Here is a 141,322-nt window from a genome sequence, read left to right on the forward strand (position 1 = left end):
TCATGATGACTTGATGCAAACTTCAATCATTTGTGTCTTTGAAATGGTGAACTTACTCCATGTTCAAGCTTGCATCTTTTTCCACAAATTGATGTGCATGGGTTATATCATGAAATACGCAAATTTTTATATCAATGTTTGGCAGGAAAAACGTTGATTCATGTTCCTAAGTTGCAGAGTATACACACAAACATACCGCAGAAGCTACTATTTTGCAACTTAAACGTCCTCTCTCTCTTCAAAAAAAATTAAATAAATAAGGTTCTCTAATAAGTCTTTGCTTGTATGCAGCTTGGAATAGACATTGAGACTTCCGAAACATTCCATTTGATACCATGCTTTATTCCATCTTTTGATGTCGATGATTAATGGAATTTTCTTTGCCCTTCAAAAAGAATATTATGCTTTATTCGGACTAATTAGAGTGACCGCGACGTAAGCATCTTAGCAACAACCCACCAATTAAGCAAAACAGTACATCTATTTCATAAGTAATAAAAAGCCAGATTATATATTCAACTAGCTGTTTAAAACAAAGCAAACGTATCTTGAAACAAACAGTTCAAAGCTATTAACGAACAACCAATCAAGCATTACTTACAAAAATTTGCATACCCTGTTCTTTTTTATTTATTTTATTTCCCACGAAACATGTACACAAATGTTGCTTCCCCTTTCAGCTCTCTTCCTCTTCCCAATCATAGCCAGTAGGTGTAATCAAATTTTCATCGTAAGCGATTGGATATTCAAAATTTAACTCCTTTGGAGTTGAAATTATCCTGTGGGAACTGTCAGTAGGATTGAACGCGCTTATATGCCAATCCAACGTCCAGCGACTCCTAACCATAGCTAAAACTTCACCATACTTTGTATAACCTAGTGGCACCAACCTATCCTCAAGATTAAATCTCAAACAATCTGAAACTGCGAACAGAATAGTCCAAGATTTTTTCACACCATAGTGTTTCATTACCAATACCTCAACATTGCTTCTTGGATAGTCCCAGCGAGACATACAAAGACATTCATCCAAAACTCCTAATCCAACAATAATATCACCGTCCCTTCTTTTGGGCTCTGGCATTGCTACCTCCCCAAACTTATCAACATGTGCATCAAAGTAAATAATTTGGTGGGGCGAAAGGGGTTGACTACCTGAATCATTCTTAGAGGCAAACCAATGAAGTTTTGCATTGACTATTGGCCCCGACTCCATTGTAGATATCATGAACGGGAAGTCGATAATGGACCAACTTTTATTTCTGAAACTAACCACCACAACAAATTCACCATCATTGCAATACGGACTAAGATAGCCAAGTGAAAGAATGGCCTTGTAATCATCACCAGTGGAGTCATAGCAAAGACCAGAACACACGCGGTAGTCCTCGCGGCCCCACAATGGCCCAAATGCCATCATTTTCTTGAAGAATCTAGTCAGTGGATTCCACAAGAACAAGTCCTTGTCGAAACCCATAAGCAACAGCCCGTTACACGATCCCAAGTATCGTGTAGGATAACGAAAACCCGCCCAAGGGACGTAAACGCTTTTCCCGCAAGCTTCTTGTTGGTGTTGGTTAATCGAGTGAGGTGAAAAGGAATGTGCTGCCCAGTAGGATGCTAGGAGAACCTTTGGTGATCCTTTTTTCGTGGCGGATATGGTAGAGATCAAACAACGCCATCGCTTCGAAACGCAGGTGAACCGGGGAAGAGACTCTAGGGGCAGTCTTGAGAGTATTTCGACAACGATGTCTTCCGGAATAATAATGTTTGGAGGACATGATTCTCCTTTCGATGTAGTATTGTTCTTTTTCTTCCTTTTCCTTCTTTTTCATGGCCTCCTTTTCCTCCTCCTTCCCATTCTCCCTTGAAAACTGTTTGTGGGGCTTAGGGTTTTCTTTTTTGTTTTTAGAACGTGGGGCTTTAGCTACGTTCCTAACTCTGGTGCTAGCAACATATATAGTCGGCATGTCTCCATATATAATCGTCTCCATATATAATCGTCCCCATAGCAAAAAAGATTGTACATAGTCGGCATGCTAGGGTTACCTTACCGGGATTGGGAGATCTTGATTTCCCGCTCCAACGTTCTCTACTCCGTTGGTCTCGCCGATGCAAATCCCACCGCGGAAAAGCTTGATTTCCCGTCGGCCGTCCAACACTCCCGCCGAGGTTTTGGGTTCTTGCAATGGCTTGCTTCTTGTTTCTGATAACGGTTTTTCCGAATTCTTCTTCTTGAATCCATACACTAGAGAATGTAAGAAGCTGCCCACTTTCCCTTCTTTTAACCTCGATTGGGTTAATGAGCCGGACATTTGTATTGGTTTTGGTTATGACTCGTCTACGGATGATTACATGATTGTGATGCTCTATTATGAGTATAGAGGCTAGGACATACGCGATGCGTGTGCAAGTCAGATTTTCACAACATTTGTGAAGATTTGATCAAACAACAAGTGGGGAGTATTTTTACAAAAACGTTGTGAAAATCCGACTTGCACACGTATCGTGTGTGCCCCAATCTCTAGTACTCACTGAAGCGTTTTATTGAATTTGACAAAACACGCATTCCTCTCCCCGCATATGCTTCTTTTACTCCCTCACTCATCCTACTTTCTCTCAGCTCAAATGCAGTAAATTACGACAGCTAGCAAAAAAAAAAGGAAGAGGCAAAAAAAAGAGCCGAGTGTGGTGAAGGGTAGACCCTCGCCTCCGTGTCTCCCAAACCAAGTCACTATTATGGCTTTGAATGTCCAAATCAACAAAAAAAAAAAGAACTGTGTTCGACTCCTCCTTTTTAAGCCATTCCAAATTCAAATAGTTTACTCTAGCAAAGCCATAAGTCTACTCTAGCACACAAATAAGGGAGAGAAGATTGAGGGTGGACAAACCTGAGATGGTGGAAAGGTGGGGGATTTGCCGAAAGAAGCAGCGAGGGAGAGGACGAAGAAGCAGGCAGGGACAAAACTTTTTGGCAGTTACAGCTTGAAACGTGAAGGAAATAGAACTGTGTGAAAAAAAGATACAAACACAATTAATTAGGAACGCTACTTAGCTGTGAAGAAAAGATACAAACACAATTAATTAGGAACGCTACAGCTAAGTAATCCAAATATGTGAAGGTAGTTTCATGAAATGGCAAACCAATTGTAGAGAGGATTACATTAAATGGGACCAATTGCAGTTGATAGGGTAACTGGGATCTCGAAATGGAGGTTGCACTTTCAGGAAGATGAAGAGTTCGTGAAATGAGAAAGAGAGTTAGTGGGAGTGGATTTTGGTAACTGCTTTGGGTAGTTACTTTCGTTAAAATGGCACTCTCTCTCTTTATCGTGTGTAATATTGAAATTTTTTTCAGGATAATTGTGAAAAACAAAAAGCATGACAAGGGGAGACTCCAAAGGGGTGCTCTCCCGTTATATATTAAAATAGATAGATAACTGTGATTCTAAACCATATTGCACTGGTGATGGTAAAATTACGTAAGCAGTTGTCTATTCACTGAAAGTGCGGGTGATGGTAAAATTGCGTATGCGATTGTCTATTTACTGAAAACTGATGCTTGGATTAAAATTCAATATTTCCATTATCATCCTTTGGATATCCTTCTGGGGTTTATTCCGAAATTGCAACCCCCCTCGTGCGCGCTCTCTCTCTCCCCACTAAAATTACCACCACCACAATCATCACCGGCACCAAATTGCAACCACCACCAACCACCATGGACGTCTAAGACCGCCGGCAACCACCACCATTGACTGGACCCAGCTATTTTCGAACCAACAACTGTACCTATCAAACTCGAAATCAACAAGAAACACACAAATCGAACTCGAAAACACCAAAATACTCTCAAATCAAATTTCAAAACCCTAATTTGAGCCATTTCGAAGGGCATTTGACTTGATTCGAACCTGTATGAGCCCTAATCAGACCTCAAAATCCCTAGATCAAGACCAACAAACACTTGGGACACCCTAATCGAGCTGTTCCAGAGTCTTTTGAACCCTATTCGTCATGTAACCTTCGATTCAGCCTTTCGCAAACCCTTATTGCACCTGTCCCACTCAATTAAGACCAGATTTAGAGAGATTCGAACCAGATGCTGCTATTATTGAAGGCTTTTGACAGGATTCACACCTGGGTCTATCGATTTGAGTGCCAAAAGACTATATTAGAACCCTAAATTATGTATCTCCATCAGCACTCCAATGATTTTCAAAGAGAGAAGTTTGTGTAATGAGTTGGTTTGCTGGGACTATATATGTATGGGCAAAATGGTCTATTTATTCTTTCCGTCCAACGGAGTTAGGCCCTCCTCCAAGTGAAAACATTAATGAAGTGGTCTAGCCGTAAGCGAAATTTTAAGAAGGGGTGAGTGAGACAAAGAGATAAACTTTGAGGGATGTTTAGATAATTAACCCATAAATTCTCAACTTTTTTTTCCCTCTTGAAGCCAAACAAGAGAAATTCATTTTTCCCCAAGTTTTCTTTGATTTTCTTTTAACAGCCAACCAAGAAAAAACAATTCACTTTTTCACATTTCTCTTTTCCTTTCTACAAGTTTCAAATAGAGCTTTAGAGCAAATTTACCGATTGAAATGTAAAAATGCTAGTAAATAGTACAATTTTTTTATTTTAATTACTTATATTTCTTTTAACACTATATTAATACTTTCTATTTTACCTATCATTTATTAAAATACTAATTCTTTTTTTTTGGAGAAAGAGAGAGATAGAGAGAAGGAGTGATAGGGAGGAGAGAGAAAAGAAATAATATTTTAATGAATGCATTGTTAATAATAATTCCGTACATTTACCTAACATTTTTTACGAAGGCAAATTAGCTTCTTCTTTGCCGAAACTGGTGTAGGCTAATTTTGGTGTCTTAATTAAGTAAAATGGTCTCAAAGGCTTGTTTTGTTACGACGATAAACTTGCTCTTAGAAATATGAAGTATTCAACGTACTCTATAAAATGAACCATTCGATCATGATACAGAGGGAGGGATTATCGCAAGGAGAGCCCTAAAAACGGATGAAGAAGGCGACGATTATGTCCAACGGTGATACGGAGGACTACTCCCTCTGGAGAAACCTTCCACCGGAAATTGTAGCCGACATACTCTCACGACTACCAGTCAAATCCCTCTGCCAATTAAAGTGTGTCTCTCCCTTTTGGAGTTCCTTAATCTCTTCCCCCTTTTTCGCCAAAACCCATCTCAAACGAAACCCCCCAAGTCAAAAAACCCTCGTCGTTTGCGACTCTGAAGATCTCTACTCCGTTGATTTCGCCGACAAAAATCCAGCCGCAAAAAAGCTTAGATTTCCCCTTGGTCCAATACTCCCACAAGTGGGTCAAGGTTTTGGTTCCTGCAATGGCTTGCTTCTTGTTTATGACCAAGGTTATTCCCCATTCCTTTTGAATCCATCCACTAGAGAACGTAAGATGCTGCCCCCCTTACCCTTCTTTTATTTTGAATTTGGTTCGTGAGCCGTTCATTTTTCTACATGGTTTTGGTTATGACTCGTCTACGAATGATTACAAGGTTGTGATGCTCTCTTGCACTTATATTAACTTTGATTCTAAATCCTATGGCAACGGTGATGCTAATATTACGTATGTGGTAGTCTATTCACTGAAAACTGATGCTTGGAGGAGAATTCAAGATTCCCATTATCATCCTTTGAGATGTCCTTCTGGGGTTTACTTTAATGAGCGTCTCCATTGGCTTTGTAAGAGGAGTGGTGGTTCGGAGGGTTCTTTAGTTATTGTTGCTTTCGATTTGTCAGATGAGATTTTCTGGAAAGTGCAGTTGCCTACTTTGTTTAGTTATTCCAAGATTTTGTATCATCACATGGCAGTTCTTGGGGGTTGTCTTTGTGTGATTGTCTGCCTGCCTAGTTTCTTTAATGAAGTTTGGATGATGAAGGAGTACGGGGTAAGAGAATCATGGACCAAATTTACGATTAATACTAAGATGTTGTTGGTAGATTTTTTGTGTTTTTTGGCAGAGGACGAAATTTTGTTGAAAACCGAAGGATATGTACGGGAGGAAGTGAACCAAGATAAATTGGTTGTGTACAATCTGAAAAAGAAAACACTGAGGGACATGGTGGTTCATGGCATTCCTCTTAATTGTGAATACGGGTGCACCTATGTCGAGAGCCTTGTCTCTCCTAATCATGGAGGAGGGATTGGGAGAAATGAATGAGAAACTTCTTCAGGTGGTTTTTGTGAAATGCAAATGAATCTATGCCTTCTTACTTCATGCAAATCCATATATCCCTTATTGATACTTATACAACTTTGCTAGTTTGAGTTATATGGTGGTGCATTGGTTGGTGATGTAAGTTGAATTTTGATTGTTGCCTTTTTATCATACAGAAGTTGCTAACACCCACGTCCAAATGGTTGGGGTCTAACGACTTTAACCTAAAAAGCATGAGATCTTATTGATTGGTTTCATATCCGTTTCATATCCTTATGATTTAAAAATTAGCTATGCTTATGCACGAAGTATGTGGGGTACTGTCCGGATACTTTTATGTCATGTACCCAAATTTCCATGAAAGTGAGATTATAGTCATTCCCAAGTACATCAACGAAGTCAGAATTTTTAACTAGGGGTGGCAAACACAGTTAGTTGGTGACAAGACCTATTGCACCGCCATGCAGTCCGACCTCCTATTTGATCCTAAATTTTTGAGTTCCGAAGGCTAATAATGATATTAACCTTTCAAGTTGAGTATTTATATGATGATTAACTGTAATAGTTGAGTTATACGAAACTAATTGTAAATTATCCACCATGGTAATCTTCTGATGCCAAAGGAATTGTACTTTTGAATCTCGGTTCCGACAAAGGACCGTTTGAAGAGTATTTGTGCTTTGGAGCTCGTAATTCATTAAAAATGAAGAGTTACTGTGTAGTTTTCTTGTATTCAATTAGAAGTAATGCGTTTATATAGTTTGGCGGTTAATTGTTAAAATACTTCGAGGACAAGAGAATTTTTCTCAATCGTTGAGGTGGCAACCTCTTCCGCTTGCCCCGTTGGCTTCATTATTGCTTTAGTAGCAGTCAAGTGCAATTACTGGCAGTAAATACATGTTTCAAATTTCCAAAACTTTCCTTGCATTGTAGAGATTAGAATTAAAGTTAGGATCGACAATATGAGGATAATTTGCAAATGTGGTTCCTGGCCTTCTGGGCTTATGATTCTTGCAAATCTCTTAACGCCTCCCTTGGTTGACAACATATCAGGTTCTTAAAGTTATGATTCTTGCCGACCTCTTTATCATTTGCAGAGTTGCTTTGAATGTTACAATCGATTTTTGTATTGGTGGTATCTCTATCCATTTCTCTCTTTTGACTCAGTTGTGTTTGGCATCTGACTTTTGGTGGCTGCAAGGTAAACATACCTTCCATATCTCGCATCACCTCACGTATAGTGTTGACTATGGAGCTGGCTTGTTCAAATGTGGTTTCAGAACTTAACAGGTATCAAAACGTGATATTGGAGACAGTTGGAAATTATTCAACTTCTCGTGGAGAGTGTGGGGACTTTTGTGGGCGCTTGGTTGGTTCATACTCCAAGAGTGGTTTGTCATGGAAGTTACGTTTTGGTGACTGGTATTAGATGTTGTGTCTTGTGTAGTCTTGACCTAATCTTTACATCCTTCTTGTTGTTTAGTTCTTTAGTTTCCTCCATTAGTTGTCAGTGTGTGTTCTTAAATATGACTTCTTTAAATGATAAATGAAGCTCTTTTGTCTCGTTGAAACTGTATTAAGTTTATTTTGTTCATGTTTTTTAGTTGATATCAGACAAGATTTCATGAAACCGACGACCATTCCAGTGAGTAACAAGCCTGATGTTAAGGTTTGGCTTCGTTAATGGTCAATCTCAATAGAATTGCTTGTTTACTCGTGAATTGATCTTGAATGGGTTTGAACGATCTAAATAATAGTTACTCCAACAATACTAGTGGAAGGAGAACTATTTCTTTTGTTTCCCATGAATCCCACAAGTGTTTTTTTATGTTCGTACTCCGATGGCAGTGACGGCCGAGGAAGGCAGAACCCGGAGAGAGGTTACTGAAATACTCTCTCGACCACCTGCCAAATCCATTTGTTGATTCAAGTCTGTTTCTCGCTCATGGAAAACCCTAATCTCCAAACCCCATTTTGCCTAAACGCACCTCAATCGAAGCATTACCAAGCCTGATAAAATCCTTTCATTCCGACTCTTGCCATCTCTACTCCGTGGAATACTCCCAATGTACCAATTGCGAAAAAAGCTTGATTCTCCGGCCGGTCATCGAACTTGTAGGCTGTGCATTGGTTTAGTTTTACGTTCCAATAGAAATCCCAAGTTTTTGTTGTATCCCTTGAGAATCGAAGAAACTACCTGACTTGCCATCGTCAGTGTCTGTTAACTGAAAACTAATTCTTAGAGGAGAAAACAAGATTCTCCTCTTGTCTATGACAGTGACCTCTTTCCAACTGTTTGGTTTTGTGATTCACGTGTGTCTTCGTTGGCTAGCTAATATATAAGGGTGGTTCTAATTGTCTTCGAATGATTGTTACTTTTGATTTAGGAAATGAGAATTTCGGGGAACTAACGCCACCCCTACTTCTTATGGTAATTCGTCGATTGGTTTGTATTATTATTCGTCTGTTCTCGGTGGTTGTTTCCGTTTGCTTTCTCCAAAAGGTCATGTTTGGATGATGGATGGATAACATCTACGGCACACAACTGCTGCGTTTATCGGGAAACTGGGAAGTTTTTTTCTCGGTGGTGGGCCAAGAGATAATGTGTTTATCAAATGCGACGAAGAAAAGATCAAGGTGGCGGTTTGCGGTGTTCTAACTCACTCTTATCCTATGCAACAGAGAAAAAGATGAAGGGATGTGGTGGTTTGTGGCGTTCGAACTAATAACAGCTTTTTTCTGAATATGATCAAAATCTGGAAATGATTTGCTACTTCTAACTATTGATTTGAAGAGAGTATTTTCCTTGCTTACATTCATTCACAAAGAACAACTACTCTATTTATTGACACAGTACTGTCCTGAAAATCTGATTCAACAGCATATCCTTCAACAGCAACAACCACCTCACCTCACAGTTTTGAAAGTTTCTTCATTCTTAAGCATCCCTTCAACAGCATCAAGCTTAGATATCCTTGATCACTTCATCCTCGTGATGTCATTTAGGGGTGCACAGAAAATCCTTTAACCCACCGGATGAACTCAACTTGAGCCGACGACCCGCACCAGTACCCGCGGATGGAGAGTGTGAACGGGTTTTGTTGGGTGGGTGATAATCTATGTGGTCGTGGGTTAGGTTGACCCTCCTATATAGTTGTATATTGAAATTAATAGTTCATAGAAGTTTGACGCAAAATTTATAAATATAATTTTTTTTGAATAAGGACAAAATGTGCACTTTTTTTGAAAGTGAAAAAAATGTTAGTGAACAAATGTCCCAATTTGTTGGTCTAATTTGTGGAATACAACTTTTTTAGGAAAACACAATCATTGCGCCTATAAAAGAGAATTTTTTAGTTTTTGGTTCCTTAATGTGTGTTTCACCAACTAAAATAAGTATATTATTTGAACTTATTTTTTGAATTAAAGGTAATTATTGTGAGAGAATGACCCGTTCCGCTTTCTCCCAAAACTTTCTTTTTCAAAAAGAAAGTAATTTCAAACTCAAATATAACGAAAATGAAAAATAATTTTTTAATTTTTTTTGCGTCGTTTAAAAGATTTCAGTGAGATTTATCAAACAAGATCCATATTGGTAGGAAAATTATTTGCGTAAACACATGATTTTTTGACCTTAAAATTACCTTTTTTTTCTTAAAGTTCTTTTTTTTTAGAAACCAGAACGGCACCTGACATCTCTCATAAAGCGAAAAATAAATATTTAAAAAATATAGTAATAACGTTAGCGAAACAGAGCCTTCGTCTTCAAAAGTGGACAAATAAATTGGGAGGGAATGAGTATTGGTCAATCTGAGAGTCGTTTTAATCATCAGGAGCTCTGGTAGGCCTATAAACACGTAGTCATGATTCTGTTAAAGTAGTTACGAATCCACAACTTTCCCATCATTCATTCATCACTGCATTCCTTGCGTTACCGAATAATTTTCCACCGCCATACACCTGAAAACACTTCTCCACCACCAAGCTCCACCGCATTGCAGTCATGTCCCACGGCGGAACCCTTCCCCAGGATATGATCACCGAGATACTCTCTCGACTGCCCGTCAAATCTCTTTGCCGTTTCAAATGCGTTTCTCCCTCATGGAAAATCCTGATCTCTTCCCCCTATTTCGCCAAAACCCACCTCAACCGAACCAAAACCCTTAAAAACCCTAGAAACCTCAATAAAAAAATCCTCCTCATGGCCTACAATCTCTACTCCGTTGACCTCGCCCACACGAATCCGACCGCCACAAAGCTTATTCTCCCCACGGCGGAACAACGACTACAGCATCAGGTACGCGTTGTGAACTCCTGCGATGGTTTGGTGCTACTTTCAATTCGACGCGGCTCCGAGTTGTTCTTGTTGAATCCATCCACCAGAGAATGCAAGAAACTCCCCATATTTCCTTTTGTCGTCGATTCTGCTGAATATCTGGACGCGAATCTTTACGGCGTGGGATACGATTCTTCCACGGATGATTACAAGGTCGTGATTGTCTCCCGGAAAATCGTGGCCGTCTATTCACTGAGAACTGATTCTTGGAGGAGAATTCAGGACGTTGATTTTTCCCTTAAGGAGAGCAGTGGTAGGGTTTTTGTTAATGGATGTCTCCATGGAATTTGTTGGAGGGATAGTTGTCATAGGATTGTTGCTTTCGATTTGTCGGATGAGGTTGTAAGGGAAGTTCCACAACCGCCTTGGTATTGTGGAATTGGATCCGAGATTGCGTCTTATTGGGTTGCAGTTCTTGGGGGTTGTCTCTGTTTGGTTGACAAGCGGGCGCCTGAGTTTTGGAAGATGAAGGAGTATGGGGTACGAGAGTCGTGGACGGAATTTAAGATCCGGTCCGGGTTGTTTAAAGCTCATTTGTTGTGTTTGTTAGCGGATGACGAATTCTTGTTGAGAACCACTCCGGGGAGAGGACTTAAGCAATGGGTTGTCTACAATCAGCAAAAGAACACGGTGAGGAACATGGTGGTCTGTGGCATTCCAGATCAGTTTTCGTTTCAGGACACCTATGTGGAGAGCCTCATCTCTCCTCATCATGGAGGACAGGAGGAGGGAATGGGAGGCAATGAATGAGAATTTTCTTTAGGTATTTCGGTGAAATACAAGTGGCTATTGACTTCTTTTGTTGATAAACAGTTGTGCGAGCTTCTATATTTCAACCTTTTTGGAAGTTGTACATCATTTTCATAGATGTGTTATGGGGATGTTGTCAGGTGTTCATGCTCCAAGAATGGTTTATGGATGTTTTGTTTTGGTGATAGGTATTAGAATGTGTAAGGTCTTGTTTCTTGTGTTGTCTTTACCTATCTTTACATCCTTTGCTTTATTCTTGTTTTAGCTAGGTTTCTCCATTAGTTGTCATAGTTCGTTCCATAAATGACTTCTTTTAATGATAGATGTTGTCCATTTGTTGTGTTGAAATGTATTCAAATAGAATTTGTTAATCTCCGTTAGTTGATTTCAAACAAGTTTTTATCAAACCAATAAGGATTCGAGTCACTTGTTTTGTTTTGTTTTTTCATGTTTGAGCAAACTCAATAAGTAACAAGCTTCATGTATAGGTATGGCTTTGCTTGTTAATGGCCAATTTTGGTCGGCCTGCTTGTCCACTTGTTGAATTGATCTTGATTGGGCTTTAAATGATCTAAATATGTTGATTTGTATTTGGTCATACTTTAAAGTTTGAGTTGCTTGATTGGTTTTGCAACTACAATATATAAGTTCGATTAGTTGAAATGTCAGATTTAATGGATATGGATTTAAAAAATTCACATGGCTTCTCTGCCTCTGCAATTGCATTTTGGTTGTCCATCTCGTCAATTAATGGTCTAGATTCTAAAAGACTTTTTCCTATGGAGATCTGTTCTTTTTGAGAAGAATTTTTCAACAAATCTGAATCATTTTGGAAGCACTTTTGGTCGGCTGGAATTACATGGACTTCTCTCTCGAGTCCAACCTAGACTACAGAGAAGCCAGATTCCAAATTTTATTCATCTTCTGATCTTGTATATACACCACACTAAACTATTTGCAGGACGAAATATCTTTTTTGGTCATGGCATACAATCAAATCATGATGCTTTATGAACAACACTGATGCAGTTCCTCATGGGCTTTTTTTTATTACTTTGTCTATTTGTCTAGATAACCACTTACTAAATAAGAATATATGACTCATACACAGCTAGGTAATTGCTTCTTTTTTTTTGTAAATGAATGTTTCACACGAATACTAAATAAAAAAATTATGTAACCAAACTAATTACTTTGCTCTGCTTATTGCATGTCTCTAAAAGAGATGAGAGATATCTAACGATAACTAAATGGGCACTTGTTGCCTTTTGGTGTGTGAAGAAGAACGAGAAATAAAACAAATGTAAGTCTTTTACTTCAATTTGTGGAAAATGTTAATTTCCTCACAAAAATGGTGAGAATTGAGATGCCATGAGAAAGGAAAAATTCAATAGAAAATGGACTCTTTTTTTATTATTTCATTTGCCATAACTTCTGATTATTTCTCATCTTTGTTTAGTCTTGAACAAGTGTTAAAAAATTTCGTTATTATTTTCCCATTCTTTCTCTAAATGCAAAAAGAGATTATCCAGTGTTCATGCAGATATGAGACTTGGGTATCGTGATAGATCTCACATCAATGTGTGGCAAAAGATGTCGCTCCCGTTTAGGGGCGCGGAGACAATTGAAGTGTACATCAAGTCATCAATCATACTGGCTAGGCATACAAAGGTTGAAATTCCACTAGCTCAGCAAGGGGGAGCATGAGAAGGACCTTTGAAGTCAGCTCAAGCGGTTTGTACTTTTTGATTTCAAAAGATTTGAAATTTGAGGTGTTAAGTACTTAAGTCCACTAGCTTATCTATTTTATGGAATGGTCTTCCCAAATTTCTTCCTGGTGGAGGCATTAGACAATAGACAAGGGGATCCTATCTCCCCGTATCTTGTTATCTTGTCTAACTAGAAATGAAGTGCACCATAAGAGATGGTGTGGTTTGAAAGCTTCTAGCAATGGTCCTTCCTTTAGCCACTTCTTTTTTTGCTGATGGTATATGGTTTATTTGCTAAAGCTGATGGTGATAATTGTGATTCCATTATGGAAACTCTTAGTTCCTCTTGTGAGGCTTCTAGCCAATAGTAGAAGAGGTGAGGCTACCGGCTTGAGTCTCTATCCTATCCATGACCTTGGGGTTCCCCTCCTCCATGACAGAGCTTTTAAGAGACAATACGAGTATGTTATTGAGAAAACACAGGAAAAACTGTCAGGTTGGAAAGCTTCTTCTTTACCTGTGATCATTTGTGAAAACATAAACAGGCTAAATAGAAATTTCTCTCGGGGGACTCATCTGGGAAGAAAAAAGTGCATCTCATTCATTGGGATAATGTTAGCAAACTTAAGAGCAATGGAGGTAGTAAATCTAGAGAAAACAAGTTAGCCTTTCTTTGTAAGCGTGGCTGGAGATTAAATACTGAGAAGAAACCTTTTTGATTTCAACTTATTTGTCAGTAATACTTGAGCAACCATGATTTCAATGACTGGCCTATGAATAGGAGGGCATCCACATATGGAAGAGCATTATTCAGACTAAACATGTCATCAAAAAGGGTCTCAAATGGATGTTTGGAAATTGGGATGATATCACCATGGGGAAGGATTGGTGGTGTGGTAATACAACCCCAATTCTCTCTTTGTTGAGGAAACTGTTGGTTATTCTATCACTAATGCCAAGGAATGATCGGCTAAACTGCAACAGGTCACTAGTCAAGCTGAGATTGAGAAGGTAATGGAAGTTACTATCCCCAAAATCGCTCTTATTGTAGATACTACTTGCTTGGTTGATAATAGCAGTGATATGTTTAGTATGAAATCTGCATCCAATCTAATTTCTGGAGATGGGCCTAACCAAACTAGCTGGAGTTGGCTTTGGAAATTAGAACATCCGCAGAAACTTAAAGGTTTTGGGTTGATTTGTCTTCTTGTTGTTAACTAATCTTCAAAGAAAAATTAGAAGTATGTCCAATGATTATCTTTGTCCCAGGTGCAACTTAGATATCGAAGGCTTGTCCAATCTCTTTATTAATCGTCACTTTTGTCAAGAAATTTGGACCAACTTTCCTATTTTGTAGGTACAAGCAGGAGGTGTCAATGACTAGATGGAGTGGCTAACTCATAACCTTAAAAATTGCTGCAAAACTTGCTTAGGATGTCCTTGGAATGTGCTGCTTGCAGTCGTACTTTGGAACATTTGGATAAGTAGAAATAAAAACGTTTTTGAAAACTAGTGACAAACATGGTATTCTCAGGAAAATCCATAAATTAATCTTGTGAAAGGGATTAGCATAGCTTTGAAGCCCATCATTGGTAACAATGTTTCACAAACTAGACTCGTTAGTTGGCATTTTCCAGGTTGTAGCAAGATAAAGTTAAATACAGATTGGAGCTCTAGGAAGAAACCAGGGAGGGCTGGATCTGGTGAAGTGTTTAGAGAGGATTGTGGCTTATGGATCATGGGCTTCTACAAGAATCTTAAGGATTGTTCAAGCGCTGAAGCTGAGCTTTGGGGAATCTTTAATGGCCTCAAGTTGATATCATGGCATGATCTCAAGAATGTGGACATAGAATCGGACCCTGAAGTGGTTGTTCAGATGATTAAGGAGGGCCCCCTCTCAATGCCCCTACCGAGCCTTATTGGAAGAATGTAGACTATTCTGTTAGCTCCATGGATGCTCATTTGCACATACGCTCAGTGAAGGCAATCAAGCGGCGGATGAGCTAGCAAAGATGGGAATGGAGCAAGAAAGCCAGCTGGATATGCTGGTAATGACGCCGGTTGAAGTCAAGGACTTTCTTACAGCTAATCGTGCAGGCATTCAGTTTGAGAGGGGCTCAACCTCTTCTTAGTTTTTCGTATTGTCTTTCTTATATCTTCAGATTGTGTTGAGTTACTTAATATGACTTTGTGCCAATTCATATCCCTCGTCTAACGATAACTTGTATAATTTGTATTTTTGTGCTTGCTTGTGTTGTAGAAAGACATTAAAATATATATAATATTTGGTCTAAAACAGCTATAGCCAGGTATTTTTATGCGTTCGAAAAAAAATATTTTTATGCATTGGAAATGGTTTGGGAACTAGATTTACTCTCCAGTGGCTTGAATTAAATTAGTTTAATCCATCATAATTATCATTGGTTTTTTTCATACTTTACTGGTCGGTGCAGGAGAACAGCTGGTGCGACTTGAGCATTTAGTTTTGGCAATCATCTCCCTTACTCCGGTGCAGGAGAACAGCTGGTGCGACTTGAGCATTTAGTTTTGGCAATCATCTCCCTTACTCCTAGTGGTGTAACGTGTCCATAGTATTTGCAAGGACGAGTTCCGAATTTTCCAGTTGGTTACTTATTTTGCTAAGAAAAGATAAACCTGTTGTTGACACATTGATCGCATCTTTATCTTCTTGAAGCATTTAAATCTTGAAATACATAAAGTTTCAAGCACTTCTTGACTTTTGTATAGCGTCTTGGGCTTCTCTTTATTTGCTTTCATATTGACTGTCTTCTGCTGTTTCTTCAAAATGGCTTCATACGACATGGGATTGGAAAGGCGTCTGCCGGGTGGATGCGTCAGTGGAAAAACTGATCCAGACTTTGGAGCCTGGCTTGACGTTGAGTACAATTCGTTTCACAGTAAGCTACTTTTGTAAGTGTACAGCCAAGTACTTTGTAACTTCCCATTCACAAGTGCTTCCATTTTGTTTAAGGATAAGTAGAAGGGAAATTGGTTTTCGTGAGGAATTTCCGCACTGCATGTAGGGTATACCTCATTCGGACGCATAAGTATATATGTAACAGTTTCTTGATTTGAAGCGCAATCTTCTTCGTTTTTACCCTCGCTTCGGTTCAACCCTGTTTTGGCCTCAATGGCATTGTTGTCCAAACTTGTAAATTTCTGCCTTATGACATGATGTGCTTGCTTGTCACGACAAGGGTTCATGAATCAAGTACCAACATCAGATCTTAAGTTACAAACTTACAATGGAACCCCATATCCAGACTTGAAACCGAGACCGTAGTTTTGGTGAAGAGAGTTCCCAACGGCTGGCGTACTGCTTCTCCTTATTTTAGGTGACTCTCCTACGAGTTCTAGTAACTCGCTAAACCCATCAATCCCTGGGATTTTCCTAGAGGAAAAAAATCTCTAAACTCGGTAGTTTGTAACAAGTGCTTCGTTTTGTTCTGCTGCGATGTTTAAGAAACCAAAAGAAGTGTTATTCTTGGTTTAACCTTTTTTCGTGATGTTTAATAATCCACATTCGTATTTTGAGCATGGATCTTTCTAACTGTTTGAATTGGATTCTGAAAGCACGAAGTCAAAGAAGAAGATGCCCGGGTTTAGATCACAAGGAGCGCTGGAAGAGGATGACACGGGGTTCTGGTGAATTGTGCTTGTTGATCAGATGTCTTTCCTCTCTTAAAGGAGGATACTCAAACTAGTGTCTTGTCCAAAAGATTGCGACTCGCACCAGTACCCGCGGGTTGGATCAACTATAGCCATGAACCCTATCCAGCCCGTTGCATATTTGTGTTGTTGGATTGGAAAATATATCATTCATTTTTGCCGTTAAAACTTCGAAATTTTAGTTTGGTGAAACTTACCATCCAAGAATATAAAAGAATGTTGATATTTCAATTGACAGTTTCGAATCCGCTTTGTGTCTATGAACAAAATTTTTTGATCTTGTACTCAAGATACTCGGAACACCAACATAATCTCGACAAAGAAAAAATCAAAAGTACAAGCACATCAATAACCTGATGTGAATGGCCTAAACCCGTAATCATGATTTTGTTACGGCAGTTACGAATCCATCTTTCCTATCATCGCTGCATTCCTTGTGTTAACCAATCGAGTATAGCTTATTCATGAAATCATATGATCTCAGTCGTCCATTTTGACATCGGATGGTCTGAATTTTAATAAAAAAAATCCCGAAAAAACAGTTTTTTCGAAAAAAATTTATTAAATTTCAGACCGTTCAATACAAGAATGGCACAATTGACCTCCTAAACCATTATTCACGGAAGGCTCCTTAAAATTGTTTTTCTCTAACCAAAGTGGTACTGTAGTAATTTTCTACGTAGTATTTCTCCACCGACAAGCTCCTCCATCAATTTTCCCGTCGATCAGCCATGTCCAACGACGGAACCCTCCCCCTGAAAATCCTCACCGACGTACTCTCTCGACTGCCCGTCAAATCTCTCTGCCGATCCAAATGCGTTTCTCCCTCCTGGAACTCCCTAATCTCTTCCCCCTGCTTCGCCAAAACCCACCTCAATCGAACCAAAACCCTTAAAAACCCCAATCAAAAAATCCTCATCGTGGCCGACAATCTACTCTACTCCGTAGACATCGCCGACAGAAATCCCACCGCCACAAAGCTTAACCTCCCTACGGCGGAACAACAACCACCAGAGGATTGGGTACGCGTTTACAACTCCGACGATGGTTTGGTGCTAGTCTCCCGTCGATCCGGAGCCGGCACCGAGTTGTTCTTGTTGAATCCATCCACTAGAGAATGCAAGAAACTCCCCGTATTTCCTTTTGTCCTCGATTCCGCTAATTCTTTCCACACGAATCTATGCGGCGTGGGATACGATTCTTCCACGGATGATTACAAGGTTGTGATGGTCTCCCCCGCATGGTCTCAATCCTCCCCCCAGTGGGCTGGTGTTTCGACCGTGGCCGTCTATTCGCTGGAAACTGATTCTTGGAGGAGAATTCAGGACACCAACTTTACCTATGTGGGGAGCACCGGTAGGGTTTTTGTCAATGGATGTCTCCATGGCATTTGTTGGAGGGATGGTTCCCATGTGATTGTTGCCTTCGATTTGTCAAATGAGGTTGTACGGGAAGTGCCACAACCGGCTTTGTATATTGGATCCGATGTTACGCTTTATAGCGTTGCAGTTCTCGGGGGTTGTCTCTGTTTGGTTCATAAGCATGCATCTGAGTTTTGGAAGATGGAGGAGTACGGGGTAAGAGAGTCGTGGACGAAATTTAAGATCCGGTCTCGGTCCTTGTTTTTGTTAGGGGAAGACGAATTTTTAGTGAACACTACTCCGGGGAGACGACCTAAGCAACTGGTTGTGTACAATTCGCGAGAAGACACAATGAGGAACATGGAGGTTTGTGGCATTCAGGAAGTGTTTTTCTTTGAGGGCACCTATGTGGAGAGCCTCATCTCTCCTCATCATGGAGGAGGGATTGGGAGGCAATGAATGAGAAGCTTCTTCAGGTATTTCGGTGAAATACAAATGGCTATCTGCCTTCGAGCTTCTATAGTTCAACCTTTTTGGAAGTTGCACGGCCATACATCCCTTATTGTCATTTGCATAGTTGTGTTATGGTGGAAGTTGCACAGCCATATATCCCTTATTGTCATTTGCATGGTTGTGTTATGGGGCTGTTGTCAGATGGTTCACACTGTATATTTTGTTTTGGTGATAGGATTAGAATGTGTAAGGTCTTGTGTCTTGTGTGGTGTTTACCTGTCTTTACATCCTTTGCTTTGTTATTGTTTTAGTTAGGTTTATCCATTAGTATTTATGATAGTTGTCTGTTAATGATACATGTTGTCCATTTATTGTGTTAAAATTGTATTCAAATTTAATTGGTTATCTCCTTAGTTGTTTCAAACAAGTTTTTATTGAACCAAGAATGATTTGAACAACTTGTTTTTTTTTTTTTATGTTCGAACAAACGCAAAAAAGTAACAAGCTTCATGTTTACATTTGGCTTTGTTAGTTAATGGCCAATTTTGGTCAGACTGCTTGTTCACTTGTTGAATTGATCTTGATTGGGCTTTGAATGATGTAAATACCTGATTTGTAGTTGGTCATTGTTTAAAGTTTGAGTAGCTTGATTGGTTTTAGGACTACAATAGTTAAGTTTGATTAGTTGACGTTCAGATTTAATGCATATGGATAAAAAAAATAAAATCGCAACCAGCTTCTCTGCCTCTGCAGTTGCATTTCGGTCCATCTCAGCAATTAATGGTCTAGATTCAAAAAAGACTTTTTGCTGTGAGAGTCTATTCTTTTCAAGAAGAATTTTTCAACGAATCTGATTCATTGGAAGCACTTTTGGACGGCTAGAATTACATGGACTTCTCTCTCTAGTCCAATCTAGACTGCAAAGAAGCCAGATTCAAAATTGTATTCATCTTTTGACCATGTATGTACACAATACTACCATTTGTAGGACGAGATAACTATTTCGGTCATAGCATACATGATGCTTTGTGAACAACACTGATGCAATTCCTTGTGGGATTTTTGTTATTTAGTCTATTTGCGTGAATAATCACATATGAAATAAGAATATATGATGTGTACTCAGTTACTTAATTGCTCTTTTTTTTTTTAAACGAAATATTACGCAAGAATACTAAATATGAAAATTATGTAACCAAACTTATTGCTTTGCTCTGCTTATTGAGTTTCTCTAAAAGAGATGAGAGAAACCTAATGATAACTAAACGGGCACTTATTGCCTTTTGGTTTGTGAAGAAGTACGTGAAAAGAAACAAATGAATTTCTTTTACTTCGACTATTGAAATTTTTATTTTTATAAAAATGATGAGACGCAATGAGAAAGAAAAAAATCAATAGAAAATGAACTCTTTTTCAAATTTCATTTCCCATGATTTCTGATTATTTTTAAGTCTTGTACATGTAATAAAAAAAAAATCTTTTTTCTTTTCCTACACTTTCTCTAAATTCAAGGAGAGATTATCCACTGTTCATGCAGCAATGTTCAACTTTGTTCCCGGCACACATTGATACGAGACGTGGGTATCATGATAGAACTCACATCAATGTGTGGCAAAAGATGTGGCTCCCGTTCTAGGGGCACTGAGACGATTGAAGTGTACATCAAGTCATCAACTTACTGGCTAGGCCTACAAAGGTTGAAATTCCAGTTTTACTAGCTCAGCAAGGAGGAGCATGTGAAGGACCTTAAAGGACCTTTGAAGTCAGCTCAAGCGGTTTGTACCTTTTGATTTCAAAAGAAAGGTTTGTAATTAGAGCTCATGACATTGTTTTGAGTTGTGTTAAGTTCACTAGCTTATCTATTTTATGGAATGGAGAACAACTTCCCAAATTTCTTCCTGGTAGAGGCATTAGACTAGGGGATCTTATCTCCCCTTACCTTTTTGTCTTGTGCATGGAAAGACTATCTATTCTCATTAGAAATGAAGTGCACCATAAGAGATGGTGTGGTGTGAAAACTTCTAACAATAGTCCTTTAGCCACTTGTTTTTTGCTGATGATATATATGGTTATTTGCTAAATCTTATAGTGATAATTGTGATTCCATTATGGATACTCTTCAGTCCTTTTGTGAGGCTTCTGGCCAATATTAGAAGAGGTTATGCTACTGGTTTATGTCTCTGTCTTACCCATGACCTTGGTCATTACCTTGGGGTTCCCCTCCTCCATGACAGAGCTTCTAAGAGACGATACGAGTACATTATTGAGAAAATAAAGAAAATACTGTCTGGTTGGAAAGCCAATTCTTTTGTGGGGAGGAACACTCTTGTCCAATCTCTGACTGCTACTATTCCTAATCGCTAGCCTGCTGCTTCTCCTTATCTTAGGTGACTTGCCTACGAGTTCTAATAACTCACTAAACCCATCAACCCCTGGGATTTGCCCAGAAGAAAAATCTCTAACTCGGTAATTTGTCTGCTTTGTCTGTTCTGCTGGTATACGATAGAGAGTGAGAGGGCAAGAAGAGGAAGGCTATACTATGTTTATAGTGTTACGAATATCATAAAAGTCATTGCTACAATGTTTAAGAACCAAAAGAAGTGTTATTCTTGGTTTAACTTACTTCGTGATGTCTAATCATCTGCATTCATATTTAAGCATGGATCTTTCTAGCTGTTTGAATTGGATGATCTGCTGCATGACTGCATCCATTCATCTGGGGCGGAATGGAAACCATTCTGAAAGCACAAAATCAAAGAAGAAGAAGATGATGATGATATCGGGTGCTGGTGATTTTGCTTGTTGATCGGATATCTAAGCTTTTGGATCCACCACATACTATCTTTTCTCTCTTAAAGGAGGATACTCAAACTAGTGTCTTTTCCTGGAGATTGCGACAAGTGTACCAACCCCCACTTAGATTTTTGTGCAACCGACTTCTGAGAAGTACTCCCTCTTCACAATAATTCAACTTCCACAGAGGGAGAATGGATCATAGAAGAAACTACAATGAAGTTCATGAAATTTGCGGACAGAGCTTTGCTAAGGTATCGCGAGGGACGATAAGGCTCCGGATAATGACCCGTCCAACCAGGATGAATTCTGTTCTTGGCAAGTGGATCAAAACAGCTGTTCAAGACCATGCTAAAGAACTAGAACTCCGCATTAAACCTCGGGTGTGTCCAAGGTATTCTTTGAAGTTTAAGATTCAAGCATTCAGTTTTAGTCGTTTCAGTTTTTTATTTGGTTTATTTGATTAGCTGTAAATTTCAATCTCAAATTAGTAGTGTATACTTCTAGTTGCAAAACTAAAAGATATGTCCACATTGAAAAGATTACTTACGGCTCTGTAAATAGATGCGATATTGTTATCTATTCCATTTCTCTATGGCTTTTTGGGCAGCAAAATTAGAGAGGGAAAAACAAGTTAACTCTATTATGATTGAGGGAGGAGTATCATTTTTCGGGCCACTAATTTTGGTACATTAAGACGTCTGTGAGATGAATGGTTTGCATTCAGTTTTCTGAACCCTCACGAAACGAGGAGGATATAGCTTTAGGTCAAGGACCTGTATTTATTGAAATTGTTTTCATTTTTATTCCATTTTCCTTTTCAGAGCATGGCTGCATGGATTTCCGGCTATGATGTCACAGTCCGATTTTGGGGCATTCATGCCCCTTTTCTTTCAACCGTTAGATTATAGATTGCGGTCATATATTGTGGCAAGTACTCCCTCCGTCCCGATTTGTTTGTCCCTTTTTTGACCTAAGCATGTCCCAAATTGACTGTCTAATTTTAAAATCAATGGATTAGATTTTGTTTCCTTAATAAGTTGCAAACCCGAGATTGGACAAACAAATCAGGACGGATGGAGTATGTCATACATTGTGGTATGAGTGATAATACATTGGGCTTTCAAAATAAATGTGTGATAATATATGGGAAAATGACGGCCAATGACGTATTTTGATAATTAATACTCGGACATTTTCAGCATTAACAAATATTCTCAGTATGTTCTTGGCGGGTATTAATTATCAAAACACGTCTTGGGCCGTCATTTTCCCATAATATATTGTGGTAAGTATATCCATACATTGTGGTAAGTGTGACATGTGAAAAAATTCTTAGAACTATTTTGTGAGTGGTTTTGATCTGCTGAGATTTATACATTTTTTAATTTGAAGGTTCACATTTATGGGGTATCCATACCCCAATATCAGTGTGGGGCATCACAAAAAAATTTGTCAAGTACGTGTCGAAAAATATTCAATCCAGCCAATTACAAAATGTTTGAGGATTTGCCCCATATTGCCCCAACCGATCTTTGTCTCCCTTATTTAGTTACTTCATCCGTCTCAATTTGTTTGTCTAATTTGGAGAATATGAATTTTTAAAGAACACCACCTATAAATGCTCAACTTTCCAAAAAGTTACCCTCCTAGCTTTTTGAAAAAATCAATTTATTTCAAATGGTAAGGGACAAAAATGTAATTTTCTTAGTTTTTGGTTCCTTCTTCAAAAGTGGATAAACATTTTGGAAATAGGAGTAAGTAAAAATCAAAAAGTGTACAGATAAATTTGGGACGGGGAAGTATTTGGTCCATCTGATAGTCGGATCCGGTCAAATATGGTCCGGACCAATTTGGTCCATTTTTTTCATCCGAGCCGTCCAAACTTTTGGACGGTTGAGATTTGTTTGGAATGTTTAGAATATTTTTTAATAAAAATTTACACGATTTATAAGAACAAATCTAGACTGATCAAAATATTTTTGGACGGTTCGAATGAAAAAATGGACCAAACTTGACCGGATCTGGCCCGTCTTTATCAGGGGCTTCGGTTGGCCTTACGTAATCATGATTCTGTTAAAATAGTTACGGATCGATAACTTTCCCATCATCACTGCCTTCCTTGCGGTTACAAAGGTTGTGTTTGGTTGAGAGTTTAGTTTAGTTTAGTTTTGGTAGTGGGTGGAGAGAGAAATAGAGTAATGATTGAAGATAGGGGTAATGATTGGAGAGAGATAGAAAGAGATGGAAAAGTAATAATTGAAAAAATAGGGTAATGATTGGAAAAAGAAATAGGGTAATGATTGAAAACAAAACTAAAACTAAAACTAAACCGCGAATCGAACAAAGCCTAATAATTTTCCACCGCCATACACCTGAAAAACACTTCTCCACCTTCAAGCTCCACCGTGTTGTAGCCATGTCCGACCGCGGAACCCTTCCCAAGGAAATGATCACCCACATACTCTCGAGATTGCCCGTCGAATCCCTTTGCCGATTCAAATGCGTTTCTCCCTCCTGGAAAACCCTGATCTCTTCCCCCTATTTCGCCAAAACCCTCCTCAACCGAACCAAAACCCTAAAAAACCCTGATAACCTCCGTAAAAAAATCCTCATCATGGCCGACAATCTCTACTCCGTTGACCTCGCCCACACAAATCCGACCGCCACAAAGCTTAGTCTCCCCACGGCGGAACAACAACTAGAGCATCAGGTACGCGTTGTGAACTCCTGCGATGGTTTGGTGCTAGTTTCCATTCGATGCAGCTCCGAGTTGTTCTTGTTGAATCCATCCACCAGAGAGTGCAAGAAACTCCCCGTATTTCCTTGTGTCGTCGATTCCGCTGATTATTTCGACGAGGATCTATACGGCGTGGGATACGATTCTTCCACGGATGATTACAAGGTCTTGATCATCTTCTCCGCATCGTTCCCAAGGACTGGCGCTTCAATCGTGGCTATCTATTCGCTGAAAACGGATTCCTGGAGAAGAATTCAGGACACGGATTTTTACCTTGAGGCATACAGTGGTAGGGTTTTTGTTAATGGGTGTCTCCATGGAATTTGTTGGAGGGATGGTTGTAATGGGATTGTTGCTTTCGATTTGTCGGATGAGGTTGTAAGGGAAGTTCCACAACCGCCTTGGTATTGTGGAATTGGATCCGAGATTTCGTCTTATTGGGTTGCAGTTCTTGGGGGTTGTCTCTGTTTGGTTGACAAGCGGGCGCCTGAGTTTTGGAAGATGAAGGAGTACGGGGTACGAGAGTCGTGGACGGAATTTAAGATCCGGTCCGGGTTGTTTAAAGCTCATTTGTTGTGTTTGTTAGCGGACGACGAATTCTTGTTGAGAACCACTCCGGGGAGAGGACTTAAGCAATGGGTTGTCTACAATCAGCAAAAGAACACGGCGAGGAACATAATGGTCTGTGGCATTCCGGATCAGTTTTCGTTTCAGGGCACCTATGTGGAGAGCCTCATCTCTCCTCATCATGGAGGACCGGAGGAGGGATTGGGAGGCAATGAATGAGAAGCTTCTTTAGGTATTTCGGTGAAATACAAGTGGCTATTGACTTCTTTTGTTGATATTCAACCCTTTTGAAAGTTGCTCATCATATTCATAGCTGTGTTACGGGGATGTTGTCAGGTGGTTCATACTCCAAGAATGGTTTATGGATGTTCTGTTTGGGTGATAGGTATTAGAATGTGTAAGCTCGTGTTTCTTGTGTTGTCTTTACCTATCTTTACATCCCTTGCTTTATTCTTGTTTTAGCTAGGTTTCTCCATTAGTTGTCATAGTATGTTCCATTTATGACTTCTATTAATGATAGATGTTGTCCATTTGTTGTGTTGAAATTGTATTCAAATAGAATTTGTTAATCTCCATTTGTTGATTTCAAACAAAGGTTTTGTTTCGTGGAGTTCGGATATTGGAGCCGGTTGGAAATTATTCGACTTCTCGTGGAGAGTGTGGGGACTTGTTTGGGCGCTTGGTTGGTTCATCCTCCAAGAGTGGTTTGTCATGGAAGTTTTGTTTTGGTTACTGGTAGTAGATGTTGTGTTGTGTCTTCTGTAGTCTTGACCTAGTCTTTACATCCTTCTTCTTGTTTAGTTCTTTAGTTTCCCCCATTAGTTTTCAGTGTTATGTTCGAAATATGAAGTCTTTGAATGATAAATGAAGCTCTTTTGTCGTGTTGAAACTGTATTAAGTTTATTTTGTTTATGTTTTGAGTTGATGTCAAACACGATTTCATGAAACCGATGACCATGCCAGTGAGTAACTTTCTTTGTTTCATGTTCGAGAAAGCTTAACAAGCTTGATGTTAAGGTTTGGCTTCATTAATGGTCAATCTCGATAGAATTGCTTGTTTACTTGTGAATCAATCTTGAATGGGTTTGAACGATCTAACTAATAGTTACTCCAATAACAGTAGTTGAAGGAGAACTATTTCTTCAGTTTCTTATGTTCGTACTCCGACGGCAGTGGCGGCCGAGGCGGAACCCCTCCCCAAGAGGTTGCTGAAAAGGCAGAACCCCTCCCCAAGAGATCATCACTGACGTACTCTCTCTACTACTTGTCAAATCTATTTGTTGATTCAAGTCCGTTTCAAAATAAATGTGTGATAATATATGGGAAAATGACTGTTTTGATAATTAATATCCGGACATTTTCAGCATTAACAAATGTTCTTAGTATGTTTTTGGCAGGTATTAATTATTGAAACACGTCATGGGCCGTCATTTTCCCATAATATATTATGGTAAGTATATCCATACATCATGGTAAGTGTGACATGCGAAAAAAATTCTTAAAACTACCTTGTTTTTTAAGTGATTTTGATCTAATTGCTGAGATTTATACATTTTTTAATTTGAAGGTTCACATTTATGGGGTATCCATACCCCAGTATCACTGTGGGGCATCACATAAAAATTTGTCAAGTACGGGTAGAAAAATATTCAATCCAGCCAATTACAAAATGCTTGAGGATTTGCCCCATATTGCCCCAACCGATCTCCGTCGCCCTTATTTAGTTTTTTTTTTTATCCGCGTCGCCCTTATTTAGTTACTCCATCAGTCTCAATTTGTTTGTCTAATTTGGAGAATGCAACTTTTTACAGAACACAATCATTACGCCTATAATTGCTCAACTTTCCAAAAGTTACCCTCCTAACTTTTTGAAAAAGATCACATTATTTCAAATGGTAGGGGACAAAAATAGAATTTTCTTAGTTTTTGGTTCCTTCTTCAAAAGTGGATAAACATTTTGGAAATAAGTAAAAATAAAAAAGTGTACAGATAAATTTGGGATGGGGAAGTATTTGGTCCATCTGATAGTCGGATCCAGTCAAATCTGGTCCGGACTAATTTGGTTCATTTTTTTTATCCGAGCCGTTTAAAAGTGTTTTGTACCGTCCAAATTTATTTGGGATGTTTCGAATATTTTTTAATAAAAATTTACAAGATTTACAGAAACAAATCTTAACCGTTCAAAATATTTTTGGACGGCTCAAATGAAAAAAATGGACCAAACTTGACCGGATCCAACCCATCTTTATCAGGGGCTTTGGTTGGCCTAACGTAATCAGGATTCTGTTAAAGTAGTTACAAATCCATAACTTTCCCATCATCACTGCCTTCCTTGCGGTTACAAAATAATTTTCCACCGCCATACACCTGAAACACTTCTCCACCACCAAGCTCCACCGCATTGCAGCCATGTCCGACGGCGGAACCCTTCCCAAGGAAATGATCACCGACATACTCTCTCGACTGCCCGTCGAATCCCTTTGCCGATTCAAATGCGTTTCTCCCTCGTGGAAAACCCTGATCTCTTCCCCCTGTTTCGCCAAAACCCACCTCAACAGAACTAAAACCCTAAAAAACCCTGATAACCTCCATAAAAAAATCCTCATCATGGCCGACAATCTCTACTCCGTTGACCTCGCCCACACAAATCCGACCGCCACAAAGCTTAGTCTCCCCAAGGCGGAACAACAACTAGAGCATCGGGTACGCGTTGTGAACTCCTGCGATGGTTTGGTGCTAGTTTCCAATCGATGCGGCTCCGAGTTGTTCTTGTTGAATCCATCCACCAGAGAATGCAAGAAACTCCCCGTATTTCCTTGTGTCGTCGATTCCGCAGATTATTTCGACGAGAATCTATACGGCGTGGGATACGATTCTTCCATGGATGATTACAAGGTCGTGATCGTCTCCTCCGCATCGTTCCCGAGGACAGGAGCTTCAATCGTGGCCGTCTATTCGCTGAAAACTAATTCTTGGAGGAGAATTCAGGACACAAATTTTTATCTTAAGGCGTTCACTGGTAGGGTTTTTGTTAATGGATGTCTCCATGGAATTTGTTGGAGGGATGGTTCCAATGTGATTGTTGCTTTCAATTTGTCGGATGAGGTTGCAAGGGAAGTTCCACAACCGGCTTGGTATTGTGGAATTGGATCCGAGATTATGTCTTATCGCGTTGCAGTTCTCGGGGGTTGTCTCTGTTTGGTTGACAAGCGGGTGACTGATTTGTGGAAAATGAAGGAGTACGGGGTACAAGAATCGTGGACAGAATTTAAGATCCGGTCCGGGTTGTTTAAAGCTCAGTGGTTGGGCTTGTTAGCGGAAGACGAATTCTTGTTGAAAACCACTCCGGGGAGAGGACTTGAGCAATGGGTTGTCTACAATTCACAAAAAGACACAGTGAGGAACATGGTGGTTCGTGGCATTCCGGATGTGTTTTCGTTTCAGGGCAGCTACGTGGAGAGCCTCATCTCACCTCATCTTGGAGGAGGGATTGGGAGGCAATGAATCTTCAGGTATTTCAGTGAAATACGAGTGGCTATTGACTTCTTTTGTTGATATTTCAACCTTTTTGGAAGTTGCTCATCATATTCATAGATGTGTTACTGGGATGTTGTCAGGTGGTTCATTCTCCAAGAATGGTTTATGGATGTTCTGTTTTGGTGATAGGTATTAGAATGTGTAAGGTCTTGTTTCTTGTGTTGTCTTTACCTATCTTTACATCCTTTGGTTTATTCTTGTTTTGGCTAGGTTTCTCCATTAGTTGTCATAGTATGTTCCATTTATGATCGACTTCTATTAATGATAGATGATGTCCATTTGTTGTGTTGAAATTGTATTCAAATAGAATTTGTTAATCTCCGTTAGTTGATTTCAAACAAGGTTTTGTTTCGTGGAGTTCGGATATTGGAGCCGGTTGGAAATTATTTGACTTCTCGTGGAGAGTGTGGCAACTTGTTTGGGCGCTTGGTTGGTTCATCCACCAAGAGTGGTTTTTCATGGAAGTTTTGTTTTGGTTACTAGTAGTAGATGTTGTGCTGTGTCTTCTGTAGTCTTGACCTAGTCTTTACATCCTTCTTCTTGTTTAGTTCTTTAGTTTCCTCCATTAGTTGTCAATGAATGTTCGAATTATTTAGTCTTTGAATGATAAATGAAGTTCTTTTGTCGTGTTGAAACTGTATTAAGTTTATTTTGTTTATGTTTTTAGTTGATATCAAACGCGATTTCATGAAACCGATGACCATGCCAGTGAGTAACTTTCTTTGTTTCATGTTCGAGAAAGCTTAACAAGCTTGATGTTAAGGTTTGGCTTCATTAATGGTCAATCTCAATAGAATTGCTTGTTTACTTGTGAATCGATCTTGAATGGGTTTGAACGATCTAACTAATAGTTACTCCAATAATACTAGTTGAAGGAGAACTATTTCTTCAGTTTCTTATGTTCGTACTCCAACGGCAGTGGTGGCCAAGGCGGAACCCCTCCCCAAGAGGTTGCTGAAAAGGCGGAACCCCTCCCCAAGGATCATCACTGATGTACTCTCTCGACTACCTGTCAAATCTATTTGTTGATTCAAGTCCGTCCAGAAAACCCTAATCTCCGAACCCCATTTTGCCAAAATGCACCTCAATTGAAGCATTACCAAGCCTGATAAAATCCATTACATTCCGACTCTTACCATCACTACTCCGTGGATTACTTCAATAAACCAACTGCGATAAAGCTTGATTTCGCTTTGGCCGCATTCTCTGATTGAGAATCTAAGAAACTGCCTGGACTTGCCTTATGCAAGGTGGTTGTATCACCAGTTATGATACATATATTTGTATAGTATAATGGGAATCGATATGGGGATTTGTAATGATTCTAATACCGTCGTGAGTGTCTATTTACTGAAAACTGGGTAATTCTTGGAGGAGAAAACAAGATTCTCCTGATGTCTATGACAGTGACCTCTTTCCAAATTGTTTGGTTTTGTGATTCATGTGTGTCCTCATTGGCTAGCTAATATGGGTTCTAATCGTCTTTGGATGGTTGTTTCGGTTTGCTTGCTCCTAATGGTCATGTTTGGATGATGGAGGGATAACATCTACGGCACAACTGTTGCGTTCATCGGGAAACTGGGAAGTTTTTTTCCTCAGAAGGGCCAAGAGAGAATGTGTTAATCCAATGCGACGAAGAAAAGATCAAGGCGGCGGTTTGTGGCGCTGGAACTGGAGTAATTCTTATCCTATGCAACAGAGAAAAGATCAAGGGATGTGGTGGTTTGTATCTGGAAATGATTTCTGCATCGAACTATTGAAGAGAGTATTTTCCTCGATTACGTTTACATAGAACAACTGCTTTATTTATTGACCCAGTTTGAGAGTTTCTTCATTCTTAAGCATCCCTTCATCAGCATCAAGTTTAGATTATCCATGATCCCATCATCATCGTGATGTCATTTAGGGGTGCGCAAAAAATCCTTTAACCCACGAGATGTACTCAGCCGGAGCCGACGACCTGCACGAGTACCTGCGGATGGAGAGTGTGAACAGGTTTTGTTGGGCGGGTGATAATCTGTGTGGTCGTGGGCTGGGTTGATTGTGAGTTAAATCTTCTTAACCCCGACGACATCCAACCCGCTATATATTTGTGTGTTGGAATTAATAGTCCACAAAAGTTTAGCAAAATAGCAAACGCGGTTTTTTTTTAATAAGGACAACACGTGCACTTTTTGTAAAAGTGCAAAAAATATTAGTGGAACGGGGTCTATGGGGTTGTTCCACTAAGACTTTTAGAAAAAATTTGGTTTTGTACTTATTTAAATTTTTTTCGCGTTTGTTTGTTTTGCGCCAATTTTTTTTTGACTTTTTTGATTCGCCAAAATACTTTGAACAATGACCACTTTTTAGTAAAAAATGGCCTTACCAAATAATTTTCCACCGCTAATAACACTTCTCGCCCACCAAAGCTCCACCGCATTGCAGCCATGTCCGATGGCGGAACCCTTCCCCAGGAAATCCTCACCGACGTACTCTCTCGACTGCCCGTCAAACTTCTTTGCCGATTCAAATGCGTTTCTCCCTCCTGGAAAACCCTAATCTCTTCCCCCTATTTCGCCAAAACCCACCTCAACCGAACCAAAACCCTAAAAAACCCTAAAAACCCCAATAAAAAAATCCTCCTCATGGCCGACGATCTCTACTCCGTAGACCTCGCGCACACAAACCCGACCGCCACAAAGCTTAGTATCCCTCCGGCGGAACAACGACTACAGCATCAGGTACGCGTTGTGAACTCCTGCGATGGTTTGGTGCTACTTTCCATTCGATGCGGCTCCGAGTTGATCTTGTTGAATCCATCCACCAGAGAGTGCAAGAAACTCCCTGCATTTACTTGTGTCGTCGATTCTGCTAATTATATCGACTCGAATCTATACGGCGTGGGATACGATTCTTCCACGGATGACTACAAGGTCGTGATTGTCTCCCGGCAAATCGTGGCCGTCTATTCACTGAGAACTGATTCTTGGAGGAGAATTCAGGACGCTGATTTTTCCCTTAAGGCGTGCAGTGGTAGGGTTTTTGTTAATGGGTGTCTCCATGGAATTTGTTGGAGGGATGGTTGTAATGGGATTGTTGCTTTTGATTTGTCGGATGAGGTTGTAAGGGAAGTTCCACAACCGGCTTGGTATTGTGGATTTGGATCCGAGATTGCATCTTATTGGGTTGCAGTTCTCGGGGGTTGTCTCTGTTTGGTTGACAATCGGGCGCCTGAGTTTTGGAAGATGAAGGAGTACGGGGTACGAGAGTCGTGGACGGAATTTAAGAAGATCCGGTCCGGGTTGTTTAAAGCTTGGTTGGTTTGTTTGTTAGCGGAAGACGAATTCTTGTTGAAGACCACTCTCGGGAGAGGACTTAAGCAATGGGTTGTCTACAATTCGCAAAAAGACACAGTGAGGAACATGGTGGTTTGGGGCATGCCGGATGAGTTTTCCTTTCAAGGCAACTATGTGGAGAGCCTCATCTCTCCTCATCATGGAGGAGGGATAGGAAGGCAATGAATGAGAAGGTTCTTCAGGTATTTCGGTGAAAAAACAAGTGGCTATTGACTTCTTCTGTTGATAAATAGTTGTGCAAGCTTCTATATTTCAACCTTTTGGGAAGTTGCACATCATTTTCATAGACGTGTTATGGGGGTGTTGTCAGGTGGTTCATTCTCCAAGAATGGTTTGTGGATGTTTTGTTTTGGTGATGGGTATTAGAATATGTGTAAGGTCTTGTTTCTTGTGTTGTCTTTACCTATCTTTACATCCTTTGCTTTCTTCTTGTTTTAGCTAGGTTTCTCCATTAGTTGTCATAGTACGTTGCACATATGACTTCTTTTAATGCTAGATGTTGTCCATTTGTTGTGTTGAAATTGTATTCACACAAGTTTTCATCAAACCAATAAGGATTCGAGCAGCTTGTTTTGTTTTTTCATGTTCAAGCAAACTCAAAAAGTAACAAGCTTCATGTTTAGGTATGGCTTTGCTAGTTAATGGTCAATTTTGGTCAAACTGCTTGTTTTCTTGTTGAATTGATCTTGATTGGGCTTTGAATGATGTAATACCTGATTTGTAGTTGGTCATAGTTTAAAGTTTGAGTAGCTTGATTGGTTTTAGGACTACAATAGTTAAGTTCAATTAGTTGACACATACAGATTTAATGCATATGGGGAAAAAAAAAATTTGCATTCGGCTTCTCTGCCTCTGCAGTTGCATTTTGGTCCATCTTAGCAATTAATGGTCTAGATTCAAAAAAGAGTTTTTCCACTGAGAGTTTATTCTTTTCGAGCAGAATTTTTCAACAAATCTGAATCATTGAAGCACTTTTGGATGGCTGGGATTACATGGACTTCTCTCTCTAGTCCAACCTAGACTGCAGAGAAGCCAGATTCAAAATTGTATTCACCTTTTGATCATGTATGTACACCATACTACCATTTGTAGGACGAGATTCTATTTTGGTCATAGCATACATGATGCTTTGTGAACAACACTGATGCAATTCCTTGTGAGATTTTTGTTATTTAGTCTATTTGCGTGAATAATCACTTACGAAATAAGAATATATGATGTGTACGTAGTTAGTTGCTTATATTTTAAAAAACGAAATATTATGCAAGAATACTAAATAAGAAAATTATGTAACCAAACTAATTGCTTTGCTCTGCTTATTGAGTGTCTCTAAAAGAGATGAGAGAAACCTAATGATAACTAAACGGGCACTTATTGCCTTTCAGTTTGTGAAGAAGGACGTGAAAAGATACAAATGTATATCTTTTACTTCGACTTGTGGAAAATGTTTTTTTTTTTTTTTTATTTTATAAAAATGATAAGACGCAATGAGAAAGAAACAAATCAATAGAAAATGAACTTTTTTAAAATTTCATTTGCCATGGTTTCTGATTATTTCTAATCTTTTTTTTAGGCTTGAACATGTAATAAAAAAATTTCTTCTCTCTTTTCCTACACTTTCACTAAATTCAAGGAGAGATTATCCACTGTTCATGCAGCAATGTTCAACTTTGTTCCCATTACACATTGATACGAGACTTGGGTATCATGATAGAACTCACATCAATGTGTGGCAAAAGATGTGGCTGCCGTTCTAGGGGCGTGGAGACGATTTAATTGTACATCAAGTCATCAATCTTACTGGCTAGGCGACCTACAAGGTTGAAATTCCAATTTTACTAGCTCAGCATGGGGGAGCCTGTGAAGGACCTTTGAAGTCTGCTCAAGCAGTTTGTACCTTTTGATTTCACAAGAAAGATTTGTACTTCGAGCTCATGACATTGTTATGAGTTGTGTTAAGTCCACTAGCTTATCTATTTTATGAATGGTGAACAACTTCTCAAATTTCTTCCTGGTAGAGGCATTAGACTAGGGGATCCTATCTCCCCTTACCTTTTTGTCTTGTGCATGGAAAGACTATCTATTCTTATTAGAAATGAAGTGCACCATAAGAGATGGTGTGGTTTGAAAGCTTCTAGCAGTGGTCCTTTAGCCTCTTGTTTTTTGCTGATGATATATATGGTTATTTGCTAAATCTGATAGTGGTAATTGTGATTCCATTATGGATACTCTTCAGTACTTTTGTGAGGCTTCTGGCCAATATTTGAAGAGGTTATGCTACTGGTTTGAGTCTCTGTGTTACCCATGACCTTGGCCATTACCTTGGGGTTCCCCTAAGAGACGATACGAGTACATTATTGAGAAAATATTGTCTGGTTGGAAAACCAATTCTTGTATGGGGAGGAACACTCTTGACCAATCTCTGACTGCTACTATTCCCAACCGCTGGCCTACTGCTTCTCCTTATCTTAGTTGACTCGCCTACGAGTTCTAGTAACTCGCTAAACCCGTCAACCCCAGGGATTTGCCCAGAAGAAAAATCTCTAACACGGTAATTTGTATCAACTGCTTTGTCTGTTCTGCTGGTATACGATAGAGAGTGAGAAGGCAAGAAGAGGGAGGCTGTACTATGTTCATCAGTGTTACGAATATCATAAAAGTCATTGCTACGACGTTTAAGAACCAAAAGAAGTGTTATTATTGTTTTAACTTTCTTCGCGATGTCTAATCATCTGCATTCATTTTTAAGCATGGATCTTTCTAGCTGTTTGAATTGGATGATCTGCTGCATGACTGCATCCATTCATCTGGGGCGGAATGCAAACCATTCTGAAAGCACGAAATCAAAGAAGAAGAAGATGATGATGATACGGGGTGCTGGTGATTTTGCTTGTTGATCAGATATCTGAGCTTCTGAATCCACCACATACTTTCTCTTCTCTCGTAAAGGATACTCAAACTAGTGTCTTTTCCTGGAGATTGTGACAAGTGTACCAACCCCCACTTAGATTTTTGCGCAACCGACTTCTGAGAAGTACTCGCTCTTTACAAGAATTCAACTTCCACAGTGGCAGAATGGATCATAGGAGAAACTACAATGAAGTACATGAAATTTGTGGACAGAGCTTTGCTAAGGTATCACGAGGGACGATTCCTATACACAGGTTAAGGATCCGGATAATGACCCGTCCAACCAGGCTGAATTCTGTTCTTGGCAAGTGGATCAAAACAGCTGTTCAAGACCATGCTAAAGAACTAGAACTCCACATTAAACCTCGTATATGTCCAAGGTATTCTTTGAAGTTTAAGATTCAAGGATTCAGTTTTAGTGGTTTCAGTTTTTTTTTTTTGGTTTATTTGATTAGCTGTAAATTTCAATCTCGAATTAGTAGTGTATACTTCTAGTTGCAAAACTAAAAGATATGGAAAGATTACTTACGGCTCTGAAAATAGATGCGATATTGTTTTCTATTCCATTTCTCTGTGGCTTCTTGGGCAGCAAAATTAGAGAGGGAAAAACAAGTCAACTCTATTATGATTGAGGGATATCATTTTTCGGGACACTAGTTTCGGTATAAGACATCATTGAGATGAATGGTTTGCATTCAGTTTTCTGAACCCCTCACGAAACGAGGAGGATATAGCTTTAGGTCAAGGAACTGTCTATTTATTGAAATTGTTTTCATTTCTATTCCATTTTCCTTTTCAGAGCATGGCTGCATGTGTGCGTGCACGTGGATTCATGTTTGTCATTTAAGTTGCTGTTTCCATTATTTCTTCGATTTGATACCAAGTACTGCTTTCGACAATATCAATTGTATGATTTTTGCATTCAGGTTTGATTGGTTTTTTCACTCAACGGTTTGCATTAAACTATGATAGATACTTCACACATGACACAACAGTTTGATTATTGATATTGTTATCTAAATCTCCGATAGCCGATAGGTACCCTCTGATTAAAACAATGGCTGCTACCAAAGCCTTAAACAGTTCTGAAACTGAACTGAAGGTAGTTGAGATATATGGAATAAGCGGAATTGTGATTTGAGGCTCGTGAAGTCAATGAAGCGTTCCTCCTCGCATTTAAAGCCTACCGCTTTTCACCACTCGACCATTCTTCCTTCCTTCACTTCAGGGCCTGTCCCTCGGTGTGGTCAGTACTCCTTACTGGTAGATCTCCGAACTGAGGGTTTGGTCAGTAGAAGGGACTACTTTGTCGACCAACTATGTATAGATCTTATGCCAAGGCCCTCTCAGTCACAACACACTTGAAGTGCCACGAGGCCTTGCTCAAGTGGATATTGGAAGAGCCCAATCTAGCAATAGGTATTTGGGCTTTGACCCTTTAGGTGTGGGCTTGTCTCATTGGGTTTACTTGATGGTTTTCTTACCAATTGAGAGTTTGGGTCTAAGACTGGGCATAAGGTTTTTCTTAGCTTTGTTAATTTGATTATTGGAGAACTTCAATCTGACTATGTCACTATTTATTTTTTCCAGCGTATGATCTGCTTGATGAGTACGATGGATATAATCATGTGGCTCACGATTGATTTCTCTTTTTGAAGAATTGCGATCCTCTCACCCACTATTCAACATAATATTTAGAGTCGTTCATTTGTAAATTTTGTGATGTTATTCTTTGCAAAACTAAGGTTGGTTGAATGTTGTCAAATTTTTGGTCGAATCATGCTTATACGGACAAAATTAGATAAGTTGAATTAAATGGAATGGTTCAGATTATAACCGTCTAGTATTCAAATTGAGATTCTCTCATAGGATAATCTTTCATGTAGTGCAAAATGGAACCCAAAATGCTCACATCTGAAGATCGGAGCTATTTATTTTGTAAGTCTCATAATCTCATTGTACTTGATTCTTATACTAAAAAATGAGTTCAATCGGATATTATTACTAAGAGTTTAGCGAAATTGTACAAATGAAAGTCTGAGTATGTATTACTCTCTCTTCACTCTATATAGAGCAATGTTAATTCACAAGAACCTACCTTAATTAACGTATGTATAGAGAGAAGTTGTTTCGACTGCTTTGTAATTCTAGTATAATGATAATTTCAAAACTCTAGTACATAAAAGGCTTGTACCATGTGCAATATACAAGACTTTTATTATTAGTTTATGCGTTGGAGTTTTGGCATCATCAAAAACAGTTTTGGCATTATCACATGTCTTTCGTGATTAACAACTTACGTATTTTTTAAAATTTTTGAGTTTATATCGGGTACCTTTATATAAAAAGTAAAAAACAAAAATAAAAACCTCTTAACCACCATTCACATTATCCATAGGGATACATAGCGCATTTTGGAAACTTGTTAGGCCCTGTCCGTTAAGGGTTCTTTAAAAAAAATAATTACAAATATAATTTTTTAATTTTTTTGCACAGTTCAAAAGATCTCATCGAAATTTATCAAATAAGATTTATATTGCTCAAAAAATTATTTCAATAAGTCCATTATTTTTAAACTTGAAAATTACAAATAAGTACTTATTTTTTAAGAATTCTTTGTGAAACACAACCTATACCGATACAACCCAAAAAACACCGTATTGAAACGCGATGATGTAATACACATTTTGAAACAGATTACCTACGTGACCCGTCTCAGTCTAACTGGCATAGTGCACATTTGATAAATGCGCTGCATGGGGGCAGCAAATGAGCCGAATTTCTCATGAGCAGCTCATATAGTTTCGACTCACTTAAAATATTTGTTATGTAAATAAGTCGAGCACGAGCTCGAGTTTTAGGCTCCTGTAATAAACGAGCTCAACTTGAACATTATATAAAGATCGGTTCGGCTCGTTTGCACTCCTCTCCTAGCTTGTATGCTATAATGCATTTTAGAGTAGTTTTAAAATATTACTATGTTTAATAAGCATAGTAGCAGACTATATTTTTTGAAGAGATTAAATTCTTTCCGCATCTCCAACGGATTGGCTAAAATTGAATGGTCAATTGGCAGTTTTTGATATAAATAGGACCCACAGCCACTTATGGATCAATAGGTAGTCATTAATCTATTGAGTAAATGATCACTCCAATGGACTAGCTAAATTTTATTATCTTAAACAAAAATTTTGATCAAACTTAGAAAGAAAAAAAAGGAGGTCTACATTTCATTGTGAAGGAGATGAATTGAAATATTTCTTAGACACAAAGTTGACATGAAAAAAGCAGAGCAAGTGCAGAAAAAGAGCAATCTTCCATTTTGAAACCCTCCAATGTGTTTTTTTAGTCATTCACTAGATAAAATTTAGCCAATCCATTGGAGTCAATTTTTATGGACCAATTTATCCAATCCATTGGAGTCAATTTTTATTTATTCACTAGATAAAATTTTAGTTGGTGAAAAATTCATTTTATATAGAGCTTTGTATCCAAAAAAAATTCTTTATGTTTTTTCCACCATTGAACTAAAACCATGGAGCCGCCGACAGTCACAACATTGTCATTACATATACAACCACAAAAGCCAGCAGTCATAACAATTCCAATTCCAATAACAAAACCGTACCAGTCATAACAGTGCTTAATCCATTACAATCAAAATACTCCTAATTTAGTCATAATAAAGTGATTCATCCATTACATAAACTAACTGCTGGCATTAAACAAAAAATTGCAGCAGTGCCTCAAATTGCAGTCCATACGGTGTTGAAGAAGTTGCAGCAGTGACTCAAAATCCCTCCCCATAAGGTGTTGATGAAGATCCTTGGCTACCAATGCCAAGCCAATGACCAATGCCAGATTGTTGCAGTGACTGAAGCTCCACTTGTACCACTTCCACCAGGTACATATTTTGTTAACAGAACTGTTCAATTGTGGGACATTGCAAATTCAAAAAAGATGGAGGGTCCTTGATTCATTAGGTAGATGGAGGGGGGTTGTTGATTTTTGGTGGTATATGTAGGGGGGGTTTTGAAAATTACCCTTGTTTTTATTATTCCCAAAATGACGCGGTTCAACTAATCTCCCTTTCCATTGATTGTATGGGCTGTTGGCAGCCGTCGGGTATCTTCAGTAATGTGCTGGCAGCATCTGGTTAAAACCTCCACACCATAAGGAGAGGCCCAATATGGATAGATGATCCTAATCTGTAAGTGAGCCTGGTTTAATTCCTTCCCAGTATGAGAGGCCATTTTAAGTCCCCCTAGCATTAATTTCTGATTACGTTCTCAGGGTTAAAACTAAGGTTAAGATTGGTAATGATGCTTCAAAAGAGAAACTGGAAATCTCTTAAGCCTATTCTATTGTGTCCACAATTTTGAAATCTTGTGTAGAATTGCCTATATACCTTTTAGGACAGGTGGACAAGACACAATACCCATGTTTTAATTTGGCACTACACATCCTTTCTGTGTGGTTATTTCTTTTTTTTGAACTACAAAAAAAAATTATAATTTTTGAAATTGTTACAAAGACTAAAGGTACAAGAATTTGACAGCATTATATCCCTAAATCTAAGAATAATATATCCTAAATCTAAGAACAATCACATGCCCAAGAATTTGAGACCCAATCCCGAGATTGGCAAGAAGCCAACCAAGGAAACACCCATTGGGACAAGCCCACAGCTAAAAGGCAAAGCCCAGAACACCCATTAAGCCAATCTCAGAAACCAAAAAGAAAAAGAAAAACCCTAACCCTACCGACAACAACCAAACCACCGTCCCCCTCCAGCTCCACCGATAGCCGCCAGCCACCGCCACCAACCACGTCCGCCAACAACAGCGTGTCGCTCTACCCTCGTTTCCCCAGTTGAAGTAGATGAATGCTCGTTCCATAGATTTGGCATATTTCATATTTGTGGAAATGTTAACTCAGTAACTATCTTCATTTTTCTCCTTGATCAAATTCAAAACCATCTTTCGGTTAGGTTTCCTAGAACACCGGATGAAGCCTATGAAGCCGGGACAAATCATCCCAAAACGAGGGAAGTTATCAAGGGAACTATGTTCAGATTCAGACAACACTTAGTCGAGTTCATGCAGCGATTATTTCTCCATTTCAAGATGCTTAGATTGTCTGCAAGTCGATCTAGATTGTAGAAGGTTGTGGCTATGAGAAGGCCTCGAGGATGTTTGAGGATCCATATTTGAAGAAGTTGTTCATCAAGATACCTGATGATAGGAAGAGGTTTTTGGTGAAGATCCTTTAGTGATGACTATGGTTCTTGTGGGTGAATCTTGTGGATTTTTGGTGGATTATTTGCATGCTTTTGAGCTGCTTTTCGTTCCATTACCTATCTAACTGTTGAAATCCTAACATTAATGTCGTTTCACATATTAAGTGGTTTCTTAATGTTTTGTTAGTGGTTAGATTTCAATGGATACTGTTTTTTTCCCTTCTAACTATGCGCATTTGCATCTACTTATAACTTCCTATATTTGATATGGGCTTTGCTAAAGGGGTCAAAAGAGAAGGAAGGAAGAGACAACAGAGGGGAAAACGTTCATAAATTCACCGAAAAGAAGAAAAAATTACTCCATCTTTTCTATAATTTGTCAGTTTTACAACAAAAAAATCGTAAAATTTATCGGATGAAAAAGATAAAGAAATTTGGTGCACAATAGTTTCAAGTTTTTGCATCAATTTGAAATATGTTATTGAGATCTTTAAGTTCCAATGGAGCAGTTTATGCAAGGAGATGAGATATATATATATTTTTTTTCAATAAATGGTTGCGCCATTTAAAATGGCTAAAATTTTGGGACTGGGGAATTTTTTTTTAATCGGACGGGGAATGAAGATTAGATACGTAGGAATAGGTTTGAATGAGAACCATTTTAAGCCTAAAAACTTTCTCCCACAGTTTCAAGTTTTGGCATAGGAAACTCCCTATTGACTCCCCTCGGACAATTCGAAAGCTGCTGAAACTGTGAGAGCAGGAGCATGGAATTTGTTAAGCAGGTACTCCGTAATTGGGAATGGACAGAATACCAATATTCGGCTAGACAACTCACATCCAATGGGGCCTCTCTACAAGCTACTTACTGCCTTTAACATTACCTAATCAGTCCTAAAATGTGCACCCACACCGGGGTGGATATCAGGTAGTGCCCGTTCAGTGCATTCAAGCCGTCCATTTCGGTTTTGAACGGCTCGGATTTGGAGAGAGAAAGAGGAGAGAGAGTGGTGGGGTGAGAGGAGAGAGAGTGTTTCAATTTGAGCCGTCTAACACACTTTATGGACTACTCGGGCACCACGTAGTAGGGGTGTGCACGGGTCGGGTTTGACCCCGAACCCGAACCGACATGTTGGGTAACAAATATTTTATGCCTGCAAATTGAACCGAATAGGGTTAAGAACCGTCCACGAACCTGAATTGATCTTTATGAATTGGTCGGGTCGGGTAAGAAACGCACCATCCCGAACCGAAATCTGATTTTTAACAGAAATTAAACCCATACCCGTCCAAACCACATGTTCGAACCCGCCCGATTCGGGTCAGGTCGGGTCCACAGGTGGACAGGTTTTTTGCACAGGCCTAACACGTAGGCACAGCCACGCGGTACCCACTCCCAACCAAACCAAACCGCGCTTTATGTCCTAATCAATTGAAGTCAGCTACATGAATCATTGTTCTCCAAACTCTGTCAAGGGCCATTCATTTATACACTGACACCCATCAGACTCATATTTTTGCGCACAACAAAGATATGAGTATCTTTGTACACTCGTACCCAAAAATTTCTCCATAGTGTCTATTTTTTTTTTTTTGGGCGGGGCGGGGGGGGGGGGGGGGAGGGGGTTGGGGGTTCAATTTTTTTTTTATTTTTTTATCAGAGTTGGGGGTTCAATTGGAAATTAAAATTTCTCCATAGCGTGTGCCAACCTCTTATATCTTGAAACTTGAAGAAATAATCTTTGTTCTCCCTCTCTAATTTCCCCATACTCAAGAACAAGAAGCATTTTGTAAATCAAAAATCTGATCCCAAAGCTGTAAAACTGGTAGTAAATCGTAAAGAACTGAAGACAACTATTATGTCCGACTGTGGAACCATCGACAATTCCCGCCGGAGAGACCTCCCGCCGGAGATGGTCGCCCACGTACTCTCTCACCTACCGGTGAAGTCTCTCTGCCGATTCAAGTGCGTCTCTCCCTCGTGGAACTCCCTAATCTCTTCCCCCCAATTCGCCAAAACCCACCTCCGTATAACCACCAACAAACCTCAAAATAACATTCTCATTTCCAACTCGAAGGCTCTCTACTCCGTTGATTTGGCCGCCGCAAATCCGACAGCAGAAAAGGCATTCTCATTTCGTTTGTTCGAACTCTCTCACATTTCGGTCCAGGTTTCTGGCTCTTGCAATGGTTTGGTTCTAGTTTCTGATCTAGGTCATGGTAACTCCAACTTCTTGTTGAATCCATCCACTAGAGAATGCAAGAAACTGCCTGAATCCCCTATTTTTGACAACTCTTCATCTGCCCGAATCAAATTCGTTCCATATGAGACGTCGACCCACACGTTCCTACCTGGGTTGGGCTATGACTCGTCTTCGGATGATTACAAGGTTGTGATGCTCCTTTACCATATTATTGTGGATACTGAATCTGATTTTGATGGTGATGTCAATAGTATTACTGATGTGACTGTCTATTCACTAAAAATTGATTCTTGGAGGAGAATTCAAGATTGCCATTATAAGCCTGTGCAGCCTTTTCATGGGGTTCTTTTTAATGAGCGTCTCCATTGGCTAACTTCGAGGACTGGTTATTTGGATGGTTCTATGGTTATTGCCGCTTTCAATTTGTCAGATGAGATTTTCAAGGACGTGCATCTGCCTGTTACATTTCATAATTCTGAGTTTAAGTTTGGGGATTACCACATGGTGGTTCTTGGGGGTTGTCTCTGTTTGGTTATTTGGCCGACAGTTAGGGACAAAATTGCAGTTTGGATGATGAAGAAGTACGGGGTACAAGAGTCGTGGATCAAATATACAATTGCTACTCACGGGATGTCTCTAGGGAATGTGTTGTATTTCTCATCAGAAGACGAATTTGTATTGAGAGCATATGGAAACTGTGTGAAACTAGTTGTGTACAGTCTAAAAAAGGAAGCACTGAGGGATATAGTGGTCGGTGGCCTTCCTACTGAATTTATAGATGTGGGAAACTACATCGAGACCCTCGTCTCTCCTAATCATGGAAGACTGATTAGGAGACAATGTAAAACTTCTTCTGGTGAATGTTCAAAGAGTTATCAGGTATATTTCCAACGGATAAATGACAGTGTCCTTTCTTTCGGTGACTAATAATTTTTTATATCATCTACTACATGATCTTTATATTTAAAGGTCGTTGGAGGTTGCAAATCCACATATTCTTTGTTGATACTTTATATAGATTTGGTAGTATTGGTAGTAATGTATGTTGAATTTGATTATATTGTTAATGATACACTTGTGGCTAGGGCCCGCTCGAAATGATTGGAGTCTAACCTATGAAGCATGACTGCAGGAGGATGGGTGTCATAGACATGTCATGTCCGTACAGGATACGAACACTGCATAGATACTCACTGGCACGTATCTGATACGCAAGTTTATCTCAACCAGACCTTGTATAGGCTTCTCTAGTTGGGTGATTTCACCTGTTTATATGCTATCTTGGGCCATTAGTTCGTACCAATAGTTCTTTCTTAGTTTTTTCTAAACACCATTTCCAACTTTAGGATCTCAACGTGTGCTAACATATCTAACTCAAAACCAATTAGCAAAGGGTGGAGTGCTGCTCGGGATTCTAAACCTAATTTTGGAGGATATAATTAATTATACAAGCTCTTAGCAAAGTGAAAACAAGTGTGAAGAACACCATGGTTCGCTTTTAAGGAACAATATGAAAGGAAAGGTAGCATAGCTATTTTGATATCTTGAGAATTTGTTGATTGAATTGTGATGCTGGGCAGCACTCACTTTGGTTTATGAAGGTTGCTTACAAAATTGGGACCAATAAGCAGGACGATAGTAGTCCCGGTACATTAGCAAGCTTTAAAGAGTCCTGGTAAAAACGAGGGGTATGATTCCTCTGTCCATATTTTGTCTCTCCACATGGTGTGGAGGTTTTAAACAGATACTGCAAGCACATTAATGAAGATATTTGATTGCTGCTGACATCCTACACGCACCTTTGTAGGTGCCAACAGTGGTTGAGAGAGAGATGAGGACGGAGAGCCCTGGTTAAAACCTCCACATCATAGCATGTTTCAGATGTTCTATTGTTTCCACAACTTTGAAATCATGTGCAGAATTGCCTATACACCTTTAAGGACTGGTGGACACGACAAAATACCCATGCTTTGGCACTACTTATCATCCTATGTGGTTATTTCACGCATTGCTCTACCCTCATTTCCCCATTTGATGTAGATGCACACTTGTTTCATAGATTTGGCATATTTCATATTTGTTGAACTTTTAACTCAGTAACTTTCTTCATTTTTCTCCTTGATCAAAACAATCTTTCGGTTGGGTTTCCTAGAACACCGGATGAAGCCTACGAAGCCGGGAGTGGTCAACTGTCCCAAAGCAAAGGAAGTTATCTGGTGGAACTGAGGTCAAGGGGCAATTGTTCTCCATTTCAAGATGCTTGGATTTTCTTTGAGTTGATCCAGATTGTAGAAGGTCGAGGGTATGAGGAAGGCCTCGAGGATGTTTGAGGATCCAAATTTGTGGAAATTGTTCATCAAGATGCCTGATGATAGGAAAAGGTTTTTGGTGCTTATCCTTTAGTAATGACTTATGGTTCTGTTTTTTGGGTGAATCTTGTGGATTTTTGGTTGATTATTGGCATGCTTTTGTTGTACTTTTCATTCCGTGACCTCTCTGTCAGTTGAATTTTAAAATTAATGTTGTTTCACATGTTAGATGGTTTCTTATTGTTTTGTTTGTGGTTAGATTTCAAACCATGCTGTCTTTTTTTGCCTTCTAGCTGTGCATATTTGCATCTATGTATAATGCGTCCTGTTTTTGACGTGGGCTTTGCTAAAGGGGTTAAAAGAGAAGGAAGAGACAACGGAGAGGAAAACAACAAAGTTATATTTGGCTAAAATTCTTAGGTTAGATATGAATTGATATATAGTTTTACAAAGTGTTATGTGCCATTTTTATGTACTTGTTACCCCCCTACCGTGCACCTATATACTTCATCGGGAAAACTGGCAGCACTATCTGCACTTTTTTTTGGTAAAGGGGCCACAGGAAAAGGTTTTCACAGGGAAAAATGGAGTCATCTGTGTCTACGGTGGCTTGGGTTTTAGGGATTTAGGTCTTTTCAATAGAACTCTTCTGGCGAAAAATGCTTGGCACATCTTAATGGACCCCAACTTCCTATATGCCAGAGTTGTTTGTATAAATACTATCATGACCAACCTTCTTCTGTATAATATGCTAATAGGACTCTTCTGGTGAAAAATGCTTGGCGCATCCTGATGGACCCCAACTCCCTATATGCCAGAGTTGCCTTGTATTTACTGTCATAACCAACCGTCTTCTGTATACTATGCCGAAGATTGATTGTTCGTCGGAGAGGAGGAGTCATCTATGGGGTAGAGATATGTTGTTGAGCGGTTTCAAATGGAAGGTAGGGAACGGGGAATCGTTAGACCAATTGTAGGACCAGCGGATCCCTAAAGTCAAAAACCCGTCTTCTTATTCTTCCTACAATAGACGGTTCATTAACTCTTGAGTATCAAATCTTAGCAACTGAGATGCCAGAACCTGGAGATACCATTGCTCTCTCTCATTTTCCCATATGATATCCTACCAAACATCCTAGCCATTCTCATTCCCCTAGAGAATCATCAGATAAGCCGTCCTGGGAATTGTCCAAAAGCGGAGATTTCACTGTCAAATCAGCTTATTTTCTTGTTCATAGGGAGTAGTTTACCGCCTAAATTTGCAATGTTCCTTTGGAAGCTAGTCCACTGCATTATTCCTAACTTAAAGGCTAGAGGTATGGGCTTAGACACCTCAGGCCACTTGTACCCAAAATGCCTGTACCTCGGTTCCCGTGTGATGTCAGCCACAGAACGAGACTATTGTGCAATCCTGCAGTTGAAATTGCATGAGAATAGAGGTAAATACACTTTTTCGATACAGAAGATTTGACCTCGGATGTAGACGGTCTTTGTCCGAGTGCAGTGTTGAAGAAGAAACGGTGGAACACTTATTGTTATCTGGGCTCTTTGGTTGCATAAGGCAGACTTTCACATAACCAGTCTTCGTCCTATGGAGACTATTTGCTTGTGCACTGCTCTTCTCCATTCCGCGTGGGGCTTCTAGCCATTTCTTTCGCCGTCTAATGGTCAATTACTCGCATTCTTAGTGGTGTTAGAATACATACACTGATAGACTAAAAATATTTTGTAGTTGATAGCGAAGGAACATCCAAGCTCTAATCCATCAAAATAAACTCTGTGCAGGAGTAGTACTCAACTTGTTGCAGGAAACCATGTTCAAGCTTACATATGCTCGTGAGTACTTCATATCCTAACCCTTTTGAAGGCACCATTGGTGCTTGATTTCAACTGCATTTTTTTTTAATAATATGTATTATTGTAACTTCAATGTCATTTCTTGGTTAGGAGTTTGTTTATTGTGGTATTTCTGTTTGTTATTCGATGATTGTTTTGTTAGTCTCTGCTCGTAGTTTTCGTCTTCGGGATGTACCTAAACTGCTAATTTACTCTTCTGTCAATAACATTCTTTAATTTGCATCTACGTTTAACTTCCAATATTTGATACGGGTTTTGTTACAGTGGTCAAAAGAGAAGGAAGGAAGAGACAACAGAGGGGAAAACAACAAAGTTATATTTGCCTAAAATTCTTAGGTTTTACAGAGCTTTTTGGCTAAACATAACTTATAGGCCATTCCTAATTTCCTATATTTGTTATCCTCCTTACGTACACCTATATACTTCATCAAGAAAATCTATAGCACTATTTGCGAAAGTTTGATTTGGAAAGTGGCAAGAGGATTGTTTTCACTGGAAAAATGGAGTCATCTGTGTTTACCCAAGGGTGTTTGGGGCTTGGGTTTCAGGGATTTAGGTCCTTGCAATGGAGCTCGCCTGGCAAAAAATGCTTTTTGCGCATCTTAATGGACCCCAACTCCCGATATGCCAGAGTTGTTTTGTATGAATACCATCATAACCAACCTTGTTCTGTATACTATATATGCCGAAGATGGATTGTTCGTGGGGGTGGAGGAGTCTTCTATGGGGTAGAGATCTTTTGTTGAGTGGTCTGAAATGGAAGTTAAGGAATGGGGAATTGTTAGACCGATTCTAGGAGCAGTGGATCCCTAAGGTTAAAAACCCCCGTATTCTTCTTCTTCCTATAATAGATGGATATCAAATTTTATCAACTCGGATACCAGAACCTGGAGATACCATTTGCCATATCTCCTTTTTCCCCATCTGCTATCTTACCAAACATCCTAGGCTCCTAGCCATTCTCATTTCCCTGGAGAATCATCAGGATAAGCCATTCTCATTTCCCGTGTAATCTCAGATGTAATATTGCACAAAAGACTCCCCCGTCTTGTCGGGAACAGACTATTGCACAATTTTGCGGTTGAAATTGCACTGGAACAGAGGTATAGACACTTTTTCGGTAAAGAAGATCTGACCTTGGACATAGATGGTCTTCGTTTGAGTGTGGTGTTGCAGAAGAAACGGTGGAACATGTGTTCCTGGTTCTCACAAGCCGGAAATAATGACACTTTGATAGAATCCCTGCTATTTGGGCTCTTTGGCTGCATAGGAATAAGGAACACTCTGCGCACGAATAACCCGTGACGCGCACCCGGTTAATTGGTTTCCGAATCAGTTTTTCCAATTGCCTTCGGCCACAGCACATTTTCCAGAGCGCGCGAGACCCCTTATTGGGTTCTCATTCACAAGATCACTAGTGTGCAAAGTCATTTAAAGTGGAAAAGAGTTTTGTAACTAAGCAATGTGGAACTAGAGAATCTTTAGTAGAGATATTTTATGATGAATTGTATGATATGGGAGATTTTTTTGAATTATAATTATATATAATTATTATATATATTGTAGTTGCGGTAAATCCGAAACGGTACCCGGTACCTGACCGATACCGGTACGTATCGTACCAGTAGGAAAACCGATACCTTGTCCGAAACGGTATCGAGAACTATGGCTAGAAGCCCCATGCGTAGCGGAGAAGAGCCTTGTACAAACAAGTATAATTTTTGAAGGACGAAGAATGGTTAAGCCCACATTTAAGCCTAAAATTCTGAAACCGGCAACTTTTTTATTATTATTATTTTTTTCTTAAGTCCAGAGAACCAAAAAAAAAGAACAAAAACATATTTTAAGCGTTCCAGGAACAAAAAAAAAACTCTGCAAAATTCCGGACGGAATTTCCGGTAACCGTTTTCCGGCCGGTATTTGGTCCGGAACGGTATTGGGGTGTTAGGGTACCGGTTTTCTTCAAATCCGGTACGTACCGGCCAGTACGGTACGGGATTAACAACTATGCTTCTAGCCATTTCTTTCGCCGTCAATTTCTCTTCGGCTTCGTTCAGTTGCTAGGAATGTTGTACAAGAAAATTATTCTCAGGAAAAGTCAAGTAAAGTGAAGTAAAGGAAAAAGAAATTTATTTTTCAGTGAGTGTTCATTTGACAAAATGTTTTTTTGTAGGAAAACTAAAGTTTAGTGGTTCATTTGTCGGAAAAAGACACTTATGAGAAACTTCTTTATTTTCCATGGCTAAAAGTAAAAGTAACTTTGAGAGCTAACATATACCGGAAAATGTATTATATCTAATGCAAAACCTTAACATGAAGCTTAAAAAATAAGTAGAAGATAACTAAATAAACAAATATTAAACAACTATGCTTGATTAGTTGCCGATACAAAAACTCATTGATAAATTGATGATTAGTAAGTACAAAACAAAACTAAAAACTAATGACAAGATAAATAAATACTTTCAAAAAAAACCAATTACTAATTTTTTCCACAACAGTTATCTCAAAAAGCACCACAGTAGTCGAAATTGTTGTTGCTCAGGTAAATCTCAAAGTGCCTTTTTAAGAACCTAATTCGTATTTTTTGGTATTGGCATCATTCGCTTTTTTTCTTACCCGCCAATTATTTTGGCCCCACAATGGAGAAAACTTTCCTGTGACGCAAAATCCTATGCTTTTTGTTAGATCACTTTTGCAAAAAAGTAAATCTTGCGGGAAAACTTAAGAATATGTTTCCCACTACTTTCCTGGCAATTAAACACTACAAAAGTTATGGAAAAATTGATTTTTCCATCTTTTTTTGTACTTTCCTGACAACTGAACGGGATCTTATGAAAGAACTGATAAACTCTCATGTGAGGAGTGATGGCATCACAACTATTGAACAAAATATATCGAGTCCGTCATTTGCAAATTTTGAGATGTACTAAATCTATGGAGAAAAAATTCAATTGAATGTCGTCAAAATTTTGGTATAATAGTACTTTATTTGGACAAAATTAGATAGCCGGAATTCAAAGGAATAGTTAAGACTCTAACCATTTATTTTTGTAAGTCTTAGCGTATTTGTATCTCAAACTAAAAAAATGAGTTCAATAGGATAATAGTAAAAGTTTAGTCGAATTATGCAAATCAAAGTCAGAGTCTATTTTTCTCTCTTCATAGATGGAGTGATTATCACAAGAACACTAATGCTCTGTTTAGAACTTTGTGGAAAATGAGAGAGAAGAAAAAATAACAATTAAGATGGAAAATGTGAGAAAATAAAAGAAAAAAAAAACATACTAAGCACTACTCTATTTACTTATTTGGTCATTTTCTCTATTCTTTCTCTCAAACCAAACAGGATAATATTCTAATATAAAAAGAGTGACAACTCATCTTTCGTGTGACATTTTTCGTGAAAATGTGTCACAAAAGTTATTTTTATTACTACCCCCATAAAAATAACTTTTACAACTAATTTTAATATGGCATGAAATAATAGATGTATGAGCAAAATAATAGACTTAAAACCAGTTTAACATTACCTTTCCGGAGATTGCTTTATTCACGGAGCAATTGTGAATAAGACATTCACGGAGGCGCGCGATTTGGGCCATCTATTTCGGCTTTGAACTTAACTCTTCCTTGAAATTTTTTTATTTAAATTTGAACCATCTAAACCTGGAATGAACGCATGCGATTCAACTCTGTAAACCCCGTTCGGTGAAACTCCGTTAAAAAGATGTTTCCTACCATTCAGTCCTAAAATGTGCACCCACAGGTATAGTGCGTGCCAACCTTTTATAGATCTTGACATGAAGCAGTACTCCCTCCGTCCCAATTTATTTGTCCAATTGTCGAAATACGTATTTTTCAAAAATATATTTATATCTTACAATTTATAATTATTTTTTATGATTTTAAAAATTTTGTATAATAAAACTAATTGAGATCTATCAAATAAGATCCATATTACATATTAAAAATATTACGAATTGAAAATTATAGCCAATTCTTTGAGAGGCCAAACGCTCTCAAAAAGCCGGGACGGAGGGAGTATCATTTTGTTCTCCCTCTCTTTCCCCATGCCCAAGAACGAGAAGCATTTGTAAATCAAGAATCTGAAATCCCAAAGCTGTAACTGGTCGTAAAATCGTAAAGAACTGAAGACAACCATTATGTCCGGCTGTGGAACCATCGACAATTATTCCCTCCGGAGAGACCTCCCGCCGGAGATGGTCGCCCACGTACTCTCTCACCTGCCGGTGAAGTCTCTCTGCCGATTCAAGTGCGTCTCTCCCTCGTGGAATTCCCTAATCTCTTCCCCCCAATTCACCAAAACCCACCTCCGTATAACCACCAACAAACCTCAAAATAACATTCTCATTTCCAACTCGAAGGCTCTCTACTCCGTTGATTTGGCCGCCGCAAATCCGACCGCAGAAAAGGCATTCTCATTTCGTTTGTTCGAACTCTCTCACATTTCGGTCCAGGTTTCGGGCTCTTGCAATGGTTTGGTTCTAGTTTCTGATCTAGGTTATGGTAACTCCATCTTCTTGTTGAATCCATCCACTAGAGAATGCAAGAAACTGCCTGAATCCCCTATTTTTGACAACTCTTCATCTGCCCGAATCAAATTCGTTCCATATGAGACGGAGACCCACGTGTTCCTACCTGGGTTGGGCTATGACTCGTTTTCGGATGATTATAAGGTTGTGATGCTCCTTTACCATATTATTGAAGATACTGAATCTGATTTTGATGGTGATGTCAATAGTATTACTGATGTGACTGTCTATTCACTAAAAACGGATTCTTGGAGGAGAATTCAAGATTGCCATTATAAGCCTGTGCAGCCTTTTCAAGGGGTTCTTTTTAATGAGTGTCTCCATTGGCTAACTTCGAGGACTGGTCATTTGGATGGTTCTATGGTTATTGCCGCTTTCAATTTGTCAGATGAGATTTTCAGGGAAGTGCATCTGCCTGTTACATTTCATAATTCTGAGTTTGAGTATGGGGATTGCCACATGATGGCTCTTGGGGGTTGTCTCTGTTTGGTTATTTGGCCGACAGTTGGGGACAAAATTGAAGTTTGGATGATGAAGAAGTACGGGGTACAAGAGTCGTGGATCAAATATACAATTGCTACTCACGGGATGTTTCTAGGGAATGTGTTGTATTTCTCATCAGAAGACGAATTTTTATTGAGAGCATATGGAAACTGTGTGAAACTAGTTGCGTACAGTCTAAAAAAGGAAGCACTGAGGGACATCGTGGTCGGTGGCCTTCCAACTGAATTTATAGATGAGGGAAACTACATCGAGACCCTCGTCTCTCCTAATCATGGAAGACGGATTAGGAGACAATGCGAAACTTCTTCTGGTGAATGTTCAAAGAGTTGTCTGGTATATTTCCAACATATAAATGACAGTGTCCTTTCTTTTGGTGACTAATAATTTTTTATATCACTACTACGTGAGCTTTATATTTAAAGGTCGTTGGAGGTTGCAAATCCACTTATCCGTTGTTGATACTTTTTATAGATTTGGTAGTAATGTATGTTGAATTTGATTATATTGTTAATGACACACTTGTGGCTAGGGCCCGCTCGAAATGATTGGAGTCTAACCTATGAAGCATGACTGCAAGAGGATGGGTATCATAGACATGTCATGTCCGTATAGGATACCAATACTGCATAGATACTCACTGGCACATATCTGATATGCAAGTTTATCCTAACCAGACCTTGTATAGGCTTCTCTAGTTGGGTGATTTCACCTGTTTATATGCTATCTTGGGCCTTTAGTTCGTACCAATAGTTCTTTCTTAGTTTTTTCTAAACACCATTTCCTACTTTAGGATCTCAAAGTGTGCTAACATATCTAACTCGAAACCAATTAGCAAAGAGTGGAGTGCTGCTCGGGATTCTAAACCTAATTTTGGAGGATATAATTAACTATACAAGCTCTTAGCAAAGTGAAAACAAGTGTGAAGAACACCATGGTTCGCTTTTAAGGAACAATATGAAAGGAGAGGTAGCATAGCTATTTTGATATCTTGGGACTTTGTTGATTGAATTGCAACGCTGGGCAGAACTCACTTTGGTTTATGAAGGTTGCTTACAAAATTGGGAGCAATAAGCAGGATGATAGTAGTCCCAGTACATTAGCAAGCCGCAAAGAGTCCTGGTAAAAGTGAGGGGTATGATTCCTCTGTCCATATTTTGTCTCTCCACATGGTGTGGAGGTTTTAACCAGATACTGCGAGCACATTAATGAAGATATTTGATTGCTGCCGACATCCTACACGCACCTTTGTTGGTGCCAACAGTGGTTGAGAGAGAGATGAGGACAGAGAGCCCTGGTTAAAACCTCCACATCATAGCATGTTCAGATGTTCTATTGTTGCCACAACTTTGAAATCATGTGCAGAATTGCCTATACACCTTTAAGAACTGGTGGACACGACAAAATACCCATGCTTTGGCACTACTTGTCCATCCTATGTGGTTATTTCACGCGTTGCTCTACCCTCATTTCCCCATTTGATGTAGATGCACACTTGTTTCGCATATTTCATATTTGTTGAACTTTTAACTCACTAACTTTCTTCATTTTTCTCCTTGATCAAAACAATCTTTCGGTTGGGTTTCCTAGAACACCGGATGAAGCCTACGAAGCCGGGAGCGGTCAATCGTCCCAAAACGAAGGAAGTTATCCGGTAGAACTGAGGTCAAGGGGCGATTGTTCTCCATTTCAAGATGCTTGTATTTTCTTTGAGTTGATCCAGATTGTAGAAGGTCGAGGGTATGAGGAAGGCCTCGAGGATGTTTGAGTATCCATATTTGCGGACATTGTTCATCAAGATGCCTAATGATAGGAAAAGGTTTTTGGTGCTTATCCTTTAGTAATGACGTATGGTTCTGTTTTGTGGGTGAATCTTGTGGTTTTTTGGTTGATTTTGGCATGCTTTTGTTGTACTTTTCATTCCGTGACCTATCTGTCAGTTGAATTTTAAAATTAATGTTGTTTCACATGTTAGATGGTTTCTTATTGTTTTGTTTGTGGTTAGATTTCAAACCATGCTGTCTTTTTTTGCCTTCTAACTGTGCATATTTGCATCTATGTATAATGCGTCTTGTATTTGACATGGGGTTAAAAGAGAAGGAAGAGACAACGGAGAGGAAAACAACAAAGTTATACTTGGCTAAAATTCTTAGGTTAGATATGAATTGATATATAGTTTTACAAAGTGTAATGTGCCATTTTTATGTACTTGTTACCCCATCCCGTGCACCTATATACTTCATCAGGAAAATTGGTAGCACTATCCGCATTTTTTTTTGGTAAAGGGGCCACAGGAAAAGGTTTTCACTGGGAAAAATGGAGTCATCTGTGTCTACCGTGGCTTGGGTTTCAGGGATTTAGGTCTTTTCAATAGAACTCTTCGGGCAAAAAATGCGTGGCGCATCTTAATGGACCCCAACTTCCTATATGCCAGAGTTGCTTTGTATAAATACTATCCTGACCAACCTTCTTCTGTATAATATGCCAATAGGACTCTTCTGGCGAAAAATGCTTGGCGCATCCAAATGGACCCCAACTCCCTATATGCCAGAGTTGCCTTGTATTTACTGTCATAACCAACCTTCTTCTATATACTATGCCAAAGATTGATTGTTTGTCGGAGAGGAGTCTTCTGTGGGGTAGAGATATGTTGTTGAGCGGTTTCAAATGGAAGGTAGGGAATGGGGAATCATTAGACCAATTGTAGGACCAGCGGATCCCTAAAGTCAAAAACCTATCTTCTTATTCTTCCTACAATAGACGGTTCATTAACTCTTGAGTATCAAATCTTAGCAACTGAGATGCCAGAACCTGGAGATACCATTGCCCTCTCTCTTTTCCCATATGATATCTTACCAAACATCCTAGCCATTCTCATTCCCCTGGAGAATCATCAGATAAGCCATCCTGGGAATTGTCCAAAAACGGGGATTTCACTGTCAAATGAGCTTATTTTCTTGTTCCTAGGGAGTAGGAGTAGTTTACCGCCTAAATTTGCAATGTTCCTTTGGAAGCTAGTCCACCGCATTATTCCTAACTTAAATGCTAGAGGTATGGGCATAGACACCTCAGAAGTACCCAAAATGCCTGTACCTCGGTTCCTGTGTGATGTCAGCCACAGAACGAGACTATTGTGCAATCCTGCTGTTGAAGTTGCACGGGAACAGAGGTAAAGACACTTTTTCAATGCAGAAGATTTGACCTCGGACATAGACAGTCTTTGTCCGAGTGCAGTGTTGAAGAAGAAACGGTGGAACACTTATGGTTATCTGGGCTCTTTGGTTACATAAGGCAGACTTTCACAAAACCAGTCTTTGTCCTATGGAGACTATTTGTGCACTGCTCTTCTCCATTCCGCGTGGGGCTTCTAGCCATTTCTTTCGCCGTCTAATGTGCAATTACTCGCATTCTTAGTGGTGTTAGAATACATACACACTGATAGACTAAAAATATTTTGTAGTCGATAGTGAAGGAACATCCAAGCTCTAATCCATCAAAATAAACTTTGTGCAGGAATAGCGTGACTGTTTGACAATATGCCTGATAGAGACTTGGTTTCTCGGAATACAGTGATACATGGGTATGCTTCAGTTGGAGCAAGTGATATGTCTGACACAACTTTTAGAGGGGGAATAGTTTCTTGGGGTCAATGGTTGCGACCCACTCCAATAACGGGCAATCATCTAACGTGGCATTGAGGCTCTTCATGAAATGCAGTTAGAGAATGTGATGCCGATGAGGTCACCCCGTTTAGTGTGTTATTAGCATTTGGAGATGTGGGTGCTTTTGGTATAGGCAAGATGGTTCATGACCTAATCAAGAGAAATAGAATTGCAATAGACCTCAAGCTTGGGACTACTCTTGTCAGCATGAATGCCAAGTGTGGGGATAATAGTAACACTTAGAGCTTCTAATTTTGTGAATTACAAGGACATACTCCCTTGGAGTCCAACGATTTTGGAACTTGGAAATCACGGACTTCGTGTAATCATTGCCCCAATATGATTTCTGAAAAAATAAAACCTGATGATTTAATCTTCATAGGTGGGTTAAGTGCAATCTGATTAAATGACTAAAGAGGCTAGGTTTAACTGCATAGGTGGGCGACATAAAGAGGCTAGGTTTACAACAATAAAACCTGATTAAATGACTATCTATTTTAGAAGGGCCCTAGAAGCAGCTCAATTGAGGTTGATAATGCACTTCATCAATATGTCGCTGGTGATAGATCAGTCACAATTAGAGGAAATTTACGTGCGTTTCCGGAGGCGGAGATGAGTCATGAGTGATAGGTTGAAACAGGCTGGATATCAACCACAGACATCCTTAATGTTGCACACTTTTGATGCGCTAGAGAAAAAGGCATGAGTTCAAGCTAACGAGACCTTGGCATTCACCGTTTTCCTTTCCTTAGCACAGCTCCAGTATTCTCTATTCAGATAGCTGAGAAGTTTTGGGTGTACGATGACTGTCCTGTATCCATTGAGCTTGTATCAAGGATCAGCATATGTGAGATCATCATTAGGGACAGGTCTTGATTTCAGCATTTACCCTTGGGTCCTTGACTTGTATTTGCATTTGCCTCCCAATATCCTGATTTTATCGATAGCAGCCTCAGCCTCATGTAATGAAGCAGCATTCTAAGGTAAGTGCCACACAGAACGTTCTTTGATTAAAACTGCATGCTTGAGTGAACCTTTCCATGATGTATGACTATCTATTTGCTCTGTTTAGCCTGAATACCTGTATCACATCATCAATATCCAGCGTATGAAATCTAAAATCTGGTTTTTGTCGTGCTGATTCCTGCTAGTCCTTACTTGTATAGTGTGATTTGCATTACTGCAAGCAATTCTGAAAAGGCAATTCTTTTGTGCATGGGAGCTACAGGACCTAGAATCTCCGTTTGCTAAATTATCTATCTTAAGTCAAGAGGATACAATTGGATTCTAATTTCGCACATTTGCCCTTGGCCATAAGCAGCAGCTAGTTTGTTTATAAAACCAAACTAATGGCAAATTGGATATCTGGACTGTTAAATTTGCAGTACTTAGGAGGGCAGCGCATCTATGGTTTTACTAGTACCTCCCCAAAGATCTTAGATCTTTGTATTCCAAAATACGAAGAATTTGAAGACAATTTATTTCTTCCCGTCTTAATTCACAATACCTGTAAATTAGAACTCCTATTCTGAACAATATTATAACAGAAAACCTCCTTACCCTAGTATAATGAAAAGAAAAAAAAAAAAAACCAACATAACTATGCTTTCCAGCACAAACACTGTGGAAACTCCTCTTAAAAGAAATGACTACTAACTAAAACTTATTCGATGCTGTAGGCACCGAGAATGTAGACATTGCCAAACTATCTATATGAAAATTAAAGCATCTACACTCATTTGTCTTGTCTGGTTCTACTGTTCTAGTTGTTCTTCTCGTGTTAGTTTCTTCCAAAGATCTTCCCCCGTCAGATGTGGAGGCTTGTCCAGATAAAAGGTCTAGAGCACCCATCGATTGGAGATGATTTCTCGAAACTTGATGCATTCCAAGGTTACTACCGGAGACTGCTCCGTGTTGCCAAACATGGTTAACACTTGTAGTGTTTTCTACAAGCTCAATAACCACAAATATAACCATCTCGTTGTCGAAATATGAGGCCAACAGATCAGAGATAGGAAACTCAAGTTCCCCTCTTGCGGTCGAGTTCCATAGCGGCTAATAGGCAAAGTGAAGACAACCACGGTTCCATCAGGTTTTGGGTAGGCTACGATGGCCTGAGTTCCAATCATCCCTATTGAAGTAGGATTGATTCCCCATGCGACCCACGTAGATGAACTGACTTGGGTGTGGCAGTAAGCTATGTAGAGGGTAGATGAGGAAGGGTTGTGCGTCCAGTGGAGGAACGAATCTCGATAGGGAAGATTGGTGCAGGAGGCGAAGACTTGGTTATTCGGGAACACGATGAACCATGAGCGGAGGTGGTAGAATTTGAGTAGTTTGGACAGCTAGATTTTTAATATATGAACCGCTCAAACCCCAACCAAACCAACCGAACAAACAACACTTACGGAAGGCTTCGGATGGAGAAAATGACAAACTGCAGCAGGCAGAATTGAACCGGACGGTTTACCTTCCAAACATGTCAGTTTGGTTGCCCTATCATTAACAATTAAACCGTACCACATTTAGTTAGCAAAATATGCAACATATTTACAAAATCATCCTTTCTGTCTAACTAAATATACTCAGAACAAGTGTACACCAGTGTACAAACAGCCTTGTTTTTTTCATTGATGACCGCCTAACAATTCACATCAAGAAGTTGGGTTGGGTTGGGTTTGGTTTAGGACTCGAGTAAACTCGATTTTCCCCTTATAACTCAATGTTTGAACTTAAATCTGGTCTAGTGGCAGGAGGTTCGTTGTCCCCCTCTTTTCGGGTCCAAACGCAGTACGGCACCAGGACTTGAAGCTACGATCAGATCCGAATTTTACTTTGAGAAATGATACAACTACAATCAACCGGTCTCAACACAATTTATCACGCCCCCATGTGATGAGCTGCGTAAACAATTGTGGCCGATTAGTTATGTGCCCTATGACTGCAAATACCCGAGCTAGCTTGGTCAACACCAAGTACCTCCAAATTTCAATTTTGGATGCATCATGAATTTATAATGGTGATTAAAATAGTTCATCCCGTATTTATCATCGAAAAAATATTTGTCAAAAAATCAATTTGATCGGTTATCAATTGTGTTTGAAACTGTTCAATGCCAATGAATTCACGCAAATTGAACATAATTGTGCTTGAAATTGTATATATTTTAATGTCTTACCGCCGTCGTGTTCTACAAATCAGAGCCTTTTTAGCTTCCTATCTGTAAGAAAGTTTTGCCCTTCCATTGCTTTTACATGCCCCCACTCATGAGCGAGAGAGAGCGTAAACGTGAAATCGTCTACTTAAAAATATCTGTAAATACTAAAACTCACGAGAGCATGATTGGAAACGGAAGTGAAAGTTTAATTGGAGGATTACTTGACCAAAAAAATGTCCTTTCCATCATAAACCACAAACACTCTTGTTTGATTATCAGTTTTGAGATAAAAACACTTTATAGGTTTGCGTAATTTTTTGCTTTAGTCAAAAAAAGTATTTTAACAATTTTTTTAATAGAAGTAAGATATATACATGAAAAAAGAAAAAAATAAGTAGAAATTTTTATTAAAAAATTCATTAATAACAAAAAAAAACATGAACAAAACAGTTAAAAGTTTTGAAAGAAATATTTCCGAGATAATCAAATTGATGGGTTGGGAGGATAACACTCACGAGATTCACAACAACCAATCCTTTATTAGGTTTTTAGAACCAACTCTTTCTCTTATGTAAGGTCATCATAATAAATTTTTGAGAGATGCTATATACAGTATATAATTACACTATATTTCATGTGAGGCACACTCCAAGTCCCATGAAAATCCAAAAATACCCATAAACTTTATTGGAGCTGATTTTATCCCTACAGATTGAGAAATAATACTTACCGATATTTATTAAAGCTGACTTTTTACAGAGCTCTATAAAATAATATTTTAAAATTTTTAAATATTTTTTTTAAATTTTTATAAAACTCAGAATAAACCCCACGTAAAATGTAATATAGTGAAACAATACATTGTACCTATTTTTTTCCTAAATTTTTTCTTCAATTACTACTAGTTGGCTAGTTGCTTTCCAAACAGAGTTTCCTGGCGGCTGGTAACAAATGTTGTCGTGGCTGTATCGCTACCTACTTTGATCGAAACCCGAACAGAACAAAACCATATTATATTATTATTATGTCTGACAGTGAGAACGACGGTTCCTCCCTCCGGAGAAACAACCTTCCACCGGATATCATCGCCGACGTACTCTCCCGACTACCAGTAAACTCACTCTACCGATTCAAGTGCGTCTCTCCCTCATGGAATTCCCTAATCTCTTCCCCCTACTTCGCCCAAACCCACTTCAATCGAACCCACACCAATAACCCTAACAAACACCTCCTTCACAACATCGTTCTCCAGTCCATCACCCAAGACCTCTACACCGTCGACCTCACCGCTGACGTTCCGTTTGCCACAAAGCTCGATCTCCCTTCGCTCCAACCCCCAGACGACAAGGTACTGGGCTCTTGCAATGGCTTGCTCCTGTTTTGCCGTACAGGTAGATCCAACTTCTTCTTGCTTAATCCATCCACTAGGGAATGCAAGAAACTTCCCAGTTTGCCTTTTGTACTCAATCCTGGTCATGGGTTCTACTCGTGTCTTTACGGTGTGGGTTACGATTCTACTACGGATGATTACAAGGTTGTAATGCTCTCTTTCTATGATGAGTCTGATCCCGAGTCCGAGTCTGAATCTTATCCTCTGAGTGATACGACGACTGTGGCTGTCTATTCGCTGAAAAGTAACGCTTGGAGGAGAATTCAGGACACCCAGTATATCCATTGGGGAATGACTTTTGGGGCTTACTTTAATGGTTGTCTCCACTGGGTTTGTAGGCGGGAAGGTTCCTATTTGATAGTTGCTTTCGATTTGGCGGATGAGGTTTTCAGGGAAGTGTCGTTGCCTGCTTCGTGGGCTGAGGCTGATGACGAGATTAGGAAATTTGAGTTGGTAGTTGTTGGGGGTTGTCTATGTTTGGTTTATACTATTTATATGCCGATGCCGAGTCGTAACCGCCAAATTGAAGTTTGGACGATGGAGGAGTCCGGGGTTGGAGCTCGGTGGACCAAAATTATGACTGATATAGATCGTATCCGTCCACTGGATTTGTTGGGTTTGTTAGCAGAAAATGAATTTGTGTTGACCGCAAAGGTACAGATACTACCAGGCGTTACCGATGATAAATTAGTTGTGTACAATCACCAAACAGGAACGTTGAGGGACATTGTGGTTCGTGGTATTCCAACTAAATTTAGTTTTTGGGGAACCTATGTCGAGAGCCTTCTGCCTTGTCTCTCCTAATCAATATAATCATGGGAGAGGGATTGGGAAGCAAGGATAAGTTTCTTCAGGTATTTTTATGAAATAGAAATGACATTGCTTCGTTCATTAATACTTGTATGTCCATACATATGCATGTACGATATGGATAATCTTTGGATACTCGCGTGTAACTATTGTTTGGCACTTCCTAAAACTTATCTATGGTTAGAAAATTAAATCTCTTTTCTTGAAGTATTATATAGTTTTTGGATACTGTGATGTCATGTATCTGAATTTCGGTGATACTTTTCAATACTTTTCAATACTTTCTGGATGAACTTATTTTCTCTATTCTTGGGATTGCGGCATTTCTTATGCAGCACAAATGTAAAATTATTACCAAGTTAGTGGTTGGACCACTGTGTTCTTCCTAAAGGAAAGATTTAGCCACCTATTGTTTCAATTTCATTTATCCAATTGTCACGGTTCCTGGATGAGGTCATATTGGTGTAGTTTTCTTCTTCTTCTTTTTTTTGATCGGGTGTATTGGTGTGGTTTCTTCTCCATTTCTGTTCCATTCTTTAAGCGTAAACTTCAGCTCTTTTGGCTTTGTCATTATCCTGAAACCCGCCCAACCATGCGTTTGGCTTGATTCCCAGCACTCCTTGCAAACCTTCATACATCTGGGGTGAGAGAGCCAGGCTTAAACAAAACCTAAATGGCTTCAGAGTCATCTGAGACCATGACAGGACAACGATCTGGTACCAATCTAGGCAACCCCTTTTGAAAAACCTTAAAATGTTCAAGCCAGTCATGTGACATTAAGAATCGATCCAACCTGCTAAGAGTAGCTGTATCCTGGAAGGTAGACCATGTAAAATTTCTCCCAAATCCCAATCATAGGTAGATCCTTCAATTCAATTAGTTTAATGAATTCAAAGAAGTCTCTCATACCCCTGTCTATTCTTATGCATCCAGATCTTTCCCCTACAGATTTAATTTCATCATGTGTTATGCATGGGAACTTTCTTCAATTGTGTTACTGACAATGCTGGTGAATGATACCTTCAAAAGAAAGGTTAACTCTTCTCTTCCAACCACAAGAATTTGTGTCTTCTTCTCACACATGTGTGCAATGGAAGTTTCATGTTTCAAAGGCATTGTATATTCGTACTTGTGATGGAAGTTTTGTGGTTAGACTTCAGTGGCATCTCATAGATTTATGATGTATTGAACCAGAGATTTGGAACATTCTAGCTCTTTGTTGTAAGCTGCGGAATGCACTGAATACTGATCTTGTTCACCCTGTAAACTTTAACTTGTCATGGCACTACACGTTCACTCGGGATTCACTTTATGTTGTTGAGTATGTGTGCTTGTACACTAATACTTATCATTTAATTGCTCTGCAAAATTTTTTCTTCATTTGAAACATTACTTGTGGCATTCTTGCAGTTTTCTTGATGTACATTCGTTGGGTCTTCAAAAACATTTTTAGCCATGTAGAGCAGATATCTCAGGTTTCTATATGTTTGCGTAAGTTGTCTAATTCTTTCTTCTTGGTTAAGCTATCGTCCAACTTAAGTGACCGCATTTAACTTGCAAGTTCTAACTTTTCCCTTTTGAAATGAGAAGCCATTAGGCGTATGCTACGGTTTTTCGCAAAAAATATTAAACCTTTGTTTACTCTATTTTTGCGAACAAGCCTTCTCAGTCTCCACATAAAAGGGCCCTTGTGAAGAGTTCGACAAATTAAGAATTTGACAATCACACCTTCTCACAGTTCCATAATACTTCCTCAATCCCAATTTGTTTGCCCCTTCGTACTACTTCATAAATCTCAGAAAATCATCAATAGTTTCTGATTTATTGCTTTTGGATGATTTTGAAAACTGGCTACAAGAACCACGTGAGATCTTTTGGTTGGTTAAAAAATCTCGATTTTGTTCCTTTGAAAATCCATTATTTGTTGACCTGAGTAGCCAGTATGACTGCCAAAAAGGGTCTTACAATTCGCAACAGAGGGAGTGTATGATGAGGATTTGTCAGTCTTAGTTGGCACTTAGAACTTGTTCAAAATTGACCTTCAATCCAATACTTTCACCTGTTTTGCAGGAAATGATCGTGAAGAGGTTTTCGAGGTGTTAACAATGCTCACAAGATCTACTTGTCATCAGATTCGCGTATAGGGAGGGATGCTCGATGTTTTTCCCTCAGTTATATGTCCTATACAATATTACGATTTGCAATCGTTTCATTCAAATGAACAGTTTTTTGCCATTTGATGAAGTGATTTTATGGCTGTTATATGTCCTATTAATAGCAATCCAATCTAGGTGAATTCCTCATATTATCACCTAATTTTGAACACAAGATTTGGTTAGGGAGATTTTCACACGGCTTTTATTCCTCATAGAGTGGATGAGAAAGGGTTGTGAGTCCAGTGGAGGAACGAATCCAGATAGGGAAGATCGGTGCACAAGGCAAAGACTTGGTTATTAGGGAACACGGAGTCAGAACACGATGAACCACCAGCAGCCGAAAAAACGAGGAACGGAACCAAAAAGAAACTGATCAGGAGACAAAACGGGAACTCCAAACTGTCGCCATTGTCATGTTTGGGTGGTTGAAAGGAAGAGCAGAAAGCAATGAAAGAGTACTGCTACAACGAAAGTAGAAGGAAGACAGTGAGTTTATTTCTCATGGGTTGGAAAACGTAGGCATGGGCTCGCCTTATATAGGTAACATAACTCATACCTCTTAGTTCAGAAACTAAGTCTGTGTCCAAATTCTGACAGGATTAGGATTCTCTAGTTTAGATTTATGTAATTGGGTGTGCCAAAGTCTGATAGGAATAGGATTTCCTTATGTTTGTTACGTTTGTTTTTCATGGCTTTGTTACTTTCTCTTACCTTCCGAAACAGCTTTCTACTTTTCCGGTCCGGACGTGGTACGGCATCAGAACTCGAAGCTACAATCTGATCCGATCCGAATTTTACTTAGAGAAATTATACAAACACAACCAACCGGTCTCAACCATTGAGTCATTGACACAATCTATCACGCCACATGTGATAAGTTGCGTAAACAGTTGTGGCCGATTAGTTATGTGCCCTATGACTGCAAATACTTGAGCTAGCTTGGTCAACAAGTACCTCCAAATTTCAATTTTTGGGATGCATCACGAATTTATAATGGTGCTTCGAACAGTTCCTACTGTACTTGTCACTGAAAAAACATTTTTCAAAATATCAACTTGATCAGTATCAAATTGTATAAAGTTACCTGTTTATTCTCAAAACCATGTGAACTGTCCTGTTTATACAATTTACAATCGTTTCATTCAAATGAACAGTTTTTTGCCATTAGATGAAGTGATTTCATGGCTGTTATATGTCCTATTAATAACAATCCAATCTAGGTGAATTCCTCATATTATCACCTAATTTTTAACACAAGATTCTGTTAGGGAGATTTTCTCACGGCTTTTAGTTTTGTTTATTTTCAGCAGCGGGAACAACGGTGGGCCATCAGTACCCCTATCTCAGATCAATTTGAAAGTATTTTCCCTCTTCACTTTCACTCTTGACTTTCCCTTTTCCGGATTCTCATTTTCAGGATACATTGTTGTTCTGGGGTTTTGTTCATTACTATGGTATTGCTGTTAGAGGACAGGCCTTAGTTACATGAAGCAGGAGCGGGGATGGGAGCGGGAGCGGGAGCGGGGGCTGGGACAGAGGAGCGGATGATCATAGAAGTGTGGGACCGCCATTGGGAGCGGTTAGGAAAAATTATTAAAATTATGAATATATTTTGGAATTTTATATTGTTAAATGTCAATATAAAAATATTATTCTACCACATAAAATATTACTATTAAAATTATAAGTTTCTAGTTATATTTCAACATTTTTATTGTAGCACATGATTACACAATAGAGCTCTTGTGCATATTAAGTAGGCGTAAAAGTTAAAGGCATTAATATTACTCTAGAAGGTTAATATCAGATGTGCACATCAACAAGAACAAAACAACTTTAAAGGTACCAATTGCAGCTTGAATCGTAGTCTTTCAACCGTTTTTCACTTTTTTGGGCGTAAGTTTCCGTATAGGTAAGGAACAAGTTCCCGTCGTCATTGGGACGAGTTTCTTGGAGTTTCCTTCGACGGGAACGTAGAAATGCGTTGCCGTCGAAGAAACGTGGGGCATAGTTGAAGGTTCCTGCAACTAAGGGACAGGCATATGGAGTTCGTACTATTCGTGTAAATGGTAATGATGCTCTTGCCATGTTTAGTGCAGTCGAAGCAGCACGTAGGATAGCCGTAAATGAGCATAGGTCTATCTAGCTTGAGGTAACCTAATGATTCAGTTCTAATCATTACTTGTAAAGCTAAAAAGAGTTAGAGAAGATTTCGTTTAGAGTTTTGGAAGTTAGTTGCATTACACTTGTAAAGTTTTGACTCGTTTTTCAATGGATAGACCAGGAAATCACTGATTTGTTTTTCAATGGATAGACCAGGAAATCACTCCACTTCAGGTGATTCCACCAAATATCGTCCAGATGAAGAGATCAACTGGTGGAGAGAGCAAGACCCTGTGTCCAGATTTTGAAAGTGGGTTGAAACTAATGGTTTTTGGAGTGATGAGGCTGAGTCCAAGCATCGGACCTCTATCAAGAACCAGGTAACTCTTCCTCCACTTTGAAGAAACTGAATAGATGACTGATTTCAAAGTTTAAAATAGACTGTCATATGTAGGCTGTGGTTGTGAACAGAACTCTTAATTCATCTCCATATCTATAAGTTTAGCAAATTTCACCTTTGTAGGATACATCAAAGACATACAAAAGGAGCAGCTCAAATCACCCTATGGCACAGTAATTGTCCAGTCCTACCCCTTACAATTTGTACTTATATATGCTTATGATGTAATATTTGTGACTTCTATGATTTGGTATGCTGTTAGCTGCATTAAGTACATTTATGAATCGTTGTGCCTCCCTCCCTTCTATAATGTTTCATTTAAGAAGTTGATTTTCCCCCTCCTTAAACTGTATAAAATTAATATATTTCCCTCTATCTACCGTGTTTGTATCCTGTTTTTTTGGATAGCATTTCCGGGTCTGATGTCCATATTTGCCTTCGTATGCATGCCCGTGTCTATTAATTAGTTCACACACACCCCAACTGAAGCATGCAAAACATGCCCAACACAAAAGCTGGAAAATGCAAAACATATCAATTTGTCATTGTCAAGCAATTATATGGGCATGAAACATTCTTAGATTTTCCGTTTACTTTTTGAAAGTGACTGTTAAGAGCTGATTACAAATAGATGGTCTAAGGTTGGCTAGCTCATTAGGTCAACACGGATTCCTTGTGCAGGATGGGATTTTTTTTGTCTGGAGATTGGAATTTATAAGAAATCTCTTGAATACTTTGATTGTTAATTTTACGGAGCCCACATGCGTAAAGATGAGTGTTTCCATGTGATGCCATAATGCCACCATGCAGAGTGACTTTTTTTAAAATGATGAAAGTGATGAATATATTATATGTGACATTTGAGTTTGTTATAATGCAGGTAATTGAGGAATTCGCAAAGATTGATATGCTTCTCAAAGTCAAGGGAGAGACGACGTGGAGAAGTTCAAAAGTCCGAGTCCACAAGAACAATGAAGGTGTCTTCCGTTTGAATTAGATGTAGCCAGATAATTCTTGGACTCATTCAAAAGTCAGAATCATGCAACCGCTTGACAAACTACTAACATTTGGTGTTATCTCCCCTACTCTTGTTGGCCGTTAGAAGGGCCTTTGTATTCTTTTTTATGCTTTCAAGTAATTGAGGGGTCCAACAGGATGGCGGTGTTTATGTGCCACTTGGATCCTTGTGTCCGTTTGAAAATGCTGTAACTGCTTTCCAACTTTTGTCAGCAAATATAGGTTTTTTGAACTAAGGAAATAGGGCTCTAAAGTATAACAACTACTGAATCTTGCATTTGATATGCAGAAACTATTGTTCTGATTGCTGAAACTGATTCCCAATATGCTGAAACTACATTTGAATTGCTGAAATTGGTTCCAACTGTTGCTCTTTTTCTTGATCGAAAGCTGGCTTTTGAACTGCTAAATTGCGAAAATAAGAATTGCGTAATACCTAAACTGGTTACTTTAGGCGAAGCTTACAATATAGTGACGACCCAAAAGAGAAGATGGGGAAAGATTTTTTTGACCAATTGCTCTCAGTTTGCTTAGTATATCCATTTTGACTTCTGCTCGTTAAATGACAAGCAATTTTCTATGACTCATCAAGTCTTGGGCTCATGAAACACTATACATCCAGGCTTTACAAATTAAAAAGCCTCGATTTCATATGATCTAATCAACAGGGAAAGCAAGTGCAATTTCTAATGGACGGAACTTGTAGAGCATTTGGAGGATGAAACACTCAGTTTAAGGCCGGAATGCAGAATGCACAAACCTTTTGAATACACGTTAAGCATCGTAGAGCTTCTCTCACCGGGTCCTCATAAATTTCAGTTCTATTTCTTCACGAGTTACAAAAGTGAACGTTGAGGTAACAAAAGATATGGAATGTGTAAATAGAAAATGCTTTCAAAGAAAAATAACATAAACATTACCACGTGCAAGGCACTTGTAATTCCACTAGTAGTATATGGTTCTTTTTTCTTTTTTTTTTTGGTCATATGGGTCAGCAGAGTGCTAATATGTTACCACTGGGGAGAGAAATGAGACAACTAACTTGACAAGCTTGTATATGGTTGTCCGGGCACACTCAAATCACAGTTGTATTCAATTCTATGTTAACCATTCAAGTATTTGTTTTGTTTTGTTTCGTTTTTTCTTCAAACTCTCATATGAATAAATCAATCTCATTTAGTGGTCATATGATATACATTAGCGGGGGTCAGCGGAGTGCTAATATGTTAGCACCGGGGAAAAAAATGAGACAACTAACTTGACAAGCTTGTATATGGTTGTTCGGGCACACTCAAATCACAGTTATATTCAATTCTATGTTAACCATTCAAGTACATTTGTTTTGTTTTGTTTTTTCTACAAACTCTCGTATGAATAAATCAATCTCATTTGGCAAAAGCCAAAATTTTCTTCGCTAACATCAACGGTCAAAGCTATTTCGTGATCTCAAAGTCACAAAATTATTTTTCAAATTTATTATGCTTAATTATTCTATTCATACCAACGCATCGTACGAGATTAGCCCATGGACTATGGCTTTTTGTTAATAAAATAATTAGTTTTAAGTTTGGTTTGTCTTCCTCTCATTTTTTAGTAAATGAGTTTATTATTGATCTCATGATTCTCATGGGTTTATTATTGAGTGTATTGTTTGTCTACCCTTCCTCTCCAAAGGTTGCAATGGTTTGCCATCTCCAAATTATTCATTACATTCTATCGTCTATTCGGTAGAATGTCAACATTGAATGTGACATTCATCGATGAACGGAAAAGTACGGAAAAGTTAACAAAACTTACAACGCGCATATACATATCAACACATAACCAATAAACGAAGGGCGAAGGGCGAAGCACAAAAATCTAAAAAAACACAAATCAAAGAACCCCTTGCAACAAACAAATCAACAAAACACCTACCATTACATAAGATCCAATACAGATCGATTGCATCCGATTATCCTTCGCTAAACCCAAAAAAATATAATTCCATTAGAGAAAGGAAAAAAAAAAAATGAGCACAAGGCAACGTGCTTTGCACGTCTCAACTAAGACTAGTTGTTGTAATATAGAATACATTGGTATCATTCCGTTAGCTTACATCAGACCATTACAAAAATAAGCTCAAAATTGAGCTTCATAGAAGCGAGACTCGTTTGGCAATCATAGTATTGAAATTATTTCTCTTCCGAACCCGATTTCTCTGCAGTCAATTGCAGAGAGATTCAATCTGAACCGTTCATCTTGAAAATCAATGGTTTAAATTTGTTGAATCTATTACCGGTAAAAGTCTTTTATTAACGGTACAAGATTGAAAACAAATCTGGACCATCAAAAAGACTATCCGACGGTTGCGATCGCTTGGACCGCATATCTGTAGCGCAGACAAGCCAAATTCTTCTCTTCCCTTTTGCCCCCTGTGTTTACCCTTTTCTTAGGAAGGTGATTTCTATCTGAAAATTTCCCTCTATATAATACCACTGCTCCCAAACCCTTTTCTTCAGTACCACCAACAAAATTCTCCTTTCAATAAGAACAGATTCGTTAATCCCTTCACAGCTTACTCATTCAAGTTATTCAATCCAAGAAAGAAAAAACCATCTTCCCAGACAAGTCATATGGCTGAGGAGAACGGCTTAGCAGGCAATCCAACGGCACCGGCCGATGGTTATTCCCAGCCCGCCGAAGAGGAGGGCGAAGCAACCTCTAACGAGCTCCGCCACCACAAACGAAAGAAACATTTGTTGTATGGCGTAGCCTTTGCCATTTTCCTAGCTGGAATCTTCGTACTCTTCTCAATAACATTTACGAGAATCCGAAATCCCCAAATCCGGCTTCAATCGGCCTCGTTTAGTTCTATTTCTTTTCAATATCCAGATAATGTAACCAGCAGCCCTTCGTTCAATGTGTCAATGAACGCTGTGCTGGGGATCAAGAACACCAATTTCGGCCCATACAAATACGATAGCACTACCGTGTATGTCTACGACACTGGTATTCAAGTGGGGAGCGCAACTATCCCGAAATCGAAAGCTAGTTCCCGGTCTACTAAAAAGATCAACGTCCCGGTAATCCTGGCCTCGCCTACCAATTTATCGGCGTCTTCCATAATTGGACATGAGATAAATGCCGGGTTAATTTTTTTAACCATCCAATCCGAATTGAATGGAAAAGTGGAGCTAATGTTTGGGTTAAAAAAGAAGAAAACTATATACCTGGATTGCTCCGCGCTCTACGTTATGTTTAATGTGGGGCTCCAGACTGTCATATGCTCTTGATATTCGGACTTGTGCTTTAAAGAATAGGGTCTTGTTTGTTCGGTTTGGGTTTCCAGTACCACCCTCCCTCTTTCTCGGTACGGTCCCTAATAATTGTATCTATGGCATGGTCTTATACGCGATGCCATTTCTTTTTTTTTTCACTCTCTATTTTTCACATTTTTACCAAATACTTGCAAAGCCAATTTGTTCAAAAGAAAGTGTGCCCCATCCCCCATCTGTCCCCTTTGTAAAGCTGCTGCAGAAACTATTGAACACACCCTGTTTCAATGTCCTTGGACTAGAGCTGTATGGTTTGGTTGTGGGAAATTCTTCTGGACTACAGAACATGGTACCTCATCAGCTGCTAGATGGATGGAGCTAGGATCTTCTTTGTGGCCATATGGCAAAGGAAACTACATTGGAGCTAGGATATGGCAGCAATTTTTTAGGTATGTTAGGCAATTTGGAAAGCTAGAAACACTTGTGTTTTCACAGGAAAGCCCCCAATTCCTGGAGAAACCATTGAAGCAGCGAATGTTGGCAATAGGGATCGATTATCTCCAAGTTCTGTTTAAAGCAGCAAGACCTAGTCCTCCTTAGCAACACAGGAACAACAATTGGTCCCCTCCCCCCTCCTCTCTTCTAAAATTCAACTTGGATGGAGCATACAAATCCTCCCGCAGCTTTGCTGCCTTTGGTGTGATCACCAGAGACTGTGGTGGACAAGCTCACTTTTGGCGTATAGGTAAGGTTGTGAGAGCCTCAGCCCTTGCTATAGAAGCTTGTGGAATTGCTAGGGAGTTGGATCTCTCTGAAGCCATTTTCGAGTCGGATTGGAACTTATCAATTGCTTCAAAGATCCCAATTCTCCTGGACCTTGGCAGATTCGTGCGATGATTGAAGACATTAGAGAATGGGCTAGGACTAGAAAATGGTCTTTTTCATGGTGTCCCAGAGAGAAGAACAAGGTGGCGCGTTGGTTGGCTACAAATTATCTCAATAGAAGAGCAGTGTTTTCCTCATATTGTATTCCGCCTGATTTGCAAAGTTTACTAAACTCTGATGTACCCAGCTGATTTCGTTTTATATGATTATGATCTTTTCAAAAAATAAAAATAAAAAATCTGATTAGGAGGTTTTCATAATTCGATTTCTAAACTCTACGATTCTCAATCCAGAACCTATAATCCAACAAAATAATCTGCGCCAAACACCCACAATGTTATCTGCGATAATTTTTCTTTGTAATATTTTGTAGTTTGCGTCGATAACAATTAATAGCGCATCTCATGCATTACAATTTTTTTTAATGTCTATCAACCCCAACTTTAAAAAAATGACTTCAAGGCCAGAAAGGTTGAAGATACTTCAACCAAAGGTACTAGTTTTTAATAACTTAGATGTCCAGACCAGCTTATAATTTGCATTGGCAAAGATAATATCACGCACGTAGTATCACGTCATTTAGTTTCAGATTTTTATTTTCTTAAATTTGATTATTTTTAGATATTCGAAGCTTGTCCAAATGAACTTAAATAACACTGGATCCCTCCATTCCACAAATTTAGTTTATTAGAAAAAGACATGCAATATTCCAAATAAAAAAATAAATTACTTCTGTTCATATTTTCACTAGCGGCTGCTGTTGAACACCCTAACGGTTTTTTTTTTTTTTTTTTGGCATTTTAGTAGCAGTATTTTTAGTTCACTTTTTATTTGAACACTCAATCAATACATTAGGAACACCCATATAAATTTAGATAAAACATAAATGAACACCTAAAACAGTAGCTTGAACAAAACGGTTCCAAAACTGTATCCGGTTGTACTGGTTTGACGGTTCACCCGCATTAATTAAGCGGTTTTTGTTAAGGAGGCCAGTTTTCATCATGGAACGGTTATCGTTTAAGTCCAGATCGGAGCATGGTCCTGTTGGTCGAACCGGCCGATCTGGTCCGGTTTTCAAAACATTGATGGTTTCAATTTGACAGTTGCTTTAATTTTTGATTTGGCAGATGAGGTTTTCAGGTAAGTGTCGTTGCCCGCTTCGTGGGTTGATAATGAGATTAGGACATATGAGTTGGCGGTTATATGGGATTGTCTATGTTTGGTTTATATACCGAGTGGTTGCCGCCAAATTGAAGTTTGGACGATGAAGGAATACGAGGTTAGATCATGGTGGACCAAAATTATGATTGGAATTATGAGTGAGCTAGATGGCATGTGTCTACTGGTTTTGTTGGGTTTGTTGGCTCTCCCTATATACGTATCGTAGCTTGGTCAACCGGTCTCAACTCAACCATTGACACAATCTATCACGCCCCATATGATATGTGGCATATGATATGTGGCGTAAACAATTGTGGCCAATTAGTTATGTGCCTAGGACTGTAAATACCCGAATTTACAAGGGTGATTCGAACCGTTCATCCCGAACTTATCTATCATTGGAAAGTATTTGTCAAAAAAATCAACTTGATTGGTCATCAATTGTGTTTGAAACTGTTCGATGCCAATGAATTCCTGCAAATTGAACAATATCAAACATAATTATGTGTGAAATTGTACTTTAATGTCTTAGAGTCGCGTTCTACAAATCGGAGCCTTTTTTAGCTTTCTATCCGTAAGAAACTTTTGTCTCTCACTCTGTTTTATACATGAGAGAGAGAGAGAGCAAACGTGAAATCGTCTTTCTAAAAACATATGTAGTTACTAGAATTCCTGAGAGCAAGATTGAAAATGGGAGCGGAGGATTACCCCGCTAAAAAAATGTCCTTACCCTCACAAACCACGAACATATTAACCTTCTTCTTTTTCTATATGTATATTGGGGCCGGTTCCGTTCACACCCATTTTGACATCCGATTTTGTTTTGGGTCCCACTATGATATTCCGAACCGTTGATCTTGTTTAAATTAGTAAAATAGGGGGCCCTGCAAAAAATTAGCTCATTTTGATATCCATAAGTGCTTGATCCAAACAGTTTTACAGAAACTGTGACAGGAACTAGTGTTTGCAAAACTGTTTGGATCAAATCCTTACCAATATCAAAATGAGCTAAATTTTATAGGGCCCTCTATTTTACTCATTTAAACAAGATCAATAGTTCAGAATAGAACAATGAAACCCAAAAGGGTGAGGTGTCAAAACAGATATCAAAATGAATGTGAGCAAAACTGTCCCATGCAGGGGCCGGTATTTGTCGATAGCTTATCCTCCAAAGTTCCAAACGCCACTTTTTCCCTTTATTCTGAAATCTTGGCTCATTAAAACGAATCTTCAGATGGATTCTATTTCTGCATGATAAAAACAACTAGGCCCCGTTCCATTTATTTTTTCTAATTAAATGTAATTATTATGTGAGAATGATCTGTCTTGCAAAATAAAAAATAGATACATAAAAAATAAAAATCTTAGCAGAACGAGGCCTAAGGAAAAGGGTATCCCAAATCTCTCTTTACATTGATGGGTTGGGAGGTGTTTATACTCGTTTTTGATACCCAACTTTGAGCTAAATTTAATTAGATTGGGTTGATGTTTATGAATTCCTCGGACTATAAATTAACGCATCACATTAATTTTGTGATTCAAAGCAAGTTCCAATTAAATAAAACCCAAGTGAAATAAGTTGCACCAAATAATTTAGATTTCTAGACCAAACCCTTTTTCTTAGGGTCGTTTGATTAGCCAGATAATGGTAGAAAATGCAAGAAAGAAAAAAAAAATACTTTTTTGTATTCACTTAGCAAGAATATTCTAGAAAGTGGTAGAAACAGAACTTTCATGTACAACCCTCTAAAGCATGACAGCTTGCTTTATTTTTTCTCACAAAATATGTAGGGAAATTTTATTTTCTCGAGAAAATCAACAACAATAGGAGATGGATCTACACGGGGGCATGTGGGGGCACGTGCTCCCGGTCAAACGTGTGCCTCCACTCAAAATTAAAATATTTTTAAAAATATTTATTTATAAATTAGCATAATTATAAAAGTGTGCTAATATATAAACATACGCACTTATATATATCTCGAAAAAACACATATCAAACTAGTTTTATATATGAATTTCATCATATGGTGCATTTATCCTTGTTACTTTAGGAGCTGTTTGTCTATTTGAAGCTATTTTTTCTTAATTCTCTTTATTTTTAACCATCTGGGAGAAATATATAAAAATAAAATCATTAACAGAACTAGTTCGACCATTCTAAAATTTGTTGATGTTCATTTAAAATATACTTTAAAATTTTTTTCTAAGATTTTGTGCTCATTTTTACCTAATTTAACTTAAAGAACGCATTATAAACTTTTGTAATTAGTAATGCATACTTTAATTTTGTACAATCTACTATTGTTAACTAAAAAAATTAAACTTTCGCCCATTATAATTAACAGGTGCCCCCATTAGAGTATATTTCTGGATCCGTCCCTAACATCAATTACTCTAACTTCCTTATTTATTCTCTTTCCTCACACCTTTTCTCTTCTAATTTTGACAATTTTATTCACTCCAAAGAAGGATATTTTATTTTCTCTATTATTTTCTTACAAAACTTCTATTCTAATCAAACAGATGTGAGAAAAAAATTTCTTTTTCTTTTCTTTCATTTCACCTTCTATCATTTTCACTTTTTGTCACGCCTTCAATTTTCAACATAAATATAAATGATTTCCATAAATAAAATCTTGCCATAATCTGTATGATAACCAAAATAATGTTGCATTCTCATTTCCTTAGTCACGCTTCCATCATTCAATAGTTCCCAAAACATTACATCTTTAGCTCCGAGGCCCAAATTAACACAAGTATTGAGTATGAAAGAAAGTTAAGGATTACAGTATTCCAAGTCAAATGATTTACAATTAGAGTTACAAATACATCTTCCAAAAGAGATTTACAACGATGACTAAGTAACTCCTCAATAATTAGCTTTCAAAAAATAACTCCACATCCAAGCATTTCAATCATGCACGCTATTGCCCTGTGTTAGTACCTGAAAATGATAATAGGCTTACTAGCCCAGTAGAAAATTTTACGCTAACATTATATGTGAGAGAAATGCAAAAATGATTACAAGGCACGAACGGATGTAGACCACATGACAAGCAATAACCAAGGTTGAACAATCCAACATACTTGATATGAAATTGGTAAACACCTCAACCTTTAATCATTTCAACTTTCCAAGTGTCCAAAACCGCTTCGTGTTAAGTGTCATAAGCCGAAACTCCTGCCGGGTCAATTAAGGGATCTCGATACCCCCTGCCAAGCACCATACCTATCGGTAGGTCCTGAAAATAACCAAAACGAGCTTTTGCTCCAGCCAGGCCAATTAAGGGATCCTGATACCCCCTATCAGGCACCCACCCGTCGATGAATCCTGAATGTTTATCGTTGTGTCAACAAGGGTTCAAGCGTCTCATATCCTCATAACGTATTATTTCAATTCAATCGAAGTTCGTGTAATGATTGACGTCAAAATTTACCGAACAAGGACAAGGGATGCAAAGATACACAACGAACTCAACAGATATGATTAACAACGTTATGGAGTGATTTGGTGATGTTTAAAACAAGTTAGAAATGATCGGGGGTCAAAATAACGAAGTTTGGTGCAAAACAACAAAATCTAATTTTATGCCACTTTGTATCGATACTAGCGATTCTAGTATCGATATAGATGGGCTTCGAAATGCATCAGAGACGGGTATCGATATTACTTTGAGTAGTATCGATACAAACAGCTGTTCGAGCAAATTTTCTGCAGATTTCGACGATTTCAACAACAACAACAACAACCAAGGACACGATTTAATGCTAGAAAACACTTCTATCACATATATTGATATGTAGAAATTTCTACCTTGAGGTCGAAGAATGAAACCCATGAAAATACGAGCCCTAGCTTTCCGAAATCGAAACCAAGAGCGATGCGACTCCACTGAGCTCCAACCAGCGCAATACGGACCACAATACGTATAAAGGGTGAAGGATTGAAGGTTGATTGGTATGGGTTTGAGTGAAATTTGGAGAGAGAGCAAGAGAGAAGGAGAGAGCCGAGAGAGAGAGGAAGAGGCGTGACGTGAGAGATGGAGAGGAGAAAAATGATCTCCTACTCTCTCACCCTTCTATATATATCCATATATAAATTATATATTGCATCCTTCTACAATTAATTCTATCACTTTGACCCCAAATCACATAAATACTAATATTTCATATTTTTCATTTCTTTCTCAATTATAAACATTAAAATTAAATAAATTAAATACGGATACCTACACTCTTCATTTTATTTTGCTCGCTAATCAAATGCACCCCAATTTAATTTTCTCTTTTAATCTCTTGTCAAACTCCGTAAAAACTTTGCTCCTAAACTCAAACAGAACAAAATTATGTCTGACAGTGAGAACGACGATCACTACCTCCGGAGAAACCTTCCACCGGAAATCATCGCCGACGTACTCTCTCGACTGCCGGTGAAGCCACTGTGCAGATTCAAGTGCGTCTCTCCCTCATGGAATTCCCTAATCTCTTCCCCCAACTTCGCCCAAACCCACTTCAATCGAACCCACACCGGTAACCCTGACAGACACCTCCTCCGCAACATCATTCTCCAGTCCACCAACGGCCAAGACCTCTACATCGTCGATCTCACCGCCAACGTTCCGTTTGCCGCAAAGCTCGATCTCCCTTCGCTCCAGCCCCCAGAGGACAAGCGGGTCGATGTACTGGGCTCTTGCGATGGCTTGCTCCTGTTTTTCCATACGGGTAGATCCAACTTCTTCTTGGTAAATCCATCCACTCGAGAATGCAAGAAACTTCCCAGTTTGCCTTTTGTACTCAATCCTGGTCATGGGTTCTACTCGTGTCTTTACGGTGTGGGTTACGATTCGTCTACGGATGATTACAAGGTTGTAATTCTCTCTTACTATGATGAGTCTGAATCTTATCCTCTGAGTGATACGATGATTGTTACTGTCTATTCATTAAAAACTAACGCTTGGAGGAGAATTCAGGACAACCAGTATATTATCCATGAGGGAATTACTTTTGGGTTGTACTTTAATGGTTGTCTTCACGGGTTTTTTTGGAGGGATGGTTCCTATTTGGTACTTGCTTTTGATTTGGCGGATGAGATTTTCAGGGAAGTGCCGTTGCCTGCCTCGTGGGTTAATAATGAGACTAGGACATATGAGTTGGCGGTTGTTTGGGGTTGTCTATGTTTGGTTTCTATACAGAGAGGTAGCCGCCAAATTGAAGTTTGGACGATGAAGGACTACGGGGTTAGAGCGTCGTGGACCAAAACTATGATCGAAATTATGACTGAGATAGATGGTATGTGTCTACTCGTTTTGTTGGGTTTGTTAGCGGAAAACGAATTTCTGATAACAAAGGTAAAGATACTACCTGGGGTTGCCGAAGAAAAATTAGTTGTGTACAATCACCAAACAGGAACGTTGAGGGACATTGTGGTTCCAGCTATTCTGACTAAATTTAGTTTTTTGGGAAACTATGTCGAGAGCCTTCTGCCTTGTCTCTGCTAATCAATGTAATCATGTACTAGGGATTGGGAAGCAAGGATAAGTTTCTTCAGGTATGTTTGTGAAATAGAAATGAGGTTGTTTTGTTCGTTAATAATTGTACTTCCATACATATGCATGCACAATAAGGATAATCTTTGGATACTCACGAATAAGTTTTACTTGGCATTTCCTAAATGTACCTGTGGTTAGAAAATTAAATCTCTTTTCTTGAAGCATCGTATAGTTTTTGGAGACTGATGTCGTGTGTCTGAATTTCAGTTATACTTGTCAATACTTTCTGGATAAACTTATTTTCTCTATTCTTGGGATTGTGGCATTTCTTATGCAGCACAAATGTAAAATTATTAACAAGTTAGTGGTTGGACCACTGTGTTCTTCCTAAAAGAAAAGATTTAACCACCTATTTTTTCAATTTCATTTTATCCAATTGTCACTGTTCCTGGATGAGGTCATATTGGTGCAATTTCTTTCTTTTGTCTTTTTTTTTATCGGCCATATTGGTGTAGTTTCTTTCTTCTTTCTTCTTTCTTCTTGCTTTTTTGATCGGCCATATTGGTGTGGTCTCTTCTCTATTTCTGTTCCATTCTTTAAGTGTAAACTTCAGCTCTCTTGGATTTTTCATTATCCTGAAACCTGCCCAACCATTTGTTTTGCTTGATTCCCAGCACTCTGAAAATCTGCATGCCAGGCTTAAACAAACCTAAATGGATTTGGAAGCACTTCATCAATATGTCGCTGGTATCCGATCACAGTCACAATTAGAGGAAATTTACATGCGTTACTGGAGGTGGAGATGAGTGGTAGGTTGAAACAGGCTGGATATCAACCACGGACATCCTTAATGTTGCATACTTTTGATGCGCTAGAGAAAAAGGTATGAGTTCAAGCTAACAAGACCTTGGCATTCACCGTTTGCCTTTTCTTAGCACAGCTCCAGTATTCTCTATTCAGATAGCTGAGAAGTTTTGGGTATACGATGACTGTCCTGTATCCATTGCGCTTGGACCAAGGATCAGCAGATGTGAGATCATCAATAGAGACAGGACTTGATTTCATCATTTACCGTTAGGTCCTTGACTTGTATTTGCATTTGCCTCCCAACATTCTGATTTTATCGATGGCAGCCTCAGCCTCATGTAATGAAGCAGCATTCCGGTAAGTGCCATACAGAACATTCTTTGAGTAAAACTTCATGCTTGAGTGAACCGTTCCATGATGTATGACTATCTATTTGCCTGAAGATATACTTCTGTGGCCTGAATACCTATATCGCATCGTGACCATCGTCAATATCCAGGGTATGAAAGCTTATATCTGGTTTTTGGATTCCGCCTAGTCCTTACTTATATAGTGTGATTTGGATTGCTGCAAGCAATTCTGAAAAGGCAATTCTTTTGTGCATGGGAGCTACAGGACCTAGAATCTCCAGTTGCTAAATTATCTATCGTAAGCCAAGAGGATACATTCGGATTCTAATTTCGCACATTTGCCCTTGACCATAAGCATCAAATTTGTTTATTGAACGGAACTAATGGCAAATTTGATATCTGGTAGATGTAGTACTGTAAAAATTTGCAGTACTTAGGAGAGCAGTGCATCTATGGTTTTACTAGTACCTCCCCAAAGATCTTAGATCTCTGTATTCCAAATACGAAGAATTCGAAGACAATATCTTTGTTCTCTTCTTAATTCAATACCTGTAAATTAAAACTTCAACATGTGTTTTCCAGCACAAACACTGTGGAAACTCCTCTCAAAAGAAACGACTACTAACTACATAAACTTCTTCGATGGCACGAAGAATGTAAACATTGCCGAACTATCTATATGAAAATGGAAGGATCTACACTTTATTGTCTTCTCTGGTTCTAGTTGTTCTTCTCGTGTTAGTTTCTTTCAAAAATCCTCCCCCTGTCAGATGTGGAGGCTTGTCCTGTCCAGATGAAAGGTCTAGAGTGCCCATCGATTGGAGATGATTTCTAGAAACTTGATGCATTCCAAGGTTACTACCGGATACTGGTCCGTGTTGCCAAACATGGTTAACACTTGTACTGTTTTTTGGAAGCTCAGTAACCACAAATATAATCATCTCGTTGTCGAAATATGAGGCCGACAGATCTGAGACAGGAAAACTCAAGTTCCCCTCTCGTAGTTGGGTTCCATAGCGGCTAATAGGCGAAGTGAAGACAACCACGGTTCCATCAGGCTTTAGGTAGGCTACGATGGCCTGAGTTCCAATCATCCCTATGGAAATAGGATTGATTCCCCATGCCACCCATGTAGATGAACTGACTTGGGTGTGGCGGTACGCTATGTGGAGAGTGGATGAGGAAGCGTTGTGCGTCCAGTGGAGGAACGAATCTAGATAGGGAAGAACGGTGCAGGAGGCGAAGACTTTGTCGTTTGGGAACACGAAGTCGGAACACGATGAACCTTGAGCAGATGTGGAGGCTTGTCCAGATGATAGGTCTAGAGCGCCCATCGATTGGAGATGATTTCTAGCAACTTGATGCATTCCAAGGTTACTACCGAAGACTGGTCCGTGTTGCCAAACATGGTTAACACTTGTAGTGTTTTCTGGAAGCTCAATAACCACAAATATAATCATCTCTTTGTGGAAATATGAGGCCGACAGATCTGAGACAGGAAAACTCAAGTTCCCCTCTCGCAGCTGGATTTCATAGCGGCTAATAGGCGAAGTGAAGACAACCACGGTTCCATCAGGTTTTGGGTAGGCCACTATGGCCTGCGTTCCAATCATCCCTATGGAAATAGGATTAATTCCCCATGCCACCCACGTAGATGAACTGACTTGGGTGTGGCGGTAAGCTATGTGGAGAGTGGATGAGGAAGCGTTGTGCGTCCAGTGGAGGAACGAATCTAGATAGGGAAGAACGGTGCAGGAGGCAAAGACTTGGTCGTTTGGGAACACAAAGTCGGAACACGATGAAACTTGAGCAGATGTGGAGGCTTGTCCAGATGAAAGGTCTAGAGCGCCCATCGATTGGAGATGATTTCTAGAAACTTGATGCATTCCAAGGTTACTACCGAAGACTGGTCCATGTTGCCAAACATGGTTAACACTTGTAGTGTTTTCTGGAAGCTCAATCACCACAAATATAATCATCTCGTTGTTGAAATATGAGGCTGACAGATCTGAGACAGGAAAACTCAAGTTCCCCTCTCGCAGCTGGATTTCATAGCGGCTAATAGGCGAAGTGAAGACAACCACGGTTCCATCAGGTTTTGGGTAGGCTACGATGGCCTGCGTTCCAATCATCCCTATGGAAATAGGATTGATTCCCCATGCCACCCACGTAGATGAACTGACTTGGGTGTGGCGGTACGCTATGTGGAGAGTGGATGAGGAAGGGTTGTGCGTCCAGTGGAGGAACGAATCTAGACAGGGAAGAACGATGCAGGAGGCGAAGACTTTGTCATTCGGGAACACGTAGTCGGAACACGATGAACCGTGAGCGGAGGTGGTAGAGAGAGCGAGAGACAGAACCAAGAAACAAGTGATCACCGGGAGGCAAAAAAGAAACACCAGTTTCTGTCTTGCCATTGATGATTGCCTTACCAATTAAGAAACAGTGAAAGTAGAGGGGAAGCAATGAATGAATGATACCAAGGGAAGTAGAGGGGAGAGCGTGAGTTTATTTTGCATGAGTTAAACTCCAGGCATTGCCTCTCCTCATGTATTTCTTGCTCTTGCTCCCTGCTGATTGGGCGCACACCATATCCCTGTTGTCGGAAGGGTTCGGTGCCAACCTCGTTGGATGTTTCTCTTCCGTTGTGATGTCATTTTTCCTTTTGGCTCCTTTTAATCATTGTAACCCGTTACATGCGATTAATAAAATTTTATTTCTTTTCCATAATTTACATTTTGTGTGCAGCCGAAATAAACCGCAACAAAAGTTAATTAGATTTCATTAACCATACGACATTCCAAAGTAAATTTATTTATTGAAATATACCAAATTTATGTAGTAGTTGTTGTCCAACTAATGTGATATGATCATGTTGACACCAATTTAATTATAGTCAACCTTGTATTAACGATTTCACATCAAGGGGTTGAGTTAAATGGGAGGCGAGAGTAAACTCTTAATAAGTTGAACGCAACAGTGTAATTCGACAGTTAAACTAAATTTTGATCAATCTTGTGGTACTGCATTATTGGTTAAGTTTGAATTAATGTTTAATTGTTTTTCTTTGTTAATTTTCCAGAATTCTAGTAATAACACAGATTTCGGGTCACCACATCAGTTGGGTCTCCCGATCAAGGATTTAATCAAGCTATGTGTAAGATGGCTTAGAGACCCGAGTTATAAAAAAATAAAAGTTAGAAGTACATTGTTTCGAATGAAAGCAAACATTATATTAATTTTTCACAACTCCTTTGGTAATTATTAAGAATAGAAAAACCTAGCTTCATGGTGGCAAATTTCATGTGCATTTTACAAGTGAGCAATTAAAAAAAATGAATGAATAAAAGAATATTGTATATGTGATCGAATGAATAAAAAGAATTCTGTAAAAGAAAACTGGACCAGACTGGACGGACGATAGAAAACTTGACTGGATCTGCTCCCTCGTCGGCGGTGGTGGTGGTTAAGCATCTGCGGGTAGGATCCAGTGCCTACCGTTGACGAAGCTCTTGACAAGGAACGGATGGGCCAACTCGTATTCAAGCTCTCGAGCCCACGAGACCCCTCCCATTGCCGACGCTGCCCCCGGACCCCAGCACTTGTACACTCCGAAAAACACTGTCCTGTTTCAAATAATTCAATGAGGACTATAAATTTTTAGAAATTTATACCCTTTTTTGGCATGAAGTTTTACGAGGAGTTCGAATACAGTAGTATTTGAGACATTTCAAAATAGAGTCATTGTTCGATAGTCCCAGAGCACAGACACGTGATGCTGCCGGTAATTACAGCACTACACCTTTACGTAGAGTGCATACACTTTGCCATTGACCCTACGATAGTGTGTGGTGCTAAAGTGTTCTAAAAATCAAATGATTATCTCAATCTATAATAGTGTTAGATATGGGGTTTGGATCTCTCCAATTCAAATGGGACCAAGGGATCCCGTGAAAACTATTTTGGTGTCCTATCCAGCTCCGTTTTTAGTAACTAAAATTGGTTCACTACTTAAAACTTGTCGAGAATTTGAATCAAGTCAAAAAAACACGTTCACCAAATATCAGTTTATTTGATTTTTGAACCAATCTAATGATTTTCTTTGATGACCAATGTGTTTCAAAATTATATCGACCGACAACCTGTAAACAAAAATTGTAGTAACAAAACGGTTTCGATTATATAATGAGCCCAAAATGGCAACCAAATATCCTTAAGAGGACCATCCAGTCAAGTGATCCAAATCCAAGAACGTACCCTTTTACTAGTTTCTAGGGCTGCTCAATGAACCAAGCTACTCATGTTTGAGCTTGTGTTCGTTCGTTAAAAGCTTGTTTAAGATTGATTTGTTTATGTAACAAACCAAGCTTAAACATATTTTTAAAGCTCGTTCATATTTCAAGCCAAGCTTGAACAAGCTACTATTCTGCTCATTTGGCTTATTATGTATAAAAAATCAAGCTACTTGAAATCGGCTCATGTTTGGCTTGATTAAAGCTCATTTGAGATTGACTCATCTAAAAAACAAGCTAAGCTCGAACATATTTTTGAAGCTCGTTAAGTTATCAAACCAAGCTTGATCAACTACCAGCTTGGCTCGTTTATCACCTCTACTAGTTTCAATTTAATCATTAAAACAAAAAAAAAGGGAGTAAAGAAATCTGGGTTTTGTGTTAATTACTTGTTCTTGTTGCTGGTGTGGTCCCAGTCATCCCAGCCACCAGGCGCAACCACGTCATCAAAGTAGGTGTAAGAGAAGACGATCCTGGAGTACTGGCCCATGGCCCGGCCCACGTACAACGGGCCCGTGCCCGTCACCCTGCAGCGCACGAACGCGAACCCAGTCTTCTCGTACGCCGACTTCCTATCTTGCGCCGCGATCGAACCGAACCTGGTCGCTATCGAGTGGAGCTCGCAGTCCTGAAACAGAGATTTAAACCACTCACTCAAACAACGAAAAAGCTACAACCAAATGGAAACCAATTGTGCATTGCTGGCACACAGGGCCCACTTTGCATTTTGTACAGATAAATTTGAGTTATTCAATCTTCTAATTTTTCATTTATATTACAGAATCAAATACTTACACTTATCTAGTAGAACGGATCGAATTATCCGTGTAGAATTCAGTGTAGACCTCGCGTGCCAATATGTGCACAATCGGTTTCCATTTGGTCGGCGTCCTTTATACGACTCTTCAAATGAGGAAGAAAAAAACCAACCTTTGTACTCAAATAGAGCTTAAATTATACACGGAGGGTCCGTTTACACTGGATTGTGCGGCAAACCAACATCTAACCGACACGTCACAATTAGATGACGTGTCGGTTAGGTGTTGGTTTTCTGCACAACCAATATAAACGGACCGTCCGTGTATAATTTAAACTCTTTTTGGAATCCAAATTCAAGTCCATACTGATGAATCACGTTTTTCGTTTTAATTGGATAAATTTCAGTGACAACCCTTAGGGCGGATACCCGCCTCACCTATGAGAAATAACAATGAATTCCTTGTGTTTACTATGTGCGTTTCTTCAACACCTTCAATTGATAATTGTCTGTCCAAACACGTGATGAATGAGCCAAAAGGAATTTATATCTAAAATTTTTTCCTATTTTGATAATAAAAAATCATAATAAAATCATAAACTCTCACTCATTTTAAATTAAAATGGCTTGTTTTTTTTTTCCATTGGAGGAGTTGTTTTATCAAAAAGGGTAAAATTTATTAATATCTTCTTTTTTACTACTCAAAAGCACCATCTTTTTGGTCAGAAAGAACAAATTAATTACTTTTGGGTAGAAAATTTAAGCATTGAGAGCTTTTATTATTTATTCTATTATCAAAAAGTTAAATTGTCCATGTAAGATATTTTTGGCTAATTCTATCACATTGTTTGTCCAATAACTATTGGGCTGGTGCCAGTGAAATGAACATTGGAATTACAAGATATATATATATATATTATTGGACTGGTGCCAGTGAAATGAACATTGGAATTACAATAAATATATATATATATATATATATATATATATATATATATTCATTTCCCAAATGTGAGGGGTATCTGTTATTAAGAAAATCTCAAGAGTTTTGAAATTTATCCTTATTTAAATAATGTGCATTTTTTTTCATGGGCACCGAAAGAATGGAGGATGCTACAAAGCGGTGTAGAGCGGCCGATTCATTTCGGTAATCGACGGCTCGAATCTGTATATGATTTGTATGCGTTCAGATTCGATTCGAGTTGTCCGTGCTGAGATGAGTGGTCCGATAGGCCGTTCTGCACCCGCTCCGCAGGGACCCAGCTCCAGGCAGCATTCCCGAGAAAGTTCAAGTTAAACTTGTGAGCTTTAATAATAGAGTGAGACTTTGGTCCGAGAACAAAGCTGTTGCTATTCAAAAAGTCTTTTTCACTTTCAAACTTTTTACACACACAGACAGAATATATTCTAGTACATGCAAAAGTCTATTCTGTTTGCCGTACCTTTTTGACAAATTGTCACATGTGTGCAACTTTTTCTGGAATTAACCTAGGAGTATGCATGCTTTATACTGTGAAGGGGGACGATTCCTGAGAGTGTTTTTGGGTTGTTTTCGAGTCCATTTTTTATAATTCAAAATCATTCATATTTTAGGGTTCGACGAAAATATTACTAATTCAATAGAATTTCGGATAAAAAAATATTAGCATATTAAACTAGAATTCGTTCGTTTTGAAGATAAATGTGTCGCAATCGTGCATATGACAAAATTCACTTAATCAACCTCGTTTTTCTTGTTATCAATGCTCTCTAACAAACTAAAAAAATATGAACGATTCGTACTATTGAAATAAGCTCAGAAGGGGTATACAGATCTTTTAACAGGACCGTACCGTCCCTATGAAAGAAAAAATGTCGAAGAGCGCGCTACTTCTTGAACCCTTTAAAATGTGAGAGACAGTGAGAGGCATTAACGTGCTTACTTTGTACATGGAGCGGCCATTGCCAAAGATGAAGTCGATAGAGCCCTCAATGTAGCACTCCTTGAAGTAATGCCTCCCGGCGTCGTCGCAAAGGGTGTCTTGTGCACCGTAGAATCCACACCCTGAGAAGTAGGCCTTGTCTCCGGATATCCGGAACGCCACCGCTTGCCACCCATGCATTCCCGGCATCGGTGCCGGCGCAGTATTCTGAAACCATATATGCATCCAATCAAATATAATTCCCATTTGGACCGTAGCATGTATCCTAACAATAGCATAAAATGATGAAAAATAAACACTCTCAACGTGCAGCTAGCAAAATACACTTCATTAATTAATGGTATTTGTAAGACTATAAATATATTTTTACTCAAGCAAAATAATATCCTGAGAATCGGGGCAGTTGGCCCAACGATTGTATAGCTGTACACGTAGCTATATTGAAGTACAGTGAAGTTGTGTTCAACTCCTATAAAGATGATGTTGATACTCTAGTTGATGGGTTGGATTGGGATAATATAGGTTCTTCTAAACTGTGATAAAAAAATAATAATAATAACATTACTCCATGTACGAATCACGTTTTTTCCATCTTATCCTATTGAAAAAAAAATGGCCAAAGTACATTGTCAAAAATTATTCAATACTCTGATTACTCGTAGATTGGAGTGTTTTGAATAGGATTTGCACATTATTATGGATACAATAGTTTTTTTTTTTTTTAAATAGGCAAAAGAAATTTTACTAACCCCAAAGGAATTGGTCGGATAATTATTTGTTCTTCATGAGATCGCATGTTCGACTTGTATGAAGGTCAAGTATTCCAAATTTTGGAGCCACGAATAGATTTGCACAGTCATTAACTTCAAAACTCCTAGTAACGACATTTAATGCTACAAACTTAGAACTTTGACAAAGAAAATGACACAAAAAAGGGGAATTTGGAAATTGAAAGGAGAAACCGAGGGGAGACGTGATTACACTCTCACCTTGAAGCTTATGTTTCTAGCAGAGAAGTAATTAGCAAATACAGAAACAGAAGCTGTTTGATAAGTACGCAGCTGCTGCCCATCCGGCCCGCGATCACTCGCTCTATCATGCCATTCTATCACCGTCACCTCCTTCCCTGCACCTTGAAACGTGATGTACGGCTTCGATGCCGGAACCACCACCTTCTCCCTGCCCCGCCACCGCACCATATCATAACTTCATTAATAGGATGACATATATATATGCACCACAAAAAATTATAACTTTATATGTATCTATTTAAAATCTTTACGTTCGTTATGGAAAAAAATCCAATATAAATGCTGAGACTGAGAAGTACTTTACATGTAATAACCGGCGCTGATTTGAACGACGACGTTCTTTTGGTTGCCTGGAGTGACTGAGTCGACGGCAGCTTGAACTGACCGGAAATCTCCAAACCCGTTCACGTCGACGGTGATAAGGCGGTGGCCGGAGGGTCCCACCCATTTGTGACGATGATTTGTGGTGTTGGAATTACTCTCAAGGTTTATGAATTTAATGTAGTGTGGAGCGGCGGCTGAAGCTTTCAGTGATGCACCTAGTAGGGAAAGAAACGTGTATATAGCAAAGAGAGAGTAATTGTAATTTGATGAAGCCATGTATTAAACTAGCATTTAGGTATACTGAGAAATGGAATGACAGATCGATAAGTATATAATGTAGGCAAAATGTAAAAGGAGAATGTCTTGGGTAGAGAGATCTACGTGGGTTTTCTTGGGTTTAGTAGATGAGCATTGGAGAGTTGGGCAATATGTAAAGAACAAGGAGTGAGAGAAAGATTTATATAGTGTACGTACAGAACAAGGAGTGAGAGAGAGATTTATATAGTGTATGTGGAGAACTCTGAACTAAGATCAAGAGGACTTTAGCTCAACGGCATCAGGATTCGGAAATGCATTTAGGTGTTACCCTTTCCGTTCCAAATTTTTTGTTCGGTCCGCAAAACGGAATGTTAAAAATAATGCAATTTTTTCAAGAAAAAATTCAAATATTTTTCACAAATTAAAAATACTCATTAATATCTAGTAAGTTGTTGAAAATCTTTTGACTTTTTCTTACAAAAATTGTATTATTTTTAACATTCCGTTTTGTGGACCAGACAAAGAATTTGGGACGAAGGGAGTAATTAAGATAACGATTATATATATAGCCGATGTAGAAAACTCTGATCTCAGGCCAAGAGGCATACTGGTTAAATGGTATCAGGACTCAGGAGTGCTGCATTTAGGTGTCAGAACTCAGAAGAATGGTCCAAGCTAGGTTTTAATTATTTAACATATTGATTTTTGCCAATAGAAAAAGGAAATTGATTTTTGCACTCTGTTTTTGTACGTTGGCGCTCCACTTTGTACATGAAATTACTAGTAATTTTACGTTAAAAGTAGAGCGTCTACATACAAAAATGAAACGTCAAAATCAGCATCTTAAAAAAAATCTGAACTATGAATATTCACAATATACCTTTGGTCCAACAACATCAGAAATATATTTAGATGTCAAAAAAATGGCGTTCAGAAGTTTAATAATTCCTCTTTCAAGATTTTAATCTGCCAATTAGTCTTAGAATTAAAACTGACTAAATTCTGAACTATGAATAGTAAAGGTAAGTTGTGGACTATGGTTCTTCCAACGGTCATATTGACAACACTTTGTACCTTTTTTTTTGTCTTCCCTCGCAATGAAACAAAGACATGGAGGCTCTTGTGGTGTTGTCCTGGCCTGGTATGTTCCTGAGATGGGATCGATAAGTTACTCTGGAGTCCGTGACCATTTTTTTGTCAATTAAAGAATCCAACAACGTCTTAATGAAAGTGACAGGAAATTTCACATGCAGGCACATATTCATGTGAAATTTTAAACTTCTGTTCGTTGATTTTATATATTATGAGAATAATAAACTTTTGTTCGTTGATTTTATTTCATGAGAAAATGTTAGGATACATGAAAGGTATTCACATTACATCGATGTGAATCTGAATCGTTTATTTCTCTTTAAGGTTGCGCAAACGTTCGCATTTTCGGCCTTGCTCTTTTAAATTAACAACAGTCATCTTTTCCCCCAAACGCACACAAATCTGTCAACAAGCTGGATGATGGTGGTCCGTGGCCATTTGTATTTTGTAAACAGTTTGTGCATGCATGCATGTGAGATCGATCAGGTCCCCACTTTTGCTTCAAAAATGGTTCATAATTTTCGAACGTTGGCTGGAGACAAGCAACACTCCAAAGTCCAAACTAGAAGCAGTATATTCATCGATCCCAATAATCTCAGGGCACATGTTGAAAAGAAAATAGGACTGCTCCTGATGAAGAAAAGAGATTGAGAGTTTCCAGTGGGGATACTTATGCTGATTCCCCTGATTATCGGGAGAAATTTTTGGGTACATGGTGGGTACCACGTTGCCGTGTCCACGTGGTGTCCGAGCAGCCCAACCGAACGGCCCAGATTGAAACTCTGTCTTTCCTCCCATACCACCACTCTCTCTCGTCTTTCTCTCTTCAAATCCAAGCCGTCCAAATTAAACCGAAATAGACGACCCGCGCGGATGAACCGAGCGGGCACCACTTGGTACCCACCCGGCACTGAAAAATTCCTCGATTAGAGGTGAGATCAGGACCCACAAGAAAGATACCCTCCCCTTTTGGAATGTAACTAACGGTCTTTGCTTATGAGGAGAGAGAGAGAGACGTCGGACAGGTTGTCGTCAATCAGGGGCGAGATATCGCTGTCTCCACCCAACGAGGGGTTGTCTCCGCTTGACAGGAAGTTTGCTCGCACCTTGAAGATCTGAGTTCATCCTCGATTCTTGGGGTAGGCCAACCAGATGAGAGATGAAAGCACACATGATAATCAAGCAATTATTTGAAAATTTCATTTTTCACTACATATTGTGAGAGGGTCCACACACTATTTATTGGATCCCACAAAGTTATGTAGTGAAGAACAAGCCAGGGGTACCACGTGGCAATGCCTTAGGGGCCTAGAATATTTTTTTGCGGATAGCCTCATGGGCGTGTTTACTGGCCCCTAACTGTTTTTAACTGCTTTCCGTGAGTGTTGGTTCGCTACGGCCGATTTGGGTGTGTGAATACCTCCTATGTTGTCAAAATTGGTCACTCGTTGGATTTATTTATTCAGGGCATTTCGCATTAAGTAATTTATATAAATCACTAATCTTCCTTTCATGAACTTTCTCCATTATTCATATCATTCTGCATTTTAATACGGGAAAAAAAACTCAAAAACCCAATTTGTTTTGAGTTTTGAGGGAGGCTTGACTTTGGTTGGTTTGAGTTTTGAAAGAGGCTTTGGGGTAATAAGTTAGAGCATCTCCAATCCTTACCCATTTTTTCATCCAAATTTGGGTAGAGATTTGGGTTAGAAGCTTGATTTGGGTGAGGCATCTCCAATGCTAAACACATATTTTTATCAAAATCTATTATTAAATGACACACTTGTAATTGATAAAAGTGAAAAGAGGATTTGAATAAAATAGATATGAGTTTGAGTCATCCCAGATTTGGGTGAGAAGGGATAGAACTCAAAATGGGTAAGCAAATGGATATGACATTGGAGATGAGTTTTTAGGCTTTTTACTCAAATTTTGGGTATGGGTAGTAAAATGGGTAAGGATTGGAGATGCTTTAAAGAGAGATATATAAATAAATAAGAGTAATAATTTGAGAGAAAACTTATTGAAGACCGTACGAATGAAAAGGACTCACAGCAAGTCACACAAACTAGCTGAGGTTGGATTTCCAAATCTTCTTTAGCCAAATCACGTTAAGAACTGCATTGAACAATAATCATGTTGAAATGCTAGGTTACATGATGTTTTTAACAATGTAATCACGTGGCACTGCTAGATTTTATTTGCAAAACACCAGTAGCATTTTTTTGTCATGTCGATCGCTAGAATGCTAGTATGTTAGATTACCACAGAATACCGATCGCTGGTTCATGATTTGAACTCGCAACCTAACAAATCCAAATGAACCAACAATGGGCTAAGTCCATATATAGTCTACTCTGTTGTTGTGAGAACCCGCCCTATGGCTAAGTCCCATACTGAGAGAAATGTAACCTTGACATGAGTTTGCGATTTGTGCTGAAGCATATTCGTTTGTGGCGATTTGACATGTTTTCGTTGTATGATTGGCTTAGTTAAGGGCTAAACTATGATAACTACGTACGACTTCTCTGAAATATGACAATTCAAATTGCTTATTGCAGAGAGATCATGCGTCAGGCAGGTGTGCCCAAGTCGTCATCTCCGAAAGACCGGATTGTACATCGACGGAAGTCGTGGTTTAATTTGCTTTTCTTGGCAAATGAATGTATGTTTCTGAAGCCTCGCAAAATTCATTGCTGCCCAACTTGGAACAATTTTTACCCTATTCAAGAGCATGGTAGCAGGAACTCTACTTTTGTAATATCCCGTATTTTCTTTAATATTAATTTTACTTTAGACAAAAAAATTTAAAAAAAAAAGTAAAAGAAGGCATGTGGCACACCTTTGTGGCTTTATATGTTTATGTGCATGATTTATAAGGTGAAGAATCGTTGTCCTCTTAGACAGTAATTGATTTTTTCCCATTTTCACACAGAGTTCTTTTGTACACATGCAAAGCCGTGAGTTATCCATCATTTTGAGCAAGAAAATCATTGGTGATTTGAGGTCCAGTAGTCGTACAACTTATGGAGTCGATTCATGACGTGGTGTTCATATATCGTATGATATCCGCTTAAGGTATCAGGTAGTGTGTAATACATTTCTATCTAAATCTCTTTGCAAAGAATATTCTTTGATTCTCTCATATTTGTACTCATTTGATGTCTAAACTTGTTGATTCAGTTATTGTCACTTCTTGTTTCGTGACACAGAAAGTATTTGGCTGAAAACCATGGAACAAATTGGTACATGTTTTAGCCCACTGGGTCATAGAGTTATGAAAGATATATGATGGACTGCCCCACGGGGAGTCCAGTATGTTTATGGGGCCCATGTGCCCAATACAAAGTTTTGACCTGGGTGGTGCTTGGCATGTTATCGAAATGAGCCGGGTATGAGGCTACAAATGAAAAGCGTTCACAATGATCTCATTTGATTTGTTATCCTCGTTTATTGAGCATATTCTTATTGCTAGCCATGTTATTGTCCTTGTATTGCATATACTACCCGGGCGTTTTATATTTTTCAGGTGCAAAGCAAGTTAGTGGGAACCCGACTTGGAGTATTTGGAGTAGTTAGTTTTACAGATTGTTCAGAAAATTTGTATCATTTTGGAAGTTTTTAGACCCCACCATGTATATTTGTTCTTGAGGACTTGTAATTATTGGAGATGTTTTAATTTTGAGGCAATGTAAAAATTCGGATTGTCACAACTTTTTAGGAGGAAAGGAAAATTCACATGAAGGACCGGATCGATAGAAAAAGGGGGGTGTGAGATTAGGGTTGCACACCTATCATAAATATAGATCACTAACGCTCGTGCCGGTGACTTTGGGCAAATCATTTGGCGAGAATGGCATACGATAACTCGTAGTTAATTAGGGGCTACCTAGCCAAGTTTGCGCGGTTTCTTGGCAGTTATATCACTGATTGTATCATACCTGGAAACATCATGCAGATAGTGTATCTTTGTACATGGCCAATCGATCAAAAGAGATCCAATTAGATTATGATCTCAAGGGGTAAATATATAACCCCTTCTTAGTTAATCCCTCCTTTTCTAATTCTCCCTTGTTACATATCCACCTCTTACCCTCCCTTCCCCAAAACCTTATCCACCCGCCAAACAAGCAGTTAGATTGTTGCTGATTTTATAAGTTGATCTGTTATGTGATGTTTCATAACTATAGTTGTAATACTTGCCTCGGATATTTCAATATTTCAATTACTTTTAATTGAACTATATGTTTTGGGGGTTAAAAATCGTAAACAATAGAACTTACGAGGGTCTTGTGGGTGATTTGTGATTGGAACATAAGTTAACAATAGGTCTCGCTTGCACACGATAATCTTTTTATAGGGTTACAAATATCGTGGAGGAGATATTTCTCCTCATTTTGATCTCTTGAACGTGTATAGAGAGAGAGAGAGAGAGAGAGAGAGAGAGGAGGAGGAGGAGGCAGAAAGAAGGAGAAGAGAAAGAAGAGGAGAAAAACCCTAGTTTGTTTCTTCACGAAATTATTCGAGGTATCATAATTTTCTTAGAAGTGTAGAAAAAGATAAAAATCATAAACCAAGCTGTGGTCGAATTCATGTTTTTGAGCAGACAGCTTATAGAGCTGCGTCTTTCATCTATTTTTTTATAGTTAAATGATCTTTCTGATTATGGGTCCTTATGAGTTTGAAGGATTGATAAGTTAGTGATGTTTTGGCATTGAAATTACTAAAAAGTATTAAGTATTCGATTTCTAATGAATTTTCGAACACAAACTATTCTGCTGGAAATTGTGCTTCGCTGCACATAATTTCTGAGTTTGGGAGTGATTTTGACTAGGTTCCTTTATTGTAAAAAATCTGAGAAAAATCAAGGATAAACTTTGAAATGTTGTTATGATCTGTACCAAATTTCAAGTCATTTTATTGTAAGGTCTAAGTTTGACGGATTTTACAAGTTGGTGTGTCCCTGATGAGTTTTGTATTTGCTGTACTGACACATTTTGGAAAAATGTTCATATCTTTTAGCTCGGGTATCGGGTTAGCGAACGAGTTGTTGATTCTGAAACTAGACTCGTATGTCTTTCGGTATATGTGAAGGTTGTGGCTTAGTTTGTACTAGGTTAAATCAGTTTTTGATTTGAAGTTGTTAGACGTGCAGAATCTGTGATTTTGGACAAGTTATTGTGTAACTTCGGATGAGCATAACTTTGTCATCAGGATTCCGTTTTTAACAAAATTTATGTCAAAATTTATGTACCGAAAGTGTACTTTCTAATGGTGGTAGTTTCATGATCTAACTCCAAACCTAAAAAATATTATGATCATTCTAAGACAGATTAGTTATGGAATATGTTATCTTTTTGGAGAATTGAGTGATGTTTGAGGTTCACACTTATTGTAGGACACTTCTAGTTATTGATTTGGACATATTTGTATCCGTTAGACATTGATTAGCTTCTTGTTAGCTTTATAGTCTTATGCTGAGTATTTGTTGAATACGTAACTAATATGAGTTAACTTGTGGCTAGGTAAAGAGCCGGTCATTCGGAAGGTGTCGAAACCTTAGTTTAGCATACTTCGGTCAACACAAAGGCGAGTGTGTTTGATATGGTTATATTCAATAAGGTATTACATGGTGGTGATTGTATATCCTGCTATTTGGGATTTAGCTAATGATATGTGTTTGTTGGGTGTTGATTGTACCCGCTAAAGGATTGTAAAGTGAGTCACACCATATCATGGGCCATGCCGTTTAATTAACGGTGAATGGGAATGTGGTGTGCGGGACACAATACCTTGGGTACATAGGATGTGGCAGACGTGCCATTGTTTGTTGGTGTTTATACATGTGGTTATACAATTGGGTACTTGTGTGAGCTTTGTGTGGTTTACATTCAAGTGAGATATTCCTTTGGGTTCTGTGGTATTTTATTGAATATATTTGATATCTCACACAATCTGATTTTCCTTTTTGGATTGCCAGGTCACAGGTGGTTGTAGAGTTGGTCCACTACAGGTCGGCATTTTGGGGACACTTGGATTAGTATCGAGTGTTGGTGTTTTTGATCGAGTTGGTTGTAATGGGTCAAACTCTGATTTTTGTTAAACTCATTTTGTGACCAATGTTGTCAAGTACTTTATGACTTCAAGTTTTTAATTATGTGGGAAACTCCGTAGTGTTTTATTACTAGTGTTGGGATAAGAGGCAGCAACTTTTGTTCTATGTAAGTTCGTAAAGTTTGTTGACACCTTATTTATAATAATGTTAAGTCTTCCGCTGGGGTTTTACTCTATTTCGTGTATGTTCTGTCGCTTAGTTGTTATTTGCTGTGGAATGCCACGTGGTTGTGTCAGTTCGGGCCCACTTTGGGTGTCGTTCTGGGGCGGGGCGTAACAATAGTTGTTAAAAACCTACGATACATGATACGTATCTGTTTGTACCATATTTCACCGCCTGTCGATAATCGACCGAAATGTGACAATTATGAAAATGTTTTCTATTTTATTATTTCGTATTAATAATATAACTTGTTTTTATTTCTTTTATTTGTTTGTATTTTAATAAAGTGCAGGACACTTGTTATCGTCCTACACACTTTGAAGTTGAAGAGAAGTTATTTGGACAAGTGGCATGCTTCTACACAGTTTGGAGTTTGTGGGAAGTTATTTGAACACTTGGAAGATGATGAAGAGTAGTGAGAAGTTAGGAAGTTATTTCCTGCACATTTTGTTTTTCTACAAATAGCCTCTTTTGGCTTCATTGTAAACTCCTTCAACAAATCAAAGTCTTAACTTTGTTCTTAATTTTTGTCTTTCTAGGAGTAAGATTAACTTAACTTCCTTACTTTCAATGAGGATCCGTCCTTTTTTATTGTAAATCTACCTTGGAAAAATAACAAAGTTCATTTGTTATTTTTCTTCTGCTCCACACCACTTCACTAAACCATCAATCAACTCCGCCCAATCGATGGGTCGATTCCGTTCTTGAAGATTGGCGAGTGACGGTCTTATTTTACGAGTCAATTCATCACCACCAAAAAAAAATAGCATTTGAATCATTTGCCATTTCCTTTCCGGTGAAGTCTTGAAATACGGCAAGGAATCTCAAATCCGTTTGTGGAGACAAGCCGCATTCGCCTTTATTTTTGTTGTTGGCTTTGTTTCCCGAAATCTCCGTCAATTTCGATCAAGGGAAAAATTGGTAAACAGTATCCTACGATTTGTATCGTCTCCTTTGAAGAAAGATACGTATCTCACCCTGTATCATTTTTGGAAAAAGTCAGACCTTAATTCAAGAAGCAAAAACGTAAATGCATTAATTTAAGCCGTTTGATCTAATTATGGTATTTTTCAAAGCATTTGATAGAATTTCAACCTCAATGTAGGACTTGTATAAAAGAAAGAACCATACTTTGATTGTATATTGCCTGACTTTTCTTTCCCTAACAAAGGGAACAGAAAACCTTAATGTAATAAGCCCCAGTTGAGAGACTTGAGTGTAAGCATAAACTAAATTTAGTATTTAGCACAAAAAAGTTAAGTCCAAACAAGTTCAATTGACAGAGCTCAAATTGACAAAATCCAAATATGAAAGATATTATTAAAGAAGATATAAATATGTACAGACATTTTTAGAAACTCTAAAATATCTAACTTTAAAATATCTTTGTGAAATATCTAGAGTTTTTTTGTGAGAATTAATCACATATGTAATTCTAAAATTACCTCAAAGTTTATCTTGTATGAAAATATCTTTGTACTAGAGCCTTCCATAGAATAGTATAAATAGAGATGAGTTCTAGTTATTTTGTATCAAGCCAAAAACAAGTTTGAGTTCAGGTGTAAGAATACTCTCATTCCCCACTCTTGTCTTTAGTATTCTCGCTCTTCCAAAAATCTTGTCCAACTAAACAATAGAAACTCCCACTCTTCCCTTCATGACAAGAAGACGTTAGAGGACTAGCAAAGTGGCATATTGGCAGCGATACAAAAGTTAGGCAGGGAGATGGAGAGAAGGAATGACGCATTTGACTCCAGAAAGTTGGGACAAGTCTTGCTCGGTCCAAAGGAAAAGCCAATAGTTGCGGTTCCCACACAGTGACTTGAGAAGTTTTACATACATGCCAGGGTTTGAATGGATGGCAAGACACTCTCTATCGCTCAGCATTTGACCATGCACTTGACACTTTCTTTTGCTACGCAGTACACTCTTCACATTAGCTTCCTATTTTCTCGGTTTTACTATGGGAACTTAGCAGCTTTTTAGTGTTTGTGCTCTCTTTGCATTCTTTTATGATGCTTTCTTATATTGAGTTGAAGTATGGCGGCTCATGATGCCTATTTGCATGGTAGGTTTACTGTGCTTTGTTCGAACATTTATTTGAATGTTTGACTGTCTTCTGGACTACTTTAGGAGAAGTTTTGGTGTTGTATTTAGGGTTTTTTAGGTACTAATTTGGGCTGATTTAGGAGTTGATTTGGGTGCCATTTGGGGGCTGATTTGGTTTCTAGGGCTGATCTAGCCGATTTGGACGGGTTTAGGGGCTGCAGCGGATTAACGGAGTATGTGGGGTGGAGTTCCCGGCGAGGTCGTCGGAAGATATAAATATGTATAGTCGTTTTTGGAAACTCTAAAATATCTAACTTTAAAATATCTTTGTGAAATATCTAGAATTTTTTTGTGAGAATTAATTACATGTGTAATTCTAAAATTACCTCAAAGTTTATTTTGTATGAAAATATCTTTGTACTAGAGTCTTCCATAGAATAATATAAATAGGAATGAGTTCTAGCCATTTTGTATCAAGCCAAAAACAAGTTTGAGTTCAAGTGTAAGAATACTCTCCTTCCCCACTCTTGTCTTTGGTATTCTCGCTCTTCCAAAAATTTTGTCCAGCTAAACAATAGAAATTCCTACTCTTCCAGCAAATGTATCTTAAGATACACAATACGTATCCCGATATGATCTATACAATTGAAAATACATACAAAGCTAGAGATTACATTTGGCGTGGAAAACTATTTTCCTCACTAGAAAAGGATTTTTGGCGAAGAAATTTGTTTCCTCGCTAGAAAAGGTGACGAAATTGAATTTCTTTGCAAATAATATACTTTTAGCAAGGAAATTCATTTTCCTTGCCATATTTCCTCGCTATAACCCTTTTTGTGTTGTAGTGTGGATTATTAATTCGTCTCGTCAAAACGAATCAGAAAAGCAAAAAATTGATCTTTTACCCAAATATTTTTGAAAATATCCAAGATAATGCCCAAAAACTTATATGGATATTTTCAAAAATATTTGGGTAAGAGTCAAGATCTGTCTTTTTTGTCTTTAGAGTCGTTCTATATGAACTATTTTCAACTTCGGTACACATTTTTATTCTTTCTAATTCCTCTGATTGAGATGAATAATTATGACAAAAAGCTAAACAATGAATTATGAAAAGTATTTAATACCAAAACAAAATACCAGAGCAAAAATTTAGAAAGAACATGCCCTAATATGTTCAAAAAAACAATAGTAATAAATTGGGAAAATAACGGCTAAGGACGTGTTTTGATAATTAATTCTCGCCAATGACATTTTCAACATTAACAAATGTTCTTAGCATGTCTTTAGCGGGTATTAATTATCAAAACACGTCCTGGACCGTCATTTTCCCTAATAAATTAGCTTCATTTCGAAAACTCTTCCATTCAAAACCAGTCCATCAAAAAATGGGCCTTGGCTAGCTAGACCCCCTGGGCTGTATAAAAATTAGGCTAACCCGGTATCTTTGGGCCACATTAGATAGAACGGGCCTTTTGGGAGGGCTTTCATCTTTTCTTTTCGTTGATTAAACAAAAAATTACTACATACACAGATTTTTAAGCACAGATCGAAAGACAGATATATCCGGAATAATCCAATTCTTGTGAACCCCTCATTATTTTGGGGAGTTAGCGTGCATTGAACGGTTCTAGACGCATTTAGCAATGTTCAAATTTGTGCACCAAAATCTATGTGCACATGTTTTTTTCCCAGTATTAATTTTGGCATGGAAAAAATAATAAACGCAAGAATGATACAGACTTTAATATCTTAGTTTGTTAGTATTTGTAAGGAATTAGTTGGTGGGTTGTATTGGTCTTATGTTTCTTTATCGGGAAAGATTACAATACACATCCCTTATTTAGATGTGTATCATATACACCTCCAAAATATTATGAATCATAAAGAAAATGTTACGAAACGTATTGTTAAAAAGTTATGATTTTAGTATAAAAGTTCCGAATTCTAAAAATGTTATGAATCCTAATGAAAATGTTGTGAATCGTATTGTTGAAAAGTTATGAATTCTAGAATAAAAGTTACGATACACACACTAAAATAGTATTAATAAATTATAAAATAGGTGCATATAATACACATCTTTTAAAGAGTGCATTGTAGACTTTTCCTTCTTTAGATAAGCATTATGGTGTATCGATAAGAGTAGAGTTGAATATTTGTTAACTAGAAGTCCTCTACTGTGAGGAAATATGTCACGTTCTGCTTTATTTAGAGAGCCAATCGGAGGTCTCCTCCATTGAAGTGGGACTCTTCTCTTTCTTTTCTTCATTTTTTCTTTTATTTTTCGGTTAAGAGAAAATTAGTAACAAATTAAACTTGGTTTGAGCATTAATGGCTTGCTCGTTTTGTAACTTTGGGTACTTTAGTTTCGGTAGTGAATGAAGAAAGATATATGGTAATAATTGAAGAGAGTGATAATGAGTTGAGAGAGATAGATAGAGAAATGAAATTAATAATTGGAGAAAGATATAGGATAATGATTGTAAAACAAAGTAAAATTTGGAAACGAACAAAGCCAATATTTTTTTAGAAATTGATTTTAGCACTCCAAAAATTGATGGAGGGGCTCCAAAACGACGTCGTTTTGTGTATCAACATAGTTCAATTTTAGAATCCCTCTATCAATTTTTGAAATTCCAAAATCACAATCCTATTTTTTCCTTCTTCTATAAAAGTGGTTAATGATTATGAACTCGTCCTCACCTCCGCCAGGTTTTGTCTTGAAGATTGCTTTCGGCCTTTTTAGAGGGTATAAATGGAAAACATTGTTCCGCACTTCCACAAAAGACGAAGATTTCTTCTGGGAAATGTATTTTCGTAATAAAGGAATTCAACAAGGAAAATTTTAAAATCAATAGTGAGTGTGTGAATATGTATTAAAGGGTATAAAAAATACACAGAAATATGTGTTTTCCTTGTTTTCTAGTGTGTTTAGCAAAACCGATTCAATAAAAGATGAAGTTCTCTTTTGAAAATTCATGTGCCAAAGTATTTTTCGCCCATTGAATTTAAAATATAAAAAAATCACATAATTTGACGAAAAATTCCTCAGCACAAAGACACATGAATTTTCGGAACAGAGAAGATCGAACCCATTGTGAAGTCCACTTTGGTTAGTTGGAGAATGTGTTAATTAATCATACATGTTGTGGTGAGCCATCAAATAAATATTCGTTGCTAGAGAAAAATGAAAGGTTCTTTAAAAAAATTCATTATGTTGATGTATATATCTATCCATAAGAGCTTGATTTTTTGAAATTTCTTTAATATGCTAAAGCGGAACAAGATACTTGACCGAACAATTGTGTAATTAGATACGGTGAGGTTTTGGTTAATGGTTATAGCCTTGTTGCTCGGTTGAAAAAGCATTGAGTTTAATTTTAATTCTTTTAACATTAAGAGATAAGATGATAAAATAGTCAGCTAAAAGGGTAGATATCCAAAGGGAAGATTTTTACTTTATTTTATCTTTAATAGTTGAAGCCATTATTATTTTATTGTCTATCAAAACCCAAAAGTGTGTGTCTCAACTCACCCGTCTTTAATATCACCCGCCTTTAATATCCTTCATTCAATCAAAGCATTACAGCTACCTGATTAACTACGAGGCAAAAAAGTTTAGAGAGAAAAGGGGGGTTCTAGAGGAATGGGGATGCTGTCAAACACTTTCCTGTTGAGCGGGTGTTGAGCGGTTAATCTGACCGTTCATTTCGGCAATCGACGACTCGGATCTGATCGAGTAATCAACGGTTCAAATCAGTATACGCTCAAATTCAATTTGAGCCATCCGTATCGAGATGAACGATGAAATGCCGCTCAGCACCCGCTTAGTGAGGGGGGCTTGGCAGCGTCCTTGAATTCGAGTTTAGAGAGAGAAGGTGGTTCCATATGTGTTGTATCACAAGGTATGTTGATGGGAAAGACTACATTACATACCTTTTATTTGGATGTGTATCATATGACCCTTCAAAATATTATGAATTGTAGAAAAAATGTTACGAACCATATTGTTAAAAAGTTACGAATCGTATAAATGTTACGAGATACACCAAAATGTTATGCATCATAATGAAAATGTTACGAATCGTACTGCTGAAAAGTTATGAATTCTAGAACAAAAGTTACGAAACATACTAAAATATTATGAATAAACCATAAAATAGGTGCATACAGTACACTCTTTTCAAAGAGTATGTACTGTAGAATTTCCCGTTGTTGATTCCACATTATTGTATGGGAGGAGGAGGGTACTATGAGCATTGATCCACGAGCATTGAAATTTGCTTAATGATTTTTTCAACTCTAAATTGAAGGAGGAGTAGTTGGTCCCAACACTCCCACCGCAAAATTACAAAAAAAAGAAAAAAGGTACAAAAATATAGAGTGCGACTTTAAGCATAAGATCATTTCGGATAATATAATACTTGTTGTACATTCCCAAGCTGACGCTAGGAAAATTACACATATTAGCAACTTGGGTTTGAGTTGACTTTAAGCACGTTGATGCCGGATCCGGAGATGCTTTAAAACACCCCCTGTCAAGCGGATGTCGAGTGTCATTCAGTCGTTCATCTCGGCACAGACGATTTGGATTGAATTTGAGCATATACACATCTGAATTTTCCATTGCTCGATCAAGATCTGAACCGTCGATCATCGAGATGAATGACCGAATTGGTCGCTCGATGCCAGCTTGGCAGCAACCCTAGACAAATTTCTTTTTTGGACATTCTATTTACCGATTTGAGACATGGATAGTGACCCATTTTTATATTGTCCATTGAATTCGTCGTAACCAAATTGGAAAGCTATGACGTGACTCTCCAGCGTGCTAATCACTTTCTTTGGAAGCTTGGGAGTAATTCATACGCTTCAGAGAATATCTGAGCTTATTTTTTTGAGAAAAACAATTTGAATATCTATGGCTCCCTTTTTCTGGACAAATAACGTGTGAGGGTGAGCCGATAAGCGAGCGCAAGCAGGTTCACGATATTGTCAATACTAGAGTTTTCGTTTGACAAAAAAAAAAAAAAAAAGGATATTGTCAATACTAGTTAAAATTTGCATGTCGCAAATTACGATTCTCTCATGTGATATCCTCGTGTGAAGAGAAATTGGACTTATACGGTCTTATTTTTTACGATGAGTTATTCATTTCATGAGTCACAGTGTGTAAATCATCCATGCGAAAATCAAATTAAATAAATATCTATTATTGCTTGATTGCAATGGCGGAGCTAATAATTTAGCTAGTAGGTCAAAATACTTTTTTGTGATAATTGTAAAAGTAATTTTTAGATAATAATCTTCTTTGGCATTCATTGCCGAGGTATGATATTGATTTGGTAAAGAGACTCGGCTTTTTTGTAGTCTGGATTTGAACCGGAAGAAGTAGTCGTAATTTGTCATCTATCTCAACAATTAGCGGGCCGAGTTTGTAAAAGATTTGCAGTGTTAACATACTTTTTTCATGAGTGAGACAGTAAGACACTCTATCATCTATCTCAACAATTAACGAGCCGAGTTTGTGAAAGATTTGTAGTGCTAACATACTTTTTTCATGAGTGAGACAATAAGAATAGGTCGAAACATCTAGACCAATAAAATTATTTTGTGCAGTTATGATTGTACAAACTATCCTATTCAATCCAAAAGCGGACCACGGAAAAGCCGGATTAGTAAAATATTTTGAAAGCAATACATAATAACCTTCTCTGAATCGATACTAAAAATATCTTATTCCAAAATTAGTGTGGACCAAAGACAAAACATATGAGCGATAGCGAGAACGCGTGCATGAAAGTGTAAAAAGAAAACATCTCAGTTTGTTAGTATTGTAAGGAATTAGTTGGCGGGTTGTATTGGTCTTATGTTTTTTTATCGGGGAAAACTACAATACACATTTCTTATTTGGATGTGTATCATATACACCTCCAAAATATTATGAATCATAAAGAAAATGTTACGAATCGTATTGCTAAAAGTTACGATTTTTGTATAAAAGTTCCGAATTCTAAAAATGTTATGAATCCTAATGAAAATGTTGTGAATCGTATTGCTGAAAAGTTATAAGTTCTAGAATAAAAGTTACGATACACGCACTAAAATGGTATTAGTGAATCATAAAATCTATATTATAAAACAAAGCGGTCTTTTGTCTACTCATACAAATATGAGCACCCTTCCAGCCGTCAGATCATACTTCCTATTAACTTTGTAGCCGTCGGATCGAATGAATATAAAATGTCCATTCATACAAACAGAGCACCCTCTATAACCGTTTGATCATACTTCTTATTAACTTTGTAGCCGTCAGATCGAATGAATATTTTCTAATATAAAATTAGTGACTAATTATGGTAATCTATAACTAATGATATTCCGGAAAGGCATGATTGTATAATCCTAATGCTAATTGTATAATCAGCCAATTTTCAGGAAAGGCATGATTGTTTAATCAGCCAAAATTGTATAATCCTAATGCTATATTCCGGAAATTAAATCAATCATGTCTTTCTTTTATTGATTAATCCTAATCCTAATCTCAACTCTTTCTTTTATTGATTAATAATATTTCGGAAATTAGTGACTAATCCTAATGCTATAATCAGCCAAAATTTGAAATAAAAATCTATATTATAAAACAGAGCGGTCTTCCACCAAAATTGTGCAAAAATACATTTGCAGGGGAGTGGCGTTAACAAAAAATAGAGTGGCAAAATCATTTCCCTTTAAATTTTATGACTACCTAAATACGAGTAAGTTTTAATTTAAATTTTATTGACCAAAGAAATGCCATAATTGATTCCATGATTTGGGCATCTAGATTATAGAAAGAGTACGTAATAAAGAAATTTTGATATGATCATCTATAATACAATTCATGACCATGTGGGAACCACATAAATTCACTCCATAAATCTTAACCATTAATTTTTTCCTACATAAACGAATTTTTGGTAATGATGGTTTTACATTCCACAGTTTAATCCCCATGACTTGCTGGATTTCCAAATTGAAAAGGAAAGCATTCCGTGATTTTTGGTGATTACGATTCGGTGATTTCCCTCAGCATTCCGTGATTAGGATTCCGTGATTTTTGGTAAAAGATTTTTTGATAATTAGGAAGAGCTTATTGCTGTGATTACCTTATTACCGAAAAGGAATCCTCCTCCTATCCCTTTTGTTTCAAACTTTTCTCCCCATCCTTTCAATCGATGAATGGTTCGTGGCTATAGATTGATGTTGTGAAAGGGTCAGAGGTAAACCTTAGAAACTGAAACTGTAGTCCACTAAGTTCAGTGTATGGATTATTTCAATTCCTAACATTTTATTTTTTCCTTAATGCAGGTCATTTAACTTATAGGTTTACCGATAAATCATGATACAGGATATTCCATTAGAATGTAACTTATGGGTTTACCATGTTTCAAGGTCATCATCTTCCCTTTCTCCATGTTTCCTGTAACTTTTTTTTTCCTTACTGTAGAGGAGGTTTCATCAAGTGAGAATGTAAGCAAGCTCTGGTTTCATTGGGCCAAGGGAAAAAAAGTAAGCTCTGGTAGCGAAATTGCTTTAATTTTTTGTTCGATGTGCATTTTTCACCCATAATTGGTAGGATCTTATCTCAATAATAGAACATCCTTTTTACTTTGAAAAAAGTTTTGGGATATATGTGAAGTAGGCAACCCTTTGTATCATGGAAAAAACTTAAAAAGTACTCATTGATTATTTGGGTTATCAAATATATTGTAGTACATGCTTTTGATGCTGATGAAAATTGCTCTTTTCTCATTTTTTTGACAGGTAGGGTATTCTTAAGAGAGTTTGATTCAAAGTAATAAGCAAAAAGCCCTATGTGTCAGTTTTGTTTGCTTGGGTTTATTAGTAGCAAAAATCCTATTTGTTTGGTTTGATGTGTACAATTTGATGGACCCGGCAGATTAGAGACTACCGACGAGTGATAGTTTGAGTTTATTTCTGACATAGTTTTAATGCCATTGCCATCTATGTTCTAACTCAAAGTTTGTAGTATTTTTTTTTGTTTTTATCATCTACTATTAATTGTTGTAAGAGTTGGCAACTACATAGATATTTAAACAAAGCACCAAAGGATCTACTTGGTCATTGCCAGATATAAATAGTTTTTTTTTTTACCTTTATGAAACTGATTGTCAAGGAGGACTAGAGAGGAATGAGGTTGAATTTGTTGGATTGGATAAGTGCGTAAGATGGTTCCCCTATATTGAACAGGTCGGCCTATTTTGATAAGGCACGTGCAATTAATTAGCCAAAATGAATTAGTACATTTACGTTTGCTTTTTGGTACATGCATGCACAAGGCTAGCTTGCAAGGCTTTCAAAGAATGGGGTTGAAGTGAAGCTATAAAAAAAATGCTCTAGGTGTCCTCCTGAAAGCTTTCATTGGGAATGAAGATGAAGATGATTTTTATATGCCAGTAGGTCTGATCGTTTTATTCTTATTACTCCTCTTTGTTTCATTAGTTGTTGGGCGAATGCTAAAAGTGTGGTGGTACCATGCTCCCTTGATTGAATGTTATGGTTGGGTTATTTGGGTTAATGAAAATACATACATTTGGTATATATTTGTATTTATACATTTTTGATCTCCACATGGATCTTTTTGTCTTCTATTTGTATTCGTGTTGATGTGGCGTCGTGCTTTAGATAGCGTTTAGTTGTGTATGCACGGATTGTTGTGTAGTTCGAATTTTGCTAATGGGGTCTTGGCCTTCAAAAGGTTAGAGGGACAAAACTGAATAATTTGTTGAATACCAAATTCGAACCGTGCCTTCAGGCACGGGCATGCACTAGTAAATACATATGGTACACACTTTTAAAAAGTGGGTATTGTAGACTTTCCCTTCTTTAGAAGCATTATGGTGTATGGATAAGAGTGGAGTTGAATCAGAGCCGGCTTATAGCCAAGGCGAGGGAAACGAGCGCGTCGGGCCTCCAAAAAAAATTAAAAACGAGGGCCCCCAAATTTTTAGAATTCCTATATATATATATATATATATATATATATATATAGAGTTAGGTTCCGGTGAGGGATCCCTCATTTTAATAAAATGAGGGACTCTCCTTCCCGATTGAATTTCGATGATCCGAGCCGCTCAAAGTGATCAGAACGTGATTTTAAGGGTCCCCGTGAGAAATCAGCAAAAAAAATGACCGGGAAGGGCTTCATCCGAGCAGTTTTCATTGAACGGTTCAAAAAAAACTGCTCGGGTGACGCCCTTCCCGGTCTTTTTTTTTGCTGATTTCTCGCAGGGACCCTTAAAATTACGTTCTGCACACATTGAACGGTTCGGATTTTCAAAATTTGATCGGGAAATGAAAGTCCCTCATTTTAACAAAATGAGGGATCCCTCACTTGAAAATTCCTCTATATATATATATATATGTATGTATATATATGTATGTATGTATATATGGTCCACAAAAAATTGCACTAAACTTCTTTTCACAAAATAGGCCCAATTGAAATTTAGGAGCCACAAAATAAATCCAAATTGTGAAATTATTCATTAGAAACACTAATGCATTAAAAAAAAGAAAAAGAAAATAACTTAAGGGTCAGCAGGAACTAACAAGGAAGATATAGCCAATCAAAAAGATCAAAAAAGAAAAAGAAGATATAGCCGATCATAAGGAGTAAGTACGGCAGGAACTAGAAACACTTCATGCTTGAGGAGTCGAAGGGGAGGGAAGACAACAACCAAAGAGTGTGGACGGAAAATACTTGCACACGGAATTCCTTGAGGCCTCTCTTTTACTATCTCCAACTCTCCACCTCTACCAAGTAAGTTTTTTATTATCTTAACCAGTTGACCTAATTGTTTGATTTGAACCATTTGGATTCTGTCGAGGATGAAGCGTTGATGTCCTCTTGTGCCAATCTTGAGGATCTCTTGAAAAGTGGTGAGTTTTCTGATATTGATGGGAGAGATTTATTTTCAGAATTAAAAGTTTTGAAGAATGTTTTGCCAAAAGATAAAAGAAAGCCAATTGACGTGTTGAATTACTTGAAGACATTGGATGGTTGTTTCCCGAATGCATGGATTGCATACAGAATATTGTTGACTATACCGGTTACAGTTGCATCGGAGAAAAGAAGCTTTTCAAAGTTGAAATTGATCAAAAATTATATTCGGTCAACCATGTCTCAAGAAAGATTAAATGGATTGGCTATGTTGTCTATCGAGAAGGAGTTGGTGAAACAGCTTGACTATGGAGACTAAATCAGTGCATTTGCAGCAAAAAGTGCGAGAAGAATAATTTTCAAATGATGGATTTTGAGGTATTGTAATAGTTGCATTTTTTTGGGAATAATTGTATGCTTCTATTTGTAATGGTAAATCTTTTGTATTGGTTTTTTTTTATGACTCTTTGTAGATCACTTTTGTATGAAAAATATAGGGTGGCCTCATTCAAGAGGTTCACTTCCGACCTCCAAAACTTATGAGCCGGCCCTGAGTTGAATATTTGTTAACTAGAAGTCCTCTACAGTGAGGAAATATGTCATGTTCTATGGGTGTTCAAGAAAATCGTCCGAACCGCAAAATCGGTCCGATCTGGACCGAACCGTCCAATTTGGTCCGGTTCTGTGGTTCTATGGTCAGGTTATGGTTCCAAAAAAATAAGAACCGTTAATTTTGGTTCGGTTACTGGTTCTCAATTAATGAACCGTGGTTAGAACCGAACCGGACCGTTTAAAACTAAGATAAATATAGTTATACTTATGTGTGTGTAATTAAATATGTACTCGAATTTGGTAGGTTAATCTTTTCCTTGCTAAATTTAATTTATTTAGAGATGAAATTTAATTTATTAGGAAAGCTTTTATTTTCTTCCTTCCTTTCCTATTCCACGAAATTATCTTTCTATTTTTTTAATTTTATGAGTTCATATTTTGTAAATAAGTGTTTGATGCTTATTGGATAGAACCTGAACCGAACCAAAATCGAACCGGTCTTGCGGTTTGGTTATGGTTAGGTTCCATGCATATATTGGTTAGGTTTTGATTCCCAATTTTCTAGAACCGTTTGAAATGGTCCGGTTACTGATTTTCTAGAGAACCGGACCAATTCAGACCGTGTACACCCCTAAATGACATGTTCTCCTTTATTAGAGAGCCAATCGGAGGTCTCCTCCATTGAAGTGGGACTCTTCTCTTTCTTTTCTTCTTCTTCTTTTTTTTTCGGTTACGAGAAAATTAGTAACAAATTAAACTTGGTTTGAGCATTAATGGCCTTGCTCGTTTTGTAACTTTGGGTACTTTAGTTTTGGTAGTGAGTGTAGAAAGAAATAGGATAATAATTGAAAAGAAAGATAATAAGTGGAGAGAGATAAAGAGAGAAATGAAATTAATAATTGAAAAAAGATATAAGATAATTATTGTAAAATAAAGTAAAATTTGGAAACGAATAAAGCCTATTCTTTTGGAAATTGATTTTAGCACTCCAAAAATTGATGGAAGGGCTCCAAAACGACGTCATGTTGTGTATCAACATATTTCAATTTTAGAGTCCCTTCATCAATTTTTGAAGTGTCAAAATCACAATCCTAATTTTTTCTTCTTCTATAAAAGTGGCTAATGATTATGAATTTGTCCTCACCTCCACCAGGACCAGGTTTTGTCTTGAAGATTGCTTTCGGTCTTTTTAGAGGGTATAAATGGAAAACATTGTTCCGCACTTCCACAAAAGACGAAGATTTATTAAGGGAAATGTATTTTCGTAATAAAGGAATCCAACAAAAGATGAAGATGACGTTACGTTTCGCAAAGAAGGGGCATTATAAAGTAGACAGGATCTTCTCTGTTGAAAATTTATGTGCCAAAGTGTTTTTTCGCCCATTGAATCTAAAATATACAAAAATCACATAATTTGATGATCAAAAAATTCCTCGGTATAAAGACACATAAATTTTCGGAACAGAGAAGATCAGACCCGCTGTGAAGTCCACTTTGGTTAGTTGGAGAATGAGTATATGCTTTACGAGATTGAGATGTATATATAATTTTAATCATCATTGCATGATCTATAAAGGTCCTATGCAGCAGACATACTCGAATCTTTTGGAGTAGGACCCTTCGGCCAATATTGGTGTGTTAATTAATCATACATGTTGTGGTGGGCCATCAAATAAATATTCGTTGCTAGAGAAAAATGAAAGGTTCTTTAAAAAAATTCATTATGTTGATGTATATATCTATCTATAAGAGCTTGATTTTTTGAAATTTCTTTAATCTGCTCAATAGGGGTGTACACGGTCCGGATTGATTCGGTTCTCTAGAAAATCAGTAATCAGACCATTTCAAACGGTTCTAGAAAATTGAGAACCAGAACCTAACCAATATATGAGTGGAACCGAACCAGAACCAAACCGCAAAACCGGTCCGGTTTTGATTCGGTTCCGGTTCCGATTATATCCAATTAGCATTCAAACCTATCATCGGTGTGTGAGAAAGAGAGACGTGAGATTGAAATTATAAAGACTAATCCGTTAAATAAGGTTGCAAAGAATTAAAAGAATAAGAAGGTAATCTATTAGAATAGAAAAAGAAGAAAGAAAATAAAAACTTTTCTAACGAATGAGATTGCATCTCTAAATAAAGTAAGTTTAGCAAGAAAGAGATTAACTTACCAAATTACACACATATATTTATTTTATATAATTATATATATTAGTTTTAAACGGTCCGGTCCAATTCTAACCACGGTTCTTTAATTGAGAACCAGTAACCGAACCAAAATTAATGGTTCTTATTGTTTTGGAACCATAACCTGGCCGCAGAACCACAGAACCAGACCAAATATGACGGTTCGGTCCGGATCGGACCGGTTTTACGGTTCGGGCGGTTTTTTTGAACACCTCTACATTTTATATAGGATTACAGCAAAGCATTTCCTTGTTTTTCAAAATGACTTTTTAATAAAAACATTTTACCTATACTTTTAAGAAATCAATTTTGTCATAGAACATAAGCGAAATTAATAATTCTAATTCTAACACAAAACCTACTGTCACTTCTATCCACAAGCGTTATCAATTGAACCTCAAATGGTACTACACAGAGAAACGTTATCATTACGGCCCACACTACGACAGTAACCAAAATGACAAAGGTTTACGAACTTATACATCTCTATGGCCAGCTCAAGAGGAACAAGATACTTGGCCGAACAATTGTGTAATTGCACTTGAATACGGTGAGATTGTGGTTAATGGTTATAGCTTTGTTGCTCGGTTGAAAAAAGATTGAGTTTAATTTTAATTCTTTTAACATTATTGGCCATGTTTCAGAAAAGGTTTTAAGTACTTATTTTTTAAGAAGATAATTTCAAGTTCAAAATAATGCATACATGCAAATAATTTTTCTAGCAATATGAATCTTGTTTGATAGATCTCATTAAGATCTTAATTTTAAACGGTATAAAAAAATTAAAAATTTATTTTTTATTTATATTATTTTAAATTTTAAAATATGAAATAAATACTTAATTTTTAAGAATGTATTATGGGACAGGCTGGAAGATGATAAAAATAGTCAGCTAAAAGGGTAGATATCCAAAGGGAAGATTTTTACTTTATTTTATCATTAATAGTTGAGCCATTATTATTTTATTGTCTATCAAAACCCAAAAGTTCTCAACTCACCCCGTCTTTAATATCCTTCATTCAATCAAAGCATTACAGCTGTTCTGATTACGGAAATGCTAGAGGCACATCGGTGTGGCTGAGTTCAGCCACACCCCTCTCACATGCAGGTGGAACCCGCTTCAGTGGATCCCACCTGCATGTGAGAGGGGTGTGGCTGAACTCAGCCACACCGATGTGTCCCTAGCACTCCCCTTCTGATTAACCATGAGGCAAAAAAGTTTAGAGAGAGAAAAGACATTGGTGCCGACGGCCACCATCTCAAAATCGTACCGACGGTCTCTCCGGGCCTATTTCGGCCACCGGATGGCCAATCCAAGTCATGTAAAAAATTTATAAAAAAAAAAACCGAGGGGATAAACGCGGAAATCAACGGCATCCGATGCGTGTAGGTGCTCGATCCAAACACCTAATTTTGGCATATATATGTGTGTATGTATGTGTACATATATATGCAAAAATGAAGTGTTTGGATCGAGCACCCTACACGCATCGGATGCCGTTGATATATGCAAAAATGGGGTGTTTGAATTGAGCATCATATACACATCGGATGCCATTGATTCATGCGTAGAACCCCTTGTTTTTTTTTTCATAGAATTTTTAGACGGCTCGGATAGTCCGTCCGGTGGCCGGAGTGAGCTCGGCGAGGCCGTCAGTACAATTTCGGGATGGTGGCCGTCGGTACGCATAGCACTACCGGGGTCTAGAGGAATGGGGATGTTGTCGAGCACTTTCTTGTTAAGCAGGTGTTGAGCGGTCGATCTGACCGTTCATTTTGACAATCAACGGTTCTGATCTTAATCGAGCAATAGACGGTTCAAATCAGTATGCAATTAAATTCAATCCGAATCGTCTATGTCAAGATGAACGATCGAATGCCGTTCGACACCCGCTTAGCAGGGAATGCTTGGCATCATCCTTGAATCCGAGTTGAGAGAGACAAGGTGGTTCCTTATGTTGTATTGTATCACAAGGTGTGTTGATTCCACATTGTTGTATGGCAGAAGGGTACTATGAGCATTGATCCACGAGCATTGAAATTTGTTTATTGATTTTTTCGACTCTAAATTGAGGGGGAGTAGTTGGTCCCAACACTCCTACCGCAAAATTACAAAAAAGAAGAAGAAAAAAGCTAAAAAAATACAAAAATGCTACTTGTACAACCGTTGTGTTGGTTGTGTATGTAATTCTGACCGTCCAGATGTATTTGGACGGTCTAGATTTTATAAAAACTCTTCCAAGGAAAAGTTTAATTTTTATGGGGAAGAGTTTGAGCGAATCCTGACCATTTATTACGGCAATGGACGGCTAGAAATTGGTTGTGTGTTGTGTTTTACACAACCGTTGTGTGTGTAGCACTTTTGAAAAAAATATAGAGTGTGACTTTAAGCATATGATCATTTCGGATAATATAATACTTGTTGTACATTCCCAAGCTGACGCTAGGAAAATTACACATATTAGCAACTTGGGTTTGAGTTGACTTTAAGCACGTTGATGCCGGATTCGGAGATGCTTTCAAACACTCCCTGTCAAGCGGATGTCGAGTGATATTCGGTCGTTCATCTCGCACAAATGATTTGGATTGAATTTGAGCATATACATATCTGAATTATTCATTGCTCGATCAAGATTTGAACCGTCGATCATCGAGATGAATGACCGCATTGGTCGCTCGACGCCAGCTTGGCAGCATCCCTAGATAAATTTCTTGTTTGGACATTCTATTTACCAATTTGAGACATGGATAGTGACCCATTTTTATATTGTCCATTGAATTCGTCGTAACCAAATTGGAAAGCTATGACGTGACTCTCAAGCGTGCTAATCACTTTCTTTGGAAGCTTGGAGTAATTCATACGCTTCAGATAATATCTGAGCTTATTTTTTTTGAGAAAAACAATTTGAATATCTATGGCTCCCTTTTTCTGGTCAAATAACGTGAGAGGGTGAGCCGATAAGCAGGTTCACGATATTTTCAATACTAGAGTTTTCGTTTGACAAAAAGAAAAAAGAAAAAAAAAAATTGTCAATACTAGTTAAAATTTGCATGTCGCAAATTACGATCCTATCATGTGATATTCTCATGCGAAGAGAAATCGGACTTATACGGTCTTATTTTTTATGATTGAGTTATTCATTTCATGAGTCACAGTGCGTAAATCATCCATGCGAAAATCAAATTAAATAAATATCGATTAGTGCTTGATTGCAATGGCGGAGCTAGTAATTTAGCCAGTAGGTTAAAATACTTTTTTGTGATAATTGTAAAAGTAATTTTTAGATAATAATCTTCTTTGGCATTCATTGTGATAATTGTAAAAGTAATTTTTAGATAATAATCTTCTTTGGCATTCATTGCCAAGGTATGATCTTGATTTGCTAACTTTTTGTAGTCTAGATTTGAACCGGAAGAAATAGTCGTACTCTGTCATTTATCTCAACAATTAGCGGGTCGAGTTTGTGAAAGATTTGTAGTGCTAACATATTTTTTTCATGAGTGAGACTGTAAGACTGTCATCTATCTCAACAATTAGCGGGCCGAGTTTGTGAAAGATTTGTAGTGCTAACATACTTTTTTCATGAGTGAGACAGTAACAATAGGTCGAGACATCTGGACTAATAAAATAATTTGGGAAAATGACGGCCAATGACGTGTTTTGATAATTAATACCCTCTAAAGACATTTTCAGCATTAACAATTGTTCTAAGCATGTCATTGGCGGGTATTAATTATCAAAACATGTCCTGGACCGTCATTTTCCCAAATTATTTTGAGTGGTTATGATTGTACAAACTGTCCTAATCAATCCAAAAGCGGAGCAGAAGCCGGATTAGTAAAATATTTTGAAAGCAATACATAATAACCTCCTCTGAATCGATACTAAAAATATCTTATTCCGAAATTAGTGTGGACCAAAGATAACACATATGAGCGATAGCGAGAACGCGTGCATGAAAGTGTAAAAAGATAACATTTCAAACTAGCACAATCTCTATAGTAGCACGTTCGCAAGAGTGAGAACGTAGAGCGAGGAGTGGGAGTGACCGCTGACGGTCCTGAGAAATATGGACCACAAAAGATAATTCAATTTTACTAGCTTTTACGCGGGGGGAAGTTACGTAAGTTATACACCAATTTGTGGGACGCTTTAACTTGAGTGCTCGGTCGTCCTTTCCACTGTCTGTACCTACCGACCAAGGAACTCTCCGAGGCTTTTCCTATCATTAGGCACAACACCACCCAACGGCTCTCTCTCTCTCTCTCTCTCTCTCTCTCTCCTTCCGACGGAAAACAGCAGTACAGGAGGGCTTTGGCTTATAAAGGAGCACAGGCGTGGAATCAAAGGTACGTAAAGCCAATTGATTACAGTCTTTAATTGGATTCACGTTTTTTCCAATTTTTCCTGCTAAAAGAGGCTGCGCTGACTTTTTGGATCTTGGTTCTGTTCCCTGCCGTTTTTGGGTTATTGTTATTTCGCCTGATACTTGTTTGTTGGATTCGATTTTGAGTAGTAATTCATTTCTTTTTGGCTAATTTAATGATCTGAGAAGACGTGATTTCAAGGGAAATCACTTTGTTTAACTTTATGTAAAGTTTACGCGTTTTAATATAGCATGAAATAAATGATAATAAGTATATATAACGTATATATTTGTATATGTGTGTTTTTGTAGTGGTTACAATTTTCAGTGTTGGGTGTCTGAAAAATGGGAATTCCAAAAAAGGTCAAACTAATGTTGTGATATGGATATCTTGTTTTCGAGGTTTCTATTTTTCTCACGCGCAGGTTTTGCTTTGTGTTTCGTTTTCTGTTTTAATAAGGTGTTTTTTTTTTTTTTGGTAGTTTAGGATTTCATTGCAACTATGTGATGAGGAGCAATTTTAAGAAATGATGAGAATGGATGAGAAGTGGAGAGAAATGATGTGAAAGAAAACTCTCATTTTTGGTCTAGAAGTAGGTGAGAACGGGTGAGAAGTGGAGAGAAAGAAGTGAACGAGTACTCTCTTATCGAATCGGTTTCCTTGCTCACCAAAGATTGTGAGGGTGAACGGGAACCTTAACAACCCCTTCGGTTTGGGTGATTTGTTGTGGAATTATAAGAAATGATGTCAAAGAAAACTCTCATTTTTGGTTTATAAGTAGATGAGAAAGGATGAGAAGTGGAGTCTGTGGAGAGAAAGAAGAGAACGAGTACTCTCTTATCTAATCGGTTTCCTTGCTCACCAAAGATTGTGAGATTCATGGATAATCAGTATGAAACAACAATGGTTGGTCGTGTATTCCTACCAATACCGAGCTTCCTACCAAAATACAAATGAAGGAAAAGAAATGTCACCCTTATCTAAATCTCTCATGCTTTGCTTTCTTATTCAACCTAGCATGATATTTAGGAAACACAGTGGTTTCTTCCCGTTTCATCACTCGGATGAGAGTGCACAATCCTGTTCAGTTTCTCACCCACTGCACAAAACTGACAGTAAACCAGGGCCAGGCACAAGCCGCCTTAGTTGGGGAAAACAACATTGCCCTGCAAAGCAAGACTGTAACAAGAAGCGAATCAAAAAATGAAAACAGTCTTAGTAGTAGGAAAACAAACCTAGTAGCCCCACCCTCAAGTCATGGCAGAGACGGAATTAAATGTGGGCATATGGGGCCAAGCGCACCCCCTCCTTCCCCTAGAAGCTATTTATAGGTGGCGATTCCAATGGTCATGTAGGAGTTAATAGGCAAGGGAATGAGAAAGTCTATGTTGGTTTTGGATTTGGTGACCAAAATGAAGCTAGTAGAAGTATCTTAAATCTGTCTCTAGTTGCCAACTTGCCCAGGAAACACGACGACTGAATAAATGTAAATCAGGGTAGAAATCCACTTGCACAAAGGCGCTTTGGGATAACCTTTCTAATAGCCTGACAAGGTGTTTTGACATTGATTTGCCATCAGCGAAAAGGGGTCCAACCAATTGTATCAGTGCTGTGCCCAGCAGGTTGTAGTGGGCTAGGCCCCATTTGATTGGTCGGATAAATAATGAGAGATATATAATCCCAATTCCCACAGGCTGAGTACTCCCACTGCTGACTGGTCAAAAATTAAGGGATTACCAATACCACATCCTCCAAGGTAGTGTACATCCGACGGGTTGTGAAATTGGAATTGCTCACCAATTGTTGCATTCAAATACTGCAAATGTGTTCCCATGTGATGTGCGATTCTATCACAACTCTAATCTGGTAAATCATACAGGCCCTAGGAGTATTTTCAATAATTTTCCTGAGTCACTGCATTCCTAACTCTAGGCAATTTCCAAAAGCTCAATGGATTATGTTTACAATCTTGGTGTTGCTTGTGAAGCGAAATTCCACATCGTCTAGGTACCAAAGTAATACGAAGTATATAAGCGTGAGGGCACCCTCACTTCAATAGTTACTTTTGAGGTTGAGTTTAGGTACAAGGGATGGGTAGTGGGCGTGTCTCTGGCCTGCACGCAGCGGGTGCTGCAGAGCAGCATGAGGGATGGTGTGAAGTGAAGTCTCACATCGCTTGGGTACCAAAGTAATATGATGTATATAAGTGCACTTCAATAACTAGCTTTTGGGGGAGGTTGAGTTCTACCCAAGATCGTGTAATATTGCTCTGATGCTATATTTATTCTACTCGACATGCCATCGTATTCTGTGGTGGTGGTGGTGGTGGTGGTTAATGAATGCGTAAGTTCAAGACACACACACAGCCCAGCATGAAGCTACTTTTTCTTTTTGGAGTCAAGGTGAATTTCTCCTATTTATTAAGATGCTTATATAGGTTAGTGTCGATTCCTACGTGCAGATATCGGTGCCAAAAGATCTGTTCATCATCTCTTTTTTGGAATGATTACTTTGTAGCTAGCTGAGCTGCCCAGGGATCATGAGAAAGACATATGGCAAATGACCTATAAGCAAATGGGACGTTACTTGTGAGTCAATTAGCAGATTGTGACTCTGATTTTGGACGCACTGAGTTATTGAAGAGATTCTGTGTTTTTTTTCCTCTATAATATACGTTTATTTTTCTCTTTCTTTCTTTTTTTTTCGCCCTTGTACTAAGGATTGGAGAAGGGATTCCGTGACTGGTTTTCATGCAGACTAAAGTTCTGTATGTCCTCACAGAAATCGTAGTCTTGGGGTGACTTTTCTGATGTACCAGCTTCACTTAAATGCTAAGGGAAATCCACATCACTAGGATTTCAAGAATTTGAGTTGATGGAAATTCCATATGATTAGCAGCTTCATGATGAGGTCCAGAGCTAAAGCTGCACTCAAGATGATAGAGATAGGTTTCTTTTCCAGGCTTTTCATGCTGTTACAACTTGTAGCCTTTTCTCTGGTGGCTCACACTAGGTTTAGTTTCCTCTTGATTTAGAACATACCATGTTGGGAACCACAGTTACCACAGAAAAAGTATGTTTTGTATGGGGAACTCAATACCCCTTCTTACATTGCAATAGTAAACTATTTAAGTGTCTTTTTATACATCATGCTTATGGTATTTTTATGTTAGTCCGTATGTTCTCTCCACCAAAAACTGGATCCTATAGGCAAACCTTAATCCCTTTTAGGATGAGCAGTGATGTATTAATACATATAACGGATGATTTCATAGCAATAGAAGTGAAGGCTAGGCCTTTTTTATCACAGATGGCTTGGTGGCGGCGATGGAGCATGAAGAGCGACTTTGTAGTGTATCTTGGCAGCAGTATCTGCTGGTCTGTTTATTGATGTTTTCGTTTATGGTTAAAGGATCTGAGGGTCAGCAGACTTGTGTGTACTATGATAGTTCTGAGGAAAGTATGATTGGAGTCCTCTGCTTTCTTGTAATTTTGTTACAGATCGAGGACTACATAATGCAATTTCTGACAAAACCTGAGTAGACTTCTTCTCTTGAATGCTGCCAATTTAACGTTACCATCTTATTTATCATGCATTATACTTCATCTTGTCCATGCTTCTATCAGTTCTTTTGTTTTTCATCTGTGCGGGTCCTTTGTCGACCAAATTTAGGATCTGATGTTGCCTGGCTGGCTCATCGAGATAACTAACTCTTGTCACTATTTCTACACTTGCTTTGGTGGCTAATATATGTACACTCTTTCAGTCTTGCCTGTTCTGATGAGTTTTACCTCGTCACTAGCAGATGGCAATGACACAGAAAAAAAAAATTTGTTCATGATTATTACAGCAAACCAGAACGTCATAAATGTTCTCCTCTTTCCAGTTTAGAAGTTTGAATGCTGACAGCAAGTTTCACTCGCACTTAGTGTCATCCATACTTTGTTGCAACGAATAGATAATCAGTTACATTTCCTCTCACAATCTGAGACTCAAATGATGAGAGGTTGATTGACATTGATCTTGTTTTATCTTTTTGCAGAGTATGTTGCTTCCATGGGAACAGTAAATGGAATAGCTGTTTGATTCTTTATATCAACGTTTAGGCTGTCCTACAAGTTTAGTGGACGCATAACAGGACAACACAGCTACTCCCGTCATCAAGATTTCCCAAGTGAGAATGCGTGCCCTTTTGTACAAGTGAGCAATTTAACAAGGTCCCGACGGCGAGTTATCGTTGATACATGACACTGCATTCTGTAGCTAAACCAATCATTACTTAAATGCAAACATCCCAGGATCAACAAAATTCAGGAATCCACCAATTGTACCACCAGCCGATGCAGCAGGTTGATCCTTGCTGCTTTTCTCCTTTCCAAATTTTGAACACGGTCCCTGAAAATGGAAGCCAAGTAACCCAAGTGTCTTTTCAATCTTACAATGAACCCTACTTCACGCTGGAATCATCTCCAGCGATGGCTGATTATTTTGTTTATGACTCCCCTTCTGCCGTGAGCATTTCCTCCAACAGGACTCCCTTTTCACCACAGGGTTCTCAGTCATACCTATCAGAGCCACAGCAATCCTCTGACAATGCTTACGGATCCCCAGGTAGTGGGTGTTCCGTCGTTCAAGATGGTAGTGAACTAAGTCATATATTGAGAGATTTGGAGAATGAATTGTTGGGGCCTGAATCTTATGGCGATGACAACCAAGCATATTTCTCAGCAAGTTCAAATCAAATGATGGAAGTAGATTCCATCTCAGACTTGAATCAAGTGCTCATTGCCTGTGCAGAAGCAATATCTGATGAAGATATGCAGACTGCAGTAAAATTAATGGATGCGTTAGAAGGAAGGGTTTCAGTTGTTGGGGAACCCATTGAACGGTTGGGTGCTTACATGTTGGAGGGGCTTAAAGCAAGATTGTTATCCTCTGGCAGTTTAATCTACAAAAAACTCAAGTGCAAAGAACCAACTGGCCCGGAGCTGATGTCCTCCATGCATGTCCTATATCAGATTTGCCCTCACTACAAGTTCGCCTATAATTCTTCCAATGCCGTGATTTGGAAAGCTATGGAAAATGAAGACAGAATCCACATAATTGATTTCCAGATAGCTCAAGGGAGCCAGTGGATGTCCCTCATTGAAGTTCTTGCAAAGCGGCCTGGTGGGGCCCCATGCATCCGCATCACGGGTGTAGACAACTCCGAATCGGCTTACGCTCGAGGTGGAGGACTCGACCTCGTGGGCCAAAGGCTATCGAACTTTGCTTTATCATTTGGGGTCCCATTTGAATTCCACAATGCAGCTATTTCCGGATGTGAGGTCGAACTAGACAATCTTAGAATTCAACGTGGAGAAGCTTTGGCGGTGAATTTCCCTTACGTGTTGCACCACATGCCAGATGAGAGTGTGACCACAAGGAATCATCGCGATCGGCTATTAAGGCTTGTTAAGAGTTTGTCGCCCAAGGTTGTGACTCTCATTGAGCAAGAATCAAATACAAATACCGCGGCATTCCTTCCCCGGTTCAAGGAGACATTGGACTACTACACGGCTATGTTTGAATCGATTGATGCTGCCCGCCCAAGAGACGATAAGCAGCGGATGAGTGCGGAGGAGCACTGTGTGGCTAGGGATGTTGTCAACATAATAGCGTGTGAGGGAGCTGAGAGGGTGGAAAGGCACGAGCCTTTTGGAAAGTGGAGGTCTAGGCTTATGATGGCCGGGTTTACACCGTGTCGTTTGAGTCCCTCATCTTCGTTTTCCATCCAGGACATCTTGAAGGAGTACAGCAAGAATTACAGAGTGGAAGAGAGGGATGGGGTTCTTTATCTTTGCTGGAAGAACAGGGTTTTGTCGACCTCTTCTGCGTGGAGGTGAAAATGTTTTGTTTGGTTGTTGCTGCACAATAATCCCTGTAAATATTTTCACGTAATTGTTGTTTGTATTCTGTCGTTAATTTTGTAGCGCTATTTGGACTGAAAACTGGCTAGAAGAGCTGTCCTCTGGTAAACCTTGAGCATGGTAGAGCTCAGATTTAATTTCAAAAGCCTTTTGAATTGTATCTACATTCTTGCCTGGGAATGTGAACAGTGATCTGTTGACCAGACAATGTAATAGTCTGCTGTTTGGATTGTTCTAGCTTTATTTCATTTTTGCACCATCCTTGCCCGTAGTTTTGTTGCCGTTGCTGTTGTTTTTGAAAAGAAGAAAGAAAACAGGAGCAGAAAGCCGGTTGATTGTATTCTCTGAATTTCTTGTGGGAATAGAATGAAACCAATGGTCTGACTTCCTTTTGAAGCTCAGGGGGAATCAAATGAGACCAATATTGGTAGCTTAAATTTACGGCACCATCAACCCAGATGGAAGCTCTACAAGACCAGATGATGAAGATTTAGCTGTTAAACATGCAATCTTATGTTTTAGAAAAATGGTAGCTTATATGAGGATTTGAGAGATCTTGGAGCCTTTGCCACAATACAAGTTTGCCTAAATGTTTTCTTCATTTTCTGTTCATTTTCTCTCATTGTAAAATCTTTCACAGGACTCCACAATCTAACCAATATAGCCGGTAGGAGTTTGGTATGAAAGAATTTAGCAGCAGGTTATCAAACTGAATATTCAAATTGGGGACTTGCGCTTGAAAGCGTTATCAAACTGGCCTTGAATTTGCCATTTTGCAGTATTACTGCAACAGAGAATTACATCAATGCCTCGTCTCTTACTATCACCATATAGTGAAATCGTCTTGAATTTGATGGTGAACGGTGGTCAAACGGGCACCTGAAAACAGATTCTGGCCGCGGACATGGCCAAGGTTTCCTTCCACGGATTTTAATGGTTCTTTTTCTTTTCTCGTCACTCGAGAGAAAGAGTATGCCCCCATGAAACTTTATGCATGAAGGCAATTTTTTTCTTATTCAGGATAGGGGCAAGACCTTTCGGGAACTGTCATTCAATGTTAAAGACTGGTCGGGAGATGAGGTCAGATAGGCGTCCACTCCAAGGCGATTTCCGTAATTATCAATCCACCTCCCGTGGCTTTTCATATCGATAATCTACCCAGATGGACTCCAGGCCATCTTCCACCGGAAGCAATGGAATGTAGTGGGAAGCCTTAATTATTCAAATGGTCACTGCAGCTTTTGAAAGGGGAAACCTCCATCAAAACTATCAACAGCCCGAAGATGAAATGCCAAGAAGACCCATTATCTAAGGAGGCCCAAGCGGAACGGCCTTCTGATAGAAAGGATCGAGGGCAGGCAGTAGGGTGGTTCGGGTTACGAGCATTTGTGAGGTCGGTCAGATCAGAGGCATTCCTTCGTTGGATTCCGATTCCATCAACGAGCGCTTCGAAGTTTGTTAAAGACGATGGCAGATGGCAACAGTGAAGCAGCCGAGACGTAAAGTGGCGCGGCGGGTGTGGTTTTTGATGGAGAAAAGATGGAAGAAGTTGTGTAATTGTGTATCGATGGGGGAAGAAAAATGCTTCGTAGCAACTGTCTACCTGAGAGGATATTCTTGGGTTAAATCCCACATGAATCTGGTAGAAAAAAGAATGTGCACATAGATCAAACTCAAAGCAAAAGAGTCATTTTGTTATGTTATAATATATTGCTTAGAGTATTTGATTTGATTAGGACATGGTGTGGGATCACGGATGGAGCTTGGGATAAGTGGTGGCGGCCGCTACGAAAAGGATTTTAAAACGATAAGGATTTTAAAAAATATAATTATTATAAGTAAAAAAAATCCCCAATTTATATAGAACTGCTATATTTTTTTAATTATTTTTTGCTATATATTAGTCCTTAATACTTTTTTTTTTCCTCAAGAAAAGAGACCCCAAAAAGTATTTCAAAATTGGCTAAAGTGAAGTATTATAAAAGAAAAGATCTAAATTAAGGGGGAAAAAAACTTTACAGTAGGATGGAGGATGATTTTCTGGCAAGTTTCTTGATCACATATATTGAGAATGACATAGCTAGAAGTTTTGACGCTGATTCTATCATCGATACTTTTAACGACATGAAAGAGTGTTAGACCCAATTCAGGATGCCTCGCTTTAGTATGGACTCAGGGGGGCTGCTGTCCTAGCCTAGGGAGTCCTGCTCTGGGCTTGGTTCGACGATCGGAAACGTTCACTTCGTAGAGCTCGTCGAGTTGAACAAGTGTACACAAAAATCAGTTTGATCGGATATCTTTAAGTACCTGATCGGAACCTTTTTGTCTTGAAAAGAATGGATCCGAAACACTGGATCAAATCTACTAGAACCCATTATTGGCAAGTTATATGTGTTCTGATCAGACACTTAAAGATATCCGATCAAATTGATTTTTTGCAGTTTAACTCGACGAGCTCTACGAAGTGAACGTTTCCGATCGTCGGACTAAGACCGGAGCGGGGCCCCTTGGGCCGGGACAGCACGCTCCTGTCCCTTGAAGGGGCAGTAGCCCCCTTGAGTCCCTTTAGTATATAGTTTAAATTAAAATTAGTCTTTTTTGGTTCTCTATGTGTATATGACAAACATAATTTACTATAATTTTTTATTATGTAATTTTATTTTTTCCTAGATTCCAATGACTTTTCATATTGTAGTTCATCTTTATAATTTTTTACTAGTATACAATTTGCTATTGTTAAGATAAAATTTTAGCTCCGTCATTGAAGGTAGAAAACTTAAGAGTTACAACAAGTTCATAGGGTTAGATACGATAAGCTCCCTTACAGAAGTTGACTAGTACACCCGAAATTTTTTCAGTGTCGGGTGGGCACGGGTCACGTGGTGCCGAGCACGCATCTCGACCTTCCAAACGTGTTTTGGACGACCCAGACCTGTTTGGGCTTGAGGGGGTGTTTTGGTAATTTTACACTTAAAAATTATCCAAACAGATTTGGGCCGTGTTTGGACGGCAGAGATAGTTCTCGGCACCACGTGGCCCGTGCCCACCCGGCACTGAAAAATTTCTCCTCCATACAGAGGGTTGATATTGTTGTTAATTTTGATGATATTAAGGGGCTTTTTGACTAATAAGTCAATTGGCTTCCTTTTTTTGTCTTTATTTAAATTTTTTCAAAATATATCGCGTCAATTTTTTTGTGAATTATTGGTTTGACTCGATAGGATGAATTGAAAAAATAAAAAATTACGGTCTACACCTAATTTTTTTCAATAAAGATGAAAAAAATTGTCTTATTTTTGTCTTTATTTAAAATATTTGGGTTTCGATCTTAATTTTTTACTTTTTAAATTACTCTTGTTGACGACACAATAATTCAAAAAAAATCGACGAAAAACCAACAAATTCAAAAAATATTGAATAAGCAGAAAAAAAAAGAGTTAAGTCAATTAGCTTATCAAGCCAAAAAAACCCTCCTACAAACGAACCCATTTTTTATAAAAGGCTCGACTCGTTTATAAAGGTTTGTTTAGTAAACCAACCGAACTCAAACACCTCAATAATAAAAATGAGTCAAGCCCAATCTCGATTATTTGGGCTCCACTAGGGGTGATACCGGTTCGATTTCGACCGGTTTGGGTGTATTTTCGGTCAAAACCGGTTATCTGGTTTGAGATTTTTAGAAACCGGAACCGGTTGAGATAAATCGGTCTGGTTTCGATCAGCTCAACCAGTTTCGGTCCGGTTTATCCAATTTTCATTAATGGGTCATATTTTGGGCTCAACACATCAAAAAATTCACAATTCAACCCACAAAATATGAACCAAAAATTCATAATTCAACCCTTTTTTTGGGCCTAACAAAAAAAGATCAATTTTGAGCCCAATACATAAAAAAAAAACCCTATAAAAACATAATTAAGTCCATAAAAACAGTTTTATATAATAAATATACATATTAGACCAATATACACCACAAAATATCAACCAAAAACCCATAATTCAACCCCTCCCCTATGTTTTATATATAACCGGTCCGGTTTCAACCGAATTTTAAAACACATAAACTGGATTGAAATTATTTTTCCAGTTTATAAAATTTTATAAACCGGAACCGGATCGAAATTATTCAACCGGTTTAAAAAATTCGATCCGGTCCGATTTTTCCAATTTCAATCAATTTTCTAGTTTCAGCTAACAGCCCCAGGCTCCACCCAAGCTCGAGCCGGACTTGTTTTGAACGAGCCAAGCTCGAACACTTCAATCTCGGTTCGGCTCAGCTTGGGTTGTTTCTTGAACCAAAAAAAAGTACGAGGGGGAGTCATGTATTTTTTGTGAGATGGATTTAACTTCTAGGATATTCAACGCAATTGTCGCAATATAGATCCGATTTCCATGCTCTCAGATTCAGAAACAGCCCAAATTCTTACAAATCGATCAGGTACCCTTCTCTCCCTCTCTCTCTCTCTCTCTCTCTCTCTGATCTTGAATCCTCTAATGCGTGAAATTTACTTAAATAGCAATGATCTGCATTTTGTGGATCTACGTGTGGAACCATATACATGGGCGTTGTTCTGTATTTTGACTTGATTCGATCTATATACATAGGTGCCCGATACAGCTCGCTGTTCTGCTCTCTCATCACTGTGCGTCCGCTCCAATCGGTTCGAAATGGTAATTTTTGTTTGGATTTGTGGGCCAATTAATTTTGTGGCGATTGTTTGCATCATTCGTTGATCCGTAGTTGAAATTAATTAGGGTTGGAGTTACATTTACTGGTGTTCAAGTCATACTGTCAGTCTCTATGGCATTTGTGCATTGGAAATGGATCCTCTCCTGTCGAATGGTTTGTACTGGACGAGATCCGTCCGTGTGTGGACCGTTCATTTGCTGCTATGAATGGTTTGGATTTGGTCAGAAACTCAAACATGTATGAGTTAACTCTTACCTTTAAGAGTTCATGAGCAAATCCGAACCATTGATTATACCAATGGACGGTCCGGATCTGGACTGTAAATTTGGACCGGAGAGGATCCGGACCCGCATTGCATTATATTTGATGTTCCCTTTCTGAACTAATCATTGTGTATGTTTGAAATGCAGGTTGTCCTCGCGGCTTCCATTATCAGTAAATCTGGCAAAGGTTAACTTTTTTTCTTCTCTTTTTCGGTCCCTGTAACTGAGTTATTCAGATTCATGGGTTTTATATCTTATTCCTTGGTATCTTAGTTGGTATGTAACCTGACCGATGTCATATAGAGTGTTACGGTCTTCTTGTAGTTATATTTGTCGAAGTGTGAGGTTGGGAATTGCTTAACCTGATTCTGCTCTAATACGTAGCATTAGGGTTAAACATTAGTCTTCTGACCTTAATTGCACTTGCTCTGCTTTTCACATGCCGAAGCATTTCAGGGGCTGTTATTTTCAAGAAAATTTTATCCTGTTTTCGTTTGTTTTTTTCCTACTATAGAGTTTGATCTCAGATTGTGGATAGCCTTATTTTTGAATAGTATAGGTTTTATGCACTTATTAAGATTCCCGCTATGAGTTGGTAGAGGTGGTTGGCCAGCACAACCCTTTGAGTCTTACCCAATACTTTAGTTAAAAGGATAAATCTTATGACTCGAAGTCACGCCACAAAGGTGGCTGTGGATAGCACTTATCGTCGCACCAGCTTACGTGCTGTTTTTGTGGTTGTTTGATACTTTGATGCTACCTACCGTAGGATCTGTGCCTACTGGACGTAGGTGTGATAGCCTTGTCTTCTTTCTTTTTCCCATGCCTTATCTCCAGTCCTCTTATTCCTTCAAAATCTTTAGTCTCATTCAATGTTCTAAAAATCTCTAGGCGCTAGTCAGGGGTGGAGGTAAAATGAGCCCAGATTCTTAATCCTAACTCCGCCACTGGCGCTAGTCGGGCGGATAAGGGGCGCCTAGGCGCTGACCCGCCTAGTGCCTAGGCTGGGACTTTGAGAACACTGAACCCATTGTGCTACTATTGATTCGTTGATATGAAGTTCAACAGATCTCCCTGCTCCATCTTTGATTCATTAAAATCCTGTTACTTGAAGAGCACCTTAGTAGCTCCTTATTTATTAGTTTCATTGGCTGCGTTTTTTTAAGCCCTACCGAGCATCTGTTTTATGCATCATTACTGGCTGTAGTACTACAAAGGTTTGCTTAATTTTCCAACTTTCCAATCAAACTATATGTAATCAGCTCCTAAAACATTTTCGTCCACCGCCTGATGTAAAACATTGGTATACACAACTAAGGGGAGTTTTTCCGCACTCATCCGATATCAGTATCATACTTTCTAAGAGCATCCTCTTCGTGCATATATTCCCTAACGTTTGGTCTGTCTCTGGTCCTTTCCAAAGCATACCCCCATCTATTGTGGATTGCCTGGGTAGACAATTTGAAGCAATATAAAATAGATGATAACACTATTTAGTATTATTTTCTTGTTCGTTCACCTGGTTACCAGCATCCCATTTCTGAAGGTTGAGATGAGATGATTGTACCGTCATAACCTGCTGGGTTTTGTTTTCCATCATTACTCTCTTGTTTGTCTATTTTCCATTTCATCTCAGTCCAAGATTCATCCTTTTGGTTTGGTTTGTTAGACTTCTTATTCAACATGCTTTCTTTTCTTTGAATTGGTATTTAAGAATTGGTGCCTCAAATGACTCCAATTCATTTGGACAAGGCTTAGTTTCGTTTGATTGATACCTTACATGTCCTTTCATAGTTGTACACATGTTGGCGTATGCAGTTCAGTACGCCTAGCTTTTCTTATAGAGGTTGACCCCGTAAACTTTGGGAAACTGAAACAGCAGAGAGCTTTATTGGCAAACTTGACATTTGTTGCATGGTTTATTGGGGCCAGAGTCTGTCTTTTATCTTCTGCTCTCTTTCATTTTCTCAATGTGTGCGGTACTGTTTCTAAATGGTTTCATGGAATACATTTTCTGCAGCTCTTGTTTCTAGACAGTTTGTGGACATGTCTCGCATAAGGATTGAGGGGCTTCTTGCAGCTTTTCCCAAGTTGGTTGGAACAGGAAAACAACATACGTATGTTGAGACTGAAAATGTGCGCTATGTTTACCAGCCAATAGATCTTTTGTATTTATTACTTGTAACGAATAAACAAAGCAACATTCTTGAAGATTTGGATACACTGAGGCTTCTTTCCAAACTGGTATTCTCTCTAACCTTGTGTAGCCGTTATTTGTATTCTTAAATAGACTTTTTTTTTTGGATAGGCATTCTTAAATAGATTGTTGAGGTGCATTTTTTTTTGCGATACAACTCGCCTACGTCAGCTCTATATTACTATTCATCGTGCTGTCTTCTATGCACCGGGTTTTAACTGTGATGCTTATACCGATGTTCAACGGGTTGACTCCTGAACCATGTATAGGTTCCTGAATATTGTGGTTCACTTGATGAAGAGGGCATCTGCAAGACAGCTTTTGAGCTGATTTTTGCCTTCGATGAAGTCATCTCCCTCGGGCACAGGGAAAATGTTACTGGTGCTCAGGTTAAACAGTACTGTGAGATGGAGAGTCATGAGGAGAGATTACATAAGTTGGTCATGCAGAGCAAAATCAATGAGACCAAGGATGTCATGAAGCGGAAAGCTAATGAGATTGACAAAAGCAAGGTAATTGCTGGGTGCCCAAGAAGTCTTCTGCTGGTATTTTTGTAAGTTATGCTATCATAAGATTATGGGTGCTGCTTTGCAGATTGAGAAGAATAGAGGTGAAAAGGGAGGGTTCATGTCTTTACAGTCCATGGGTTCTATGGGTTCTGGTAGAGGTGATAGTGGTTTTGGTAGCGAAATGAGCATATCTAGCAGTGGAACTGGTTTTGGAAGTGGTTCTGGGTTTGGATTAAGCACTGATCTGGATTCCTCTTTTAGCAAGTCTAAAGGTTTGTCCTTAAACCATCTCTGTGGATTCCTCTTTCAGAAACATTCCGTCTTGATTTGAGTGTTGGAGGGAGTATAAACCATCTATGAAAAAGAACCGTCTAAGAGTGTAGTTCTTCCCTTTCCTGTTGGTGTTTTAGCATATTTTCCAAGAAAAGATCTATAAAGCCTGTTTAAAAGGTTTGAAGTTATTCATGCTTTCTACATCTCTTGCTTTTTTCTGACAACTTAACCAAATCAAGTGACGTATGCGGCCTTTGGATTTGTCTATCCAAAATTTAATTGAGAATGGTGTGCTTAATATTATGCATTATACTTCTGAGATTAGTGGCGCTATTATTCTCTTGCAAAAATTTTTTTGTGCCCTTTACTTTAGGGACTGTGTTGGTTGCTATTAATTGACTAAAGGTGTTACATTTGGAGTTTTGATTTGGGGCAATTGCAAGTCGGGATGTATTTTGACCTGTTGTTGCATCATTAGGTCGAGCACCTTCATCTGCTACTGCTCCTCCGAAAGGTCTTGGTATGCAGCTTGGTAAATCACAAAGGGCGAACCAGTTTTTGGAGTCTTTGAAAGCTGAAGGTGAAGTTATTCTTGAGGATGTGCGCCCAAGTGCTGGTTCATCCAGATCAGCTGCTCCACCACCCACTGATCCTATCACATTGTCTGTTGAAGAGAAACTCAATGTAACCCTAAAGCGTGATGGTGGTGTCAGTAGCTTTGATGTTCGGGGAACCTTGTCTCTTCAAATTCTTAACCAAGAGGATGGCTTCATCCAAGTCCAGGTTCTCTCTCTCTCTCTCTCTCTCTCTCTCTCTCTCTCTCTCTCTCTCTCTCTCTGTGTGTGTGTGTGTGTGTGTGAGCTCGTGCAGGAGCAGTGCCAAGATTTTGACTTAGTGGGGTCAGAACTCACACTTCCCTCTTCTTGGTACCTTCCATGTGCCCTTCTTGGTCCTTTATTTCTGTTCCTTTCTCTCCTCTTCTCTACTCCTTTATTTCCTCTTCCCTTTGATGCATTCTTTCGTAAAATCTCCAGCTACAACAAACGATTTATATTCAGATTGAAAAGAAAGAAGAAGATACTCAATATTTGTCCAGTCAAGGACTATCTTAAGGTTGTTAAAAAAATGAGGACCATCTTAAGAGGCAAATACAAAATTTGAGGGCCAAGTTTGAAAAAATGTAGAGCTATAAATAGGAACATGCTAAAATTGTAATTGGGCCAATTGAAGGAAATTTTGAAAACTATTGGTGAAGCTATGATTTTGAAGTTCCTGTTGGAGCTGATTTTCAGAATCACTGGGATCAATGTCCATGAAATAGGATTTTTTCAGAATTCACTGGGATCAACAACCCACTTGCCATGAGGTTGCTCTGCCCATGTGTGTGTCCATGCGTGCATGTGCCGGCAGGCGTCTGTGAGCTGATGGTAATGACATATCTGCGCCTGTACGAATGAGTTGCTTGTTTTTGCATGAAACGTAGAATGGTTGATGATTTAAATACACAGCATATCTGTGCTTGAGTTACTTGTTAAATGGCTTAAATATATTGCATGATATTTTGTCTTTGAGGTAATTTAGCCATTTAGGTTTTCATGGATGAGTCATGACAATTCAAGACTAACAGGAACTTCGTGGCCATCTTAAAAAGATGGTTTATGAATGGCTTTGTTCATGCTGGTGAATTTGTGCATGTAATAGTTAATGTGGGAACTGGGAAGGAATGGGTCCATAGAACTCCAAGTGGAAATCCAAACAGGCTTGTAGTATTCCCCTTAAAAAAATTGTATTGTTGCCTTCATTATATTGGTATCATAATAGATTTATAATCATTCTTAGACCATTGTATGTTCTTGCGGGAGTAATTCCTTTTTGTTCATTTCATTGGTGGACTTGTAGCTTTACATTTTGGTGCTTTATCCGATGACTTACACAAAACACTAATTTATTTCCAGATTGAGACGGGGGGCAATCCAGGCATCCTCTTCTTGCCTCATCCTAACATCAATAAAGAGTTGTTCTCTAATGAAAATATCTTGGGCCTCAAAGATCCCAACAGGCCGTTTCCCACTGGTCAAGCTGGGGATGGAGTTGGCCTGTTGAGGTGGAGAATGCAAAGTGTGGATGAATCGGTTGTGCCATTGACGAGTGGGTTTTCATTTCATTCTATTTATCTTTCGGATGTAAGTTTCTGTTACATCTTTAACGGCTGAGTTATTTACTGAGTTGTCCTTTTTGTCTCAGTAAACTGCTGGCCCTCTGTATCTGGAAACGAGACTTATGTCAGTATTGAGTATGAAGCTTCGGCAACGTTTGATTTGCAGAATGTTGTGATTTCAGTACCTCTGCCAGCTCTTAGAGAGGCGCCGAATGTAAGGCAGGTTGATGGTGAATGGAGGTAAATTCTGACTTGCAATTCCATTTCTATATTTTTGAAAGGAGGTTGTCAGTTTCTTAGAAGTGAGCAATGTTTTGAATGACTCCTGGTTAAATATGAACCCTTCTTTTGTTCCATTTCTCCTTTTTAATGGAATTGGGTTGAATAAACCTGCATGTTCTCCTCACAGATATGACTCGAGGAATTCTATTTTGGAGTGGTCCATACTTCTCATTGATAACTCGAACCGCAGGTCAGCCTAAGCTGAATTCTGTTTATATGGAACTCACATTTTTCTATGCAAACTGCATTTGTGGTGCGTGTTTGTTTTCTAACTTCTTATTGGCAAACTTTGCAGTGGATCTATGGAATTTGTTGTCCCTCCTGCAGATTCATCAGTATTTTTCCCGATTTCAGTGCGTTTTACGGCTGCAAATACGTTTAGTGACCTTAAGGTTTGCCCTCTTTTGTTCATTGTTAGTTGCTTCACACTATTTTCTCAACTGCCATAATGGGAAAGGGGTTATACTAAATTGCCTGTGATCGATATTTATACACATGATGCACCTGAATGAAATTGGAACCCTTTCAGAAATTGTGAAAATGTCTGTTCTGATCTCACAGCTTAAATTGATTTTTTGTCTTAAGTAGCATGGTTGAGCAATTTCTAATTTCTTTTACTGGGTTTTCGTTAATAACCCCGAACGCCACCTACCAGTTGATAACCCCCAACCCCACCGACCCCAGCAAACTCCACCATCACCATTGTTGTTGTGGTTATTGCTTTAAGTTGGATGGTTGTGTTGAAACTAGGTCTGGATATATTGTGATGCCTTATTGTTGTCTACTTGTGAAGCCTCCCCCATGCTATTATTGTTTTTTGGGTAACTGCTATGCTATTATTGTTGTATTGGAGGATACTTGAGTTCTTTTAGAACATTTAGAATATGGTTTTCTTTTCTGGGTTCCACTTTGTTTATGTTTCATCAAACAAAAAGAACTTAGTTTGTGTTCTACTGTGACCTAACGTAAACACTTTTCATTTCGAGTTTTGAGGCACCTTCTTATGTTTTTGCATAATTGACCGTAAACCTTTTGCAGGTCATGACTGTCTTGCCCCTGAAAGGTGGACCGTCTCCAAAGTTCGCTCAGAGGACAATCCTATCCACGGAGAACTACCAAGTGGCGTGACCTATGTCTCATAATATGCCAGCAAATGGGTCATTAACCCTTATACGTTCTTCCTCCTATGCCCTCGACTAAGACAGCTATTTGCCGTGATTCTTACTCAAATTTTGGGATGAGTTGATACTAGACATGGTTGTTTTTCCATTCGCTTGGTGCCGATTTTTCGTTTCTGGTTCTTATAGGTCGATATTTGATGATATATGTCATATTTTGGGAAGCTTTTGTTGTGACTTTATTTGAGTTGCTCCTTGGCATTAGAGAAGTAATAAACTACTACATGATTGTTAGATCTGAAATCATCTATGGCAGTTGCTCATTTCTGCGACAGAACTGGTGTTTAATGTACTCTAGGGTTGTGATTGGGATCTTGGATTTATGGAGGGATTTGATTAGGGTGGAGAAAATGAAAGCGGTTTGTGAAGTTCCTCTACACGATTTTTGGAGCTGTGTCTGTAACAAGAATTTTCTACAGGCAACGGAAAAAAACATCGCTGAACATCTTCCCATCACTCGTACAACCACCACCAAAGTTACCGAACATTCAACAGTTCGGGCTAAAATATCGAACATTTTGCACAGTCTCGGACATGAACGACCGAATGGGATGTCCAATATTGGTGGACAAACAGAAGAAAAAAATGCAGATTTAAAGTGTCAAACAAGTGAGAAGTTCGGATTGTCTGGGTCGAATGCCAACGGCGCATTTGTTGAACTCGTTTCTCCTCTCCTCTCTTTATGTATGTGCGTATATAGATGTGCTAGATGCCCAAAGCACACGCGATGGATGTGCATATCTTGTTATGTAATTCCTCATTACGACCCCAGCTCAGCTTGACTTATTTTAATGCCTTGTTTAGAACACTTTTTGAAAAGTATTTTTCAAAAGATTCCTTCTACTTTCAATCATCTCCCTCTATCTCTCTTCACTTATCACTTTTACTATTTTTTCAATTTTTTTTTTAAAAGTGTTCCAAATAAGGCATATTGAGCCGAGTTTGAATTCGAGTTTTTGGCTCGTGTAATAACTGATCCAAGCTCGAGTTTTTGGTCGTTTATAGATGCTCGCTTAATAAGTAAACCGACCTCGGCTCGTTTACAAACTACTCTAGCTTGAGCTTAGGCTCGTTTAGTTTAGTAAATGAGCCGAGCTCGAACAGTACAAAGCTCAACTCGACTCAACTCATCTTATCTCATTTGCAACCCCTAAAATTATTGGCAAGTTCGGGAGGTATAAGCATGAGATTTTTAAGTTGAGAGGGTCAAAGTAGCTTTCGCAAAAAGTACATGGAGTTCAGCTGATAATTCCCCAAATACTAACAAAACAAATAGACAAAAAGGGCGCGAAACCCAACCACCTAACTAAACCATATCCCAGCGGAGGAAAAAAAACCCTAACCTATACGTACACACGCATGTACGTATATATGATCATTCTTCCAAACTCTATAAATCCAGAAAGACATGAATCAATTCCTTCTCCCCCACGGAATAGAAAAAAAAAAAAAAAAAGAATTTTAGGAAACAAATTTTCTTGCATTTATTATCCCCTGATCATAACCCACATAATTAAACTTCAAGATTTCCAATTCCAACTTGGTCTCCTAATTTAAACTCCCACTCGGATTATACTCTCCTCAAACTTTTTTCTCTCTCCTCCGTCCCTCTCTCCCCCTCTCTCTCTATAAGTAGTAGAATGCGAAGCTAATCGATTCACTTATAGTATTGTCTTGTGGGTTTCTAATTGTTAATTCCTTTGTGCAAGTAACAATGGCTAGTACTTCTGTAAGGCCTACCAATTCCGTACCAGACTCTGCTGCTGCTGCTGCTTATGATTTTTCGCGTTCTTTTCAAAATCTTGGGTTGGAAAACCATGATGGTTTCTTCAACACCAGCCCCGGCATAGCTGCTTCTTCTTCTTCTTCTATTTCGCCTCCGTTGAACTTATTTCCGGCCGAAACCCAAGAAGGAGACCTAGAATTCCCATTGAATCAACCAATTCGTCAAGAAGCTAATTTGGGGTATCATCCTCTCAACAATGGAGGTAATTTATATACTCCTTTTTTTTTTTCCCCGCCACGCTGTTCTGTATTTTATTTGAATTTATGGGTTTCATGCATGTTTTGAGGGGCTAAATTTTCTTGGTTGGTTAAAATTTTGTAGGAGATTTTCTGCATTCAAACATGTGTTCTGCTTCAGAAAATTTGTTGGTCCCAATGGATGACCTTAATCGGTATTATAACCCGTTTGGAAGAAATCCAGTCCCCGGTAATCCTAGCAATTGCTATCCGGGAATGGGAAACTGTGGGGTGAACTACTATCCTGAATTATACTTTAGGGGTCAAATTGGTTCCAAATGTTCCAATAATCTGGTTGAGTCAAGCGCAATCCGAAGCAATCGCTATTATTTTGGTAATGACGACAATCTGCCAAGTACTATTATGCAAAGTCCCGGTGGCTATTCGACTGGACAATCTGCGTTTTGGGGTGGCCTGAACGAGAAGAATTTCCTGGAGAGACGCGATAAGGCTATGCTAGCTACGGAGAATAATGGTTCGAATGGTATGTTGGGGCTTTTGGAGATCGGGGATCCTAGTAATACGAGTTTGGTACTTGACGGGGTTATTGACTATCTAATGGTTTTGGTAACACATGAAGATGGATTCAAAGTTTTTCGCAGTCTAATCGGTCAATGCGATCACTCTCAGATGGTGACGATTGTTGAGAAAATGACGTCGGACGCTGCATCACTTGGTATGGTAGTAGGTACTCAATTTGGGTGAGTCTAAAATCTTTAACCCACGCTTTTTTAGAGTGATTTGGTATGCTAGCTTATCAGTAGTAGTAAACATGGACTAATGCACACGTTGTTTTTACAGCTCTTATTCGGTTCAAAGCCTCATCAGGCGTCTCAGACGCACAGACTTGGCAAGACTGGTGACAAGCGCCTTGTCCTTCGATATATGTGGCATTGTGTTGACAACTTGGGGTAGGAATGTAATTAAACAGTGTTTCACCGTCCTGGATAGAAGGGCCAATGAGGTAATTTTATTTCTTTCTCCCACCAAAATCCCTTTTATAGCCACATTGAATGCTTGCAACTATCTATTGCTTTTTAACACAAATTTTTACCAACTATGACTGGTAAGATGATAAAAGGTTTTCGAAGGAATTCAGAGGCCCCTTAATCTCTCTCTTCTTTATGTAAAAACTTGGCTTATAGCTACCGAAATAACCATTTCGAAATCGTGCACCATGGAAGCCAACCACCTCTTAACATCTTTTAGGAGCAGGACTGCATGACATACACATGATACCGCGGCTAATTACTAACTTATTTCATTTGAACTTGTCTCATTTGATCTCAGGTGCTACATGATGCAGTGATAGCCAATTACTACGAATTGGCTATGGATCGTGGGGGATGTATAACCGTAAGCAATTGCATCGAAACCATAGAGTCCCCACAACGAGGTTGGCTTCTGGATCGCCTCTGTGAGGAATCCGCTTGCCTTTCGCTTGATCCCTCAGGGTACTTACTAATCGGATTCCCACGTTTTGTTTGGCAAAGTATAGTAGCAACTCTTTTTCATGAACTCATGGGCTTGTCTTATTGAGTTTTTTTTTGTTTTTTCTCCAGGACCTATGTTGTGCAGAAGGTTTTGGGACTTGGGAGCAGAAAGTACAGTTCTATGATTTGCGAACGTCTCCAAGGAAACTACATACCGCTTTCGCTGATAAAACACGGCAGCTATACTGTGGAGAAATGCCTGAAGGCGTGTGGATGCAGGGGTTTAGATTGTTTCTCCAAGGACATCGCAGAGGACAAAAGCTTGCTTGCAAAACTCGCTCGACATGAATTCGGAAACTTTGTGGTCAGAGCGGCTCTAGAGGTCTCAAAGATGGTGAGTACTGAGTTTGTTTGTTTGTCTGCCTTCTTTATATGTTTCACCTTCCTACTTACCAAAAATACTGTCTTTGTTTTTTCCCCTCCTATAGGAGCCATCTGGAAAGTACTACTTGTTCTTTGTGAAGATTCTGGAACCATGTTTTCCACAGCTTGAGAAAAACAAGTACGGAGTACATGTGGTCAGGCAAATTCAAGGTCGAGGTGAGACCCGTCCAGGAAACAAGTTTGGCCGACATTATTGAAGAATCTATGCCTTCATTATCTGTTCGCACAATTGGTATCCATGGTGTATCGCATTTTGTTTCTTTTATGTGGGTGTCGAAGTGAAGACCTCTGCAGCATTGAGTAGATAGATTATATAGGTTTGTTTCAGTGTCTAGTGTGAGTTCTCTTTCGAAGTGCTGCTCTGTTCATCTGGATTTCAGCTGTTTTAACTACTTGATGTACATTCGAAAGTATCAATTTTGTGTTGAAATTTAGTAAATACCTGTTTTGCTAATTGTTTGCTACATCGAAATTCGCACTTCCTGTCGAAATTTAGTGTGGATCAACTGGCTTTTCGAGCTTTAGTTGCTTGGAGCACCATATATCCGTTTCCAGATGAAACCCCTTTTGGGGAGGATTTTCGGATACGGAATAGGTAAGATAGCATCACCTAAAGTTCATGTCTTTCAGCTTAGAATTCGACCCGTGACGAGTGATATCATAACCGACCCGGTCCCTTATTCATGTAAGAAGCTATAGTGTTATAGTAGAATACTAAACAAGCATATAACCTTTTCTATGTGCAAGGCATGAACAAGACAACAGAAATGGCAACAAAAATATACGTATCCACTTATGATCTTAGTGTTGGAAAACCCGTTCGTAAATATACAAATTCCAATGGATATAATGCAGTACTCCAACGATGAGGTTGCACTGCAAGTTTTACGATCTGAATGAACTAATTGAATACAGGTACGTACATGATGATAAAGTCAGGGCCGTCAGAGCGTTCAGCTCTGGTTTGACCGCTGTTAAATCATAAGCGGTCTCATAAAAAAAAACCGATACAGCATAATCTTCCGGTTCTCCAACCCAGTTTCGCATCTGATGAGATCAAATGTGAAGGAAAATAAACTACTGTAATCAACAACGTGACACTTTAAACCGCTTTCTTTTGCTTGATTCAGCTAATTAGCCCCATTATGGACTCTGAGTCACCAATCCTTCAGTGTCTTTGGGTCGTATCGATTGCACACCCTGCTTACTTTAAGTTCTAGAAGAGAACTAGTGACGAATTATAATGCCAGCCTTAATTTCTGTATTGTCGCAAACTTTGTATCGCTATCACCCAAAACAAACAAAATGTCATTGCCGCAGGTTTCCATGTCAATCAACATAGAATTGGGTGACAGAAAATAATGATTACAATCAGCACATCAATAGTCTATACAAGATTGGAAGGTCGAGGGAGGCAATTCTCACAACCCAAAGCCTTCTTGGAGCTGCTAAACTGAGTTTAAAGGGTAACAAATTACCAATCCTCGTTACCCTCTTTTACGAAATTCTTCACCAATATATACCACGTGACATCATTCGGTACAAAACCATTCGCCACACCTCTGCTCAAAAGCACATATGCATCATTTAACATGCGTTCCCTACATTGTGAGGTTATCAGAGTGTTGTAAGTAATAGCATCAGGAGAAATTCCTTCAGTTTGTAACTTGTCAAAGAGGTTCAGAGCTTCCCGAATATGACCCATTTTGCACAGACCATTAATCAAGCTATTATATGTCACTATATCTGGTGTCAATCCGCGATGAATCATGTCCCTTAGAAAGTCAAGCGAATTCTGTACTTTCCCGATTCTACAAAATCCATTTATCAAGATATTGCAAGATATAACATGGGGATTAAGTCCCTTCCTTATCATTTCCTCAAAGAACCCCAATGCTTTGTCAACAGCCCCATCATTGCACAGTGCCTTAATTATGCCATTAGAAGTGATTTCATCAAGGGGGCACCCTCTAAACAACATATCATTTACAAGCTTAAGTGCATCTTCCGTAGCACCTTTTTCTAGGAAAGAACGAATCAAGGTGTTGTAAGTCACAGTATTTGCAATAACACCCTCCAGTAACATATCCCTGTACATCCCCAAAGCCTCTTCCATCTGATCAACTTTGCAAAGCCCATAGATCAATGAATTATACGTGAATATATCAGGCTTACACCCTTTACTTGACATGCCACTGAAAATTCGAAGAGCCTCATGGATATCCCCATCCTTGCATAGTGCACGTATGATACAATTGTATCCCACTGTATTTAGACTGAGCCCCCTAACCGACATTTCATCCACAATATAACGAGCTTCCTCTAGCTGGCCTTCCTTGCAGAATCCATCAATCAAAATAGTGTAAGTTATCACGTTAGGCTTGCAGCCCCTAGATTCCATTTCTCTAACTGTTTCTAGTGCTGAAACCATAAGCCCTTTCTTGCAGAAACCATTGATAAGTATGTTATACGTATAAACATCTGGACGACAGCCAGTAGCCAACATGCTCCCATTTAGAACATCCTTTGCTTCATCAAGCCGTCCATTTCTAACATAGCCATTAATCAACGTATTACACAGGACTATGTTTGGCTGAGGTACCTTGCTCAACAATACCTTCGCTTCCTCAACTCGACTTGTTCTGCATAACCCATGCATCAGAACACCATAAGTAACAGAATTCGGAGTGAAGCCCCTGACAAGCATTCGGTCAACCAACTTTGCAGCCTCATGTATCCGATCGACCTTACATAGGCCGATGATGACATCGTTGAACGTTTCCACATCAGGTGTGCAGCCCATCAGAAACATTTCCTCCAGGAGTTTCGACGCTTCATTCACTCTATTAGCTTTGAAAAGAGCGTGAATAAGAGTCTGGTAAACCACCGCAGTGGGCACACATCCGTGCTTGGTCATATCCCTAAGCAACGAACACGCAGTGTCCACCTCATTCACCAAACACAGCGCCTTCATTACCGCGCCAAAACTATAAACAGTTGGAGAAATACCCTTATTCAACATCTCATAAAACACATTCGGCGCAACTTGAGGACAATTCCCAGCTACCAACACTTCCAAAACAACATTATAAGATTTAAAAGTGGGTTCACAAGAAAACACATTCCTCATATCTAAAAGCAACCTAGTCGCTTGCCCGGGAAAACCCGCCCTACCATAACACTTCATGATCAACATGAAAAGAGATTCTTTAAACACAACCCCCTCTTCCTTCATTTCCAACAACAATCTATCAATAACCTTAAACTCTGCAGCCGCACCGAGCTTATCAATTAAAGTATAATACACATCAAAGGTATGACAATACCCCTTTTGTTTACCTGCCCACTGGAATATCTCCATTGATGTTGGCACATCAAGTGGCAGCTCCAGTAGTTTACGCAGCTGAAAGGGGGTAATCCAATTGAGTGATTTTCTGAGCTTTTCGAGATCGAAAGGCTTGAGTAAGCCCTCCCAATCTGTTTCAGACTCAGATTCATGGCTATTAACAACTGGACCACTATCACTTGGTTTACTTCCAGCAGAGCAAAATGCATAACTAGGCTTTTGGCACAGAAAATGTGAACTCTGGCGCACATGATGAGAAAGTTTGAATCTTTTTAGCATAAAGTTGAAATCTTTACCTTGATTTTCTAATCTTTGAGTGTGAAACTCGATTCTAAGGGCTTTTGACAGTGAGAAATCCCAATTGCAATGTGCGAAGGGAAAATTCGAGTCGGCTCTTGCCTCTGGGTAGTGCTGGATTTCGCAATCGAAGAGTAAACCAGTGGGAGTGAAGTGTGTTGCTGAGAAACGATCAGGTCTAGGGCTTTTTCTGTTCCCCAATTGTCTGTGCCGAAGAAATACGTAAGATGTTACCCGAACCCATAGGAACGTGAACCGATCCGCACCAATCGGGCCGGATGTTACCCCATCTTTTAACCGCGGGTTTAGTTTTGGTTTTTCCTTTGAAAAGCCGGCAGGTTTCGGGATCCGAAATGGCCAAAACGCGTTTTTTTTTACAAATCTTTCTTGCGAACAGTAGGTCTCATTTTATATTCCTGGCGGACGTTACCCCATCTTTTAACCGCGGGTTTGATTTTGGTTTTTCATATAAAAAGTCGGCAAATTTAGGTTTGGGTTCGATTTTATATAATACCCGTATCGAGACCCGATACTACGTTGCAAACCCAATTCCGAACCGTAAAAAATATTCACATAAACCCCGTTCATATGTAGTATTTACGTAAATTTCCTCATAAGTATATATATGGACACACAAAAAAATCGGGTTCTCAAAAAAACTGAACCGGCCGATTCTCGTTGGGTATGAGATTATGGTTTAGGTGAAAGGAAACCAGTCGGGTTTCGATTTGGGTTCAGTTTTGAGTGTAGTTTTACGAATTCAATTTGGGTCATCTTTAATAGCAAATTTCATTATACATTTCAAAAGCTAGAAGGCAAAGATTACAATCAATACTCAGGAGTGAACTAAAACCACCAAAAGTTAAAACACAAGCAATCGTTCAAAAGCACTTAGGCTAACAAGTTCTACAACGCGTACTACTGAAGCATACCAGCACGAGGTGCTGACATAGAGTCCACCTTCAATATGGCAGTAGAGAAACCCAACGACCAACAAGAACCCGACTCAATCAAACCAATAGGCTAGAAATCTGGCTTTTTGACGGTTAAAGTTTACTAATCCGTTAGTGCCAACCCAAGATCCATTTTGAAAATTCAGACCATTTAATGTCTAGTACTAAAATATAAAAAGAAACATTTTTTTATCAACGTGATTTCATCACTTTTTTTTTTTCTCTTTTTGAAGAATTCGATTGTTAATTTTCAAAAGCATGATTGCACATGCTACTTAATGTGTAATTATTATTATTATTATTCATTAAAAGAATCTGTTTTAATCACCATGTTGTTGCCGCATTTTTTTGAAAAACCAAGAAATGGTCAATTTTCTAGAGCATGAGTGCACATAATGTGTTCCAGCTTGGTATATATATAGTTTGATTTGTAAATTATTCTCAGATAAGGCTCCCTATTGATTTAATTTCGTTCGCCGTTCTATTTCGTCCTTTAAAATATTTATTTATGTAATGCCGCGGCCGACGAAGCCTCACATCCATTGCGCTCTGACTAGGATTGATTTTTACATGAATTGAATATCTTATTACCTGTCAAGATTTATAAAAAAAAAAAAACGGCTTGAATCATTCAAGTATAACCCATAACAGGTCTGACCTCTAGGTCATTTTATAGACAGAAAACTAAGAAGCTTAACTTTTTTTTATGATTCCGCACTATATATAGAACAACGACATTTTCTTGTTTTTTAATCTAATCCATGATATATGTGTAGGTTGAAAAACAACACACACAACAATCCAAACACGACCTCTTACATACATTTGGGACCCACACACACTACTGTGTGTGGGTCCCACTTCTTACACGACATCTTACATACATTTGGGACCTACACACATTACTGTGTATGTGAGTTCCACATGTACGTGAGAGGTTGTATTTGAATTGTTGTGTGAGTATCATTTTTGGTTGACAAATTCAACACCTCTCTAGGCTACTATTGCACCGGGACCCTGTTATTAGGGTCTCTCAATCGAACAACGGATTTCCTTATGATGATCTAATTCTTAATTTTTGGTCTTCCGTAAGAATTATCAACTCGTAGTAGAAAAATAATATTCGAAGGGTCGTGTTTGAAGAACATATTGAGACCAAGTTCTGCTAAGATTTTTGGGTTTTTTCCTGTTTTGTCATTATTCAAATTTTTTTCGCGTTTGTTAGTTTTGTGTTTAACTTTTGTGGATTATTGATTCGTCAACGAATCGGAAAAGTAAAAAATTATACTGTAACTTTAACTAAATATTTTTGAAAATATCCAAGATAAATCCCAAAAAGCAAAATGCCCAAAAATCCCGAAAAGCCCTTAGCGGAACTTAGCCTGGATACACTACGAAATTTCATCTTTTAAATTCTTATGGAGTATGATATAAAAACAAACTTAACTTTTTTCCTTAAAATTTACGTAATGAATTTGCTAAAGATGCTCAAATTCCACGTTCACTCCTCTTTCAATGAAAAAAAAAAACCCCCCAAAATAAATGGAAAGATCCTATAATATGTCCATCCATGGGACCTTCCTTATAAAGAATTTTGTACACATCTGTCAACCATATGTGCATATATGCTGATGCATCTACCTGTAATTTTGTGGGGACACAGGCAAATCCCTTCTGTCCTTCACACATCTCCCCGGCCACTTTGTTTAATTCCAATTTTTAATACTATATTAGGGGGAGAAAAAAAACAGCATATATAAAAAAACTAGTACTAATTAAATTTTCCACTATTTCTCCTGTTGCAATTTGGCTTACCAACTTTTAATGTTTTTTCTATTAGGAAAATTAATGTGCCACTGAATTTGCAATTTAGTAATTCAGGATCAAGTAACATGTTAGCTTCGTCCCTTGTCTCTTCGTAAAGCAACCTTTTGTGGGTTTGCAAATAAACAATTGCCAAGCATCAAATTCCATCATTATTAATTAGTATTGCTAGATGACAGATTAAGTTCCTCTTCTGCTAAGATTCTTATCTTCCGCTGTACAAGATAGGTGATCATTCTCTCATAATACATCATCTTAATTCCAAAAATAAGTAGCCGTTTTGTAGCCTAATTATTTTTGCATTTTGGATTGTGAGTTGTTGGTTTTGGATTATGGTCAGAATAGATTATGAATTTGATAGAGTGTTTGGGAGATATATACAGAATAGATTTTGCAACAGAGTTAGTGTTTGGGAGGATAATGCTCAAAATAGATTATATATGAGTTGGTTGTTTACCATGTTGCCCTACCTTATTATTATGGTATTATAGTTCGATGAATAACCATTTTAAGTATGGAAAAAAGATTTAAATAGTCCTAAATAAAATTTTCACCACCAAAGTCTTCAAATATTTTTGGGCACGTAAAAATCTTAATTATTAGTCGATTAAAATTTTAAACAATGATTATATATGCAATAAAAAATTATAGAGTATCTTGCCTAGAAGAACAATAAAAATGACCTGCAAATTAAAGCAGCCAAAAAAAAAAAAAATTGGCTCCCATTTAATAACGTAGAGGGAAAATTCGGAATACTTGAAAAAGGTCGGGG

The 141,322-nt window shown here is 38.5% G+C and overlaps 18 protein-coding genes across 35 annotated transcripts; 14 read left to right on the plus strand and 4 right to left on the minus strand.

Moving 5' to 3' along the window:
• Nucleotides 1–339: 339 nt before the first annotated feature.
• Nucleotides 340–2,315, minus strand: LOC131317193 (F-box/kelch-repeat protein At3g23880-like). The gene is made up of 2 exons (XM_058346767.1): nt 2,050–2,315; nt 340–1,823 (listed from the first exon to the last, which is right to left on the minus strand). The coding sequence occupies exons 1-2, from the start codon at nt 2,313–2,315 to the stop codon at nt 677–679; spliced, it is 1,413 nt and encodes a 470-aa protein (XP_058202750.1). The 3' UTR covers nt 340–676.
• Nucleotides 2,316–4,885: 2,570 nt separating this feature from the next.
• On the plus strand, nt 4,886–7,774 carry LOC131313918 (F-box/kelch-repeat protein At3g06240-like). Of its 4 annotated transcripts, none has more exons than XM_058342421.1 (2): nt 4,886–5,443; nt 7,413–7,774. In XM_058342421.1, the coding sequence occupies exons 1-2, from the start codon at nt 5,038–5,040 to the stop codon at nt 7,496–7,498; spliced, it is 492 nt and encodes a 163-aa protein (XP_058198404.1). In that variant the 5' UTR covers nt 4,886–5,037; the 3' UTR covers nt 7,499–7,774. The 4 variants fall into 4 exon arrangements, with proteins under 4 accessions (XP_058198404.1, XP_058198409.1, XP_058198401.1 ...); XM_058342426.1 differs by having other exon boundaries at nt 4,891–5,443; nt 7,379–7,774; XM_058342418.1 differs by having other exon boundaries at nt 4,902–6,227; nt 7,379–7,774.
• A 2,284-nt stretch (nt 7,775–10,058) lies between these two features.
• On the plus strand, nt 10,059–11,452 carry LOC131313958 (F-box/kelch-repeat protein At3g06240-like). Its single transcript, XM_058342457.1, has one exon. It carries the CDS (start codon nt 10,215–10,217, stop codon nt 11,295–11,297), a length of 1,083 nt encoding a protein of 360 aa, XP_058198440.1. The 5' UTR covers nt 10,059–10,214; the 3' UTR covers nt 11,298–11,452.
• Nucleotides 11,453–17,357: 5,905 nt separating this feature from the next.
• LOC131313935 (F-box/kelch-repeat protein At3g06240-like) lies at nt 17,358–34,961 on the plus strand. 5 transcript variants are annotated; one of them, XM_058342436.1, is made up of 2 exons: nt 17,358–18,533; nt 20,048–21,898. In XM_058342436.1, exon 1 carries the CDS (start codon nt 17,428–17,430, stop codon nt 18,514–18,516), a length of 1,089 nt encoding a protein of 362 aa, XP_058198419.1. In that variant the 5' UTR covers nt 17,358–17,427; the 3' UTR covers nt 18,517–18,533; nt 20,048–21,898. The 5 variants fall into 5 exon arrangements, with proteins under 5 accessions (XP_058198419.1, XP_058198424.1, XP_058198433.1 ...); XM_058342441.1 differs by lacking the exon at nt 20,048–21,898 and adding an exon at nt 34,235–34,961 and having other exon boundaries at nt 17,369–18,533; XM_058342450.1 differs by lacking the exon at nt 20,048–21,898 and adding an exon at nt 24,843–24,860 and having other exon boundaries at nt 17,369–18,533.
• On the plus strand, nt 23,723–24,829 carry LOC131317195 (F-box/kelch-repeat protein At3g06240-like). The gene has a single exon (XM_058346768.1). It carries the CDS (start codon nt 23,723–23,725, stop codon nt 24,827–24,829), a length of 1,107 nt encoding a protein of 368 aa, XP_058202751.1.
• On the plus strand, nt 27,020–28,114 carry LOC131317196 (F-box/kelch-repeat protein At3g06240-like). Its single transcript, XM_058346769.1, has one exon. It carries the CDS (start codon nt 27,020–27,022, stop codon nt 28,112–28,114), a length of 1,095 nt encoding a protein of 364 aa, XP_058202752.1.
• LOC131317197 (F-box/kelch-repeat protein At3g06240-like) lies at nt 30,577–31,650 on the plus strand. The gene has a single exon (XM_058346770.1). The coding sequence runs from the start codon at nt 30,577–30,579 to the stop codon at nt 31,648–31,650; it is 1,074 nt and encodes a 357-aa protein (XP_058202753.1).
• Nucleotides 34,962–41,382: 6,421 nt separating the features above from the next.
• Nucleotides 41,383–44,394, plus strand: LOC131313967 (F-box/kelch-repeat protein At3g06240-like). The gene is made up of 2 exons (XM_058342465.1): nt 41,383–42,717; nt 43,991–44,394. The coding sequence occupies exons 1-2, from the start codon at nt 41,494–41,496 to the stop codon at nt 44,000–44,002; spliced, it is 1,236 nt and encodes a 411-aa protein (XP_058198448.1). The 5' UTR covers nt 41,383–41,493; the 3' UTR covers nt 44,003–44,394.
• A 5,654-nt stretch (nt 44,395–50,048) lies between these two features.
• Nucleotides 50,049–53,074, plus strand: LOC131313974 (F-box/kelch-repeat protein At3g06240-like). The gene is made up of 2 exons (XM_058342472.1): nt 50,049–51,397; nt 52,652–53,074. Exons 1-2 carry the CDS (start codon nt 50,171–50,173, stop codon nt 52,661–52,663), a joined length of 1,239 nt encoding a protein of 412 aa, XP_058198455.1. The 5' UTR covers nt 50,049–50,170; the 3' UTR covers nt 52,664–53,074.
• Nucleotides 53,075–58,842: 5,768 nt separating this feature from the next.
• Nucleotides 58,843–66,082, plus strand: LOC131313989 (F-box/kelch-repeat protein At3g06240-like). 8 transcript variants are annotated; one of them, XM_058342510.1, is made up of 6 exons: nt 58,843–60,124; nt 61,491–61,571; nt 62,151–62,776; nt 64,551–64,719; nt 64,863–64,912; nt 65,620–66,082. In XM_058342510.1, the coding sequence occupies exon 1, from the start codon at nt 58,905–58,907 to the stop codon at nt 60,072–60,074; it is 1,170 nt and encodes a 389-aa protein (XP_058198493.1). In that variant the 5' UTR covers nt 58,843–58,904; the 3' UTR covers nt 60,075–60,124; nt 61,491–61,571; nt 62,151–62,776; nt 64,551–64,719; nt 64,863–64,912; nt 65,620–66,082. The 8 variants fall into 8 exon arrangements, with proteins under 8 accessions (XP_058198493.1, XP_058198483.1, XP_058198476.1 ...); XM_058342500.1 differs by having other exon boundaries at nt 64,551–64,912; XM_058342493.1 differs by lacking the exon at nt 64,863–64,912.
• Nucleotides 66,083–68,371: 2,289 nt separating this feature from the next.
• LOC131317198 (late embryogenesis abundant protein At1g64065-like) lies at nt 68,372–69,031 on the plus strand. Its single transcript, XM_058346771.1, has one exon. It carries the CDS (start codon nt 68,372–68,374, stop codon nt 69,029–69,031), a length of 660 nt encoding a protein of 219 aa, XP_058202754.1.
• Nucleotides 69,032–75,411: 6,380 nt separating this feature from the next.
• LOC131314033 (F-box/kelch-repeat protein At3g06240-like) lies at nt 75,412–80,445 on the plus strand. The gene is made up of 2 exons (XM_058342532.1): nt 75,412–76,613; nt 77,229–80,445. Exon 1 carries the CDS (start codon nt 75,412–75,414, stop codon nt 76,561–76,563), a length of 1,152 nt encoding a protein of 383 aa, XP_058198515.1. The 3' UTR covers nt 76,564–76,613; nt 77,229–80,445.
• LOC131313980 (uncharacterized) lies at nt 78,407–80,128 on the minus strand. Its single transcript, XM_058342477.1, has one exon. It carries the CDS (start codon nt 80,126–80,128, stop codon nt 78,407–78,409), a length of 1,722 nt encoding a protein of 573 aa, XP_058198460.1.
• Nucleotides 80,446–80,946: 501 nt separating the features above from the next.
• LOC131314041 (probable pectinesterase 68) lies at nt 80,947–86,507 on the minus strand. Its single transcript, XM_058342539.1, has 5 exons — nt 86,018–86,507; nt 85,672–85,861; nt 84,683–84,889; nt 82,393–82,631; nt 80,947–81,337 (listed from the first exon to the last, which is right to left on the minus strand). Exons 1-5 carry the CDS (start codon nt 86,311–86,313, stop codon nt 81,178–81,180), a joined length of 1,092 nt encoding a protein of 363 aa, XP_058198522.1. The 5' UTR covers nt 86,314–86,507; the 3' UTR covers nt 80,947–81,177.
• A 20,199-nt stretch (nt 86,508–106,706) lies between these two features.
• LOC131314064 (coatomer subunit delta-like) lies at nt 106,707–130,505 on the plus strand. 2 transcript variants are annotated; one of them, XM_058342564.1, is made up of 12 exons: nt 106,707–106,711; nt 123,287–123,352; nt 123,782–123,821; nt 125,655–125,878; nt 126,101–126,343; nt 126,426–126,612; nt 127,092–127,396; nt 128,569–128,761; nt 128,858–129,011; nt 129,181–129,243; nt 129,349–129,445; nt 130,092–130,505. In XM_058342564.1, exons 2-12 carry the CDS (start codon nt 123,350–123,352, stop codon nt 130,179–130,181), a joined length of 1,599 nt encoding a protein of 532 aa, XP_058198547.1. In that variant the 5' UTR covers nt 106,707–106,711; nt 123,287–123,349; the 3' UTR covers nt 130,182–130,505. The 2 variants fall into 2 exon arrangements, with proteins under 2 accessions (XP_058198547.1, XP_058198543.1); XM_058342560.1 differs by lacking the exon at nt 106,707–106,711 and adding an exon at nt 123,031–123,119.
• Nucleotides 112,504–118,918, plus strand: LOC131314049 (scarecrow-like protein 13). 3 transcript variants are annotated; one of them, XR_009196313.1, is made up of 3 exons: nt 112,571–112,871; nt 116,815–118,838; nt 118,871–118,918. XR_009196313.1 is itself a non-coding variant. In XM_058342555.1 (2 exons), the coding sequence occupies exon 2, from the start codon at nt 117,056–117,058 to the stop codon at nt 118,655–118,657; it is 1,602 nt and encodes a 533-aa protein (XP_058198538.1). In that variant the 5' UTR covers nt 112,504–112,754; nt 116,815–117,055; the 3' UTR covers nt 118,658–118,918. The 3 variants fall into 3 exon arrangements, 2 of the variants coding, with proteins under 2 accessions (XP_058198538.1, XP_058198531.1); XM_058342555.1 differs by having other exon boundaries at nt 112,504–112,754; nt 116,815–118,918; XM_058342548.1 differs by having other exon boundaries at nt 116,815–118,918.
• A 1,340-nt stretch (nt 130,506–131,845) lies between the features above and the next one.
• LOC131314082 (pumilio homolog 12-like) lies at nt 131,846–134,547 on the plus strand. Its single transcript, XM_058342578.1, has 6 exons — nt 131,846–132,219; nt 132,339–132,954; nt 133,055–133,217; nt 133,544–133,707; nt 133,816–134,080; nt 134,175–134,547. Exons 1-6 carry the CDS (start codon nt 131,946–131,948, stop codon nt 134,325–134,327), a joined length of 1,635 nt encoding a protein of 544 aa, XP_058198561.1. The 5' UTR covers nt 131,846–131,945; the 3' UTR covers nt 134,328–134,547.
• Nucleotides 134,548–134,904: 357 nt separating this feature from the next.
• On the minus strand, nt 134,905–138,047 carry LOC131314073 (pentatricopeptide repeat-containing protein At5g64320, mitochondrial). The gene has a single exon (XM_058342569.1). The coding sequence runs from the start codon at nt 137,753–137,755 to the stop codon at nt 135,605–135,607; it is 2,151 nt and encodes a 716-aa protein (XP_058198552.1). The 5' UTR covers nt 137,756–138,047; the 3' UTR covers nt 134,905–135,604.
• Nucleotides 138,048–141,322: the final 3,275 nt, after the last annotated feature.

This window comes from Rhododendron vialii, chromosome 2a, assembly GCF_030253575.1.
Source record: "Rhododendron vialii isolate Sample 1 chromosome 2a, ASM3025357v1".
Lineage (NCBI taxonomy): Eukaryota > Viridiplantae > Streptophyta > Magnoliopsida > Ericales > Ericaceae > Rhododendron > Rhododendron vialii.

What these genes read in the sequence shown, in the direction of transcription:
- LOC131317193 (XM_058346767.1), bottom strand. Translation starts at nt 2,315, where the DNA reads ATGTCCGGCTCATTAACCCAATCGAGGTTAAAAGAAGGGAAAGTGGGC. An exon ending in GATCTCCCAATCCCGGTAAG is followed by an intron (nt 1,824 to 2,049) that starts GTAACCCTAGCA and finishes ATGAAAAAGAAG; the next exon opens with GAAAAGGAAGAAAAAGAACA.
- LOC131313918 (XM_058342418.1), top strand. Translation starts at nt 5,555, where the DNA reads ATGCTCTCTTGCACTTATATTAACTTTGATTCTAAATCCTATGGCAAC.
- LOC131313958 (XM_058342457.1), top strand. Translation starts at nt 10,215, where the DNA reads ATGTCCCACGGCGGAACCCTTCCCCAGGATATGATCACCGAGATACTC.
- LOC131313935 (XM_058342436.1), top strand. Translation starts at nt 17,428, where the DNA reads ATGTCCAACGACGGAACCCTCCCCCTGAAAATCCTCACCGACGTACTC.
- LOC131317195 (XM_058346768.1), top strand. Translation starts at nt 23,723, where the DNA reads ATGTCCGACCGCGGAACCCTTCCCAAGGAAATGATCACCCACATACTC.
- LOC131317196 (XM_058346769.1), top strand. Translation starts at nt 27,020, where the DNA reads ATGTCCGACGGCGGAACCCTTCCCAAGGAAATGATCACCGACATACTC.
- LOC131317197 (XM_058346770.1), top strand. Translation starts at nt 30,577, where the DNA reads ATGTCCGATGGCGGAACCCTTCCCCAGGAAATCCTCACCGACGTACTC.
- LOC131313967 (XM_058342465.1), top strand. Translation starts at nt 41,494, where the DNA reads ATGTCCGACTGTGGAACCATCGACAATTCCCGCCGGAGAGACCTCCCG.
- LOC131313974 (XM_058342472.1), top strand. Translation starts at nt 50,171, where the DNA reads ATGTCCGGCTGTGGAACCATCGACAATTATTCCCTCCGGAGAGACCTC.
- LOC131313989 (XM_058342500.1), top strand. Translation starts at nt 58,905, where the DNA reads ATGTCTGACAGTGAGAACGACGGTTCCTCCCTCCGGAGAAACAACCTT.
- LOC131317198 (XM_058346771.1), top strand. Translation starts at nt 68,372, where the DNA reads ATGGCTGAGGAGAACGGCTTAGCAGGCAATCCAACGGCACCGGCCGAT.
- LOC131314033 (XM_058342532.1), top strand. Translation starts at nt 75,412, where the DNA reads ATGTCTGACAGTGAGAACGACGATCACTACCTCCGGAGAAACCTTCCA.
- LOC131313980 (XM_058342477.1), bottom strand. Translation starts at nt 80,128, where the DNA reads ATGGCAAGACAGAAACTGGTGTTTCTTTTTTGCCTCCCGGTGATCACT.
- LOC131314041 (XM_058342539.1), bottom strand. Translation starts at nt 86,313, where the DNA reads ATGGCTTCATCAAATTACAATTACTCTCTCTTTGCTATATACACGTTT. An exon ending in CTAGAAACATAAGCTTCAAG is followed by an intron (nt 84,890 to 85,671) that starts GTGAGAGTGTAA and finishes ATATGGTTTCAG; the next exon opens with AATACTGCGCCGGCACCGAT. An exon ending in CACACCAGCAACAAGAACAA is followed by an intron (nt 81,338 to 82,392) that starts GTAATTAACACA and finishes TATTTGAAACAG; the next exon opens with GACAGTGTTTTTCGGAGTGT.
- LOC131314049 (XM_058342555.1), top strand. Translation starts at nt 117,056, where the DNA reads ATGCAAACATCCCAGGATCAACAAAATTCAGGAATCCACCAATTGTAC.
- LOC131314064 (XM_058342564.1), top strand. An exon ending in TGAGGCTTCTTTCCAAACTG is followed by an intron (nt 125,879 to 126,100) that starts GTATTCTCTCTA and finishes AACCATGTATAG; the next exon opens with GTTCCTGAATATTGTGGTTC. An exon ending in ATCGGTTGTGCCATTGACGA is followed by an intron (nt 128,762 to 128,857) that starts GTGGGTTTTCAT and finishes TTTTTGTCTCAG; the next exon opens with TAAACTGCTGGCCCTCTGTA.
- LOC131314082 (XM_058342578.1), top strand. Translation starts at nt 131,946, where the DNA reads ATGGCTAGTACTTCTGTAAGGCCTACCAATTCCGTACCAGACTCTGCT. An exon ending in TCATCCTCTCAACAATGGAG is followed by an intron (nt 132,220 to 132,338) that starts GTAATTTATATA and finishes AAAATTTTGTAG; the next exon opens with GAGATTTTCTGCATTCAAAC. An exon ending in CTTTCGCTTGATCCCTCAGG is followed by an intron (nt 133,708 to 133,815) that starts GTACTTACTAAT and finishes TTTTTTCTCCAG; the next exon opens with GACCTATGTTGTGCAGAAGG.
- LOC131314073 (XM_058342569.1), bottom strand. Translation starts at nt 137,755, where the DNA reads ATGCTAAAAAGATTCAAACTTTCTCATCATGTGCGCCAGAGTTCACAT.